The 120450-nt window shown below is 39.9% G+C and overlaps 5 protein-coding genes across 15 annotated transcripts; 3 read left to right on the top strand and 2 right to left on the bottom strand.

Moving 5' to 3' along the window:
* Positions 1–1053: 1053 nt before the first annotated feature.
* LOC130930253 (dynein, cytoplasmic 1, intermediate chain 2a-like) lies at positions 1054–27937 on the top strand. Of its 6 annotated transcripts, none has more exons than XM_057858071.1 (17): positions 1054–1197; positions 4318–4426; positions 4499–4613; positions 6910–6994; positions 11086–11148; positions 11337–11458; positions 12880–12969; positions 13091–13253; positions 13323–13422; positions 13491–13616; positions 16069–16215; positions 16288–16401; positions 17976–18109; positions 18186–18330; positions 19542–19682; positions 19741–19866; positions 25399–27937. In XM_057858071.1, the coding sequence occupies exons 2-17, from the start codon at positions 4319–4321 to the stop codon at positions 25498–25500; spliced, it is 1881 nt and encodes a 626-aa protein (XP_057714054.1). In that variant the 5' UTR covers positions 1054–1197; position 4318; the 3' UTR covers positions 25501–27937. The 6 variants fall into 6 exon arrangements, with proteins under 6 accessions (XP_057714054.1, XP_057714053.1, XP_057714052.1 ...); XM_057858070.1 differs by having other exon boundaries at positions 6859–6994; XM_057858069.1 differs by having other exon boundaries at positions 6853–6994.
* LOC130930252 (electrogenic aspartate/glutamate antiporter SLC25A12, mitochondrial-like) lies at positions 27115–48601 on the bottom strand. Of its 2 annotated transcripts, none has more exons than XM_057858067.1 (18): positions 48506–48601; positions 47795–47848; positions 44444–44589; positions 44082–44197; positions 43649–43788; positions 41319–41465; positions 37027–37165; positions 36868–36961; positions 36097–36181; positions 34925–35012; positions 34692–34850; positions 34547–34599; positions 31299–31379; positions 31088–31228; positions 30883–31021; positions 28773–28931; positions 28607–28697; positions 27115–28380 (listed from the first exon to the last, which is right to left on the bottom strand). In XM_057858067.1, exons 1-18 carry the CDS (start codon positions 48515–48517, stop codon positions 28173–28175), a joined length of 2052 nt encoding a protein of 683 aa, XP_057714050.1. In that variant the 5' UTR covers positions 48518–48601; the 3' UTR covers positions 27115–28172. The 2 variants fall into 2 exon arrangements, with proteins under 2 accessions (XP_057714050.1, XP_057714051.1); XM_057858068.1 differs by lacking the exon at positions 48506–48601 and adding an exon at positions 48250–48499.
* Positions 48602–51339: 2738 nt separating this feature from the next.
* metap1d (methionyl aminopeptidase type 1D (mitochondrial)) lies at positions 51340–61492 on the top strand. Of its 2 annotated transcripts, none has more exons than XM_057858081.1 (10): positions 51340–51460; positions 52028–52194; positions 52268–52417; positions 52488–52636; positions 53129–53171; positions 53242–53405; positions 55954–56051; positions 56124–56171; positions 60103–60181; positions 60276–61491. In XM_057858081.1, exons 1-10 carry the CDS (start codon positions 51421–51423, stop codon positions 60358–60360), a joined length of 1023 nt encoding a protein of 340 aa, XP_057714064.1. In that variant the 5' UTR covers positions 51340–51420; the 3' UTR covers positions 60361–61491. The 2 variants fall into 2 exon arrangements, with proteins under 2 accessions (XP_057714064.1, XP_057714065.1); XM_057858082.1 differs by lacking the exon at positions 51340–51460 and adding an exon at positions 51490–51622 and having other exon boundaries at positions 60276–61492.
* A 1200-nt stretch (positions 61493–62692) lies between these two features.
* On the top strand, positions 62693–73774 carry LOC130930256 (gastrula zinc finger protein XlCGF57.1-like). Of its 2 annotated transcripts, XM_057858079.1 has the most exons (4): positions 62693–64306; positions 66060–66131; positions 66504–66911; positions 69967–73774. In XM_057858079.1, the coding sequence occupies exons 3-4, from the start codon at positions 66560–66562 to the stop codon at positions 70944–70946; spliced, it is 1332 nt and encodes a 443-aa protein (XP_057714062.1). In that variant the 5' UTR covers positions 62693–64306; positions 66060–66131; positions 66504–66559; the 3' UTR covers positions 70947–73774. The 2 variants fall into 2 exon arrangements, with proteins under 2 accessions (XP_057714062.1, XP_057714061.1); XM_057858078.1 differs by lacking the exon at positions 66060–66131 and having other exon boundaries at positions 62696–64306; positions 69967–73773.
* Positions 73775–81534: 7760 nt separating this feature from the next.
* LOC130930254 (E3 ubiquitin-protein ligase TRIM35-like) lies at positions 81535–93546 on the bottom strand. Of its 3 annotated transcripts, XM_057858077.1 has the most exons (4): positions 93467–93546; positions 93198–93307; positions 89388–89563; positions 81535–84839 (listed from the first exon to the last, which is right to left on the bottom strand). In XM_057858077.1, exon 4 carries the CDS (start codon positions 84775–84777, stop codon positions 83377–83379), a length of 1401 nt encoding a protein of 466 aa, XP_057714060.1. In that variant the 5' UTR covers positions 84778–84839; positions 89388–89563; positions 93198–93307; positions 93467–93546; the 3' UTR covers positions 81535–83376. The 3 variants fall into 3 exon arrangements, with proteins under 3 accessions (XP_057714060.1, XP_057714058.1, XP_057714059.1); XM_057858075.1 differs by lacking the exon at positions 89388–89563; XM_057858076.1 differs by lacking the exon at positions 89388–89563 and having other exon boundaries at positions 93417–93498.
* Positions 93547–120450: the final 26904 nt, after the last annotated feature.

Below are 120450 nucleotides of genomic sequence, written 5' to 3'. Positions count from 1 at the left end.
CAAATCTTTAAGAGCAACGAAAGAGTTGAGGAGGCGTATTTATCATATTTAGTTGTATTTGCTCTGATGGAGAGGTTCAGAACATCTTGACTGTCAATGTGCACTTTGGACTTATATTTGTTCATTTATGTTAGGCTACGTATTCATTTCCTTATGATTTAAAAAGTCGATGTTTGCGCGATCTTCAAAATATATTCCATTTCACTCTGCATAATATAAGTCATTTGTACTTATTTTTCTGAATGTATGTTGTTGAGAGAAATGGTGGAGGAAATGTTTTGTATTCATAAATGTGTCCTCAGTTGATGTTGAAATAATGTTCCTATTGCTTGTTATTATTGACATATTATCTTTTCGCCACAAGATGGCAGGATGGGACTTAATTGTCTAAAGTGCTACTTTTATTACTTCTTTGTGTTTGACTTTGATTACTTTTATTTGTGGGATTGCCTGTGAAGACAGCAATGAGAGAGGATGTATCCGCATGTCAGCGGAAATTAAATACTGCGAGTTTTGGCTGAAAGACAACTTATTCTCCGTCAATTCTTCCTACGAATGCAATGTTGCAACCACCTCAACATATGTTACTTGTATCTTTATTGTTAAAAAAAAAAAAAAAGTAAATGCTTTCATTAACTTCAATTTTAATACATGTCCTATGTTCTTAAGTAGTTAAAATCGAGATTTGGCATTTAGTATGTGAGGAAATTAGGGGGAAAAAAATTAGGAGATGGAGGTTGGGGTTATTGCCGTTTAACGTGTTAACTTTTATTTTGCAAATCAGTGAAAAAAATACAAATACAATTTTGAATGAAAAATAAATAAATAAAATTTCTGGCTCTGTGGGACCTTCACGTTGGGAGCAAGAAATTCGAGCCACTTTCAACCCTGGTTAGGACCTTCATTTATGTTGCAATGAATGAGGTGTGTCCAAATTTTTGGCCTGTACTGTATTTTGTGAACTATTTTATCGTTTAGTAGACGAAATGTCCAGTTTTTGCCACGAGATGGCGACAAATCTTTTCTTGTTCAGTTCTAAGCGTCGACGAAGAAGGCTGGAGCAGCCGGGCGGGCGGTGTCTTCCAATCTAGTTTCCAACATCATCACCGCTCGCTCATCACATCTCTTCTGTTTAGGATTAACCAAACCAACAAAACGTGACTGCTTTGCCGCCGGACTGTTTAACTCGGACGTCAGGTGTTCATACCCTTACACATTTTACATTTGCACATGTTTTGACGGCTTTAAACAAAAGGGTGCGGTTGCCTTTTCTGATGCTTCTGCAGCGGCCCTCCAGGATTAGCATGCTAACCTAGACAAGCTAGCAGCTGGTCAAGACTGTCAGTAAGGTTTTAATCAGCTTAAACGATGCGCTTTTTGTTCACTACCCGTTGGAAAACATGCATGTGACCGGCGGAAATAATAAAAGTTTTCCTGGAATGTTATACATGTTGATTTTTTCACATTCGCTATTGTTGTTTATAGTTTTGTGGACATTGTTGAGCATCTGGGTTACAGGGTTCAACACTGACGTCATACATGGACAGGCGTCGCTTTCGGACATGATAATAAACTATTTATATGTTTTAATTGCAACGTAAGGTAATGACACCGTTGCTATTTTTTCGTCCAGTCCATTTTAAAAGGGGTTTCAGTCTATTTAAAAACAACGCCCATTCTCAGTCATGAGCACACACAAAGAAAACATTGTAATAAAAGGCTGTTCGCACATTAGTAATGTGACAGGCCCAGGGCCACTTCTTCACAGAAAAACTGGTTTTATCCACGAATATGAAGGCAAAGCTGCTAACATATTTGTTGCAATGGTACGTTGATTTATGAATGTTCCAATTGATATATTTTGCCATTTATGAACTGTTGAAATCTAGTTTTGTGCGATTATGGAGGATTTGTTTTCGTCAAATATACGTATTCACTGCAATTCACAGTGTTATATATCAAATATATTTCAACTGCGAGGCTGGTATTGAGTGATCATGTTTCAATACCATTGACGGGGATAGAGGTCCATTCAGTGATCAAACAATAAAAAATGTGACAAATTTGCTGAAAAAAAGTCACTAATTTGGAATTCATCCCATTAACTATTAAAAAATGTTACTAATTTGTGATTAATCACGAGTTAATTTACAAAAAAAGTGAAAATTTTGCAATTAAGCGCTATTAACTAATAAAATACAGTAGGGCTGCAGCTATCGAATATTTTAGTAGTCGATTAATCGATGAAGTAGTTAGTTCGAATAATCAAATAATTGGATGAGGACTAAAATACCTGAGCTGAGCCTCAAACAGTATAAAAAAAATAAATGTGGATCTACTGTATGTACAACAAAAGAATATTTGGCTAAAGTCTGCTACCTTAAATGCTATAATATGCTAACATTGTTGTTTTTTTTTTTTTTTACAGTGCTTTTAACAAATGGTCCAAACACGTATTCCCACAAAAAAAAAAAAAAAAAACACGGCCGAATATACTTATAAACTAAATTACGAATGCATTAAAAAAAACTTTAGCTCTAACAAAAAATTAGTTTATGTTGGCCTTAACAGGGAGCAGCTGGATTAGGCCACGTGAAATGAAGCAGACTAGAGGGTACAGTATCCACCCAAATCAATAAAACTAAATGCAAACACTTTCAAAACAAACCATCACAACGCCACTTGAACTAAACAAATACTCGAAGCAGCAAAATTTAATTCAAATCTTTTTTTCTAATCGAATACTCGAGTTAATCAATTAATCTTTGCAGCACTAAAATACAGTGGTACCTCGACATCTGATCACTTCGACACACGATCTTTTCGACATCCGACGTACAATTTGACTCGCCATTTGTTTCTACGTCCGACGAAATGCTCGTAATACAACGGTTTATGACTGTGTCGCAATTTCATTGTTTTCCCGCAAGATCGACACACGGCAGATTTTCTTTTGATAGAAATTAACATGGGTTCCAAGAATGTTAAAACAGGTACTGAAAAAAGAAAAAAGGTGAGGCTTTCCATTGAAATGAAGATGGAAATGATAGAAAAATATGAGCGTGGAGTGCGCATCCGTGAACTGCTTGACAGTACTCCTCCGACCTCCGTTCGCCAGTCTTTACAAGTTAAGCTGACACTCATTATTGCGGTACCATCGCCAAAGAGATTGCCAGCTTTGTCAGGTTTTTAATCATTTATTTCAGATCTTCTGCAACACAACACACCAACTGTCCGTGGCAGTTGATGCGAGCAACAACAGAACGCTAAAAGAGAAAGTAATATCTCAACTGCACTCTCTGACTCTGTCATCAGCTACGCGGTGCGTTCAGGTACACCACGCAAAATTCATCTGCCACAGTAGAACCCGATTTGTTACATTATTACAGGTATTATTATTATTAGCTGTATTAATATGTTATTATTATTACAATTTTTATTCATAATTTGTTTTGCTCTTTGTAATTTCTGTTTGCAATAGTAACAGCAGTATTTATTAAGAATTTAGTATAGGTTTTCGGGCCATGGAACGAATTAATCCAATTATTATTTATTCTTACGGGAAAATCCTGCTCAACATACGACCATTTCGACTCAAAAACAAGGTCCTGCAACGAATTAACTTTGTATGTAGAGGTACCACTGTATAGGACGTTGTGATTCACTTTGTTACAACAAAATGTGACAAATTTGCAATTAATCACATATTAACTAATAAAAATGTTAGTAATTTTTGATTAATCATGAGTTAACTATAAAAAATGTGACAATTTTGCAATTAATAGCTATTAACTATTAAAATCAAGGACCTTTTTGTTTTGACTATGACAAAATATGACTAATTTGCAATTAATTGCTAGTTAACGCTTTAAAATGTGACAAAATTTGAGATCCGGAATAATATCCATATTAGCTATGTATATAATAAAAAAAAAAAAATGGAAGGATTTTTTTGTTTATTCCTAACTTGACTATGAAAATGTGACAATTTGCAATCAACTACTTGCCTACCATTGATAACGACCAAATTCATTCAAACTGGGAGGACTGGTTCTGAATGCTCATCTTTGAATGCCATTGACGGCGCTAGATGTCCAATTCATTTCAACTGGGAGGCTGAACTATAAAAAAAATGTTAAATATGAAAAAAAATTGACAAATTTGCGATCAAATGCAAGTTAACAATAAAAAAATGTGACAAATTTGCATTAATTGTCAATTAACTCTGGTAAAGAATATGACCGGGTAAAGAAATTTGGGAATTGCTATCAAATGAATGAAATACACTCCTAATAAAGCGATGTAATCTTCCTGCAGTATGTCTGACAAAAGTGAGCTGAAGGCCGAGTTGGAGAGAAAGAAACAGCGTATCGCCCAGATTCGAGAGGAGAAGAAGAGAAAAGAGGAGGAGAAGAAGAAGAAGGATGTTAGTTACTCGGACAATATCGCAAATAACGAAGTCCAAAGCGCTACCTGAGCTCAATCCGTTTCTCTGCAGGGAGACTCAAAACGCGCCGTGGACGTCGGCGCCGATGACTCAGACCTGGAGAAGAAGAGGAAGGAAGCCGAGGCTCTGCTGCAGAGCGTTGGCATCACACCTGACGTGCAACACGGTACACACGGCACACAAACATATACAAAACAAGCATGCTCCTATTTTTATTCGCAGCAGTGGTACCTTGACTTACGAGTGTCCCCAGTCTTTTTTTTTCTTGCTAACACCATATGTTTTCCCTTTTCATATTCAAACTTCTTTGACTAATAAGCGATTGTTTTTGTGATGAGTCAACTCACTGACTCATGGGTGTAAGATTTTAGGCTGTAAATGTGCACTTGAACCAAAAATGATGTGCTGAGAGAAGTTAAACAATAATATAATACCTCTATGTAACTGCATCATTGTTTTCCAGCGTAAAAGCAGATCTTTGCAAATATGCAGCTTAGATTGCCATAATTTTTCGACTATAAGCTGCCGTTTTTTTCGCCTTCTTTGAACAATGTGGTTTATAGTACAGTGTGGCTTGTTTGTGGATTTTTACAGGCAAATCAACTGCATGTCGTTTGCTGTAAATATCCCATAATATAATGTGAACACATGCGGCTTATAGTCCGGTGCGATTTATATATGAACAAATATCTTTTTTTTTTTTAATTTGGCAGGTGCGGCTTTTCAAAAATTACGGTAATGACAGAGATAATTAGTTTACTTTTGTCAAAGACTATTGAACTCAGAGAATATTTGCTGCGTGTTTTTTTTTTTTTTTTTTCTTTTTTTTTTTAATGAATAAAATAATATTTTTAAAAACATATTTTACCTTTATGAATAGATGGGAATAGATTCCAGTTCTTCTTTTTTAGTTTAATTATTAATGAATTTATGAAATTAAAATGATAAAATTTAATTATTTTTATGTAATTATTTCTTATTGAAAATACTTTTAAAAAATGACAAATTAATAAAATTATAAAATTGTTAATTATTTTCAATAAAAAATGTTACATGAATAAATTTTAAAAAATACATTACACAGGGTTTATGAGGTTCATTAAAAAGCATTAAAAGTCTTTAAATGGATTTTGTCAAAGCATTAAACTAAACGTTTGAGGAATTAAAAATGATTTAAACTCGACGTTTTTTTTTTTTTTTTTAAATTAGTTTTTTTACATTATTTGAGTTGTCTGATATTATTGGGTAGCCAGGATAAGCTAACACAATGGTCATTATTGGATAAGAGAGCCAATAGTATTGGCTACATGAGAATATCGGCCGATAAACGCATTTTAAAATTATATCGGATAATATCGACATCGGTTTTCATTATCGGTATAGGGCCAATATGCATGTTGCCTTCAAAGTGAATGTACTAGTAGAAGCCTTTAGGGCTGGTCATAGTTCAGCACAGCAGTTCTGCTTATTGAACATTAAATGTTTCCAAACTAAGATGCTTGAGATTTGTTATGTGAGCAGACCGTTTGCGTTCAAGGTGCAAAAATTAAATGAACAATAAATGATTGAAAAATAATGAGTATGTTAAGTCCACGACCGCATATATTGGTATCAGATTTTTAGAGTTGGACAAATGCCGATCATTTATGGGTTATCGGGTAAAAAGTCATTATCGAACAACCCTACTTCCAATTTGTGTGTGTAAAACTATCTGCAGTTGGGCATGGGCGTTAAATTAGTTGAAAGTGGCATTAAAAAGCATTAAATGATATTTGCTGATACCTGTAGAAGACGTACTTTGGTTAACAGTCTCAAAAAAGAGGATTTGGTCAATTTTGAGGTCAACTAATTGTCTCGAAATGATTAATTTACTATTGAAATAGTTTTAGATTGATTTCATAATCAATTAGTTGTTGACTAGTTTATTAATTGCGGTGGCATTAAAAGAATTAGTGATATTTCTATTCATTTCAATGGGGAAATTTGTCTTACATTATGTGGTGCGTTTACTTATGAGCTTTTCTTGGTCAAAATACAAACTGCCCCCGCACCCCCCCCCCCCCCAAAAAAAAAAAAAAAAAAAAAAATCAAGGCACCAGCGTACAAGCAACTCAAGTCATGAGCTTTGTCATTCAAGAAACTCGAAAGTGGAAAGTACCACTGCACCTTTAACCGTTTTGCTGCAGCTTTAACAAACTCTTTAACGTTTGACTTGGGCTAAGTTGTGTTCACCCCTTTCACCTCTCACACGATAGACCATTTTGGGCATGACACTTACAGTAAGCCTGCCTATCATTTATCTTCATTCTCTCTTCTCTCCCCTATCTGCGTGTGTGTCCTTGTCTCATCCCCCTCGCTTGCATGCTTGGCTCATCCACTCGCACCCGCACTCACTCCCACACCAGCCACAGCTCAGCCCCTGAGGGTAGTAACAGAGGATACCTGTCTATTTCACTACCTAGTCCCCGCCCCCATGTCTCCCTCCAACAAATCAGTGGCCAGCGACGCGGGAAGTCAGGATTCCGGGGATGGAAACGCAGGACCAAGGTTTGTCTTTGTCTGTGGTCTTCAAGCATGCTGCGTGTCAGATAAAGAAAAGTAAACCAGACACTTCATTAGGTATACCTATTGAGCAATCATGTTTCAGCGCCATTGACAGCATTAGGCATCCATTCATGATTCAATCGCTGCCAGCCCACCCGGTTAAAATGAGTTGGATGACTCTCACCGTCAGTGACGTTGAAACATCATTCACAGCCCTCTTAGTTTAAACGGATTAAATTTCAATTGCTTTCAATGCTAGCCAATCCGTTCATCATGATTAATCACATTTTTCCATAATTCATTTGGGATTTTTCCAAATGAGTCACATTTTTCAGTTGTTAATTCATAATTAACCACAAATGTATCCCATTTGTATGAGTTAACTCGCACTTAATTTGAAATTAGTCATATTTTAACTCACTTTTGACCACAAATCAGTCCCATATTTTTTTTGTTAACTCACAATTTTGTCTGTTCTTCATAGTTATCTTGCCATTAATCGCAAATTTGTCATTGTTAATAGTTAACTTTGATTAATCACAATTTGGTCCCTTTTTTTAATAGTCAATTTGTGATTAATCTCACATTTGTAACAATTTTTCCAATTTATTTGCAATAAATTGAAAATAAAATTTGCAAATTTGTTGCATAAAAAAGTATCATTTGCATGCTTTTTGAATAGCTGTGAATCGCAGCTATTAAATAATTATAATACCTTAATTTCCCGAATATAACGCGCACTTTTTTCCCCCCCAAATCAACTTGTAAAATTGTGGTGCACATTATAAACGGGTACATAGATGGAGACAGATATATATATATATATATATCGATATATATATATATATATATATGTATATGTGCATAAATATGTATATATGTATATGAATGTGTATATATACCGTATATATATATACATATACATATATATATATACACATACATATACATATATACATATACATATATGTGTATATATATATATACATATATATATATGTGTATATATATATATATATATATATATATATATATATATATATATATATATATATATATATATATATATATATATATACATATATATACAGTGCCTTGCAAAAGTATTCGGCCCCCTTGAATCTTGCAACCTTTCGCCACATTTCAGGCTTCAAACATAAAGATATGAAATGTAATTTTTTTGTCAAGAATCAACAACAAGTGGGACACAATCGCGAAGTGGAACAACATTTATTGGATAATTTAAACTTTTTTAACAAAAAAAAAACTGAAAAGTGGGGCGTGCAATATTATTCAGCCCCTTTACTTTCAGTGCAGCAAACTCACTCCAGAGGTTCAGTGAGGATCTCTGAATGATCCAATGTTGTCCTAAATGACCAATGATGATAAATAGAATCCACCTGTGTGTAATCAAGTCTCCGTATAAATGCACCTGCTCTGTGATAGTCTCAGGGTTCTGTTTAAAGTGCAGAGAGCATTATGAAAACCAAGGAACACACCAGGCAGGTCAGAGATACTGTTGTGGAGAAGTTTAAAGCCGGATTTGGATACAAAAAGATTTCCCAAGCTTTAAACATCTCAAGGAGCACTGTGCAAGCCATCGTATTGAAATGGAAGGAGCATCAGACCACTGCAAATCTACCAAGACTCGGCCGTCCTTCCAAACTTTCTTCTCAAACAAGGAGAAAACTGATCAGAGATGCAGCCAAGAGGCCCATGATCACTCTGGATGAACTGCAGAGATCTACAGCTGAGGTGGGAGAGTCTGTCCATAGGACAACAATCAGTCGTACACTGCACAAATCTGGCCTTTATGGAAGAGTGGCAAGAAGAAAGACATTTCTCAAAGATATCCATAAAAAGTCTCGTTTAAAGTTTGCCACAAGCCACCTGGGAGACACACCAAACATGTGGAAGAAGGTGCTCTGGTCAGATGAAACCAAAATTGAACTTTTTGGCCACAATGCAAAACGATATGTTTGGCGTAAAATCAACACAGCTCATCACCCTGAACACACCATCCCCACTGTCAAACATGGTGGTGGCAGCATGGTTTGGGCCTGCTTTTCTTCAGCAGGGACAGGGAAGATGGTTAAAATTGACGGGAAGATGGATGCAGCCAAATACAGGAACATTCTGGAAGAAAACCTGTTGGTATCTGCACAAGACCTGAGACTGGGATGGAGATTTATCTTCCAACAGGACAATGATCCAAAACATAAAGCCAAATCTACAATGTAATGGTTCAAAAATAAACGTATCCAGGTGTTAGAATGGCCAAGTCAAAGTCCAGACCTGAATCCAATCGAGAATCTGTGGAAAGAGCTGAAGACTGCTGTTCACAAACACTCTCCATCCAACCTCACTGAGCTCGAGTTGTTTTGCAAGGAAGAATGGGCAAGAATGTCAGTCTCTCGATGTGCAAAACTGATAGAAACATACCCCAAGTGACTTGCAGAAGTAATTGGAGCAAAAGGTGGCGCTACAAAGTATTAACGCAAGGGGGCCGAATAATATTGCACGCCCCACTTTTCAGGTTTTTATTTGTTAAAAAAGTTTAAATTATCCAATAAATTTTGTTCCACTTCACGATCGTGTCCCACTTGTTGTTGATTCTTGACAAAAAATTAAAATTTTATATCTTTATGTTTGAAGCCTGAAATGTGGCGAAAGGTTGGAAGGTTCAAGGGGGCTGAATACTTTTGCAAGGCACTGTATATATATATAAACCGATTTTTTAAAATTGACACGGCCACGTTGTGTTGAAGAAACGTATGCAGCGATCTGTTGCTGACCATTACGGTACGTGACGTCACCATTTTGTTTCGGTAATACTTCACTTTGATCGGCCGAATGATTTCGTCTGTGTTAAATTCTGCTTTTTTCACTCTTCATAAAGCACAGAATTCAGTTTCTTGAACTCATTTGAGTCAACGTTTATTGCAGCTCTGTAACTCGGACCATAAAAAACATAAAACAGACATCCTGTGTGTGTCCGTCAACTATATCTGTCCCTCGGGAAACTCAAACCCGAATAACAATAGTTCCTATTGTTACTGTCGTGTTGAGAGCGATGAGCTCTCTCGGATTTCCGACTTACGTTCTCACTTTCATTTTACCGTATCAATCCATGGAAGAAACATTTATTCATCATGATGAAACAAAGTTATACAGGAGCCTTCAAAAGAAAAGTCACATGTCTTGTCTTGTTTTCTCCTAGATTCTGGTAAGTTGGAGAAGTTGTCAAATCATATTATTACCGTAAATATTGTCAGTTTATGGTAATGTTTTGAACTACCAATATAATATATAATATCTATAATACCATACCAATAAAATTAGGGTGAGCATTATAAACGGGTACAATAATTTCCCCTAGATTTTACAAGTAAAATGGGGTGCGCCTTATATTCGGGAAATTACGGTAGTTATATTGAATATTGATTAATCACAACCTGTGATTAATCGTAAATGAATCAAATTTCTGGAAGAATGTAATACAATGGACTCATCAATATATTCACGACCATGTTGTATTTTTTTTCTAATTAAATATTTTGGTAATTATGATTTTATATTTTGCATGTTTACAATATATAACTTATCTAATTTAACAATTGATTTGTGAAATTGTAGTAAATATAAGAAAATTAATTTGTATTCGGTATTGTATTTGGCAAGTTTAAATGCATGTAATCTCATTAATCAGAAATATCTTAACCCTGACTATTATTGTGTTATGAAAATCTGCAGTATATTTAATTAAAAAAAAAAAAAAAAAAAGTGACCCTTTGGCGCAAAACTGCACACCCCAGCTCCCTATAGTGCACGTGTACCTAATGTCGTGTCTCGTGTATATGATGAAAACCAACCTCTTTGCCTTCAGCAGCACGCTAATATTTACTCGATTAACACACACTTCTTCTCTCCCTTTCTTCCTCTCACTTACTCACCTCTTTTGACTGTCCCCTCTCCTCCATCTTAACCTCTTTGACATCTGCCCCCTTGACCCGTCCTCTCGTGCGAATGCTTCCGTCCCGTTGTCCCGTTTCTCTGTCTCTCGCTAACGCCGTCCGGTGGTTCGGCCCCTTAAGGACATTGCATTGGGATCCCGACCCCTCTACTCTGCAACTCCACTCCGACTCTGAGCTGATGGGGTACTGCTCCTCCTCTCACCTCTTCTAATTAGCATCTGTAGTTTCCTCTCTAAAGTGTCCAGATATGTTGGAGTCTTAGTAATATCTCTGTAAGCCTTCATGATCATGTTTCCCCCTCATCCCAAGTTCTCTCTTATGTGTCCATTTTGCGCATGTGTTTATGTCCACCATGATTAATTTTTATGCAGGCGTGGGGCCGCGAGGCTCACAATGTCCAAAGTGACCCAAGTGGATATCGTCCCCAAAGAAATGGTGTCCTACTCCAAAGAAACGCAGACTCCTACCGCGGCTCACGCGGATCAAAAAGCAGGTCAGAAAACCCACACGGACACATTCGGATTTGACGTCTAGCACCGTCACTGGTAGCCAAAGAGTTAACAGAGTTGGTACCGGTCCTTGAAATCCTTAAGAATGCATCCTTGAGGAAGGCTATAATGAATCAGTTTTCGTTATCTAACAGTTGTTCATAAATACAATCCAAATCCAATTTCAAAGTCCACTCACTTGTAAGACAATTTACAGTATGAATGAGAGTTTGTGTTAAAAAGAGACTTTTAAGCTGTTTTACGAATGGGTTTATGTGTGTGGATTATTTTAAAAAGCAATAAGGCAATTTTACAATCTGACAATAACTCAGGTGCTAATATGCTTCACCAAAACACAAAACAAACGGACACTTAAGAGACTGATTGGCATAATCACCTACTAGCCTAGCGCTCCGTGCTAAGTAGTAAAGTCTCATCAACAATGAATACAAACAATACAGTTAGTTTAATTTATTCACCTCTGACAGCTGCACACTGGATCTAATAACACACACGCCTCAAGAAAATCTAACTCTCGACATGCCGTAAATGTTCTTGATTCAGCAACTCAAGCTGAGTGTAGCAGTGAACTCTCGCTCTCTTGCGCTAATTACTGGTGCGCGCGCAGCCTCACGAACAAGGACCCAAACGGGACTGCTAATAGCTGCCGGTAAAAATCGATAATCAAGTTTTTGGCAACAAATTTATTTAGCAAATTTAATTTATTTAATCGATTAGTTGTTGCTGCCTTATTTAGTAAAACACTTTTATCACACGGCTAGTTCCTCCTATTGTCACATTTCTTTTCGCAACCTACCTCTGCCAGTCGACGTTCACTCCAGTTCAATACAAATGTACGAGTACATCAAGATATCATTTAGCTTTGCAATTGGAGGTGTGAGAGCCGTTTCCTGAGTGTCCCAAACGTCAATAAAGCTCTTCATTAAATTAATTGAGGTTTCCTTGGCCATGACGTGTGTGTCTCCGTCCATCGAACAGCAGCAATACCTCTTGTACTGGACGCCCTTAGAATTTGCCACAAAACGCTCACTGCTGCCGGAAACGCACCCAGCCAAGGGTGGATTCGAGATCAGCACCTATCAAACCAAATTTCTCGAGCCTCTGGGGGACGTAGAACATTTTGCAAGACATTTTCTTACTTATGAGAAGGCACCATATTTTATTTCTGCCTCAGTTTAAAAAAAAACCCATTGGAATACTGTTTTAAAGGTACTGGAAAAATTGAAAAATTGGTCTTGAAAGTCCTTAAAAAGGGGTTGAATTTAGACATGAAGAAGGTGTACGAACCGAGTTAACAAATATACTTAAAGCACTAAAGGAAACATAAGTACAAAAAATGGAATCGTGTAGGTTTGCTTTATTCTTGATATGATTATATCCATGCTTTTGTACTTGCATTCTATAGATGAGGACGAGGATGATGAGATCATTGCGCCCCCGCCAGCAGAGGACGTTCAGGAGGAGAAAGAAGACCAAGGTGACCAACAAGAAGACGGTAACTATATTTTTAACTTTGCACCATTCAAGTTGGATAAAATCAATACAAGTCCAAAAAAATGGGACTTTGAAAAAAAACTATCAAAAGTAGAATAAAATGTTGTCGTCTCTGTGTTTAGACGCACCCAAAGAGCTGACGGAAGAAGAGAAACTGCAAGTCCTGCACTCCCAGGACTTCCTGGCCTTTTTCGAGCGAGGCAGCAGGATTGTGGAGCGAGCGCTGTCCGAGCAGGTGGACGTCTGCTTCGACTACAGTGGCCGAGATCTGGAGGACAAGGAGGGGTGAGGAATAACAAACAAATGTGGAGTCTGTTTAAACGCTGGACCATCGATGTGTTCCATCTCCTTCAGGGACCTGCAGGCTGGTGCCAAGCTGGTTCTGAATAGACAGTTTGCTGACGAACGTTGGACCAAAAACCGAATGGTCACCTGTCTGGACTGGTCCCCTCAGGTATAGAAAGCATGTTTATAAAAAAAAAAAAAAATCACTTCTTTAACAAGGTTATGGTGTTCCACCAGTACCCAGAGCTGCTTGTGGCCTCTTACAACAATAACGAGGACTCGCCTCATGAGCCTGATGGAGTCGCACTGGTCTGGAACATGAAATACAAGAAGACCACACCAGAGTACATCTTCCACTGCCAGGTAGAAAAAGAAGCATACCGTATTTTTCGGACTATAAGTCGCACCGGAGTATAAGTCGCATTTTTGGAGGAAATTTACTTGCTAAAATCCAACACATAGAACAGATATGTTATCTTGACAGTCAATTTGAAATAAAATTACAACAAAGAACAACATGCTGAATAAGTGTACAGTATGATAATGTTACATGATACATGAACAATGAAATGCGTACGTGGCCGGTATGTTAACGTAACATAGCTATCAAGAGTTATTCAGATAACTATAGCATACAGAACATGCTAACAAGTTTACCAAACCATCAGTGTCACTCCAAAACACCAAAATAACATGTGAAATGATATAATAATTTGTTAATAATTCTTCACATAAGTCGCTTCAGAGTATAAGTCGCACCCCTAGCCAAACTATGAAAAAAGCTGTGACTTACAGTCCGAAAAATATGGTAGTGCTTAAATGTGCTGTATGAGAATGACGATATTAGGGCTGCAGTTATTGAATATTTTAGTAATCGAGTATTCGATTGAAAATTCTATCGATTAATAGAGTAATCGGATAAAACATGTTTTTTAGGTAAAGCGCAATTATAAAAATACATGAGACAACAATTATAAAAATACATGAGACAGCAAGACATTTCACCTAATATTGAACTTGAATTATTGAAATTTTCAGACAATCAATGTCTTTATTTTCGATGTACATTGTTGAAAACAGCCAACAATTGCATCTCAGGCGTGACTAGAAAAAAACAACAAAAAATTCACAGCTTTCACTCAGAAAACGTTTAGATCTTACAAAAAAAAATCGTATTTCTTACTGAAAAATGTCATTACGCTTGATAACACACATCACTTAAAGGTCAGGGTTTTTTCCCACGTGTTTGAATTGAATTTCTATTTTTGTCAAGCATTGTCAAGCATTCTCATCACTCTACAGCGCTGTTGTTTTACAGATTAAATAAAGCCTGTATTTAAGTCACGTTAGCCACGCATCGACAGTAGTCATAATGAATAAAAAACCCAGCCCTCCGCAAGGCTAATGTTGCTTTAGCAAGGTACAGTAACATTAATCTTATTTATTAGCGCTGAAAAGTCTACTGCTTGAAGATGGTGGCTGTTTACTAATGCCGGTGAGTCTGTCATTTCGCATCTAGTTCCATATACATGCGATATTTATGAGATTCATCAGAGGCTACCACCATAGCATCATGCGGGTGTAGTTTGTAGCGGCTTTTGGCTGCAGTCAGGTATTATGGCTTCTTCTTCGTGCACGTGATGTCAGCGCATTGTCCCGCATTAAAAGTAGTCCGGGCAAATCGGGATGCTTGGAGCTGGCAAAATTAAACGATTCCTTGAAGCGAATAAAATTATAAAGAGTTACTCGAGTATTCGTTTCTGCTCTGGACGATATACCATAATGAACTTTCTATCGACATTTTATTATCGTCACTGTCTCCATAAATAGACCTGTTCCTGCAATGCACACTTTGGCCTGCATGTGCCGCCCAATTTAATGGGAAACTATTTGCAATCGTAGTACCACCAATCGGCCCCAAGATTTCCCTATTTGCCAGTTAACTCCTCCTGACAACCATACGTAAATAATACATGTAAGACAATTGAAAATAGCAACACATAATCCACATAGACAACGCAATTAGTTCCAATATCAATATTGATTAATTTATCATTAACTCATAGGCTGCCATTGACAATGATAGATGTCCAATTGATTTAAACTGGGAGAACAAATAAGAATTATCTCAAGCCTATGACGATACGCGTATCAAAAACAAAATTGCGAAACTTGGTGTGAAGATTCTTTCTCGGGGACGAGAATCCATTTTGACTGTAAATGAATGTCCCCCCCTTCCAGTCAAAATGTATTGGACGTCTAGCGCTGTCAGTGGCAGTTAGAAAGGAAATGAGCTGGAAATGCCCAAAAATGAATAGGAAGTGACCAAAAATCTGCATGGAGTAACCCACAAATTCCCTAAAATCAACAAAAAATTATCCAAAAATGTACAAGAAGTGAGCCCGCAATGCCCCAAAATGTTCAGAAGTGACCAAAAATCAATATGAAGTGACCTGAAAAAGCCCCAAAACCTACAAGAAGTGATCAATGAGTAGGAAGTGGTACAGAAATGCCCTTGAAATAATGCAAAAAATGGCAATGGCAGCCAGTGAGTTAATGTTATCATGTTAACATAATGCTTCTGTTTACACTGAATAGTTTTAGGTTGCAGCAGGACTTGCTACATTTAACATCTGCCATTCAAAAATATAGCGAGTGGGGAAAAAGCGGTCATAATTGTTGTATCATTTTTCACCAAATAATTTCAAATTTATTATATCGTGTCATAACTTTCGTGATGTAAAATCATAGGGAGATTTTATCCATATCGCACAGTTCTAGAGCTCAATTGTTTGTTTTGCACGCCTGTCTTCAGTCAGAGGTGATGTCTGCCGGCTTTGCCAAGTTTCACCCCAACCTGGTGGTGGGCGGCACCTACTCGGGGCAGATCGTATTGTGGGACAACCGGAGCAACAAGCGAACTCCCGTCCAGAGGACTCCCTTGTCTGCTTCTGCGCACACTGTAACGCTCAGTTGCACACACACGCATGCCACACCCACTCCGTGTACTTCATGATGAACTGTCGTGTCATAGCATCCTGTGTACTGCGTAAACGTGGTGGGAACCCAGAACGCAAACAATCTGATCAGCATTTCCACTGATGGCAAGATGTGCTCGTGGAGCTTGGACATGTTGTCTCAACCACAGGTATGTTGAGATTAGGGCTTCAAACCATTGCTTGGATTATGATGTTCTTAGTCAACTAAATACTGTTTACCCCCCCCCCCCCCCCCCCATTATTAATACAAAAATACATTTAAAAAGAAATATGTATAATAGATATTTCTATCAATGAAGAATATAATTTTAAATAAATAAATAATATCACAAATTAATTACAAATAAGCAATAATTAAATTTCTTTCCATTTTTTTTATCAATTTATTTACTGGATATTTTTTATCTGTGTTTTTTTAATGTTATTTACTATTCAAACTGGGATGGATGCCGTTGAATGATCGTCTTTCACAGCGATTGATGGCGCAAACTTTAAATGGTTTGGACATCCAGCGCCGTCAATGGCAGCCAATGAGTTAAAATCAGTATTTGTTGCTCATCTTTCAGTGCCATTGACGGCGTTAGACGTCCAATCCATATAGACAGGGAGAATGCGAATGAGCAAATGGACTTTTTGATAAAAAAATGTGAGAAATTTGCGATTAATTTCAAGTAGGCATGTGCCAGTATGAGATTCTAATTGTATGATAACCTTAAGCGGCTGTGGCGCAGTTGGTAGCTCGAGTTGTCTTGGGACCGAAAGGTCATCAGTTCGATTCCCTCTACGGCTGCCCACTGTCGAAGTGCCCTTGGGCAAGGCACTGAATCCTCTCCATTTACCATTTAGGCCAAAAGATCACAGTTTCACCGGATTGCAATTACAGCTGTAAAATTTGTTACTTTGACCTATCTAACCGAAGTATTCCCATACCAGCGGTTTCGTTTTCTTTGATGAGGGGAAAAAAGTTGAGGAGTTTCACCTCCTCCAGCCATAATCTAGCACAGCTGAATCACTGACACTGAGCAACAACCGATGGGGGAGAGTTGTGCCTTGCAGCAGCAAGCGAGGGATTTCTCCATACATTTTTGGGACATAAAAAATAGCTAATACCTTAGGGATGGTATGACAGAAAATGTATGCAGTTTTGAAATCTTGACGTTTTCATACCACAGTATACCTTGAAACTTGAAATGTCTAATCGCCAGTTAACTATTCAAAAAGTGCAAATCCATATGATTTTTTTTTTTTTTAAATGCAGCAAATGTGCAATTAATTGCGAGTTAACGATTAACCCATCCACTGCCGTCGACATTGATAGACGTCAAATCCAATCAGGAATTAAAAAAAAAAAAAGTTAACGATTCAAAAAGTGAAGATAATCATGTGTCAACTTAAAAAAAAATGCAACTAAGTAAAGATTAATTGCAAGTTCCCTGACATTGATAGGCATCAAATCCATTTCAACATTGATTACTGATCATGTTTCACTACCATTGACGGCACTAGATATCCAATCCAATTTGCCTGGGGGGCTAACCTTCCCATTCAAAATGGATTGGAGGTCCAATGCCATCAGTGGCAGTCAGTGAGTCAAAAATTGTGACTTCAATTCATGATCAACAATGTGAATTGTTTCATAATAGTTGTTGATTAATCGCGCCAGCCCTTGTTGACATCCACAGGTAACACATAGTGAAAGTCTTGTGGTGTTTCCACCCAACAGGACAGTCTAGAGCTGGTGTTCAAGCAGAGCAAGGCTGTCGCCGTCACCTCCATGGCCTTCCCGCTAGGTGACGTCAACAACTTCGTGGTGGGCAGCGAAGACGGTTCGGTCTATACGGCTTGTCGCCACGGCAGGTGATTCCTCTTGAATCCCGTTACGGCCAAATGAATATTTCGACTGCGAGGCTGAACGCTCGCACGTGCCTCACAGTAAAGCGGGAATCACAGAGGTCTTCGAGGGTCATCACGGTCCGGTGACGGGTTTGAGCTGTCACACCGCGGCAGGACCCGTGGACTTCTCTCACCTCTTCATCTCCTCGTCCTTCGACTGGACTGTCAAACTTTGGAGTACCAAGGTCAGACATTTATTTACGCACGTCAATAACTAGAGTTGTCTAAAGTATTGACGTATCGATGCTATTTGATTGCAAATGTATCGATACTCGGTTATTCGGATGCTGGTATCATTCTACTGTGACTTTAAATGTGTTTGTCACTGATAGTAATGTTGTAATTTTGGGGTTTTTGTTGATGCAGCAGAGGTTGCGCTAGACATTTTCGTTGTCTGTCATTTTGACTGACAGGGTCATAAAAATCCGGTCATAATCTATTTTTACCCGTCACTTAAATTTTTAAAATGATAATGATGACATATTCAATAGTATTTAGTTTTCATTCATTTTTAATTAATATTGTACCGCTTGCTTGGCGGCGAAAAATTAGACACGGAAGTCGTGGTATTTTTCTCCCTCTTTTTACTCTGCTTACTATCCACTTGCTCTCGCTATATAATTGGCCGAAGAGTCGAAATGCTCTCCCGTGATTGGCCGAAGAGTCGAAATGCTCTCCCGTGAAATGCCTGTTTAAAAATGTTCCCGTTGTTACTTCTTGCGTTCGCTTAAAAGCGCTCATTTAAAAAGGAAAATCGATGGATGATACTACACACAAATGCTAAAGTTGTATATTCATATAGCGAGAATAAGGAACGTCAATGACAAGCGCAGGCCCCCGCGAGTGGATAGTGAGGGGAATAGGATAGTGCGCCTATGCCCCCAAAGAAAAAGAGGCAACTATATAGACCCCAATCACCAACGTCACACAATGATCTTAATTGTGGTTGTCAGCCCCAAATCTTCTAAATATATATTAAATGCATCTTACCTGGCACACCGGGTGCACCAATAAGAACCTCCCGTTAATGTGTCAATCACGGTGCCGCCGCCAGACCCCGGTGACGCTACAATATTCTGACAGAATAGCCAACGACGTCATGCATTAAGAGAGACAATAGCTAATTAATATGCTCACTCGCCACCCTGTGGCCTGGAGTGTGAATTGCAACCTGTCAAAATGACGGACGGACTTCAGTTTTTTCCGTCACTGTTTTAAAAAACCGGTCAACGACGGAAAATATTCGGTTAACGCGACCCCTGTGATGCAGTATCAAAAACGGTTAAGGTATTTTTTGGGAGTACCGATATGAAGTTGAAAATTTTAGTCTCTTGACAACAGTAGTCTATGCTGTACACTTTTAGCAAATTTATTTTTGTGGGATTTTTCCCCACAGAGCACACGCCCGCTATACTCATTCGAGGACAGCTGCGACTACGTGTGCGACGCCATGTGGTCCCCGACGCACCCAGCGCTTTTTGCTTGCGTGGACCTCGCCGGACGGCTTGACCTGTGGAACCTCAACAATGATACAGAAGTATGTCACTACAACTGTTGTTTTTTTTTCTCCCACATACTCACCGTTTGGTCCTTAGGTTCCCACTGCCAGCGTGTATGTTGAAGGGGCGCCGGCACTCAACCGTGTGCGATGGGCTCACTCCGGAAAAGAAATTGCTACGGGAGACTCAGAGGGACAAGTGCGGGTGTATGATGTGGGCGAGGTAAGTTAAAGCAGTAATTCCCAATGTATGTGTATGACAGTACGATTAATTGTAGGAATGATTTTAGGTTAAAGTCAAGTAAAGTGTTGTTAATCTTGAAAAAAATAATTAATTACAGTTACAAATTACTTCTCCCAAAAAGTAATTGAGTTGGTAACTCAGTTACCTGAATGTAAGAGTAATTAGTTATTTGCCAAAGTAACTTGTGTTACTTTTCATGTTTTTTTTTTCTTCTTAATTCCAAAAAACAAAAAAAAAACATAGGTCACACAATGTGAAGTTAAAGCAGTAATGTGAAGTAAGGTTGGCCAACCATGTTTTTGAATAATATCAATGGCTTAACAGTTATACTAATATTTTCTAGGGGTGTCAAACGACTAAAATTTTTAATGGAGTTAATTATAGCTTAAAAATTAATTAATCGTAATTAAACGCAATGAATCGCAATTCAAACCATCTATAAAATATGCCATATTTTTCTGTGAATTATTGTTGGAATGGAAAGATAAGACACAAGATGGATATATATACATTCAACATATGGTACATAAGTACTGTATTTCTTTATTATAACAATAAATCAACAAAATGGCATTACCATTATTAACATTCTGTTAAAGCGATCCATGGATAGAAAGACTTCTAGTTCTTAAAAGACAAGTTATAGAAATTTTATATCAAAACCCCTCTTCATGTTTTCGTTTTAATAAAATTTGTAAAATTTTCAATCAAAAAATAAACTAGTAGCCCGCCATTGTTGATGTCAGTAATTACTTACACAATGCTCATGGGTGCTGAAGCCTATAAAATCAGTCGCACCCAAGCGCCAGCAGAGGGCGGCAAAACTCCGAAAAACACAACAAGTACACCTTTCACTGTGCTCTCATTTTAATCTGTTTGAGCGGGGCTTTTGTGCGTTAATTGCGTCAAATATTTTAACGGGATTAATTTAAAAAATTAATTACCGCTCGTTAACGTGATAATTTTGACAGCCCTAATATTTTCGTTATTTTTTTTAACGCAACCTTTCCAGATTACCCATAGCAACGCCCTTGACAACGAAAATGCTTTTCTTCGGCAATATTCGGAAATTACGTCACACCGGGAAGTGCGAGGGAAGTCCGCCATAGAACAGTATTGTTTGTCGCATTGCTTCTCGGTAAGATGCCACGGCGGTGTGTGGCGATGTTTTGTTCTCACTCAAACGAAAAGTTGTATGAATGGCCAAAGGATAGCAGGGCACGTAAATGGACATCTTTCGTTCGCACGAAGCGAATGAATTTCACGCCATCATCGAGTAGTGTTCTCTGCTGCAAACACTTCGAAGATGCCTGCTTCCTTAACCGGTCTGCTTATGATCAAGGATTTGCTAAAAAGTAAGCGTGATTTTTGGATAGATGACTGATGACTTTGTCAAAGCAGAGCTGCCAACTGTTGTGGAATGAACAGTATAAGCTAGCGACGTTAGCCAAAAGTTAACTCGTGGCAATCCCCGATCATAGTTGTTGTTGCGTTCGCTAGGTTAAGCGTGTTTAAATTGTGCGTCATCTACGATCTTGTCCGAAAGGGTTAATCCACTGTCAATCGGGAAAGGAGTGTGGATGTGCATATAAGCGGGTCGGCGTCGCGGTAATTCACGGTCATGTTGCAGTAAGAGACACACACCGCCGTTGAGTTTGTGCACATTTATTTGTATTTGTATTATGTATTTCCACCTTCATGCTTCAAGCATTGCATTGCATTTGTATGGTTCGGCGTTTCTTTCACGGTGATCGCTTGATTGCCTTCTAGTTTGTGTTTTACTGTACGAGAGCCGCTGACAGGTGACCCCAACAGGCGTGTTGCTTTTAATGTCTGGCACCGAATCAGCGAGCGCGCAGGTAACGCAGTGAATCATGGGAAATGTAGTCTCGGGACAACACTGAAGTGGTGCTTTGTAATCAGTTCGCTTGTGTGAAAAAACTACATTTCCTCACGCCATTAGATGCCACTTCCTCCCGAGATCCCCGAGCTGTGTTGTACTGTTAGCTCCATGTGTTAATAAAGAAACAAAGTTGTGAGCACGTCGTGTGTTCGATACATTTGTAAACAAAAAGCTCATAACAAGACACTATGCACGATCCGTTTAAGAGACGCTGGAGTAGTAGGAGGCGAAGAGGAGATCAGCGAGAAGCAAAACTTTGCGGTCGAATGTGGCGGCAGTCCGCTATTATTTTGTTTTCTTATTGTTGCTACAATAAAGTGGAGAAAGCCATCAACGACTCATCTCCTTCTTTCCCCCCAACGTTTTTATATTATTATTTTATATGCATGAGAGCTGCCGGATCTGCCAAAATGAACATGAAGTCTGATTATTATTTTTTTTAACAATGTCATCAGATAGACAAAATCATCATGAAAATAATAAAAGCCTATATCTTACCAATCTTGTAATCTCAATGGGTCTTGTATCCATTCCATGTCAGGTAGTCTTTGCACATTGTTTGCATCCTGATTAGCGTCTGGCTAATACATGTTAGGTCCAACTAGGCCTGAACGATATTGGAAAAAACTATTTCTGCGATTTTTTGGGGGGTTGCAATATATTGCGATATTATATTGCGATATTAAAAGGAGAAAAAAAAAAAATATATATATATATATATATTTTTTTTTTTTGCATTGAAAAAAGATACATATTATACATATATTAGACATGTTTTTTTCAAAATGTTCCCCCTAAAATATGCTTTACAAAATGTATATGGCTAACTTTAAAAAATGATTCACTCGCATATTTTCAATTTTTAAACAAATTATGTCACAATGAAAAATATGGCGTCTGTAAAAAAGTCACGGATATCTACCTCATAACTTTCGCTAAATTGTATTTTTTTGTTACTGTCGCATTTTCCCTGCTATGATAGATGATAAATAATTTACCCGAAAAAAGAAAAATTGGGGAAAAAAAATGTTTAAAAGGGTAAATATATGAAAAAGAAAATCTCGACCACTCCTTGATGTCTGCGATTTCTGCTATAGTACCATGTTTCACCCATAAAATAAAATGAAATAATCCAGCTGCGGCCAGTCACAGCTGTGTCTTGACACTCAGTGATACATGCGACATGGAGCTTTTGGATCGAAACAAGATAAGTACGCGATAATATCTCGTTAAAGTCATGGTGTCTGTAATTCTGCTCTCGCATGCTCTCACCTCCAGCTAGGGTTTTGCTGTTTAAAAAACATTTCTTCTTTTTAAAAAAATGCCCTCCTGTTAAAAATTTTTCTTCCCCCAGAAAGTTGAGATTTTAAGCTTTCCAATCATGTACCACACGTGCAGATCATCGAATCATTTTTAAACAAGAATAATGTACTGTAGTAGAAAAATGCTTTGCTTTATTTAATGCTTCTGTTTATCTACCTTGGCTGCAGAATCACTTCTAGTGTTTATTTCCAGGACACAACACAACAAGTGTACAAAGCATACCCATTCGTCAGAACACCGGCTGTCCCCAATGTTTCCACGCACACACATTCAATCCAGCGCACGCTTCCTTCATGCAACACGTGCTTAACAAGTTAAACGACGACTGAAAGATGCGGTGTGATTGAAGTCCGCCTCTGTGGCAAGATCAAACACAACCATCGTTAACTTTAATAAGCAAGTGCGCAGAGGAACAAAGACCTAGGAGAGGGAGGAAGGGAGAGGGAGGTTGTGTGAGTGTCACTAAAGCGATCAACTCAGGACAGAGAAAGCATGGAGCAACATACATTTGTGGATTAAAAAAAATAAAACTATCACAAGTACTTGCGATGGGACTATTGGGTCATGCGAAGGCAGTGGACCTGCTTAACATTTCAAAGTAAGTTGCCAATTTCTCCAATTAAAATGTGTTAGATGCAATAATGTATTTCTGCATGGTTTGCCTTTGGAATGAATGTGAATTTCGTAGTTTTAACTCAAGAATTAGCCATGTTCAATGGGGTATTGGTAGGTGCACTAGCCTTAGCATGGATAAACCGGAATCGTAGATCCACCATCACCCTCAGATACACAACATGTTTGACACTATTATTGGAACGAGTGTGGATTAACGTTGATCTGAATAACATGGCATGGTTATAGGCAAATTATAATGTAAGTGATAGTAAAACACCTCCTGGTATATTTAAATGTTTTTCTTGATTGAATAAGAGTATGGATTTTCTCTATCTGATTAAAAGAAATGTCTTCAATAGCTAACAAAGGATTAACATGTGTTTTGTATACTTCTTGTAATGTGATTAGAAAAAAAATATTACCAAGGGAAATGGTCATGTGTAGCTTTTTTATTTTGTGGTAATTAATGGTAAACTACTGCCATTTATTGGCTGTTTTTTAAACTTTCACTGCCAATTGCAAGATTTTCCCAAGCACTTTACAGTTAAGGTGACCAACTTGACAATCACCAGTTAAGGTGACCAACTTGACAATCACACACCTACCACCTTGACTAGGTCCTCTTAAAAGGGAAACCTGTTGTATTGCAAATGTTATTTCTGAAGTTGCTTTCCAAAAATAGTGTAAAATCCATTTTATCCTGGGGTAAAAACATCTGAAAGATTCATTCATTTTCCATGCCGCTTTTCCTCATGAGGGTCGCAGAGGTGCTGGAGCCTATCCCAGCTAACTACGGGCGGTAGGCAGGGGACACCCTGAACTGGTTGCCAGCCAATCGCAGGGCACAAGGAGACACAACCATTCATGCACACACTCATACCTACGGACAATTTAGAGTGTTCAATCAGCCTACCATGCATGGTTTTGGGATGTGGGAGGAAACTGGAGTTCCCGGAGGAAACGCACGCAGGCACGGGGAGAACATGCAAACTCCACACAGGAAGGCCGAAGCCCGGGATTGAACCCTTGATCTCAGAACTTTGAGGCAGACGTGCTAACCACTCAGCCACCGTGCTGCCAAAATCTGTAAGAGTTGAAATGGCATTAAAAAAGGTCTTAAAAGTCTTGAATTTAGATTTATCAATCCTGGGGGACCCTGAAATAATAAGAATGATAATACATTTTAAACTCATGTAATTTTTTAAAAAATCGAGAAAATTAAGACATTCATATAAACTAATACATTTTTAAACTATAGATTTTTGACCCTGCCTTTTTTTTTTTTTTTTTTTAATGACCCTCCCTCTTAAAAGAATCGGAATCAAGAATCGTTTGGAACCGGAATCGAAACGTGGAACCGGAGCCGGAATCGTTCCATTTCAAACGATGCCCAACCCTAGTGCTGAATACTACTTTTGAATGTATTATCGAATTGTGCATATGACATTACGATTAATTGCAGTTAACATCTGTAATCACTGCACAACCCTAGATGTAACCTTTTAAAAACTGGTGAAATTACATATTTTAACTCTTTGGCTGCCATTGACGGCAATATACGTCCTATCCATTTTGACTGGGAGGCGACCATTCAATCGAATTACATATTCCGAAAAATATGGTACGTTTCAAGATGCTTTCTCATCTTTTTTTTTTTTTTGTCCATTCAGCAAATCTGCGTGCCCAAGGCGGACGAGTGGACGCGTTTCGTCCGGACGCTGGCCGACATCAACGAAAGCAGAGACGAAGCCGAGGAGCTCGCCAACGTTTGACGAATCCATCGCTCTCCATTTTAATTCAGTACACTACGCCTCCTCTTCTTCCCGCTTACTAAATCCAGACTTGGCCCGGCAGTATGTTAAGCGTTAGAATATAGACCACTTTAGATGTTTGTCCATATTGTTCCGTTTTGAGTGGGTTTTAGGGGGACCAATGTGTCTGGCAACAAAAGTCAAGCATGGAAAACTAGAACTTATGTAAATTTGGTTGTCCAATTGGAACCTCGAACATTACAGGGCCTCAATCAATATGCAAACCTTTGTACTTGCACCTTTATACTAACATTTTATGGTTATTTTTTCCAAAACATGGCAAAAACCTATTGGAGCGTGTTACGGCCACACCCACGTTTTTACATGATACCTTCGTGTAAAAAGTTTTTAGCTTTTTCTGTGAGCGTGGCAGCAATATGCGTCAGTATAAACCCTCGTTTGTTCCATTTTAACCACTGCGATATTTAATATTTATTCCATTGCTTGCACTTATTTAAACTGCATATTCTTACGAAGGTTGCTTTTTACTAAAAGCTAGCGTAGCGCGCACAATTAGCACTGCAAAGCCTGTCAGCCTCAATTTTGATCAGTTATTATTTACTTTTATGTTGTTTAGGAACAGTATTCTAATTTTTAAGATGAAGGTGTAACCCAGAGGTCTTTTTTTTAAACGTTGTTAACGTAAAAATTTTCCTTATGCCCATAGCTTGAAACTCCATTGAGAGTGAAAACTAGGGATGGGAACCTCTGGGTACCTCGCAGTACGTTTTGCAATGCAAAGCTCTCGATAACAATGATACGGCGATACAAAAATTATTGATATATGGGTCAGGAAATCATTCTACAATATTTTACTATTTATTACTATACAAGTAATAAACAGCCATTCTTGTGCTCCGAATTGAAGTTTATCCCTAGTAGACGTCCAATCCGTTTGAACTGGGAGGGTGGTAGCGAATGAACGTTTGTTCATTCGCTGCCACCCTCCCGTTTCAAACAGATTGGACGTCTACGGCTGTCAGTGGCAGCCAATGTCAGGCAATGATTTAATTTAGGGGCATTTCACGTCATTTCCTGTTGATTTTCAGCTACGTCCTTTTCCTTTTGGAGCATTTACGGGTCACTTCTTGTTGATCTGGGGTTACTGAAAAAGGGACTCAAAATAAACAGGAAGTAACCTGTAAATGCCCTAAAATGAACAGGATGTGGCCTGTAAATGCCCACCAAAGAAGGCTGTGGTTTCAGTGCCATTGACGGAATTGGGATTTGTAGCGTCGTCAATGACAGGGAACTCACGTAGACACTATTTTTAATGGAAGATTTTTTTTAACCTTTTCGATTCTTAGTGGGAGCATTTCGATAACTTTTCGGCATATATCAGCTTTTTGATAGTCACACCCCTCGTCAAAACAGTGTTTCTTAATGGCAAGGAAGGTTTGAAAACATCTTTTATTTGAAAAGGAAGAAAAGAAGAAAAATTTGAAAACAAATGGTTTTGTATTTAAATGTGACTAGCGGAACGTGTATGGAATGAGAAACCATTTTAAAACTGCGTAGGATGTCTTTGCACCAGTTTTCAACAAATGACTCATTGGAATAAAAGCCAAGTCGGTCAAATTAAAACCAAATGGATGATTTATTTCAATAAAATGAATTTATAAGCATACAATTCAATAATAACTAATTTGTTGAACGGTCTGTACACCAGTAACTATCTTTTCTTGCCGTAACATGACAAAAAGCACACCATGCAGTTCTCCAAATATGTCCAGATTACACGTTGCATACTGCATGTTGAATCGCCTTGTAACGTTTTCCTATTTGTTTTACAATATGTACACTTTTCATCTTTCTCAAAATTAGGGTTGCAACTTTCCAGGAATTTTGAAACCTTTCATGGGAATATAAAGGTAGACATGAATGTTGGTTCTTAACCGTTTACAGGGCAGTCATTTAACTCCATTGGCAGCGCTAGATGTCCCATCCATTTTGCCTCGGAGAGGCGGCAGCGATTTATCGCAAGTTAACAAACAAATGTGACAAAGTTGCGATTCATCACGTGTTGACTACTACAAAAAAAAAAAAAAAAAAAAAAAAAAATCGTTTCAGGTCAAGCCCATATTAACTACTATATTAACTCATGAAAAATTGAGGAAAATGTGATTAATCGTGATATCTTTCAGTGCCCAAATGAGTTTGAGTAGACGTCCAATCGTCCTTGTGCTATAATTTGAAATTTTATGGAATAGATTGGACATATGTTTTAAATCCAGTTTTAACAGTTAAATTCCCATGAAAGTTTTTTTAAAATTCCTTTTTTTTTTTAAAACCCAAATCACAACATAACCACTAACAATCCTATGCCTTTCAACCCTCTGTACTACTCACAAAGAGTATCAGACAAAAAATAAAATAAAATCATAGCTACTCTTGATAAGGAGTGCATAAGGCTGCTTCGTATGAATTCTGGAGTGACCGTTGGAGATTCCAGGAGTGGACAGCCGCTGAAAATACCGCCCCGGTGACACTCCCTGCCAATGCGCTACGTTTACCCGCGAGCTGCCGTTTGTTCTTGAACCTACTCTCCCCGCTGATTTGGGAAGTGCATTGAAACAGGCCGAAAATGACGGGTGGGAGGGGACGGAGATGTGATATGAACGCTCGGCACCTTCCTAAGAGGACTTAGGGGGAGCGGCGGGTTCCGGGGGGTGAATGGACACCACGCCCGAAGACTTGAATTTGGGCAGGTGGAGGCCGAATTTGTTCTCCACTCCGGCGAAGGTGGCGGCGGCCAGACGGTAGCCTCCCACGTGATCTGCGTTGATGGGAGGGAGTTCCGAGATACGAGACTTTGGCGTGGGCTCCGATCCTGATGGCCGACTGTCACATAATAACACATTTTAAGTTGACGAGTCTGAAACTTAAGGCGTGACAAGTAGGGCTGCCACCATTCATAGACACCTAATTGATGGATTGATATCATTATTGACAACTATTTTGGCAATTGATGAATTGTTGAATTGAATTGATGAATTGTTTATTGCTCAAACCCCGTTTACAGTTGGCAGCCCTAATGACTAAATAAGGTGGAGAAAAAAGCACTTACTGTCCCCCAAAGTCAATGTAGAACCACCTCTGTAAGAGTTCATAGGTCACCAAAGTCACACCAAACTGGGGGGATGACCGGCACATTCGAGCTGGACGGGAGAGACGACGATATTTTAAAATGGAAAAGGTCACTAAATGCCGTGCAGTATTTGTCTTTCACTGACCTCCTGCTCCCTTCCAGAGAGCTCGAAAGCCTTCCTCCCGCATGATCTTCCGGAAACAGTCGATGACTCCGGAGTAAGTGGTCTGACCCGCCCGGGCGGCCACTTGCAGGCGAGTCTTGATGACGTCGGCCGGCGTCACCAGCGAGGCCGCGGGGATACCTGGGAAATCCAGACACGATCACGGTTGGAATCCAATAAACCATTTTGCAATATCCGCTAGAAGATGGCGCCATATGAACATTTAATGAGCCAAGTGTTGCTTCTATTAAGTCTAAAAATGGGGAAGTTTTCCACTTCCTGTTTTTGTTTCATCGCTGTCCACCAGCTGGACCTCACATTGAGCAACATCTTGGGAAAAAAAGTACTGCACACAGGGAACAATGCTTTTGTGTTTTAGCTTTCATTATTTCAAAATGACAGCGATCAAAATGGTCGGTTTGTTTAAGAAGCCCTTGGATGCCAAAAAGATTATCCAGAATGATTCCATTATGTGTGGTGTGTTTTAAATAGAGTTCGATCGATTAAAAAAAAAAAAAAATAAGCCGATTGCCAACATCTAAAGCTGATTTTGTAAGCCAATATACTTGTTTTTAAAGCACAATTATGAATGACAATAGGTTACCGCACGAATGCTATTTTTAGACTGTGACGTCGCATCATAAAGCGGAAGTGGGACATTGTAGACACGCCCTCGCATACAAACCATTATAAATTTCTGCTAGTGTTCTCCGGTAATCTTTCAAAAACGAACCTGCCGATCAAGCACTGCTGATATGGCTCTTGTCGAAACGACTCTAGACATTACAACATATGAAGGATGTTTTCCTCATACATTTCCCGAAACCAAAAACTTGAAGAATGGATCAACTTGCGCAGATGAAAACAACCAAGGTGAAGCCATTCACATTTCATATGCAGTAAACATTTTGTTGGGTTGGCATGGTCCTTCAGAGGACAAAGAGGTAAGCCGTTTTGATATTTTTTTACTTATTTTTTAGCGTGGCGTTTTGCCGTGCTGCTTCTGTCTGACAATGAATGACCTGAAAAGAATTAAAATTGTATCTGACTGCCACTGTTACCTTTTCTGTTGTTAAAAAAAAAAAAAAAACTTCAGTAAGGGAGAAGTGTAAAAAATTATAGAATTAGAAGATTATATGGAAGATTTGTTATTAATGAAAAAATTAAAAGTGTTCGTTGGTTGTCAACGAGTAGGATTTGCGATCGCTACACAAATTGGCCAAAAGAACGGTCAGAGACGTAAGACAACCAGAGGATATAACATATAAGATTTACAGGGCATATGGTGGTAAATGATTGATTGTTGAAAACAGGAGAATGTCATTCTCATTGGAGTAAGAAAAAGGTGTCGATAAAAAAGCTAAGGCGAAGCTTAGGTCGGCCCGTTTCTTTTTTCAGTCTTTTTCAACCCTCGACACTCAAGCCATCTCTAACTGAACGTTTGTATGTTCTTCCACATCTTTACCAGTGAATTTGGCACCAGGGACATCATTTTTGTACAGAATTGTAAGGTTTAGCTCTGTAAACATCCCCTTCATAGTCATACACTATTTCTAGTCATTTACTATTGGGGACAAACGGGAGCTTGTCTGCCCACTTTTTAGATCTAGTAGCTAATGTAATGAAAATGAGCGGAAGTGACATGTAGCGTTTGGTATGCCATTGAAACACTCGTACAAATGTATACATTCGAAGTAAAATTTTTCTCCTGCTACCTCTTTTTGCAACACTGGCCACTAGGTGGTGCAAAATCCCAATTAACAGACATAACTGCCCAAACAGTGAACATAACAGGTGTCCTATTATATCACATATATTGGCTGATCTTGAAAAAAGTCCATATATAGGCCCGATATGATGGCCGACCTTAGTTAAAAAAAAAAAAAAATTCTTATGGAACTGCTCTTTCAACAATGCTAAACAATACAGACATAAAATAATATGGTCAAATCATTTTTTTGCACCCAATTCCATTTTGAGTCAACTTTTGAGTCCCGATCAGATTCCTTGACAAATTTACCATGAATTCATTCATAAGAAGCTTTAACGATTAAAAAAAATGAACGCATTTTAATCGCGGGTTAGCATTTACCTGCGATTGCTCCAGCAGTGAGAAGCTGCAAGGGGCCCAGCCGACCTTGTTCGTCAGCCATGGTGGACTTGAGGTGAGCGTACGCGGGGAAATAGATGGCCGAAAAGGGGATGTCCCTCAAGAAACAGGCTTTAGCTCCCTAAAACACACCCCAAAAAGTCAGCTTAAGGATAGGAAATCGCATGCACAATGTCCCGATGTTTACCTTGTAGAGCCCAAAGAAGCCTAAGTCTCGCACTACGTTGAGCGCGCTGACTCGAGGCCCGGTGGTGATCTCGCCTGCCACTTGCAGGCGGATCTTGACGATCTCCAGAGGGTTGGTGAAGATCACCTGGGAGCCTCCGGCCTAGGCGAACGAGAGCAAAGGCTGGTTAGCATGCATTGATTACCACAAGAACAATGAGAGCGTCACTTACGCAGCCACCGGCCAAGATCTCTGCCAGCAAAGGAATGGAGTTGTCCTTGTCGGTGAACTTGTCTCGTACAAAATCATTCACCTGTCAAATGTAAATATCGGAGTGAAGTGCTTGAGTGAGCTAGAAAATGGTTTATCGTGCTAAAATTTTAGTTGGTTAGTGTTAAATGTAAGCCTGTCGCAATATGCAATAATTCCATTTATCGCGCGGTAAAAAAAAATGAAGGGAATTTTTCCGCTGCGATTTATCGCCTCGCGTGCTCGTGCATGCGCGCGTGCAGCAGACGTGCTGTTAAAAGTTCGGCTTCCTTGTGACCAACTACGCAAAATGCATCTTCGTTCCGGGTCCGGCAAAAAATAGTGCCGGAGCCAGTCCATTCCCATAATATCCTATTGTTTAACGTATACCGGCCGCATCAGTGCTGCGGATTGACTGCGGACCATCTCCGGCGTGCCGCAGCCCGCCGCATGTTTTAGGCTATTTTTTATTTTTGCTGGAAACTCATCCGACAAAATGGGCGGAGCCAGATCTGGAGTCAACAGCCCAGTTGCTTATTCACGGTTAAACGCCAGCGAACATGGATGAAGAATGCTCCATCATGAAGGTGGAAAGTCACAATGTGATTTATGATGCAGCAGATGATCATTATAGGGACAACATTAAAAAGGAAGCTTTAGGGTGTCCTATTATGTGTGTTTTTCTGGCAATGATATCAAACACATGACGTGCTGACAACATTGTTTTTTTATTAACACGTGGCGCTAACAACACTTCCTCGACCTGTGGCTCTCGGCAGGCTGTGTATCTCTCTCTCACTGCCGCGTCACATGAACAAAACAACATCACCGTTGCGTTCATGGTGCCTCGGAAAACATCCAATCAGAATATTACACATGGAACACCACAGCAGACGCTATCAGGGGAAAAATTTTCATTTGCCTAAATCACAGGTGTCAAACCGATTCCAGAAAGGGCCAAGTGGGTGCAGGTTTGCTTTCCAACCAATGAGGAGGACACCTTTTCACCAATTAGATCTTTTACATGTGTAATCAGTTACTTTGTCAGGTGCTGCTTGTTTCAGGAGTAAGTTCATTGGTTAAACGTTATCGGTTGGAACAAAATCCAGCACCCACTTGGCCCTTTCTGGAATCGGTTTGACACCTGTGGCCTAAATGCTTAAATTATCAAGTGCAGTTTTATTTTTTTCTAGAAAAACACATTTATTCTGTGTTTCTGTGTGGTATTAATATTGTTGTGATTTCTTAAAAAGTATTTTTGAATTTAAGAGTAAACATTTATCGCGTTTAAATAGGTGTACTTGATCTATTCATATATTCCGTATTCTCACTGTGTTATTGTAAATTGGTTAAAAAAAAATTGGAGGGGCGCAATAATATCGCAATAATTTATGAGACAAATTATCGCACACTAAAATTTGTAATCGCGGCAGGCCTACTTAAATTGTTTCAATTCCTTCTACTGTATTTTGTTATTTGTTCTGAAAAATTCACTGCAATTAATTGTCAATGGCAGCCAATGGGTTAATCAATTGTGATTTTTAAACAATTTAACAAAACAAATACGACGCAAGCAAGTGTTCATTTTTCGTCATCTAGGCGGGGCTTAGCCTCGGGTGTAACATGAGCATCAGGCAATGTGATTGTCTTCTCATTGAACATTTAATTAATCGATTAGAAACCTTTCTTGACCTACAACTTGCCCGAATAATCCTTTTTAAGCTATATTTATTTCACATATATACATATATATATTTGTAGGGTTTTGCCAACAATAACAAACTTTTCTTCGACGAACAATTTTTTCATAACGGTGATAATGACGAGCTAAAAACTTGTCTTAAGAGATGAAAATATAACGAGACGAATGCCAGTTTTCATTTGACGAGACGAAAATGCGACTTCTGTCATATGTTCACAATGCGTGACGTCAGCCTGCATCATAGCAGTGTTTGGGTCATGTCACTCATGTGACATGTGCTGCACCCCCAAAGTCCTTCAAGCTAGGCTGCGCTCCAGGCTTGCTTGTTTTGAAACACATGGTAAGATTTGTTCTATTTCATTCCTCCTGACTGCCAGAGGGCGGTGCTTAGCACCTGGAAGCCACCGGGTGAGGAGCTGCCACATTCACTCTGTAGAAGCGAGCAAACGTACAAGACGATGCCCAGGCTGTGGTGGAACAGATGTCATTCAGAGGAACACCACTCAGCGCCGCCCAGGAAGTAGATATCCAGGTGCTAAGCATCGCCCTCTGGCGGTCATCCGGAATTCATAGAACCCCAGTTACTTCTCGTTTTCTCATCTTGGCAAGAAAGAATATGCAGATAGAAACACAGAAGGTGCATCCAGTTTGATTTTATGTTTTTGGGGATCAACTCGCCATATGCTTTAGCCTTTAAAGGTCTGTGCTGAGTGATCATCACCTACTACATATGACTTGTAGCGTTAGCATTAGCAGCTTTCTCTTAAACATTCAGGCAGGCAACTTACAACAAGACAACTCACGATAATAAACACATTTTGAAATGACAAATATGACTAATATTAGGGCAGCAACAATCGATTATTTTAATAGTCGATTAATTGATAAATTAGTTCGAATAACCAAGTTATTGGATAAGAAACAAAAAAATCAAAATACCAGCGCCGAGCCTTAAAAGGTATGAACAAATAAATGTTGATCTAAGTACAACAAATGAACAACTGGCTAACTTACGTCGCAAAAGTTCGCGAGCTTAAACGCTATAAAATGCTAACTTTTTTTTTTAACTTAACAAATGGTTCAAACACATATTCCCACAAAATACAGCTAAACAGACCCTTAAAATAAATTACAAATGCACTAAAAAAATTAGCTCTAACAAAAATTTAGCTTATGTTGGTCTTAACAGAGAGCAGGTAGATTCAGCCATGTATAATTATATCCATTGTTGCCACTACAGGTCAGTGTATCCACCCAAATTAATAAAACTAAATGCAAACACTTTCAAAACAAACCATCACGCCACTTCAATTAAACGAATATCCAAAACATCTTTTTGTGTAATCGAATTACTCGAGTTAATCGATTAATCGTTGCAGCACTAATACTAATACTAATTAATATTTTCGTCCAAAAGACAGATGAAAATTACAAGGGCTGCCAAAGACAACACTCATTTATTTTTCATGGTGTAAAATATTTTCAAAAACTTTCTAGTGTATTAATGAGGGGGAGAAAAGGGGACTCACAGTGAGTTTGATGGCCTTCTCGGGCGCCACGCCAATCAGTTGAGGGACCAGACCTGCGGGGCATCATGCGAGATTGCTTGTGATGCAAACTGTTAATTTGATAGTAGTGATGAAGCATGCAGCTTGGGAAGCAGGTGCGTCGTACCTCTGTAGAAGCCAAAAAAGCCTTCATAGCGAAGCACCTTCTTAGCGCAGTCAAAGCTGTTTTTGTACATCAGCTCCCCGACAAAAGAGCCCGTAGACCTCTGGTTCTGCATTCGGGTCTTTACCAAGTCGATCGGGTAGACCGCCGTGGCGCCAGTGGCTTGGCCAACCAACACACCATTGGTCCAAATGGTTTCTTACGATATGTCGATGGTTTACGGGAGAAGAGCTTACCTCCAGCAATGGAGCCTAAAGTGAACCTGTAAGCGGATTCTGCGACTTGGAGCCACACGGGTCTTGAACTGTCCCCTTGAACCTGAGACTGCCGTAAACAAATATTAGGCAAGAGGAGATAAACAATAAGCCATAGACTTCATTACTATTGACGTGTCACTTCGTCATCCTTGCGCGACGCCTTATCAGAGGGGTCCGAGCTTCATTTAGTAATAGCCAAAGATGGCACACACCCATGTCGGATTTAAGCATGGACTTAATTACTATTGGATTTAACTACGAAAGCTGTACCGCATACAAACAAGAAGGATTGTCTCAGGAGTGAGTTGTTCGAGGATTCAAGGTAAATATTATATTTTTCTAACCATGCATGCGTGATTGAAGCATTTATTTGCAGAAATTTTCTTCTTTGTTTACAGATGGTGGCTGCTAATTTGCGTAACTTGCTAGCCCAATAGTTTACTTTTAACCAAGAATCGAGACTATTTACGTCCATATCTATGAAGAATTTGGGTATTCAAGCATTTATTCACAAGAATTTTCGCCAGAAAAGCTCTGTTTACACCAGGCGGCCACTAGCCTCATTCACTAACAGTATTTGTATATAATGATAATAAAGGGCTATTCTTGTCTATAATAAGTTGTGATTGTATATAGAATTTATTAATAATCTATTTACATATTATTTATAATTGATTCTGCATGTTTTCCTCAAGTATTAAGTTTCTGATGTTAAATTGAGTGATTTATTAGATGTTGAAAACTTGCTATAAATTAAAAAAAAAAAAAAAAAATTAAGTTGCTATTTTGGTGAAAAACTTATACGTAAAATATTGCTTTAGATCCTAAAAAAATATAGGTGATTATCTCTGCATTTGGTGAATTATTTGCATCTAGTGTAAAATTTTAAGTTGGGTTATACTTATATAAAAAATAATGAATCGTTATTTTAAGAGGGAACGACTGAATTTTTTTGATGCCGCTGCTCATGGAGACTCATGTATGGCTAAGGTAGGTGCCTGTTTTGGTTTTAGGTCAGTAGCAGCTTTGGTTTTGTAAATATTTGAATTTGAAGTTTTTGAAAATAGGCCCACTACGAATTGGCCCCGTTTCCCATGTCATGTCAATAGGTTATGAAGTCTATGAATAAGCATGCAGCAGTGATGTTTTACCTGTTTTTGGGTTTCGGCCAGGTTATATGGAAGACTTCCTTCTTCTAGCGGAGCTATTCTCTCAATGTCAGCAAGATTCAGACGCCTGTCGCACAAAAGAACCCATTCAGCACTGATGACCCTGTCTATTGTCAACGTATTTCACAACTAGGGCTGCCACCAATAATCAAGAATGATCAATTAGCAAATTAATGAACAAATATTTTGATAGTCAATAAATCTTACAATGTTGACCTAAAATCTGCCTCTTTTGTCAGCAGAAAGCAAAGGATTTTTTTTGTAGTTAATAAAAAAAAAAAGACATTTTTAAACATCTGCTTTTGCACTGGAAAACAATGCAATTATCATATAAGTATATATCTTTTTTGTTCTTCTTTCTTTCTTTTTATTATTATTATTATTTTTTAACTTTTTTTGCTTTCAGTGCTCAAACATCCAGCCTGGAGTAATATAACAGTAAATTAAGTGACTTATAAATTAGTCAACTCATTACAAAAATAAGCCGCAATTGATCAACTATATAAAATAATCCTTTGTAGCATCCCTATTTCAAACCCTGATCGCAAAAGTGCACCTCTGAAATTTTCTCAAATGTATAAAGCAGTCAGCTCATTTGGTTTAAAAAAAAAAAAAAAAAAAAGGTTCATCCCGAATGGCATCAAAAAGAAGAGAACCCAGAGATGAAGCAATGTTGACCGACTTAGTTTACACTGATAAAACGCGTTGAAATGACCCCAGTTGTTAGTTTAACAACACTAATATTGTCTTTACCCTGAGGGGGAGTGCAGGGCTGATAACTGGTACAAGATGTCAATTTCCATTGGTGTGATTTGACCAAACTTGTTGGCAGCATGAACAAACTCCTCTGCAAGGGGACAGATAAGATAAGATGAGTTTGCAAATAAGATGGAATACACAAAAAAGCCTTACCCTTGGTGACGAGTGTGTCATTCCAGGAACCGGCCAGTGTGCTGTAGATTTTGCGGATAAGCTCCATGTTGTTAAGGAGCGAGTTGAAGGCATTGAAGTAAGAGAAGCTGACCAGGTGAGAGATGCTTCCACCTGCTGCCTGGAAAGAGAAAGAAAGTTGGTTGAATCATCTGATTTGCCGTAATCTAAACCAGTGTTTTTCAACCTTTTTTGACTCAAGGCACGTTTTTACCTTGGAAAAAATCTCGCGGCACCACACAAACTAAAAATGTTCCAAAATTATTTTCTGTACAGTATATTTCATTATGAAATAATTTCTCAATATGTATACTTACTCAGTGTGAAACCTGAGCATGTTTAGATGAACATAGAGTCGGTATCCCTATTCTTCAACTGCTCTCAGTCTCTGTTTTTATTTTATTTATTTTTTTTGTTTTATAGCAGTTAGGCTTGAAAAAGCTCAGAATTATCAGTAAGGGGGACTTGAGCAATGTCTTTAACCACATCAACCGCATCTCGCAGACAATAGCTTTGCAGGCAGGTAGCATTAAATGTCTCTGTCACGGTGTGGGACTTTTTGGATTTAGCAACATGGTAACTGGCTTTATGGGCTTTCTCATTTACCTTTGTAGTTTTTATCAAAAGTTGCCTGTTTCTCTGTGTTTTCACGAAGGCAAACAAAATAGTCCATCGACTTGTTTTGAAGCGACGGGTGTTTTGTTTGGAGATGACGTTTAAACTTGCTTGGCACCATGGCGCTTTTTTTGGATTGCTGCTCGTGTCGCGTTCAAGAACTTCTCGAATTTTTAGCCATTAGCCACCTTGCTGTTCTCAACAATGTGTTGGAATAAAAAACGGGGAGGATTGTTGGTCGTCACATACGGATATAATAGAAAGGACACTTTGGAGTACATCGACACATGACGAGTCAAACCAAATGATGTGCAGTAGACGTTAAGAGTGTGATAATATCTCGATACAGCTATATATAGCGATATTTTGCAACCCGATCGGTTATCGATATGCACCCGCCAAGTATCGATTCTTTAATTTGACATATTGGCCATTGGCTGCTGTGAACTGCTCAACGTTTGTTGAGCAAATCCTTGGCGGTCCACTAGGGGCGCTCAAGAGTGGCGGTGAAAGTAAAGTGCGCACAAGTTGTCTAGAGAAGAAGAGAGGAAGCTCCAAGTGGGTTGGGAAAAAAAAAAGCTTTGTGGGAACGGTGGAGGAAAAAGTGACAAAAATATTGCTACAAATCACACATGTGGACACACTTTAGATTTTACACCAACAAGAAAGGTGAACAAGGACTTTGCTGTATCCAAGAATTGTCTAAGAAAAAAAAGGTTCACTGGCAGCTGGTGATGAAGTGGACATGGATTTCTTCACCGCTTCGCCTTCATCACTTGACATAAGAAAGTTTTGCAATGTAATTGATTTTTTTAATTTACATGTATTATTTTGATGGCATTTGGTATTGAGTGATATAAAATAAACCAGGACACTAAACTGGATGAAAATGAATATCGAACAAGCCTACATGAATTTACTGATTTATCTGATATTATTTGAGAACCACTTTCCATCTAGTTTACTACACAAACTGTTATTACTGCCATTTTGATGCAATAAGCTATAAAAATGGTTTGAATAGCTTCCAAGATACTGTATATAAGGTGACGTGCATGATCATTAATGTAGTCTACATATTAAAAATAGGTAATTATTGCATTTTTAATTTCTATACATTCAATTAATATTTTTTTAATTCACTCAATACTTCCAAAACACACACAAAAAAAAAATCAAGATTTCAACTCAAAAGCTATTAAGTAACTAATATTTTTTGTTTTATTTTGTTGCTTTTAAGGTGAGGAAGAATGTGACTGACTGAGTCCGACATCTCAAATGCTGAAGCAGATGGTGGAAGTGCTCAAACCAATGCTTTTGGCAACAAAGGTCATATATGAAGAAAAGACCCACCAATTTTATCATTGCCCCACTCCAAGCTCAACTGCTGACTGACACCAGGGGTCGCGTTAACCGAATATTTTCCGTCGTTGACCGGTTTTTTAAAACGGTGACGGAAAAAACTGAAGTCCATCCGTCATTTTGACAGGTTGCAATTCACACCCCAGACCACAGGATGGCGAGTGAGGATATGAATAAGCTATTGTCTCTCTTGATGCATGACATCGCTGGCCTTACTCGGAAAAATGTCCGAACTAGCATTCAGGTGTAGCAAACACGGAAACGTTAGGAAGCTTTGGAGAGCATTGTCTAAGGCTACACGTTCATTCTACAGGTCTTAATGCACGAATCCAATTTTTTCGTGTTTTTTCGACTCGAGTCAGGTATTAACTTGACGGTCCAACGGGACAAGTCGCATAGAAGTGGACCATTTCAAATCCGATCTGGGTCATTTTTTTATGTGGTTCAAATCCGATCTGGGCCACATTTTTCCAGACTGTCGCGGCGGTCTGTACCGTCCAGTGTCCCAAATCCGATTTCAGTTGTGCGTTATTAGCGCCTAGTTTGCAGTGAACACGGCTTTTGGGGAAGGGCCGGGCTTGACAACAGTCATAAAAAAATAAAAACGGGTTGAGGATAAGCATGAGAATGATCGGTTTTCTCTCTGCTCTATGTGAGCTATATTTCAACATTTCCTACACGGCCGAGAGTCGGGAGAGGGGTCTGGCTGCAGCCCGTCTTGGAGAGTCAGGGCAAACTGCCCATATGTGTGTGTGACATGCACGGACAGTGCGTGCATGCTATCGATCCATATAAACTGTGAATATAAGCCTAAACGGGGATTATTTATGTCTGCTATTTGTATCCTCCTTTTGAAAAGCAAAATATGATAGCCCTGGAATGACGGATGACTTGTCATTTGTTTTGATGCTTCTGCGCACCGGCGCGTGTCGGACTGCGAATTAGAGCGCATGCGTAATACTTGAATGGTCTCAATGGACAAAGGCAGTCTGAACGGGCACACCAAAAAAACAGATATGACAAAAAAATCGGATTTGTGCATTAAGACCTGTAGTATGAATGTAGCCTAATTGAATGAGCAGGGACAAACAGCTTGGAGTCAGAAGTACGTGCGCTATTCTCAAACCTGAACGCACCCCGAGTCTTGGATGACAAATCAAAAGAGCAGAGAGTAGACACAACATGGCTGGTAGTTTCTTCAATTTATTCAGAGTTGAGTAAGTAACGCACCACTTTTGACCAACACTGCTATTGAATATGTCATTATTATCATTTTAAAAATTTAAGTGACGGGTAAAAATAGATTATGACCGGATTTTTATGACCCTGTCAGTCAAAATGACAGACAACGAAAAAGTCTAGCGCAACCTCTGACTGACACCTACAGCACTGTTATTATTATTATTTTTTAAAGATTTAAAACTTTAAAGAAATTAAGGGTGCCATTCATCATGATCTCTCCAAGAGATATCAGTGGTTGTGGTTTGTTTCCTCTATATGTGCAGGTACACAATTTGCAGTACATTAATATTTTACAGCAATGTTGCACAGAAAAGGTGTCACTTTAATAAATAACTTAAACAGTACTTTTTCTATTTTGAAATATCTTTTTTTCCCCCTTTCAATAGTTATATCGTAGAATATAATGTATCACATTTCTGACCGATATATCGATAATCGCTGTATCGTGAGATAATCGTTATTGTGAGCCTTGTATCGCGAATCGTATCATATCGTGAGGTTCCCACTCCTAGTAGACGTGCTGGGGTCCACATATTCGCGAAAAGCAAGGTCATTGATGGCTAGAAATCCGAGCAGTTTTTGAACGCAACTAGAGCGATACTTCGCTCATCTGCACACGATCGAGAACTTTCTACCTACTCCTTCCTTCCTTCTACTGCAACTCCGCCCAACGACGTAAAAAAAAAACAATATTGTAATAGCCCAGAATGGGGAAATTGAAAGGAGTCAGTAATGACTTTCCCCACTTTATAGTGGCAACAATGGAAAATAATAGACAAAATAACAACGGCAACCACAACTTGGCTCTCACGCCGTTCTCCCTGAGACTCCCTCCCTCCTTGCTTGCTTCCCGCTACGTCACCACTCTGCAGTCTGATGGCCCCTTGAAGGGCCCGTCCACAGTTATGGACATTACAAATTTATATATTATATATATAAATGCGACATTAGATAATTTCTCGCGGCACACCTGACAATCTCTCAAGGCACACCAGTGTGCCGCGGCACACCGGTTGAAAAACACTGATCCAAACAACATTAAAAAAACAACTTACTGAAACAAGGTTTTCCTCCACAAAGGGTGTGAGCATGTGATGTCTGATGGTGGCCATAATGTCACTGAAATCCAAAGCGGAGATGACTCCATTCTTCTCCTTGTCCTTTTGGGCGAAGGCCTGTCTGGCGTGCTCCAATTGCAGCTCCTACAAGAAAATGATATCGTGAGGCCGGAGCTAATGACAATTAATCGCATTGCTGCTAATCAATTTATAATTCATTGCAAATTAATCAAATTTTACATAGTTGGCTCGCATTTAATCGTAAATTGATCAAACTATACATAGCGCAAAGTACAATTACCAATACCCTTTAATGTCATTTTAATTTCAATGATTTAATCGCAATTAATAATTTTTTTTCTGTATTTGACTTGCAATTAATCATAAATGAAGCTCTTTTTTCATAGTTATCTCGCTATTCATTGCAAATCGATCGAAGCGTAAATATAGCAAAAATTGACAATACGAAAACACTTGAATACCATTTCAAACTCAATGAGCTACTCACAATAAATCACAATTTTTTTCTATAGTTCACTTACAATCACAAATCTCACTTTTATTCATTGACTCACGATTAATGGCAAATCGAATGAACCGTAAATACAGAAAAAAAAGATGGTACCAAAACACTTGTATTCCATCTGAAACTGAATGCGTTCATCATGATCAATTGCATTGTCTTTCTACAGTTGACACGCAATTAATCGCAAATCCCATTTTTCACAGTTAATTTACGATTAATCCCAAATTAAACAGCCTTAGATAAAATATAGCCGAAACTACAATAGCAAAGTTCTTCAATATCATTTCAAATGAAATGAGGGTTTTTTCCTGCACTATAAGGCACACCTAAAAGGCTTTTTTTCCCTCAAAAAAAAACAAGTGTGCGCCTTGAAATCCGATGTGCCTTTTATATGGATCAATATTTGTTAATCATGGCATGAAATTCCCTTTAGTGCAGTGCCATCTTGTGGATGTATAATGCAACCCCAACCACCACTACTACTACTATTGCGCCTTATAATGTGGTGCCCCCTATACAGTGATACCTCTACTTAACGAAATTATTTGGTTCTGGAAGTAGTTTCGTAACTTGAAAATTAAATAGAGACGCGTTTTCATGTGAATGCCCTAATCCGTTCCAAGCGTCCCCCAAAATTCAGACATAAATCTTCTATATTGCATAAAAAAGGGTGAAAACATGGAACAAATACATGTTACAATTAGATTATTGCACAATAAACATAAAATCAGAGTTGTACATAATGTAAAAAAACAAAAAGAATAAAAGTTATACATGTAAAGCTGTTGGAACATGAGGGGCGAATGAAGACACTGGGAAACACACGTAAACATACAGTAGTTGACTGCGACGGCAGACGCTTCAAGCATAGGTGGAAATTGGACTATTTCTTAACTAAAATACGCAACAGCTGTGTCTGCCTCATTTGCATAGAGACAGTTGCTGTTTTTAAAGAGTTCAATGTGAGGCGATATTACCAAACAAGACACGCTGACATATACGACAAGATTACAGGGAAGATATAGTACGTCGTGAGAGATTGAAGCAACTTGAAGCTATTCTAATTTCACAGCAGCAGTTTTTTTTTGCAAGAGCCCGAGGGTCAAAAGAGAACGCAACAAAGGCTAGTTGCAAGATTGTTGAAATTTTTAATTAAAAAGAAATAATAATAAGCAAATGTGACACACAGAATGGCTTGCTAAAATGTGCTTAAATATATTGTTCTATACGTAAAGGACGTCAGCCAAGGTCAGCCCCCACATTTTTACCACACCAAATCTGGCCCCCTTTGCAAAAAGTTTGGACACCCCTGCAGTAGAGGTCCCTCTTAGCCAATTCGATGCAGGAATGCTAGGCAGTAGCCAATGGCAGAGCCAATATAAGAGTGTTACGTTCAGTAAACTCTGGGGGCTCCAAGTCCCAGCCATACTGTATTTTTGCCTTTTTGTATCCTGGAATTTCTAACTTGACAAGAGGCAATATTTTCCCATTGAGGCGTGTCTTAACCTGAAAATTCTGTATGTTGAGACGTTCGAAAGTAGAGGTACCACTGTATATGAAAAACATTTTAAAATACGCCATTCACTCAGGGTGCGCCTTAATTATACTACACCTTATAGTGCGGAAAATACGGTAATCTTTTTTCATTATTAACTCGGGATTCGTCAAACGTTGTTTGAACTGTAATTATAGGACAAGCAACGATTCTGCGGTCTTAGAAAGGTCAAAATGGTCTACGTTGCACCGAACAAAATGGCTGCCATAAGAATTTATTTCAATAGGGAATGACTAATCGACTTACCTGCAGGAACTGCGTGAACTCGAGGTAGTTGAGACGTTTTTTCCGATTCTGCCCAAAGTGCAAATGGATGAACTCACAGTCCCAGTTAAAGGGAATATGGTGGTGCACTGTCGTCTGGCTGAAAATGTCCCGCACATTCTCTGTGGAAAGAATACACATTTATTTAAAAAAAAAAAAAAAAAAAAAAAACGTCCCAAATCACAGTAGCTCAAAGAGTTATTGTTTCAGGAGAAAAAAGAGGAAACGCCAAGTTCATCCACGTGTAATGAGCTGGAAAAAATGAATAATCAGGTTCACACTGTTCATGTTGGGAAATTTCTTATCCGCAGTGGACTGCGTAGAAACACAGAAGGTGTATTCAGTTTCATTTGATGTTTTTGGGGATCAACTCGTCACATAACTTGGTTAGAAAAGGAAGAACAATAGAACGTACCAAAGGAAATGTCTCCAGTTCCGGTCTTGTCGAACAGCTGGAAGGCAACTATGAAGAGAGCGTCAGGTGCGCACAACACGGACTCAAAAGCAAGAAACTCCTGGAATGAGATGAGCCTGTCAAAGTAGTCAGGCGACAAATACATTAATTGATTCACATTGGGTTTGATTATCGAGCGGAATTTACGGTAAATATATATATATATATATATATATAAGATTGTGGATCTCATTCATGCACAGCATGGATAACAAGTCTTTTATCTTATCGTTACGCTCTAACAGTAGCGACTCGCGAGTGTGCTATCAGGGTTAGTTTAACTATTCATAAATGGGTAATGTTTGTTGAGTAGCGTAACACACCCGTCTTTGGTGGTGTCAGCCACGGCAGCCAGAAGTTGTACAGTTTTGGGGTTGTGGTGGATCTGTGTTTGCAGGCCCAGATACTTCTGGACAAAGTCTGCTGGCGTCATGAACCTCTCTCCATCTTTGTCCACTTCGCTGGCGTACTGAAAGCGGAAACAGACATGCGGTATTCATTCTATTTGAAAATGGCACACACACACGATACACCGATTCACGTGACTTGCCGTGTGTTGCATGCGCTATTGCATAATGATGTAAATCTGACTCATGAGCATCACTTTACATCATCAACAGCCTTGCTAATCGTGGTAATCCCTTCAATAACCGCGTTTGTTTGGCAAAGCCACATGTGAAAGGGCCAACAAAGGCTGTTTAAAAAAGGGTGGCTGGAATGCAATTGGGAGAAGTTTGTCATTCACTACACTGAAATGAGTATTGTACATTGTTTTTAGGTTTTTTTTTTTTTTAACTCTTCCAGTGCCATTGACCATAATATACATAATATATCCAATTTTGTGGCTCTTCAAACTTCTGCTGCGTCAGTAGTAGACTGGTATCAGCATCAATGGCAGTTAAGTTGCAATTATTTGCAAATGTTTCAATTGCAAACTCACATTTAACCACAAATTAGTCCCATTTTCCACTGGTTAACTCGCGATTGAACACAATTTAGTTCCATGTTTTAAATAATTAACTCCCGATTAATTGCCAATTTATTGCATTTTTAAGGTTAACTCATAATTAGTTGCAATTTTTGAATAGTTAACTCACAATTAATCGCAAATTTGTACCATTTTTTAAAAAAAAGTCAGGTCACGACTAATCACAAATTTAGCCCATTTTCAACATTTAAATCGTTCAGTGCCACTCGTGATGACAGACGTCCAATTATGTGGCTCTGTTAGTCATATTCGTTCGCTGCCAGCCCTCTCAGTACAAATGGATTGGACGTTTATCGCCAATGAGTTAACCAGTTTTCAATGGGGGAAAAAAATATCATTTCAGTGATTAATCAAATTTAAAACAGTGGTGTCTTGGGACATGATATTAATCTCAGTTCACCTTTAATGAGCATACAAAACAATCTAAAATCAAATTTCCCCACTGAAATGAATGCAAATTTCTCACAACTAGCGGCTTCACCAATTCCCCCCAATCATTAAAAAAATTCACCCCAAAAAAAAGTCAGATTTTTTAATCAAATACTGAAGAAGACTTTATAAAGCTCATTCAAGAATTTCAGGTTTTAAAAAATACTCTCAGGGCACCACAACTGTATTACGCCAATAGAGGAGTGTAGTCTACATGAAAAGTACTAATTTTGGAAGGAAACAAAAGATAATTTTTAAACAAATCTGTCAGAGTACACTTATTTTTATTAACTACTGATCACCATTAATTAAAAAAAATCTGTTCTATAACAAGTAACTAGCTGACCTTGTCTCAAAAGTCATGCCGCTTTTAATGACATCACACAGCTAATTTACATTTTGCGAGGTGTTGTATTCCTGTTGTATGTTTCACCTCAATAAATTAGTTCTTGCCGACTGACCCACACGCGCACATAAATCTTGTGCTCGTGTTATTTGACCCCCTGTGTGTACCAACACGGGCTTTGTCACGCAACGCTCACATGGTCAGTCACACTGGGCGTGTAGAGAGCAACGTAAAGGTTAATACTTATAAAAATAACCCAAGACAGATTACAGACACCTTGAGTATGTTTTCAAATATGAAACATGATCATCAGTAAGCAAAGGTTTTCGCTGACAACGGCACCTTTAAGACTCACTGAAGGAGTGCCAAACAAGCAAAACCACACCCAAAACAATGGGTTTCAAGCCTTCACAAGTCATTCAAGAAATACAACGAAGGGTGTCAGCCTCACCCTGTTGTTATAATATCTTTCCTTTCAAAAGAATGTCTTTTAAAAAGTGAGTTTCACTTTCTACAAGAAGAGAAACAGTGGCCTGTTACGGCCATATCGCCATGGATAACACAGTAATTTAAATCCTGTGACACAAGTTTCCCAGCGCATTTTCCGAGCAAAATCCGACTAGGCTCACTTTTCTTCCATAAGCAACCCAAAGCTCTAATTAGTAAATGACTGACCCATTGCCTGCACTAGACGTGTAATGCATTTTGAATGAGAGAGGTCGGCAGCAAATAATTTTAAAAAAGAACTTCATGAATACATGATATAACCCAAAATGTGAAGTCCACACACTATATATATGTATGTGTGTACAATTATACATACTAGGGGTGTGACAAAATATCGAAATGGTGATATATCGTGATGCTTTGTATCCCAAAAGGTTATCGATATGCTCCTACCAAGAATCGAGATACCGTTTTAAAGAGGGGTCAATGTATAAAAAAATAAAAAGGAAGCAACAAGTTGCAACCAAAATCTACCACCATAATAGTGTCTCAGTTAACTCTAAGGCTGCATTGGTGGTGCTCGATGCCCAATCGATTTAGACTGGGAACATTCATTCATTCGAAACCAGAGCATTCACAGTCATTCTGTCCGATGTTCAGGGCATTTACAGGTCACTTGCTGTTCATTTTGGGGCATTTACAGGTCAGAAGCTTGTTTTTCTGTTTATTAGTTGTTTGTAGAATATCCTAGAATGATTTCCTGACCAATGTATCGATAATCGTTATATCGCCATATCGTCAGATCATCATTATCGTGAGCTTTGTATGGCAAATTGGATCGTATCGTGAGGTACCAAGAGGTTCCCACTCCTAATACATACTGTATATTTTATTTTTTAAAAATATTTTTAAAGTATATATTAACTTGTACATTGATGAAATGTTCATAAAAATAACAAATGAAGAAAAACAAAAATACAGTCTAATTATGGGCCCAGAAAACATAATGTTGATTTAATTAAAAAAAAAAAAAAAAAATCAGTTAATTTCATAGTATTTAACTCTTGCCTGCTGTTAACAACAATAAACGTCCATTTCAATTTAATAGGTAGGAGTGGCTGTGAATGTTCCTTTCAGTTTCAGTAAGATAGCTACCAGCACTCCAAGTCAAAATGGGTTGGACGTCTATCGCCGTCAATCGCCGCCACTGAGTTTGTCACCATGAGTAATTCATTGGCTGCCAATTACGGTGCTAGACGTCCAATCCAATTTGACTGGGAGGGGCGGAGCAATCTTTTTGAAACTGACAGATGAGAATACACAGCCAGTCAAACTGGATTGGACGTCTAGTAGCGCCACAATTGACAGCCAACAAAGGTTCAACAGTTGAATTCAACGAGCTCCCCAAAAATGGTTAAATGACAGAAAATAATCATTTTAAAGAATAAAATGTGCAACACTCACCTTCTGGAAGATTGCTTTCAGCTCATTTGGATCCCCACGTTTGGTTGATTGCACCTACAAATCATACAAAACAAGTCAAAATTCGGATTAGAAACTGTTTACACATCCCCCTTTACGAAATAGATTGTGCAGATTACAGGATTGTGTAGGTTGCTGTGTAGGGCCAGCGCAAAGACAGACGCATACGTTTATAGCCCGCCTTTTTAAAGCCTTTTTAACTAACTATGGTGCTACCAAACAAAACCGGGTTGTCAGCTGTCACTCGCTCCGCTAATGTCACAGGTCGAACCTTCGAACCACAAGCTAACGAAGCTAGCACGAAGAAGGACGCGAACCGTTACAATGACACGAGAAAGAGCAGCAGTCGCTGGTAATTAACATTAGCCGGTCGGAGAAGGAAAAACGTCTCGTTTAGCGGTTTTTTTTTTCGGTGTCAGGAAGAAAGTATGACTGACAGCTGGTTAGCATTACGGAGCTATATCCTCCCTCCAGCTTGTTGAGAAGCGTCATCAAGGCCAGCAGCCGCCGACCGAGCGCCGGGCCGGGCGTCAGCTAGCCCGGTGATGCTACAAGGCAAGGTTCCGAGCACGACGCCCGCTTGTCCGACGCACGCTCGCCTCGACTCTTCCTACACACGAAAACGAGCAAAACACCAAGAGACATGACAGAAGTAGGGGTTGAAATGGGCAAAGAGAACGATGCCGAAGTCACCTTGACCGCCATGCTGGTTTGACGTCACCCACAGTTAGTGCGAGAGTGAGCGAGAGAGGGGAAGACTCTCGGTGGACGCCCACCGGGGGCTGACAGTCTGCGACGTCAACTACATTTTCAAAAATAAACTATTTAAATGACCAAAACAGACTATTTTCCAACTTCTGTTGCATTTTTTAAAATTAACCTATTGGCTTCCGCTGACGTCATTGACACCGAAACATTATTACAGCTGCCAGGCAGTTCAAAAGTCTTAACAATTGTCAACAATATTTAACACTTAACTCATTGGCTGCAACTGACATTGATATACAGTGGTACCTCTACATATGAATTTAATTCGTTCCAGGACCTGGTTTGTAAATCGAAATGGCCGTTTATCGAGTGGGATTTCCCCATAAGTATACATTATAGTACAATTACAAATAGCAATTACCGGTACTCATTGCAAAACAAATAAATGATCAATACAAATCGGAAAAATAATATAATAATAATGTATCGAAACGGGTTCTAATGTGGTGGTTGTGTTTTGCATGCTGTTCCTGAACGCACCGTGTGCAGAAGAGTGGGAAGTTTTTACTTTTTCTTTTCATGTTCTGTTGTTATTAGCACTGGGTGTGGCAGACATTAGCCGTGTTATGTTGCACAAGTTCTGAATTAAATGATTAAAAACCTGACAAAGCCTGCGACTTCCTTCCCGATGTTATAACAATAGTGATCGTCACCTCAACTTATAAAGACTGGCGAAGGAAGTTCGGAGGAGGACGGTTGAGATCGTTCATATTCTGTACGTATTGACGAGCCAGTTCACTGATGCGCACACCACCCTCATATTTTTCTGTCATCTTCATCTTAATTTTATTGGTAAGCGTCACCTTTTTTCATCACCTACACTAACCTTCTTGGAACCCATGTTGATTTATCTTACAAGAAAATCCACTGTGCTGTTGTCTTGCGGAAAAACAATGAAATTGCGACGCTTTCATAAATCGTCCTATATTGAGCATGTCGTCATATGTCGAGACAAATGACGAGTCAAATTTTACGCCGGATGTTGAAAGGATCGCATGTCGAGGTACCACACAACGTCCAATCCATTTGAAGTGGGAGGCTGGCGGCCATTGAACATGATTGAACGTCGTGAGTAGACTTACAAAATGTGACAAATTTGTGATGAATCACAATTTAACTTTTCAAAAAGTGCCATTAATCATGTGACAACTTTTAAGAAATGCAACCAATTGGAGATGAATAGCGAGTTAACTATCAACTCGATTGGACTCTCAGTCAAAATGGATAGGACGTCTATCGCCGTCAATGGAGGCCAATGATTTAAAAATTGTGTCAAGCTCATTGGCTCGGTGCAAGACGTCCAATACATTTGAAGTGGGAGGACTCTTAGTGAAAGAACATGATGAAAAATGCCACCTTTGGAGGTCTGTCATCTTAAATGGTAGTGAAATGGACACATTTGTGATTAATCGCAAGTTAACTAATCAAAAAGTGCCATTAATCATGTTGTAACTTTAAAAAACGCAAGAAATTTGACATTAATTGCAAGTTAACTATCAACTTATTCACTGCCATTGACATTGATAGTCAAATCCATTTCAACATTGAGTAGTCATGATTCACTGCTATTCACCACCGACCGATTTCATTACTTTTTTCTGTTTTTAAAACCAGTTTTTGTAGAGCAGCGACTATTTACTTGATATGTTTAACTAGTTCAACAATTGTTAAAAAAAAAACAAAAAAACTTTTAAGATGAATAGGAACAAACAAACCTATAATGTACTGTTTAGAAATGAAAATGTGACCATTAATTAAACTAAATGTAGAAATTAATATATTTTTTCACTCGGGTGGCTAGATTATAGATTTTTTGCTCTATGTGTTTATATAGTTATAAATACAACTTTTAGCAGCACTTAGACAAGTCCCTGCAAATGATTTCAAAACATTGAGGGTGCAGTCAGTTAAACAGAATGAAGCAGTGCAACAAAAATGCAAGCTATTCACCTTATCACTCATCAAACTGCTGAAGTGTTCCTCCTATCAAAAACATGAATAGAACACAAACTATCTATATAGTAATGTATTTTACTCTCATTGTTTCCCCCTCCAAGTCTCTACTAGCGGGATTACAGTTGGCTCAAACTCTGCTATCAGAAGTCATTTAAGGTCAAAGCTATGCAGTTTCCAGTGTAAGAAGACTAGGGAGTTTTTCTTGGCAAATCTCACTCGAAGTTATGTTAATTCAATCAATATGTGAAGCAAAAAATGTGCATGTACTATTTTGTATGGCTAACTGTATCGTCTGTTAGTTTGTGAAAACACCAGCAAGTGTACATGTCATGTCATGTAAAACAAAAAAATCAATCATGTTTATGATAGGCTTGTCCTTTTTACTTACTGTAAAGTCTATAAACGTGTAAAAGACCAATGCGGTATTTCACAACACTTATGAGGACAACACAAGCAGTAAAAAAAAAAAAAAAGTAAATAAATGGATTGTCAATCGACGTCTGCCTAATGGATTGGACGTCAGTCACCGTCAATGGCAGAAAATTCATTAATCACATCTGTACCTCCAAGTTTTCACTTATTGTTTAAATGTAACTGGAAAATAAATGGCAAATAAATAAATGTTTTTTCATATTTTTTCTTTCAACTAATTTTGTTTACATTGGAACATTAAAAATACAAATTGAAAATATTATTTATAATTTGTAATTATAGGTAGAAAAATAGTGTGAAAATTATCATTGATCTGATACAATCTCTTTTTTCTTTTTTTTAAGAAAGCGTATTAACTTGATTACAGTAGTTCAGCAGCCGTAAACACTTGTCTCGTTGCTGATTGGCTGCTCTTCATCACATGACACATACACCATGTGACGGACACAGTCATGGCGTCCTACTGCACTGCTGGATTTCTAACAAGATCAGGTAGGAGGCTTAACAGGTCACGCGTTTGGTTTAAATATTATCGCTAATTTAAACCTAACAACCATTTTACGTTCACCACCAGACTTTTTATACGTATGGAACTTTTGTTATCGTCCGTCGAGGACACGTGAATGTACAGAAAACAACGATGTTACTGTCATGGTAATCACATAATTGCTTCTATGATGTTTGTACTTCTTTAAATTATCTTGCACATGTACCACCTCCCTACTACGACAGTTGTTTTTTTAAAATTATTTTTCTTAATTGTATTACTATTGTAAATGTTTGAATAGGCTTCACTCACTGTAGTTCACATTCTGCCATCTAGTGGAAGAACATTTATTGTTGTGCCTGCCTCTATAAATCATCGATTAACGCAGAAAAACTATCTGTAGTAAATAAACAATAATTTTCAGCCCAATCAAGTGAAACCGTAAAGTGTGTCATTGACTTAGCACCTCATTTCAACAAGTTTTGCGAATAGTTGCCTGAAGTACAATATGATCCAGTAGTTTTGAAATATCTGGTGAAAATTCCCTTGTGCATTTGTTATGCCGCTTGCAGGACTGGCAGGTGCCCTTCGACGGGTCCGCAGTTTGGAGCCGTGTGGTCCCGCGAGGGTGCTGCTATCCCACCCACGCCGCCGCTTTTTCTGGAGGAAGTGGACCAAATCCCACTCGCACAATGTCGTTCGCCCAGCGACTGTTCAACCTGCCTATCCCGTACCCAAGGTAAAGACTTTTTGGTTGTTTTTCAGTTAACTAGCCAATCTCCAATCGTCTTTTCTCCTTTTGTGTCTTCAAGCACATTGAGCGGCCGGATTACGTCGGCACTGGACTGATCCCGGAATGGCCTGACTTTATCGAAATAAAAAACACGGAGCAAATCGAAAGCCTCGCCAGAGCATGTCAACTCGCTCGACATGTGCTGCTATTGGCTGGCCAAAGCCTGAAAGTAAGCCAAGATGCGGCTCCTGTTTGCGTATTTGTCGTAAAATAAATGTTTTGATGTTTTTTTCCCCCAGGTGGGTATGACAACAGATGAAATAGACTTCATTGTACATCAGGAGACAATCCAGCATAATGCCTACCCTTCCCCTCTTAGATATGGAGGTTTCCCAAAATCGGTTTGCACTTCAGTCAACAACGTGGTGTGTCATGGCATACCTGACAGGTGCTTACATTTTCAATATCTCTTTGTAGTTGTGTTACAGGGACAAAAAAATCCAGTAGTGTGTGAATGAAATATTCCTGAATTATGCCATTTGAGGGTTTTTTATTTATTAGGATTGCCAAAAGTATCGTTGTATTGCTACTGAAATGTTGTATCCGGGTGCGATATGCAATTGCACAAATATCGATACTCAGTTATTTGTTTTTGCACTATCACAGGTCACCAGAAATTTGTAATAGTAATCGTGATGGAGGATATATTTGGCAGTCGAAATAAATTGGACGTCTAACGCTGTTAAAGGCACTGAAAGATGAGCAACAAATACTGATTTGAACTCATTGGCTGCATAGACCAATGACAGTATGGATAGTGAGTTGAATAGCATAGCATGGTGACAAAAGACTAAAAAGATGACATCCAGTATGAGTAATTTAATGCCAACGTGAGGAATTTTCTGTACACAGCATTCATCCTTTATTAATATGCCTGCAGTCGGCCACTTCGAGACGGTGACATCATCAACATCGATGTCACTGTAAGTTGAATGGACAAACGTGTAGTTAAAACAAGGATACTGTGAAGCTAATTCTTCCCATCGGTGCTAGGTGTATTTGGACGGTTACCACGGCGATACGTCGGAAACCTTCCTGGTTGGTGAGGTGGACGAGGTTGGGCGGCGACTGGTGGAAACGGCAAGACGTTGCAGGGATGAGGCTATTGCGGCTTGCAAACCGGGTGCGCAGCTCTGCGTTATTGGTAACACTATAAGGTATGAATATGTATAATGAACCGTAATGGTGTACCGCAAGATACACGTCACTTCCGCTCATTAATATTCACGTTAGCTACTGTTGCTAAGGGAGGACGCGCCACCGTTTGTCCCCAATAGGAAATGAATGGAAATGGTGTACGAAGGAGATGTTTACCGAGCTAAACCTACCAATTCTCTCCAAAAATGATGTCCCTGGTGCCAAATTCACTCGCAAAGATGTGGAAGAACATAAAAATGTTCAGTTAAAGAGATGGCTTGAGTTTCGAGGGCTGAAAAAGACAAAAAAATCGCGCCAACCTAAGCATAGCCTTAGCTTTTTTATCAACACCTTTTTCTTATGCGACTGACAACGACATTCTCCTGTTTCAACAAGCTATCCTTTACCACCAGCCGTGTCTTTCTTATATATTATATCCTCTGGTTGTCCTACGTCTCTGACCGTTCTTGGGGGTAATTTATATTGATAGGTTTTGTGTAGCGATCGCAAATGCTCGGTGACAGCGAACGAACACTTTTAATTTTTTTCATTGATAACAAATCTTAATTCTATAATTTATTTCTGCTTCCCCCTTACTAAAGTTTTTTTTTTTTCCAACAACAGAAAAGGTAACAGTGGCAGTCAGATATCATTTTAATTCTTTTCAGGTCATTCATTGTCAGACAGAAGCAGCATGGCACAACGTCACGCTAAAAAATAAGTAAAAAATATCAAAATGGCTTACCTTCTTGCCCTCTGAAAGACCATGCAAACCCAACAAAATGTTTACTGCATATGAAATGTGAATGGATTCACCGAGCTGGCGCTAAAAGTCTGCGCAAGTTGATTCATTCTTCACATTTTTCCCTCCAACTTTTTGGTTTTGGGAAACGTATGAAGAAAACATCCTTTATATGTCGTAATGTCTAGAGTCGTTTCTACAAGTTACAAAAAAGCAATGTGTGATCGGTATGTTCGTTTTTGAAAGATTACCGGAGAAAAGTAGCAGAATTAGCATGGTTTCTATGAGAGGGCGGGTCTATAATGTCCCACTTCTACTTTACTTCCGCTTTACGATGCGACATCACGGTCTAAAAATAGCATGCGTGCAGTACGCTATTCTTGTTTTAGTTTATGAAGTTTGACATGATTCGCTTTGGAAGTGAATGATAATTAGAAATGCGATAAAATTGCGATGAATCGGAAGTTAACTATTAAAAATGCGACATATTTGCAATTTATCGCATACTAACTGCGATTAATTGCTTGTTAACTATGACGAATTTGTGATTATTTGTGTGGTAACCAGTGTTGTTAATCTTACTTTAAAAAAGTAATTAATTACAGTTACAAATTACTTCTATCAAAAAGTAATTGCGTTAGTAACTCGGTTACCTGAATGTAAAAGTCATTAATTACCGTACTTGGCAAAGTAACTAGTGATAATTTTCATGTTCTTTTCCTCATGATTTTTTTTTTCTCTCTCTCAAAAAAAAAAAAAAAAAAAAAAAAAAAAAGCCGTTAAAGTTGTTAAAGTTGCTCCCGTTACTGCATTAGTTCCCCACTATCAACTTTCGACATGTGCAAGTTTTAAAACTGTTTCATCATTTAAAGATAGATTTAAGTCAAGATTTTGCCGATTTAGGAGCATTTTAGATAAAAAGTTACTTAGCTTCGCTAGGAAGGTTCTCTACAACAGAGCCTTCTTGAGAGCCTACTGCTTTAAGATGGCGGCTGTTTACTAACGCATCTAGTTCAATATATATCTCTTGCTAATGCCATCCTGTCTGTCATTTGCACCTAGTTCTTTAGTATGTAATATCTAACGTAGCATCGTGTGGGCGTAGTTTGTAGGCTATCGGCTACAATCAGGTATTATTGGAGCTACCTAGCATCGCGCTTGCAACGGCGTCTCCACTACTGCTCTGCTCTCTCGTCTTCGTGAGTCCGTCTCTCTCAGACTTTTCTCGCGCATAGTAGCGCATAGTAACGCACGCCTTTCCCACCTCAGTAACGGTAACGGCGTTGCCAAGATGAGAAAAGTAATTGATTAGATTACACACTACTGAAAAAAATAACGCCGTTATATGCTAACGCCGTTATTAACAACACTGGTGGTAACTATTCAAAATTAGAAAAAAATTGGGATGTACCGAAGATACTTGTGATCAATTGCAAATTGACTATAAACAATGTAATTTGCGATTAATTGCAAGTGAACTATTAAAGTTGCAAAAAAATTGTGATTGTTTGCAACTATCCAAAAATATGACAAATTTCCAATTAATTGCACGTTAGCTATTAAAAATGTGACAAATTTGCTAATTGTTGCATTTAAACTATTTTAAAAAACTTACAAACATTTAATGAATATCAAGTTAACAATATAAACTGTGAGATATTTGAAATGAATCTCAAATGAACCATGTATGAAAGTGACTATTTTTCGATTAATCACAAGTTAATTATTAAAAATGTGAATTTTTGAGTACACTATGAAATAATGCATGTAATGGTATTGAACTAATGCCGTCAATGGCAACCAATGTATTAATGTTTGTGTTCCAGTGAAATCGCTCATGCTAATGGATTCCAAGTATGTCCTTATTTCATCGGCCATGGAATTGGCTCCTACTTTCATTGCCATCCCGAGATTTGGCATCATGGTGGGTTGTCTTTTGGACATACATTTTTTTTTTTTGGCATCGTGTTTCTTATACTCTCCTCTTTCTTTCCAGCAAATGACAATGACATGACCATGGATGAAGGAATGACTTTCACAATAGGTAAATATTATTGCGCTGGTATAAGTTGCTGACTATTAGGGGTGTGACAAAATATTGTAATGGTGATATATCAATGGCTGCCATTGATGGCACTAGACGTCCTATTCATATTGACCGGATTGGACGTCTAGCGCTGTCAATGGCACTTAAACTAGAGCATTCATAGCCAGTCTTCTGTGGGCATTTACAGGTCACTTCTGTTCATTTTAGGGCAATTGCAGGTTACGTCCTGTAGATTTTGAGTCACTTCTTATTCATTTGGGGACATTCTCGAGTACCCCTGGGCGATGAAACAATACCAATAATTATCATCATATAACTTTTGTCAACAGAAATAATAACTTTCGACAAAAGTCGATAGATTTAAACTGTAATTACTTCACTTTTCCGACTTGAGTGAGACATTAACTCGACGTTCTGAACGTGACAAGTCGCATAGAATTGGATCATTTCAAATCCGATCTGGGTCACTTTAGTATGTGGTCTAAATCCGATCTGGGCCACATTTTTCCAGAATGTGGCTGGCGGTCTGAACTTTCAAGTCTCCCGAATCGGAATTCATGCAGCAATGACATCAGAAAAGCGAAAGCGGCAGGCAGGTCAGGAGTGATGTAGCTATGCATTAGCTTCTATGCACGAAGCAGGCTTGACCACGGTCATAAAATAATAAATGAAGAAAAGGATAAGCCTGACAATTTTCGATTTTAATTCTAAGATCCGAATGAGCAATATTTCAGTATAGCTTACATGGCCGAGACGGGGCAAATTTACACACCCACATCATGTCACGCACACAAATCAAGGCTTATGTGCATGCCTGTATGCATTCTATCAGTCCATATAAACTTTGAAAAAAGGACTAAATGAGGATTATTAATGTCTCCTTATTTGTGTCATCTTTTTGGAAATCAATATATGATCACCCTGGAGTGACATACAGTTAGCATGTATAATTTGTTTTGATGCTTCTGCGCATGTGGTCACTTTGCTGAGCTCATCTCGGACTGCGAATTAGTGCGTATGCGTGATACTTGAACGGGCTCCATGGACAAAGGCAGTCTGAACGGGCACACCAAAAAGCCACATATGACAAAAAATCGGATTTGCGCATTAAGACCTGCAGTATAAACCTAGCCTTTGTGAAGCCAAGTTTTTGTTACTGCTACTTAATTAATCTATTTTGCCTCTGTTGTTGTTGTTGAAGTGCTATTGTTTGTGTTAGTACAACTTTATTTATTCTGTGCCTAAATGCTTAAGTTATTGAAGTGCAATTATATCTTTCCTTGAAAAAGACATTTTATTTATTCTGTGTTTCTGTGCGGTATTGATATTGTTGTCTTTTACTTAAAAGGGGCATGGTCTATTGTTTTTAGTTGAGATTTCTTAAAAAGAATTGTTTAATTTAAGAGTAAACATTTATTGCGTTTAAATGGGTGTACTTAATATTACTTAGTATTATTAATATATACCGTATTCTTACTGTGTTATTGTAAATTGGTTAAAAAAAAAAAATGAGGGGGCGCAATAATATCGCATATCGCAGTATTTTATGAGAGAATTTATCGGCAACTAAAATTTGTTATCGCGACAGGCCAAGTAAGGTGACGTGAGATTTACCAATCTCATGGCTTTCAGACATGGGGCGATAACCCGGAAACTACCCGGGTTGGACACGTTGTTCTCTGGGCATTGGCAACAAAATAAACCACACATTTCCAAAGATGGATGATGAACTCTCTCTTTCTCGGCTCTAAGATCCAGTAGCAATGTAATTTTATTAGGTCAATTAAACTGGAAACATATTTCCAGTTTGTCATGTTGATAATTGTGATGTTTACCGCTTTTCGTCTTAATGCGAAGAAAGAGTAAATGATGATCGGCCATGATAATTACGTCATCAAGCTTTACGCTGTGACAAGGGAATTAACCGGCTCCTTTCACAAATACCACGTCCAGGGTAAGTTCAGACATTATACTAGGATGCGACCCGGTTAATGTCTGTATCATCTCCGTGTCAGTCGATCCGGGAAATTGCTTTCAGACATAAGGGCTACCTGCTTAAATCCCGGGAGTGAAACAGAGTTCAACGTATGTCTGAAAGGGACTATATATGTGAGATACTTTCACTCAGGGGCAAAAGTCAGTCTTCACATTTGCAAGAAAAAAGATGGGATAATTATCGTGATAATTATTGATATCGACTGATAAAACCATTTTTGTCATCTCGCCTAGGCTTCTTCTAGAGTCACTTCCTGTTCAGTAATCCAAAATCAACAGGAAGTGACCTGAAATGCCCCCAAATTAACTCATTGCCTTGCATTGGCTGCCACTGACGGCCATAAACGTTCAATTCATTTGACGTGGGAGGGATGGCTGCGAATAAACATTGCAACCCTCCCACTTCAAACGGGTTGGACGTCTACTAGTGATGAACTCAGTTACAGGAGAAGGATGAAAACAGTATGTTTTTGTGTTTATTAGTTGTATTGTAGGATCTCCTGAACCATGTACAGTGCTGGCCAAAAGTATTGGCACCCGTGCAATTCTGTCAGATAATGCTCAATTTCTCCCAGAAAATGACTGCAATTACAAATGCTTTAGTAGTAATACTGTATCTTCATTTATTTCGCTTGCAATGAAAAAACACGAAAGAGAATGGGGAAAAAAATTAAATCATTATAATTTTACACAAAACTCCAAAAATGGGCTGGACAAAAGTATTGGCACCCTCAGCCTAATACTTGGTAGCACAACCGTTAGACAAAATAACTGCGAACAACCACTTCCGGTATCCATCAATAAGTTTCCTATAATGCTCCGCTGTAATTTTAGACCATTATTCTTTGGCCAACTGCTCTAGGTCTCCGAGATTTGAACGGTGCCTTCTCCAAACTGCCATTTTTAGATCTCTCCACAGGTGTTCGATGGGATTCAGGTCTGGACTCATTGCTGGCCACTTTAGAAGTCTCCAGTGCTTTCTCTCAAACCATTTCTAGTGCTTTTTGAAGTGTGTTTTGGGTCATTGATCTGCTGGAATCTGCTGGAAGAACCATGACCTCTGAGGGAGACCCATCTTTCCCACACTGGGTCCTACATTATGCTGCAAAATGTGTTGGTAGTCTTCAGTACGGGTCGACACTGTTGTACCATCGGACTGCAGGACAGCTTGAACATGTATGGATGTTAGTCGAGGTTCTTTATCCACCATCCGCACAATCTTTCGTTCAAATCTCTCATCAATTTTTCTTTTCCTTCCACATCTAGGGAGGTTAGCCACAGTGCCATTGGCTTTACACTTATTGATGACACTGCGCACAGTAGACAACGGAACATCCAGGTCTTTGGAGATGGACTTGTAGCCTTGAGATTGCCCATGCTTCCTCACAAGTTTACTTCTCAAGTCCTCAGACAGTTCTTTGGTCTTCTTTTTCTCCATGCTCAATGTGGTTTACACAAGGACAAAGGACAGCGGTTGAGTCAATTTTAATCAATTTTAACTGGCTGCAAGTGTGATTTAGTTATTGCCACCACCTGTTATTTGCCACAGGTAAGTAACAGGTGCTGTTAATTACAAAAATTAGAGAAGCATCTCATGATTTTTCAAAGGTTGCCAATACTTTTGTCCGGCCCATTTTTGGAGTTTTGTATAAAATAATAATGATTTAAATTCTTTCCGTGTTTTTTCATTGCAAGCAAAATAAATGAAGATATTACTGCCAAAGCATTTGTAATTACAATCATTTTCTGTGAGAAATTGAGCTTTCTCTGACAGAATAGCAATGGTGCCAGTACTTTTGGCCAGCACTGTATGAATAATTGTTATATCGTCATATTGTGCGATCGTTATCGTGAGCCTTGTATCACAAATCATAAAGTAGTGTGAGGTATCCAGAGGTTCCAACCCCTACTGACTGTGTTGTTCCCTTGGCAGAACCTATACTGATGGAGGGCTCTGCAGAGTTTAAAATCCTGAAAGATAAATGGACAGCGGTGTCCGCAGACGATAAGAGGTGATTGAATTTGCCTTTTCACATTTGTCGTTAAGGTCTGACATTTCTACCTTTTTTTTTTTCTTTCTTTTTTTTTTTTTTTTCTTTCATGCAGATCGGCTCAGTTTGAGCACACGGTCGTTATCACTTCAGACGGAGTGGAAATTCTTACCAAACTGCCAGAAGAGGTCACTCATTAATGTGAATCACAAATGTTAGAAAGTGTTTACTTATGCAAAAAAAAAAAAAAAAAAAAAAAATGCTTAAACTGTAAAGCGTCAGGACAAATGTGTAAATACCAACACATTTATATCCATTTCACATTTTTTTTGTCCTCCCACCCCTTTCCAAGTCCCCTCAGCATTTTAGCGACATACTTCAATTTTTCAGTTACGTGCGGTTTTTTATAAATCCAGTTTTATTTAATTGTCTTTTCTTGTCTGTGATACAAACAAAATAACTAATTGGCTACTATTAATGGTGCTAAATGTCCAATCTATTTGGAGTGGGAGCAGGGGTGAAAATGGAAGTAGCCTAGATTCGGGGTCGGAAAATTTGATTCTGAAAATAGGATGACAACTGTCAAAACCCCGTGGGAAAAAAAACCCTGCCAGGCTCCCACACACGCATCTCCAAGAACAAAATCAACTAACATCAGATTTACATACACAAATGTTACCAAGTTTAATAAAGTGCTTGTGTAGCGTCATCCGTTTCCACCGATATTTATGTAGTCCAGGAATTTATGTTCACTGGCTACGTCTCAGTGTATCTGATGAATCGTGTCGATGTGCGATGTGTTGTCTGTTAAGTTGGCTGACAGACTGACATGTGATCAACATGTATAGTTAGCTCTGAGTGGTTCAAATGCATGTGTTTTCTGGAATAAAAAAAGAAGGTAACGAAAAAATTAATGCAATAAAAAAGGGCAATGCAACGGAAAATTTATCAAATCTTTAAGAGGAAAGTGTTGAAGAGGCTTATTTTATTTGCTCTGATGAGGTTCAGATTATCCTCCATCTCAATGTGCATATTTTGACTTTTTTTTTTTTTTTTGTTTGTTAGGCTACTTATTGCTTTATTAAAAAAAAAAAAAAGTCGATGTTTTATCTTACATTATGCACATGAAAATGGAATATATGTCATTTTATACTTTTGTATATGTAAACATTAACTTTTAAGTGCCTATGACAGCAAAAAGCATGTTTATTTCATATTTCCCGCGGTATTTCACGCTCCTGAAAAAATGGACGGCTTGGATGTGTGTGGAAGCGATCGATATATTACATTTTTTGAATCCCGCGCCATGAAAATGAGTGACTTCTTGGATTGCTGAAGAATTAACTGCATCAGGCTTAACATCTTCAGTATACAGCCAATACTACAATATGTAGAACGACTGCGGATTCAGCTGATTTTGCGGATTTTTTCGTTTTTTTTTTTTCGCATCACGCCAGCCCAATGTGCTGCAGGCTTTTGTTTCTGCACCAGGGAGAGGCGTGTGAGCCTTTTCAAAAAGTTCCCGTTCACCGCGGATAACGGCCAAAACAAGTCCGACAACTGTGGGACCATTGGACCGACGAGAAAGTGAGTAAGCGACGTGTTTTATATTATGTCAAATACTGGGATCATGGCACACATTTTAATAAGGAGGTGGTTTGCATTTTGTGACAGTGCCCACCCACGGACACGCTCGGTCCACCCAAAGAAAACTGAATGTAGTACTAATGGCAGTCTGGGCACTGCGTATGGTATCCCATTTAATATAGTACTCATGTGTTCTAAGTTTTAACCTTTGCGTTGCGTTGTTACCTCCTCTTTCACCTTAAAAAAAAAATAAAAATAAATGAAATGTTGTTTTTGTTCCTAGGGGGTGCTACACACATTTATGTATATTTTGATTGATTGATTTTATTTTATTTTTTTTACATTTCATCAAAGTTTTCACCAGTGTTCACCTGGCTGTTGAGTTTGAGTTTTGAAGCATTCTGAGGGGGTCAAAATAGAGCTCAAAGCGTCGGCTGGAAAAAGAATGACTGCTAGGGGGCGCTACATAGTGTGTTTGGAATTTGTCTTTACACGGTATCAAAGATTGCACCTGTCTTGACCTGCCTGTCGATTTTGGTGCATTTTGAAGCATTCTAAGGGGGTCAAATTGAGCTCAAAGGGGCTGCGGAACAAAGAATACCGATAATAATAATAAAACCGAGGAACCACAGCAGGTTAACTAAAAAAAAACATTGTCACCTGCATGTCCAAACTGTTCAGTTATGGATGCGTTCTAAGTTAAAATAAAATCAACTTTTATTTGTTTAGACCAAATCACAACAACAGTTATCTCAAGAAGAAAACAAAACCTGTTTTAAGGTGCAGTAGCCCTACGCTGGATTAGTTTTCTTTGAATTTTTGATTGAAACAACTTTTTTGATTGAAGTAATGTTGTTTTGAGTTTGGGCCACATATTCGGTTGGACATTTGTCTTTTGATAATTAAAAAAAAAAAAAAAAAAAAAAGACACAAAAAAAAGAAAAATCACTTTAATAGAAAAAAATAGAAAAAAAGTTTTTTGAATGTGAAAAAAATTATTTGAGACTCAAAAATCTAACCACTTTATTTTTCATAGAAAATAGTTTCTTTCATTGAAGCAAACCTTGTTGTGTATGGGCCATATTATGGGTAGGACATTTATGTCTAAATCAGGGGTGTCCAAACTTTTTGCAAAGGGGGCCGGATTCGGTGTGGTAAAAATGTGGGGGGGCCGACCTTGGCTGACGACCTTTATGAAGAACAATATATTTAAGCAAATTTTAGCAAGCCATTCAGTGTGTCACATTTGTTTTATTTAAAAAAAAAAAATCAATTTCATCAATCTCACAACTAGCCTTGTGGCGTTCTCTTTCAACTCTCGGGGTCTTGCGAAATATTGCTGGTGTGAAATTAAACTAGCTTCAAGTTGCTTCAATTTCTCGCGGCGCATCTTCCCCGTAATCTTGTCGTACATGTCAGCTTGTCTTGTTTGGTAATATCGCCTCACATTGAACTCTTTAAAAACAGCGACTGTTTCTTTGCAAATGAGGCAGACACAGTTGTTGCGTATTTTAGTGAAGAAATAGTCCAATTTCCACCTATCCTTGAAGCGTTGGCCGTCGCAGTCAACTTTTTTGTTGACTGTCGCCATTTTAGAAAATTGGGAGTAAAGGGTCACACGAGGTAATGTTGCTTAGAGTGCTGCGTCTTTTAGTGGGTAAATGAGGAGCAGATTTTAGTGTTAAAGCTACTTCATATGCTGGTGGCAGTACTGCTGACCAATTTATTAAGTCTGTGTGCGGGCCAGATGTTATTGATTTTATGACAGAGGCTGGGGGCCGGATAAAATTTGACCACGGGCCGCATTTGGCCCCGGGGCCGGACTTTAGACAAGCCTGGTCTAAATGGTAAATGGTAAGTTGCTTCAATCCCAAAAAAAAAAAAAAAAATTCAATCAAAGAAATAGTTTATGTAAAAGTGTTAAAACTGTTCCAGCATTTAAAGGATTTGACGATTTAGGATAATTTATTTAATTTGATTTTAGATAAAAAAGTGACTCACCTTAGGTTCGCTACAACGGAGCCGTCCTGCTTTAATATGGCGGCTTTTTACTAACGCCGCCGAGTCGAGAGGGGTCTGGCTGCAGCCCGCCTGTCTCAATACCCTGCGCCGCTCGTCCGCACTCTCTTGCAATGCGAGAGTCTGTCATTTAACATCGAGTTCTATACACATGTAATATCTATGAGACGAATCAGACGCTACCGCCGAAGCATCATATGGGCGTAGTTTGTAGGGGCTGTCAGCTGCATTGCAGCCGGGTATTATTGATTGTTTGGGAGGGGATTGCTTTGGAACAGTAGCGCTTAGAAGACAAACCCCTTTTCATCTCTCCTTGGCCACATGGCGTAAAATAATTCACTGAAAGGTGTCAAAACATTTTCGGGCACGCTTAGAAGCCGTTCAATCTCGCTTCTATTTCGAATCGTTTGGGTGTACGTGGAAACTTCGAGGCCTCCCTAGATTAGCCTACCCGATTTTAGCCGCTAGCAAAGAGAACAAACAACGCGCTTGGGATCAACATATCGCCGGGCAAGCAAACATCAAGTCCCAAAATGTCAGGTGAGTTGACTTTTGACTCATTTAAATGTCTAGCAAATACCATACGTTACAATTTGATTGTTTATAGATAGAAAATGTATGACTAGTGCTGTGTATGCTCTTATTTGTGGGTTTTATTCTCTTTAAAGCGTATATGACACCTAAACTGAAATATTAAATAGCATTCATATTGGAATTAAAATCATACATTGAGACGATTTGACTATATATAGTACAATTTGGCAAAGCGGAGATGAGGAGAAATGCGTCTTTGAAGCTGGCGTTTAGCTCCTCCTGAGTCCTGTCATCATAGTGCTCAAGCGCCTCCATCTCGGTGATGACGTCGAGAGGTGAAGTACAGTGGTACCTCTACATACGAAGTTGATTCGTTCCAGGACCTTGTTTGTAAGTGGAAATGGTCCTATGTCGTACGTAGACACACTCAAGTAGTAAAACAGTGTCAGGATTAGCGATCAGATACCATAGATACAGATAGCTTTAAGCTTCGGCATCTCTATCTTTTAGAGTTAAATTGAATGCAAACACAAATGAATGCTGTACGTTTGGATTGGTGCCTGTCCATGTCTGAAAAAGGAAATAAATAAATAGAATAGGATGCCAGCATACTCACAACAGATTCGCACAAATACTGGCTTTGACACCTCACATAGCTGATTTGTGTACACTCCACCCCTCCCAATCACTTTTCTGACTCTTCCCCCCCCCCCCCCCCTTCTTTTTTCCTTGGTCATCAGGCCCTTCACATAGTGTCAACTGGGTATACAACTGGCTAGCGATAGCACCAACATATTTATAGTTACTTTAGGCGTTCATTGTATTTCTTTTTGTTTGTACTTCTCTCTCTTCTCCTTCTATTCCCACATAACTCCTTCCTGTTCACTGCTTTCTACTAATAAATGAGACATGTTGAATTATCACAATGGACTCCCTTGTGATACATTAAAACTTCAGAAAAATCGGACACTCAGTTTTCCATTCTCTGCGTCAGGTAGCTGAACATGACACTTTTAAAATAAATAAATAAATGGTCGTTTGTCAAGCAGGATTTTCCCATAAGAACACATAATTCCATGATTTCGTTTAGGGCTCAGCTATCGATTATTTTAGTAGTCCATTAATCCATTAACTAGTTAGTTCGAATAATCGAGTAATCTGACGAGGAACACAAACAATTGAAATACCTGAGCTGAGCCTCAAATGATATAAATAAATAAATAAATAAGGATCTCTGTCAACAAAAGAACAATTGGTTGAATTACATAGCAAAAGTCCGCTAGTTTGATTGGTAGAAAATGCTAACAATTTTTCTTACAATGCTCTTAACAAATGGTTCAGACATATTCCCACAAAAAAAACGGCTAAATATACCTAAATTACGAATGCATTAAAAAAAACTTTCGCGCAAACAAAAACTCGGTTTATGTTGGTCTTGACATGGAGCAGTTGGATCCAGCCATGTGAAATGAGGCAGACAAGAGGGTAGTGTATCCACCCAAATCAATGAAATTGAAAGCAGACACTTTCAAAATAAACCATTACAACGCCACTTTAATAAAGCGAATACTGGAAGCAGCAAAATGTAATTCGAATCTTTTTTTGTAATCGAATACTCGAGTTAATCGATTAATCGTTGCAGCACTAACTTCGTTCCACAGCCCGAAAACATACACCTTAATAAATACTGCTGGTACTATTACAAATAAAAATCAGAATAATATATAATAATAATTTCTGTAATAATGTACCAAATCAGGTTCTAATGTGGCGGATGTTTTGCATGCTGTACCTGAATGCACCACGTGGCTGACGTGACAGAGTGAGAAAGGTGCGGAAGAGATTTTACTTTCTCTTTTATTGTTCTGTTGGTGTCAACTGCAGCTGACAGTAGCGTGTTGTGTTGCACAAGTTCTGAAATAAATGATTAAAATTTGATGATTGATCAAATTTTTGAGTCTCACATTTTTGTAAATTAAACACTGTTTTCTTTGAAGTGACTTTTTTTTAATTGAAAATATATATTATGATTGAAGCAACTTTTTTTTTTTTTTAACAAAACTGAAAAATAAAGACACAAATTTTCATAGAAATGCGAGCTGAATGCTCGCAGTGTACAGCCCTGTAAATATTTTGGGGATTGTATAAGGCAAATGAAGAAATAAGTTTTGGCTCATGTGTGATTATGTTCTTGGTCTTGCAGATGTCAGTCAAGAGCAACGCCAGGAGTTTGCTCGCATCGAAGAAGAGGAGGAGGAGATGGAGGAGTCGTCACAAATCAAGAAAAAAGAGGAGGACAAATTCGTCCACATTAAAGAAGAGCAAGAAGAGTATATCGTTATAGTTGAGAACTCCCACATTGAGGAGCAGCAGCAACCTCATCCATTTAAAGAGGAAGAGGAGGACCCTCCATATGTTAAAGTGGAGGTGGTGGACATCTCCAAGTGGAGTGGTGAGCCCTTGAAGGTTGAAGATGGAGGTCCGAGTGAGACCAGCAGAGGGGTGGAGCCCTTGAGTGGCATCAGCAGTTGTTCAAAAGAAGGATCCCAACCAGATGACCTCGTCACTCAACCATCGGAGAGTTACGACGCCTCATCACACTCGCTTTTCTGTGAGTATCACGTAACTCTTCTTGAGGGCAGTGTGGGGCTCCGTCTATATATGAAGCCCAAACTGTCATTTGGTGGCGGTCCTATCTAAACATGTGCTGATTACCAGTTTCAAGGTACACCATGGTATGAAAATGTCACAGTTTCAAAACCACAAAAAATTTCCGTCAAACTAGCTCGACAGTATTAGCAATTTCTTCATGTCCGAAAAATGAAGGCAGAAAGCCCGCCCGTCTCATCAGACCATAGGACATGGTTGCAGTAATCCATGTGCTTTCTTGACATGTCTTCAGCCAACTGTTTGCGGGCTTTCTTGTGTACTGTCTTCAGAAGAGGCTTCCTCCTGGGGTGACAGCCATGCAGACCAATTTGATGTAGAGTAGAGCTAGTAGCTCAAGCTAGTGTGCTATGCTTTACATATAATAGTTGTGTATATAAATGTATTGTGCAGTTTGTTGTATATTGAGTATTGAATATGTCTATTTTTCTGTTGTACTTTCACAATATTAAGACAAGTGTCTTCCCAAAAAAGCAAGAAAAGACCAAGCCTTGTGGTTTATGGAAGTGCATTCATTTTTAGATGGCTGTCGGGCAGTGCAGAAGTGAAACGCACTGTTTTGGGCAGTACATGTACTGTAATATTTTTGGCACGGTGTCGGTGGATTGGGATGTGTGCATTTGTAAATCAAGCGCTCCCTTTCTGTGACGTCACGCTTAAGTGTGCCGCACGGCTAGTGAGGAACACATCTTAATAAGCCACTGAAAAGATGGCAATTGCTTCGATTGTGTTTTGAAGATTGATATTGATTATTATAAGGAAAGCCATTAATCCTTTTTGCTCTACCATATTTTTGTTATGAGGAATGAGTGATGAACCTTACTATATAATGTTTGCATTTTACAGTGTTAGCTATAAGTTAGTAAGTTATTGAGAGGACTTTTGGTTATTGATAGACTTGCTATCCTAACCTGTCTCCCAGGTTAAGAAAGTTGTTCCATGGACCAAGACCACAACAGTTTCCTCTCCTGTAGCACCAAATATTTTTATTTGATGACAAAGCACAATACCTGTTGTGTTTCCTGAATAATGAACACTGAACTAAAACAAACCCTTCTTCAATTATATTGACTAATTGATTGTGATTGACTCAAATTATATTTGAAAAAAATAAATATTGACACTTTATTTGAAGTCAAGACTATTCTTGTCTTTGTTTTGTTCATAATAATGTTCATGTCATTATGAAAAATCTGGTGAGGTCAAAGGCAAAAATCTATGTTGAATCCACCACTATTTTTTTTTTTTTTAACTTCCAGGTGTTCAAAAACCTGGGTGAATATACATTCAAAAAATTATATATTCATTATCGGTTATCGGCTTTGAGGAGCAGGAAGTTATCGGTATCGGTTTCAAAAAATGGATGTCGTGCACCCCTGTTATTAATTATCTATAACGTCTTTCACATCAGATATGTTTATTGACTATTGGTTATATACTGATTGAACTGTCCTTTTCATTCCAAGTAAAACATAGGTCACAGTTTTTATATTTTTAAAATTTCACCTATATGAGTCTAATGGTATACAAACTTTCAAATGCTGTGAGAAATAAAGCTTTTTGTTTTTCCTGTTGTACTGAACCCGAACCAAACCGTGACCCCCCGTACATACTGAACCGTGAATTGTGTGTACCACCACACCCTAGTCCGTTGAAAGTGGGGGGGCCACCGGGTATGATTACCTGGGCCTCAGGACCATAGGGGGCCACTGAATGACCCTTAATTTATTTTACTTTATATTCACATATTTCTTTATTTAAATCATTGTCTGATTAAATATTCTATTCTATTCGATATATACTTAAAAACTTTAAGAGTGATGGCTTTTTGCTGGAACTTTTATTAACAATGGGGGACTCCCAGCCACTCAACTTGGCACTACTGCACAACAACTCCCATTTCCCCCCCTTACGCTCACCCACCTCTTCGTCTGTGCCAAATTGGTATAGCTGGTCATATTGTAGGGGACAGCGGCCCCTTGGGGATACTGGTAACACCTTGCTCTCCTATGAGTGTGACCTTGCTCAAAAACTGGATTTCACTGATGTCATAAATGACTTTGCTGTCAAAAAATCTAGGCGCATCACTGTTTGAGGGCTTGATAACCTCAGGTATGTGGAGGGGGCAGGCACAGGATGTTATACTGTTTTGTTGCTTAGCAGTCAGGCATAGCACTGTCAGTTGTATTGAATTGTAGCCTACATGGGACAATAGATGGAAATTGTTTGTTTATATTGTCACATCACATTACCGTCTGTTAAATTTAACTGTCCATCTCAAATTAAAATAATTTGAAAATTTACACTTTCATTACTTGCAAAGCGTTAAAGTACTGCGTATGTTGTTGTGACAAGCCGGTGGCAGGGGTGGGGTGGGGTGGGCCCTATAATGGTCTCTTGTCCCCGTCTGTTGACAGCCCTGGTCACACCCCTAATATATATTAGAGCTGTCCCGACTAGTCAACGTATTTGATGACGTAACCACGAGCACAAAATCCCATCGACAGTTAAAGGCGAATTACAAAAATGTATATATTGTAACGTCGACAGAGAGTTTAGCTGCATCCGGTTTGTAATTCCTTATTTTTGGAACTTGTGGAAACAAGACGGCTCCTGCACCGGCAGCCAGCACAACAACTACCATCAACAACAGGAAGATGTCTCGCTCTGTCGCGCCTCCCTCACTCACGTCAGCCACACAGCGCATGTAGGAACGCATGCAAATACACCCGGTACATGACATTATCGTGGTATTGAGGCCATTTTGTCTACAGATATACAGTATAGATTAGTTGAATGTTTCTTTGATCCCAGACAATAGTTATAGGTTTTATTTACCTGACATGTTTCGGCGAACACTTCCGCCTGATGAAGGCAGAAGTCATTAACAACACTGCTTATACGTGCACACACATACAAGCTCTCTCAGCCAGTCTAACCTCACGGCCTACTAGCATTATAGACGGTCCATAAAACAAATCATTTGTCTTCTTGTGCAGGTTTCAGCAAATATCTTGGTCCTGAGCGGCAGGAGCCAGAATCTCCTGGCGTTGAAGAGGATGTTGAGGAAGGAGGTATCAACAGGTGGACTGGTGAGCCCTTGAATAGTGAAGATGAACTGAGCGAAAGCTGCAGCAGCACCTCAAGAGAAGGACTGCAAGCAGACATTTTCATCTCTCCAGCAGATAGAAATGGCGCCGCATCACCCTCGCCTTACAATGATGACGGTCATAAGAAATCTCACCATAACGACAAATTCTGCAAATGCTCTCAGTGTGGGAAAACCTTTGCTAATAACTATGCGTGTCGTATGCATATGAGGAGCCACACTGGTGAGAAACCTTTTGTCTGCTCAGTTTGCGGTCAAAGATTCAGTCTCAAGGGCACCTTAAAAAGACACACAATAACCCACACTGGAGAAAAACCTTTTCCCTGCTCGATTTGTGGCCAAAGGTTCGGTCACAAGAGCCAGGTAATAACACACACAAGAACCCACACTGGAGAAAAACCTTTTGCCTGCTCAGCTTGTGGTCAAAGATTTAGCCACAAGAGCCACTTAATATCTCACACAAAAACCCACACTGGTGAAAAACCTTTTGCGTGCTTAGTTTGTAGCCAAAGATTCAACCACAAGAGGAATTTAATATCACACACAAGAACCCACACTGGCGAAAAACCTTTTGTCTGCACAGTTTGCGGTCAAGGATTCAGTCACAAGTGCACCTTAAAAGTACACACAAGAACCCACACTGGTGAGAAACCTTTTGTTTGCTCAGTTTGCGGACAAAGATTCACTCACAAGAGCAATTTGAAAAAACACACAAGAACCCACACAGGAGAAAAACCTTTTGCCTGCTCAATTTGTAGTCGAGGTTTCACTGAAAAGCGAAACTTACAAAAGCACATAAAAACCCACACCGGAGAAAAACCTTTTGCCTGCTCAGATGGGGCCAAAGATTCAGTCACAAGTGGACCTTAAAGCCTGAGTTATGCTTCTGCGTTGCGGTGATGGCGTAGCGATGATGTAGACCCCTACAGCGTAAACTAGTATTCGATAGTTCTGCGGCAAGGGAATGCGTTGTTCCGTAATTCACCGCCAAACCACTAGAGGGGTGTTGCGTTGTGTTTGTGCGGTTTTGGGGGGCTCTTGTCGAATCCCTTGAGTTTTTTTTCCGGTTGGACAACAATGGCAACGTAGATGGAATGCTTGAATGTGGATCTTCAGCTCATCAACATTTAACAACATATGTTGATCATACAAATTTTGAGGCACAGAAGACTGTTGCAGAGGTGCTGCACAGAGACTCGCAGTCATTACGAATTTTAGCATTGGGTTGAAGCTAGCAAGCTGTGTTGTCCAGCGTTTTGTCCGATTTCTTTGCCGTTTCCTACAACCAGCCAGTGGGAAGCCATCGCAGATTTCTGGCGGCTATGGAACTTCCTAAACAATCAGTGATGATGTATCAAGTGTGAGAACTGTCTGTTGTTGAAAATTAAACATCAAAACAACTCTTTCGACACCAAACCTGTGCTTTATTCTTTATATACTTGAAGTGTAAAATGTAAATGTATGTAAACAATAATTGATAAAGTGCACCAACCAAAAATACTTCATAAAGTGATAAAAAGCTGGCAGTTTTTGGCCAGCTGAGTCACCGCTTCGTGTGGCCATTCGCTTCCGAACACACACATACTTGTCTCGGAGGTTTTTCCATTTTTTTTTTTTTTTTTTTTTTCAATGCATTCGCTGGCCCAGCCCCGTATTTTCAGCAATCTCCATGAATCGCTTGCCTTTTAGCAATCTTTATAATGTCTTGACTAAACATTGTAGAGGTTTTCGTACATGCAGACCTCTTCGGTGATACTCTTGTTGGCTTGGTCCATTTTTGCATGTAGCAAAACAATGTTTGAAAATGGCGGTGATCTCGCGCTGAACCAGAAACAACAGTCTTAGCGACATGACGCCGAGTCAGGATTTTGTGGAGGTGCACGTCAGGCTACGGCGAAGGGTTGTAAATTGGGTCTGCCCTGACGGTGTAGGTCTGCCGCAGAAGCATAACTCAGCCTTAAGCTTTTACACTCAGAGAATTTTTTGTGAAGTTAGGGGTTGATTTTTTTCTCTGAGAAGTTATAAACTGAGTCAACAGTTCAAACATGTCTTATTGTACATTTATTCTAGAATCACCAAAAGATTATGTCAGGAACTTTTCTCCAAAATCTTTACATTTTTTAATATCTCATAACCAGTTAAAGTTGAAGAATTTCAAATGCCAAATATGGAAAATAACACACTTGCTTGATTATACTGGCTTTGGGCAGGGGCATCACCAAGGACGTGGGTTTGCATAGGGAAGTTACGCACTTTTCAGGATGCTCAAATTGTCCCCACCAACTTTTAAGCCACCTTATCTGCATTATATAATGACCTCTGTTACATATGTAGGTCATTTAGATTGAAAAAAGTTGTACGGTTTATTTTTAAATATTATTTTGGAAGTTTAAAAAAAAAAAAAAAAATTTATATAGCAATTATTTTTGTTCTTGCTCTAATTTTGAGCAACCTGAGCTGTGGCTAGTCTATAAGTTCTATTTTAATTTAAAATATTTATTTTCGTGAATTATTTATTTTAACATTATATTCATGTTCCAATTTGTAAATACGTTCTGCAAAATTTAAAAAAAATCCTGTTCAATGGATTTTTTTTAAAAACTCAAAATAACACATTTTGAAGCTATAATTGCAATACTGTGGAACCGTGATATTTTTGCTCAACGTTATCATACTGTCAAAATCTCATACTGCCACATGCTTAGTTTGTATTATTTTTTTGACTGTAAGTTTCTGTACCACCTATGAAGTAATTACAGTCAATCTAACTATGGACCAGTGCTATGTTCGACTACTGAAGCTGTATTTGCATAAACCAAATAAATGACACAAATATGTAATGGGTTTGGAACACTGGCCTATTTTTTTTATATATACAAACAACACACATAAGATTCATACAATTAACAGAAAAAATGGAAAATTATTAATCTCAAAAAAAGGAAAACGTGTCACCTTATTGGTAATGTTTGAATTTCTTTTTGTACTTTGATCCTTGTCTTTCTTGATCTCACTGCTGCCTTCCACACCATTTCTCACAAAATCCTTCTCGACCATCTCTCCTCCCTTGGTATCACCTGCATACCCCATTCTTGGTTCACTTCCTACCTGTCCGACCGCACACAATTTGTCAAATTTGGCCCCCACAAATCCAAATCCTTCCCTGTCTCCGCTGGCGTGTCCCAGGGTTCCGTCTAGGGCCACTCCTCTTCATTATTTATATTTTCCCCCCTCGGTTCCATCTTCCGCAAACATGACATTCACTTCCACTGCTACGCAGATAACACCCAGCTCTACATTTCCTCAAAACCATCCTCTTCCCTTCCACCCTCTTCCCTCACCCACTGTTAAGAAGACATTAACTCTTGGTTCTCGTCCAACTTCGTCTTCCTCAATTGCTCAAAATCAGAAGTCCTCCTTGTAGCCAGCAACACCACGCTCTGTAATGATAATAAGTTCTCTATTACCATCAACAATGTACCGATATCCCCCTCCACTCAGGTTAAGAGTCCGGGTGTCATCGTCAACAGCACACTCTCCTTCTGCTCCCATATTAACGACATCACCAGATCGGCATACTTCCACCTTCGAAATTTTTCTTGCCTCCTCCCTTCTAGAGCCTAGATCAGGCCTAAAAAAATCCAGCCCGACCCGACCTGCGTGTATTAAAGCCCGGCCCGAGCAATTAACTTAACTTGCAGGCCCGAGCCCGAAAAAACCCGAAATTTAATTTTTTTTTAGGCCCGAGCTCGAACCCCCCCCCAACGAAAAATTCAAGTTTTATTTGTAGGCCTGAGCCCGTTTTGTTTGTGAGGACTCAGGAGGAGGAAATGCCGGCATGTGATCCGTGGTTGTGTTTTGCGTGATCACATTTGTGACGATGCCATGTGCATAACGATACCAAATTAAAGCCTGTCTTTTGTAACAAATTCTCCCTGTTAAACAAGACTGTAAGGTGCATTTTCAATTAACATTTATATCTTTTATATTTGTGTGTCTGTTCTATGAGGTGGATAGTTCATGCGTCATTTGCTGGGCAAAATGCAATAGACATTTATTTTAATTTCTTCGAGTTGGCTGAAAAAAACGTAGGTTTTCATAATGTTTAAATAGTCGACCTATTTTATGATCACTATAAATGCATTTACACAACGAAATAACGCTGGGAAGGTTTGTTAAATATATTTCTGTGTGGGATACTGTGCCCACATGGGCGCGCCTCTCTGACAAGGAGAAGAACAGCAGCATATACAAAAACTAAAATACTTTTAAATAACATTCTTCATTTTAATGACTCGCATCAGAGCACACAAAAAAACAACCTGCCTTAAGGAGCACTGAAACAAAATAAGAACATTTTGAGGAACAACACGAGCTCCACGATGTCCTGCTTAGAACGAAGAGGTGTGGCCCTCGAAACAAATGATAACAATGTTTTGACGAATATCATCTTTTAGGCCAGTACATTTTTTAAAATGCCTGCTCAGCGTCAACGTGTCAGTCTTTGAGAGCAAAGCGCCACATTTGTTGCATTCCGCAAGGCCGACAGTTTTCTATCGCATCTTCCACTATCAATTTAAATCCTTTCCACACCCCACTTCTACTGGTGGATTCTTGCCTTTTCAATTTCCTCGTCTTTAGTTTGCTTTTCACCCCCACTTCCATATCGAAATTCGAAAAGGAAATGCCAGGATGCAGAGTTGCAGACTCACGGAGAGCGCCAGAGCGTGAGGGGAAGATTAAAAAGAGGGCGGGACCACGGCGTTCATGTGCGCAAACAATGCACAGGCTCTGCTGCGGCTCATGTTTTGGATTACCTTCTTCTGCCTTCTGTTTTATCCAATTTATTTATTTTATAACAAGTATTCCTTAATTTAACATCCATACATCATTTTAGTATACAATATATATTTATTTTTTTTTAAAGTTAGCGAGAGAGAAGTCTGGCCCGACCCGAATGTAAATGATTGACATTTTGGGCCAACCCGGCCCGAAATTCGGCTCAGGTTCGGCCTCAAGATCTAGGCTCTACTCCCTTCTCTCACCCACCATACTGCTTCCACTTGTTTGTGGTCTAGTCACTTCCCGGCTCTTACTGTAACTCACTGTTCTTTGGTCTCCCAACTAAGTCCTTCCAGAAACTGCAGGTCCTCCAAAAATAGGAAGCACACCTCATCACTCGGACCCCCACCACACACCACATCACCCCTGTCCTCCATCAACTTCACTGGCTCCCAGTAAAACTCAGAATCAATTACAAGATATTTGTCATTACCTTCAAAGCACTCCATGGCCTGGCAACTCCCTACCTACACAATCTCCTCTCTATTAACTGTGCCCCCCTCGTTCATTCCCTCCTCCTCTATCCTCCACCTTTCAGTCCCCCTTGTCCGTCTCGCCACCTTCGGTTCCAGAGCTTTTAGTCACTGTGCCCCCCAGCTCTGGATCTCTCTACCCCTCGATCTTTGCAATATATCTCCCCTATCACTTTTCAAATCCACTTTCTTACCCACCACGATCCTTATCTCAGTTTTATCCTTTTAAACTTTTTATTACTCTTATCCTGCTTTTAATCTAATTTTATGATTGTTTTGTTATTCCTGTTGCGATATTGTGTTCCCATCATCAAAAGCGCTCTAGAAATGTATTATTATTATTAGTAGTAGTAGTATCTTTTCCTCCCTTTTAATCAGTTAGTTTTGATTATTTGTATGATCTAGTTATCAACACGTTTTTTTTCTTAAAATTCTTAAGTCAATAACACTTCATTTATTAAAGACAGATGCATTAAAAGTAAAAATGACAAGAGCGAACTCAAAACAAATTCAGCAAAAGGCTGAACGGCTCCAATAGAAAGTAGTATATCTGGTGGATTATCAATGTCTTATTTACTTTCTTTCTAGCTGTTTTCTGGTGGTCAAGAGAAACAAAAAAATCCTCTGCTGGGTAACAAAAAATATGGTGGATCCGACCAGGTTGAAGGATGCCAAATAGGAGTCGCACGTGCGTCTCGCTCCTGCGTGAAGCACAGTTCAACGGGTCATCTGTGGATAGTTCACCATCTTGTCTCTGTTTGAAATTTTCACTCCAACAATTGTTCAGTCGCTTCTTACCTTTATCTCGTGGGCTTCAATAGAAGTGCTCACAGCTTCACTTAAAACTCTGGAACAGCAATTGAACTATGCTGACAATAGGGTTTGGCGAGTTGCGGACAGGTTAACATTTGAAGTTTTCATCTCTCCGGATGATCTTCTGACAATTTGTTCTGTCTCTAGGGCAGGGGTCGGGAACCTTTTTGGCTGAGGGAGCCATGAACACCACATATTGTTAAATGTAATTCCGTGAGAGGCATACAATATGTATACAACTATTGTGTCCATTTTATGTAATTTCAACACTTTTAAAGTACAATAAGTCTCTGAATTCTTTTTAATAACATTGTTATCCTGTTGCTAATCAATGATGAGTATTTCTTACCATTAATGTGACTTCTGGTGTTGCATGGTTTTGCCGATGGCTTTGTAGTCTGGTTGATACTTGGTGTTGTTAAGCTTCATGCAGGTGTTGACAAACTTAGGATGCGTCTTTTCATGTTCACGAAGCGCCACGAATCCTGATTTTCCCCACCATGCACGGAGCACAATCAGTGCACTCCGAAACAAGTTTATCTATCAGTAGATTTTTTTCTTTCGCCAACTCAGAGAAGGACTTGAATAAATCCTCACCTCTTGTCCCTTTCCTTATCAAAACCTGGCAATCACGCTGAACTGGGATAAATTGCTTACGTCTGTTGACTCATCCAAAGGGAGAGAAAAAAACGGTGCTCCATTTATGTCCTTCACTTGTGTTGCCTCAATTTGATTTGACATCATGCTGGTACGATCGTGAACAGTTCTTGCCGACAGAGGTGTTCTTTTATTAGTTTGTCTTTATTCGGAAAGTGTCAAAAACTCTCCACAAAGGCAAATTTCTCTGTCCATTCCTGCTGAAAAGTACGATACCCCTTGTCATCTTCTCAAAAGGGTTTCTAAAATCAGCTTACAATGTGGAAAACGAAACTGAAAACGAGGTCAGTTTACTTCCTGATCTCGCACACATCGGCCGCTATTTTTGACTGCAAAATACGGCAACCCCACTCGAACAGTGTCCCTGCCTCATCTGCATTGCCGATGCGATTGATAAATAGATAAATAGATGGACACAACGGCGTGTGTGTTTGCCACTTTCCCATTAAAATTACCGCGGACCGGCTTTCTCGTCGCCGGTTGTAGTATATGGACTACGTGTCCCATGATTACCCTGGGCTCACGCAGCCAATGGCATGGGACTATGGGGGATCTAACGTAGCACATCTTGGTTGGAATACAATTGCTGAGTAGTGCAAAGCTGAGTGCTGTGCCGGTCCTCTAACCATTCAGAACCAGGTCAGTAAAACAATAGATTACATCTGTAGCGGTAATAAATGGACGGACGGATGGAATGCTACGAGAATAGGTTTTACGAATAGGGAAATCATTATTTTGCCTCAACTACAGGCATGAAAATCTCTCACCTTTCGGCGAAATTCGCCGTTTTGAAGTCAAAAAGGGCGACCTACGTGAATTGCGTAGATCCGAGGAGAATTTTTTTTTTTGGGGGGGGGGGGGGGGGGGGTCGGGAGGTTTTATTTAATTATTATTATTATCATCATGTGATTAACTTAGTACGTAAACTGAGCACTTAATAACACAGTCAGCAAATCCTTCTAGATGCTTCGCTGACGAGAACCAATCATCGGCCAAAGCTGCGTTCCATTATTCCAAACGCGCGCACTCCTTACTGTACATGGAGTGCTCGGAGAGCCTTTGGTTGCATTGCAAAGCTGCAAAAACAAAAAGCAGGCCTTATCCACACCGAGGCAGACCAGAGCGCAGCATACACACTTGCCTGTATTTGCCAGCAGATTGAATTTGGTGAGTAATGGTTTCAATCGTTTTCACATTTTGCGATATAAAAAAGTTACTGCCATTCGTTGCAGCTTGCGATGAACACTGCCAGAGCTAGCCATATCTCCCATGAAAAAAAAATAGCTCCTGTTAAATTGGTGTCAAGCTTGTGTATTTAGCGGTAATATAAATGAAGAAACACACTGTTGAGTCAAATTAAGCGGCATGCTCTCGGATGGAGGGGGCGCCTCGCATCGCTCCCGTCGTCCGCCTAAGACGCGTTATTTTCGCCTGGGACTTGAGCTGACGGCCGGTGTCGGCACAGCACCGGCCCGACGAGTGGTGGGAATGACTCTTGCGTCTTAAAGCGTTTCAGAAATACAGGGATCCCTCGTTTTTCGCGGTTAATAGGGACCAGAACCCGCCGCAATAAGTGAAAACCGTGAAGTGGCGCCCCCCCCCCCCCACCCATTTTTTTGTGCGTGTTCAATGTATTTATTCAGATTTTACATTGGAAAAAGATACATATACCTGTATATAAGACATGTTTTTTAACTTTTTTCCACCAAAGTATCATTTATAAATGGTTTTCAAGCAATTCAAAATGTAAGAATTATGATAAGTTTTAAACATGTTACTGCCCCACCGAATTATTTTTAAACAAGAATAAAGTAGTAAGAAAATGCTTGGCTTTATTAAATGCTTCATAGTGAGTCTACTCAAACCCTCTCAGGCTTTGTTAAACAGTGATTGACACATGTGCAAAGTTTTTCTTTTTATTCTATTCTATTATTATATCTTTTTATATACTGTATTTTCTTATTTGTTTGAATAATAAAGACACAAATGTCCTAGCCAAAATGTGGCCCAAACGCAAAACATTACTTCAATGGAAAAATTTGTTTCAATCAAGAAAAATAGTTTTCAAATGCTTTTTTTGTCTCAAATTTATTTTTGCAATCAAAAACAATTTTTTTTAATGAAGTGACTTTTGGGGGATTATAAGTATATACTGTATTTTGATTGAAGCAACTATGTTTTTGATAGAAGTAACTTTGTTTTTTGATTGAATAATAAAAACACAAATCTACCTCCATCGTTATTGAGAGAGAAAGAAATTAAGAAAGCTTTAAAACTAAAAGCCACCGGGAGTCTGTTTTTTGGTTTTTTTAAATATTTATATTTCATTACATAGACATGCCTCGTAGGGACGGGAGATTGAGGGATAAAAAAAAAGGAGTTAGATGAAGCTGCTAAAGGCAGTGGATACCTCATCAGCTGGGTGAATAGCAGACCTGGTAAGAACAAGTTTGCAAGGATAGTCGGGTATTAAATACAATTATAAACACAATTACAATGATATTTTTGTATAAGATTTTACGTCATTGCTTTATTAATCATTAGGTGCTAGAGTTGTTAAGTATGGATAATAATGAAATAATAGTTTGAAGAAAACTGTGCTGTTGGTGGCTCAGTGACGATCTGATGTGGTTTGTTCTCAGATGAACAAGTTGAGGAAGGAAGTTTTGATGCAGAGGTTGAAGGAAGAAAATAGGCAGACTGACCGAGTCACAGCCAGAAAGTGTTGATGACAGTTTTGATTTCTATTCACTGTTGCCCCCTCCCAATTAAAGTATGTCACAGTCGCAGCCAATTATTATCTAAAGCTGGTTAAAATTGAAGTTATGTTGTTTTAAGGTGTATTAACTACTTGTTCATGTGCCCCTTTTGATCTACGAGCACCCGCCCCTCCACCGGTCTCTGCACGGCCCTGCTGAAACACAGTGTGGGTCGACAGAGCTCAATATTTTGTTGGGGTGTACAGTGTACTGGAACATATTTCCTCCACACCCTTCTCACCTTTTTAACCCGACCCATTTTCATGCCTGCATCTACATCAAATTATAATCAATAGATGGCTTTATATTGATGCTTCATCGTAGCTTCCAGCTAATGTACATGTACGTAAAGTGCATAGCAGTTTGCCCTTTGTAATAATACGATGACTTTTCTCGTTTTTTTTAACTCCTCCTTTATTTGACCCTAACCCTCTGTAGTACGCTACACTGTTATGTGACTTAAAAAAAAAACAAAAAAAAAACAACTGCAGCCAAAATGGCGGTGGAGACTCCGGTGTCGCAAAGTCGAAATCACGTAAGTCAGGTACGTTGTTACCCGGGGACTGCCTCTACTTTTCTCAAGTAAGAGTAGGGATACTTCGACATATGATGACTTAAGTTAATCATACAGAAAATTCAAGTACTGTACAAGTTAAAAAGTATTTGGTGAAAAGAATACTCAAGTAATTTTATACTTTTAAAATGTCATCAGTAGAATAGCTCAAAATGGTACGTAAGAGTAGCATTACTTTAAAAGTAAAAGTACTCAATCAAAAATAAAAGTATGTTTAAAAGAGTACTCCTTAGCTTGCTAAAACCAAAATGAGAAGCTAAACATTGTACTCAAGTAAGATTAGCGTTACTTCAAAATCACTCTAGTAATAGTCCTGATCCCTCCCACAAATTACTGTTGTACAAGTAATAAAGTTGAAGTAAAAGTACAAGTGCTGTAAATCAATGTTATCAAGAGAGAAGCCATAAGATGTACTCTAGCATTACTTCCAAATATTACAATAACGTAAATGTAGTTTGCACATAAGTACTAGTCAAAAAGTATTGGGTAAAAAAAAAAAAAACTTGGGTACCCAGCAAGTGTTTATAATCATTTATTTAAAAAAAAAAAATATCAGTAGAGTATCCCAAAATTGTATGCGAGTAAGAGTAGCAGTACTTTAAAACAAGGTTACGCAAAGAAAAAAAAAGTATTTGTTGAAAGTTAACTTTTGTCTGATCTATTTTTAAAACCGAAATGAGAAGCCTAACATCAAGCAAAGCCTTGAGTTATGCTTCTGCGTTGTGGTGACGGCGAAGCGACTACGGTGTCAATGAGCATTCAATAGTTCTATGGCAAGGGAACGCATTGCTCTGTAATTCACTGCCAAGCCACTAAAGGGTTGTGGCATTGTTTGTACGGTTTTGGGGGACCTCTCGACTTCCTATGGTTTTCTTAAAAAAAACTGTCAACGGAGGTGGAACGCTTGAATGTGGATCTTCAGCTAATCAACATTGAACAACAAATGTTGATCATACAAATGTTGAGGCGCAGGCGACGCAGAAGACCGTTTCAGAGGTGGTCTGTCCGACTGTTGATGCCATACACTTCTAGCCTCTGGTGGAAGCCAGCCAACTGTGGCGGCTAGCTTCAAACTGGCGTCGAGCATGGTGTCCAGCGTTTTGTCCGAGGTCAGCAAAGCATTGTGGACAGCCCTCCAGCCTGATTTTTTTGCCGTGTCCTACAACCAGCCAATGGGAAGCATTAGCAGATTGGTGGTTGGCTATGGAACTTCCCAAACTGCGGAAGCCTTGATGGTGAACACGTTATCATAAAAGCACCGAGGCACTCTCAAGTAGTGATGATGTATCAAGTGAGTGAACTGTTGTTGAAAATTAAACATGAAAACAAGTCTTTTGACACCAAACGTGCTTTATTCTTCATATACTTAAAAGTTTGAAATTTAAAGTCACAGACTCACAGCAAACACATGTACACAATAAATGAAGTGCACCAACCAAAAATATGACATAAGTGACAAAAAAGCTGGCAGTTTTTGGCCGACTGTGTCACCGCTTCGTGTGTATACAGTGGTACCTCTACATACGAAGTTAATTGTTTCAGGACCTTGTTTGTAAGCCGTGTATGTCGAGCAGGATTTTCCCATAAGAATACATAATTCCATTAATTTGTTCCACAGCTCAAAAACCTACACGTAAATCCTTAATAAATACCGCTGATACTATTACAAATACAAATACAAACCGGAATAATAAAATAATTCCTGTAATAATGTAACGATTTGGGGTCTAATGTGGCGGACTTGCTGTACGTGATGTACCTGAACGCACCGCGTCGCTGACGTCACAGAGGTGCGGTTGAGATTTTACTCTTTTAATGTTTTGTTGAGAACACCGTCAACTGCAGAATACAGGCGTGTTGTGTTTCAAAAGTTCTGAAAAGATGATAACCTGACGAAGCTGGCCATTTCTTTGGCGAGGTTACTACAATAATAATTATCACCTTAACTTATAAAGACTGGCGGACGGAGGTCGAAGGAAGACCGTCGAGATCGCACACATTCTATGGCCGTATCGTTGAGCCAGTTCACGGATGCGCAGCTGTTACGTCCCATGGACGGCTCGCTAAGGGCGTAACAAACGAGCCACACGAGTTCACAAGTGGCACAATTTATTTACAATAGTCAAACTAGCAATGAACATCATATTCAAAATGCGGAAAGAGCTGGCTTCTTCCTAACTAAACCCTGATCGTAAAAAGGAAATAAAAAGACAGCCACTACCCTGGCTTCCTACACTAAACAAAACAGGAGAAAACGGGTTGAACAGAAATGGCAGCTTACCCCTACTGCTTCGGTGCTCTTGCAGTGGTGAACAAAAACGATCCAATAACGAATAAACACAGAAGACCTCACCGAAAAAGCGGGAGTGTAACCAACAAGCCATCAAATGCACAAGTGGATGGATGGCGAGCAAACTGCTGGCGAGGAGGACCGCAGCACAAATGCTGTCAATGCGACCTCCCAGAGTGTTGTAAAGTTGGCGCCCTTCCTCGGTGGCCAATCAGCGGCGGCCACGACGTCTGCCCATTCGGTGTTGAGCAGCACATGTCACGCTAGGAGGAGAGGCAGCTAGCTGGCGGAGGTGATGATCGGCTGACTGGAGCTTCTCAAAACAACAGTTAAATGGCCAGGGCCATCACAGCAGCCCACGCTCATTTTTCTATCATTTCCATCTTGATTTCAATTGTAAGCATCACCTTTTTCCTTGTTCCACCACATGAACTAACCTTGTTGGAACCTGTGTCGATTTCTCTCGCAAGAAAATCCGTCGTGTGTCTGTTTGCGGAGCTGTCATGTCGTCGTTTTCCGAGCATGTCGTCGGATATAGAAACAATTGGTGGGTCAAATTTTACGTCTGATGTCGAAAAGATCGTGTGTCGAAGCGATCGTATGTTGAGGTACCACTGCACATGTAATAAAGTAGTACAAGTAAATCAATGTTAACAAGAGAGTAGCCAAAAGTTGTACTCGAGTAGGAGTACCATTACTTCCAAGTATTACATCAAACTAAAAGCAGTATTTACACAAGTCAAAAAGTATTGGGAGAAAAGAATATCGAGTAACTGCCTAATTACTTTGCCTTGACTTGCTCCAGTAAAGTCTTATCATATGATCTGGCCAATGAATGAGAGTCCAATTATGTGGAAAATGATGACGTTAAAAAGCAGAAAATCAAACCGTGTCAAAATGGCCGCGAATTGCTTGCAGTCGTAACACCAGGTGAAATAGGGATTATCTTTAGAGGATTTTTATCTGCTGTCGAAAAGTAAGGATACATTTTGGTGTTACCACACAAGTCTGGCCAATCGTAAAAAGGCTTCGGAGAGCTCCACAATTTGGTGTTTGTAAAAGGTTCAGAGAAGGACAATGACCTTTCATCCATGTCCACTTCAACTCTGATTCTTTGCACTTTGACAGGCGGATTCCATTCTCCATATGCGGCATCGGGCCTTTTGTATTTCCCATCCCAAAATCCAGTGAACCAACCACCCATTGTATCTCGCAAACAAGGGTCCCCCCGCCCGACCCCCACTTCCCATTTATTGTTGTCTCCCACCTCAACGTCCCACACGTGTCTTCCCCAGTCCAAAGCACAACCAAGCACAGCCTGCGACCAGGACCTTTTTGGATATTCTGGAAGCCGCTGCTGCTGTACGTTCTTCCAAAACAAACTGCTCAGATCTTCGGACAGACTGAGTTCTCCATCGCCCGTGTTGGGGTCCAGAATGATGGGACTGTAGTCGAGCGTCTCCTTCATCCGCTCCCACACCTTGAATTTGAGGTTGCCCACGTGTTTGGCTTCGTCCAGCAGACCTGGCAGCAGCTGCGGCTTTTCAGGCAGCTCTTGGATTCTGCTTGCCGCACTTTTGAAGTTTTCCCTGAAAGAAACATTGCCAGACGCTGGCTGCTCCTCAGTGCTTTTGATGACATCTGAGAGAGCGGCCATTTGTTTGCCAAGAGCTACCATCTTCTCCGTTATCGTTTGACTCTTCTTCTTCTCTTCCTCCTTGACCGCAGCCAACCTGGCCTCCTCCTCGACGTCGAGAAAGCGATGGAGCTCCTCAAAATCTTTCCTGATCTTGTGTTCGACTTTCTTCCTCTGGACTTTGATGTACTCTGCCTGTTCATTGCAGTTCTCTCGACAGTTTTCGTAATCTCTGAGTCTTTCCTTGGCATTTTGTGGGCCTTTCTGGAAGTCCTCATGGTGCCCTTTCACAACTTCTTCGAGGGGCCGGATCTTGTGGCCAACGTGGATTTCCGCATTTGTGCAAATATGGCACACAAGCTCCTGGTGGTCCAAACAGAAGAGTTTGAGTTCCTCTTGGTGCAAGCTGCATATGTGCTCTAACCTGAATGAGGCTTGAGAAAAGTTTTCACACAGATTCTTCAGTGCCAAGTTCAGAAGTGGATCCATCGAACTACACTCTGTTTTACATAGTGGACACGATCGTTCTCCTTTGTCCTTCCACTGCTGCAGACACGCACGGCAAAAGTTGTGACTGCACAGCGGCAGCATGACAGGATCTTTGAAGACATCCAGACAGCTGGGACATTGAAGATGGTCCTCCAGACGTTCAGCCATTGTTTTAGAAAAGACAGTGTCTGTCTCGGCGAACAAGTTCGGACTGTCGAGCTGCAGTTGTTCTGCAAAACGAAAAACATGATTACATACAATGCAAAAGGATTCTTTCATGTCCTCCATCTAGGTCCAAAAGTGCACTTACTGCTTAGTGAAGGTGGACTCAAATTTGTAAAGAGCAACCTTTATGACTTGATTATTGGAATAGAAGTGCAATATTACAGAAGAGTTACCCTGAGGTGACTAGCTGTAACCTTAAAGTGCCTGCGATACAAAAAAGCATGAATATTTCATATAACACGAGGTATTTTTTGCTCCTGAATGAAATGTACCACTTGGATGTGTGAAGAAGCCATCGATATATTTATTCAATATTTTGAATCCTAATACGAGTACAGTATTTGACATAACATAAAACACGTAGCTCACTCACTACCTCATTCTTGTTTTGCCCATTCTTTGCGGTGAACAGGATCTTTTGAAAATCCAAAAGCCTCACACCAAGAGTCATATAAAAAGAGAGTTGCGACACTCTGATCTCGCCGCGGGTGGTCACGTGGTTCATGTAGGCGTGATCAGTTTCAAGCCCAAGCAACACTGTAATGGTTTTCAATGGAACAGACAGCGGTGATTGTGACATATATGGGAAAATGGATAAAATCACGTATGTAAGTACTTGTTGGATTACAGTGCCCTCCATAATTATTGGCATCCCTGAAAAAGATGTGATTTTTAGCTTCTAATATATATATATATTTTTAAATCCAAATATGGGACCTTAATGGAAAAAAAGAGAAAAATCCAACCTTCAATACAAGTGTATTCATTCAGTGGGGAAAAAAATCCCACCTAAAGAAAAAATTGTTTGACATCAAATAATGTGTGTCACAATTATTAGCACCTTTGGTGTTAATACTTTGTACAACCCCCTTTTGCCAACAAAACAAGGTCTGAGGACTCAATCTTGGTCTCACACAAAAAATACACACGGTCTCAGGCTTCAACTGGGACCGTGTGCTTTGGTCAGATGAGACCAAGATTGAGCTTTTAGGCAACAAACACTAAGTGGGTCTGGCGTGCCACGAAAGATGCGCATGCTGAAAAGCACCTCATACCCACTGTGAAGTATGGGGGTGGGTCAGTGATGCTGTGGGGCTGTTTCGCTTCCAAAGGCCCTGGGAACCTTGTCAGGGTGCATGGCATCCTGAATGCTTTGAAATACCAGGACTTTTTAAATCAAAATCTGTTGCCCTCTGCCCGAAAGCTGAAGATGGGTCGTCACTGGGTCTTTCAGCAAGACAATGACCCCTAAACATATGGCCAAATCTACACAGAAATGGTTCACCAGACACAAAATCAAGCTGCTCCCATGGCCATCTCAGTCCCCAGACCTTGTTTTGTTGGCAAAAGGGGGTTGTACAAAGTATTAACAGCAGGGGTGCTAATAATTGTGACACACGTTATTTGATGTCAAAAATTTTTTTCTTTATGTTGGATTTTTTCCCCACTGAATGAATGCACTTGTATTGAAGGTTGGATTTTTCTCTTTTTTCCATTAAGGTCCCATATTATTTGAATAAAAAAAAATATATATTAGAAGTTAAAAAACACATCTTTTTCAGGGGTGCCAATAATTATGGAGGGCATTGTATGTCATTGCATCATAACATATACGTAAATGGAAGTTTTACCTTTGGAGTGGTAAGGTGACAACTGAAAACTATGTAAACTGTTCGCAGAAGCAAGGGCATAGGTTTGCATAGGGACGGTAGGGACATAACACCACAAACTTTAAAGGATGCTCAAATTGTCCCCACCAACTTTTAAGCTACCTTATTTGCATTATATGATGAGTTCAATTATACAGGTAATTTAGATTGTCTTCCCATAAGTTGTAAGGATAGAATTGACCCTACATTATGTTCAGACTTAGATTTACCGCTTTTCACTCGCTGAATTTGCTGGTCTATTTTTTTCCCCTTCAAACACACGTTTGATTGGCTGATGACTACAACCCCCACATTCACACAACCCCGACAGAAATACATGTCGACATCTTCGCCCCCTTTGAAAAGGAGGGATGTTAGAATTTTTTTTCCGGCCAGCAGCAGCCACTTTAAGTAATGTAAAAAGACGTCAATGATGTGAAGGTGGGGAACAAACCACTAATTTTGCAACTGAAAGTCAGACCGGCATCAGAGTTAGCATTCCTGTACTTTTTCTACTCTAACAGTAGAAAAAGTACAGGAATTAATTAAACTGCATTTTGTGCATTTATTCCCTAATTAAAATGTATTTTCTACATCATTAAAAAAATATTTTTATTTGCAGCCGATGCATATTTAAAAAAAAAAAAAAAACCCATAACCACTGTAAATTTCCTTTATATGAAGCAGGCATTTTGAAAAATGTCTCTCCCATGAAAATAATTTTACTGTAACTTTTTTCATTTTTACGTAGGAACCAGCTATTTTTGAGTAATGTACCCAATCTGTTAGTTCTTATTAATGTCCCGTCCCCAGCAAAAAGTGTACATGCAGGTTATGCTGTTAGAGCGTCCCTACCAATGTTGAGACCAAACCTACGCCCTTGCGCAAAAGGGAACTTTCCCATGTTGTGGACAGAAAGTTTCATGTTTGTGTTAGCATTAGCATGGGAAATCAACTTTTGCATTGAAATGCAACAGGATTTAGCTTCTTTTTCACAACTAGAATACTGTTTCTCCCAAATAATGTCTAATTTCCTTGATTAACTTACCTGTGGTAATATATTAAAGATAACACCAGGTGTAACAAACTTTGTTCCCAAGTTCTAAGTGGTAGTCTCTAGTTTGTTTTGTTGCACTGACATATAAAAACACTTGTTCCCAAAATGTTTGGCTTTGTGGTCACGACTTTTAAATTCTATTTTCCACTTTTCTTTGCTGTTGTAGTTTCTTATGCCTTTGTATACATATGGTGGAAACACTCAGGTGACTTGAAGTTCCACCCTGAGACCCCCAATTTGGCCAAACTTCAAAATGGTCCTATATGCATGTGTGATACATCGATTTTCAAAATGGTCCTATATATATATATATATATATATACTGGACTGTCTCAGAAAATTAGAATACACAATATTCTAATTTTCTGAGACAGTCCTGTACATTAATCCACCATTTAAAGCAGGGGTGTCCAAACTTTTTGCAAAGGGGACCAGATTTGGCGTGGTAAAAATGTGGGGGGCCGACCTTGGCTGACGTCCTTTACATAGAACAATATACAGGACTGTCTCAGAAAATTAGAATATTGTGTATTCTAATTTTCTGAGACAGTCCAGTATATATATGTATATATATGTATATATATGTGGGTGATACATCTATTTTCTGGGGGAAGAAACATTTTAAGCAGCAGGGTATTTTTCGACACCTTAAAAAGTGCCTGTGACTATGGGGTGCCGTATGTAAAGCAGCACATGCTGAAAATTACGACAACATTTTCTCATATTTAGCCCCACACAGTGTTTAAAATGTGGTGTGCAATTTTTTGTCACTTTTTTTTGCACATTTACAACATTGTTTAGCAACGTATTTATTTTTAAATAAAGAGTATTGGACCTGAATGTTTAAATCTAGAACTAAATATTTGATAAAAATGTTGAATGTAAATGTTAAATTTATATCCTAAATATATATCTTAAATTTATACCCTAAATGTATATGTTAAATATAAATATTTAATTTATATGTTCAATCCAAATCGTAAATTTATATTTAAATCTAAATCTTAAATTTATATTTTAAATCTAAATATTAAATCTGTATCCTAAATGTAAATCTTAAATTTATATTTTAAATATCTTAAATATATATCCTAAATCTAAATGTTAAATTAATATGTTCAATACTAAATTTAAATGTTAAATCTGGAAAAGGTTGAAAATAAATATTTAGCTTAATATGCAAATTCACATGACTGGAGAACGGAAGTAAGAAAATAAAAGCTGGAGCAGCTCAGATGGTTCACGTTTCCTGAAAATGAATCAAACCTACTCAACGGTGGCAGTCGTCTCTTCTTGGACATGAGTCATTGTGATAATACCAATATCTAGGAAAAATACACATTTAGGAGAAACTAAAGAGTATTTTGTGTTTTTCGTGTCACTTTTACGTACAAAATCCGCTAAATTTGACTCGCTCGACATGCGTATTTTCTTTCAGCCCACCTTCGCCGACTGTGAGAAACTGGGGATTTTTGCAGTTGAAGTTAGAAAAGTCAACCTTGCTCTCCAGTCCAGTCCAACAGAGACCCCTTGTGGCTATTCGTAGTAACTTTACTGGGCTCATGTACGTAAAAGTGACACGAAAAACACAAAATACTCTTAATATGTTTTCTAAAATTTCCAGGTTCGCGGTGAATCAGTAACAGGCACACTTTTGCAAAATAGACAATGTTTATTGATTAGAAAATGCAGAATAAATGAAATTTATTGATTACAATCCCACAAGAGCAAGCAAACAAGTATCAACAAATGTCAACGATGACGCTAGATTTGAGTTTGTCAACCCCAGAATCCCTGCGTTACCGTTACAGCAAAAAGAAATGTCCCCGAGCAATGAAAATCCTTACCTTGACAAATGAGCGGGGATCCAACACACTCCGGTAAGGCGGCGAAGGAACAAAGCCAGGCGATCCGTGCGTGACCCGCTGGTGGACTTCACGGGTCGCCCGGAAATGTCCGGTTTATGTAGGGACGCGCCACGCGGAGGCGGAGAGGCCAACCTCCATCCCCGAGCGGCGCAGCCCTGCCCAATGACAAACATTAAAGCTACTTTTGGTTCAGCCCCCTTGAAAAAGGGCTTTTCACATGGGACAAATGAGCTGTGCTGCAACAGATGCAACAAATGGTAAATATTATGGGTGCAAAACAAGTTATCTCGTGAGATTCCCTTCTAGCTATGGGATCCAGGAGTGTACTATGGTGCAAAACAAGTTATCTCGTGAGATTCCCTACTCAAGCATGTCTCCTAACTATGGGAACAAGGTGAAAAACAATAGAAGTTGTTCACAAACATAAAAACAACAGAAGTTGTTACAATCTATGTCACAGAAGCAATCATACATCACAAAAGCATAATGTAATATTTCCCCCATCAAAATAGTTTCTCCCAAATGTGTATTTTTCCTAGATATTGTTATTATCACAATGACTCATGTCCAAGGATAGACGGCTACCACCGTTGAGTAGGTTTGATTCATTTTCAAGAAACGTGAACAGCCTGAGCTGCTCCGGCTTTTATTTTCTTACTTCCGGTCTCCAGTCATGTGAATTTACATATTAAGCTAAATATTTATTTTCAACCTTTTCCAGATTTAACATTTAAATTTAGTATTTAGGATATAAATTTAAGATTTACATTTAGGATATATATTTGAGATTTACATTTAGGATATATATTTGAGATTTACATTTAGGATATAAATTTGATATTTAGATTTAAAATATAAATTTAAGATTTAGCTATAACATAAATTTAATATTTAGATTTAACATATAAATTAGGATATAAATTCAATATATATATTTAGGATATAAATTTAACATTTATGTTAAATATTTAGTTCTAGATTTAAACATTCAGGTCCAATACTCATGCTTTAAACATAAATATTTAAGTTGCTAAACAACGTAAATGTGCAAAAAAAAGTGACTAAAAATTTCACACCACATTTTAACACTGTGTAGCGCTAAATATGAGAAAATGTCGTAATTTTCAGCATGCGCTGCTTTACAAACGGCACCCCATACTTGACAGGATTAAAAAAAAAAGTTAAATAGCATTATTATGTGAATTAGAATCATATTTTGAGACAGTTCGACTACAGAGAACAATTTGGCAATTTGTCTTTTAATCTGCCGTTTAGCCCCGCCTGTCATTATAGCGCTCTACCGTCCCCAGCTGGCGGATGATGTCAGCAGGGTCACGATTTAAGTTGATTTAGAATTCAGCCCAGAAGCGAGGAAGAACAAGGCCTTGGAGTGGCCGACCGTCAGGAAGAGGAGAGCAGAAAGGAGACGGCGAGGAACAGGGACTTGTACAATTCGAGGAAGCTGACCAAAAAAACGCAAGGCATAGAAAGAGGCTATGTGAATGTTGAAAGACGAGGCTCACATCCTGGTAACACCACATCGATTATTTGCACTGCCTGAATTATAGGACTAGTATCTCATATGCAGTTTATGTTTATTTAGATTTCATACTTTATACTTGCAAGTCACTTTTGAGATTTTATCTTATCCTGCACTGTAAAGGGAGATGCTCCACTATTTCATTCTACAACTGTATAATGACAATAAAGAGCTATTCTATGCTATAATAAGTTGTAATTGTATATAAAATTCATAATCTATTTATATCTTATTTATTGTGAATGTTTTCCTCAAGTATCAAGTTTCTGATGTCGAAATTGAGTGACTTACAGTGCCTTGCAAAAGTATTCGACCCCCTTGAATCTTGCAACCTTTCGCCACATTTCAGGCTTCAAACATAAAGATATGAAATTTAATTTTTTTGTCAAGAATCAGCAACAAGTGTCAAACATGGTGGTGGCAGCATCATGTTTTGGGCCTGCTTTTCTTCAGCAGGGACAGGGAAGATGGTTAAAATTGACGGGAAGATGGATGCAGCCAAATACAGGAACATTCTGGAAGAAAACCTGTTGGTATCTGCACAAGACCTGAGACTGGGACGGAGATTTATCTTCCAACAGGACAATGATCCAAAACATAAAGCCAAATCTACAATGGAATGGTTCAAAAATAAACGTATCCAGGTGTTAGACTGGCCAAGTCAAAGTCCAGACCTGAATCCAATCGAGAATCTGTGGAAAGAGCTGAAGACTGCTGTTCACAAACACTCTCCATCCAGCCTTACTGAGCTCGAGCTGTTTTGCGAGGAAGAATGGGCAAGAATGTCAGTCTCTCGATGTGCAAAACTGATAGAAAAATACCCCAAGCAACTTGCAGCTGTAATTGGATCAAAAGGTGGCGCTACAAAGTATTAACGCAAGGGGGCCGAATAATATTGCACGCCCCACTTTTCAGTTTTTTATTTGTTAAAAAAGTTTCAATTATCCAATAAATTTTGTTCCACTTCACGATTGTGTCCCACTTGTTGTTGATTCTTGACAAAAAATTAAAATTTTATATCTTTATGTTTGAAGCCTGAAATGTGGCGAAAGGTTGTAAGGTTCAAGGGGGCCGAATACTTTTGCAAGGCACTGTATTAGGTGTTGAAATCTTTTTAGGTTGCTACTTTGAGCAAAAACCTACATATATGTTGTGTTAAATATTGCTACTGATCCTGAAAATATAGGTGATTATCTTTGCATTTGGCATTTTTTGTGCATATAGCGTAAAATCTGAGAATTTTGTAGCCATTTTAAGTTTTGCTGTACTTATTCAAAAAATAATTCATCGGGATTTTATACGGGAACGACTTTGAATTTTTTGATGCCGCTGCTCATGGAGACTCATATATGCCCAATGTAAGTGCCTGTTTTGGTATTAGGTCGGTAGCAGCTTAGGTTTGAAAATATTTAAATTTGAAGTTATTTGAAAATAGGCCCTCTACGGATCGGCTCTGCGCCTGGCGTCATGACAATATATTATGAAGTCTATGCTGTAATATAAATTAAATTAGTTTTCTATTATAAATTTGAGTATTATTTGTTGGCATCACTTTTTAATCTTTATACATCTCTAAAATATAATAATGTCAAACCTTTTAGTGTCAAGAATACAGGTTGTCATGCATTGACTTGGTACTCTTTGATAAGGGTGATATCTTCAAAGCTTACATTATCGAGCTAATAAGCGCGTGAAAGCCGGTCGTCTACCAGTACTCACAAATACAGATGATTGTTTACGTCACAAAGGGCGTCTGAAAGAGTTGACAGTTTAAAAGTGGTAGTGACTTAATTTATCCGTAGCGATACCCTCCCAGTTAGCAGTGTCAGCTTAAAAAGTAAAAGAAAATTGCTCATCAACCAAGATAAATTATATTCATAATTACGCCACGCACATACAAATAAAGCTCAACATATACATCATAAAGCGCCTTTGATAGAATACAGACTGTTGAAAATTCAAAAGGGGTCGTTTTTTTCGTCAGCTTACCTCCGAATATACTTGACAGCCAGCTATTCAAATGAATGGGGTCCGACCTTGTCGAAGCCATGTTTGGAACTACCCGAGGCTCCACTACCCGGAAGTAAAATCGTATAATGGATCCCTATGGGAATGTCGCAACTCTCTCCACGGCTCTGGGCGTTTTAACGACGCCAAGTGATTCTTTGCCGTGTTAAAAATGGCTGTGAATGTAGAGGTTCCAAAGCAAACACTACAAACTTTCTTTAAAGGAAGGAATATTTACTTACGTTTGATGATTGACGGACAAGAACAAAAGTTCGCCGCGGGTGGTCACGTGGTTTTCGTCTCTGCGTTGGGATTTTTGAAATGACGACGGGAGGTGATGTGCTTTTAATTTCTGACAAAAGTCACAAGACAATACTCACATTAAACTTTGCGTTAATAAGCCTATTCAAAATAAATAATAAAAAAGAAATGCAATGCGATTTTTAAACATAAATACACACCTGGAAATGACATTTTATAACACAACTCTCCGCAGGCAAACGGCACTTACCTCCCCATCGACAGCCATACAGAAAAGGGGAGAGCTAAGAAAGTGCACCCAACTTCAAGGAGGAGGTGTCGCGTTAATAACTGACAAAGGGGAAACAAACAACATACAAACAAAAAGTTCCAGCTTTGATAGAGGACTGACAGAAATAAAATAAGAGTGTCATTATAAAAAAAGAAACATACAATATTTGCAAGTCTTAGATACCCCAGTTACACAAGCACAAGCGGCGCTGTCATGGTTTTCAATGGAACTGACAGCAGTGATTGTGACTTTTACGGGAAAATGGCTAAAATCACGTATCTAAGTACTTGTTTGATTATGTCTATGCATTATAACATATTTGTAAATGCTAGTTTTACATTTGGAGTGGTAAGGTGACAACTGAAAACTATGTAAACTGTTACGCAGAAGGGAACTTTCCCATGTTGTGGAGAAAAAGTTTCATGTTAGTGTTAGCATTAGCACGGGAAAGGGCTGGGACTTTTACATTGAAATGCAAGATGATTTAACCTGTACTTCACAACTAGAATTGTTGGAAACGGCAAGCCGTTAATGTGGATCCAAAACACAGACCAGGAGATCAGTAGAGCAAATGTTTGTATTTAATGAGTACAACAAAGGGAGCACGCTAGTAAACGCAAGTATAACAAAGTACAACTGAGAGAGCACGCTAGGAAACGCGAGTATAACAAGGTACAACTGAGAGAGCACGCTAGAAAACGCGAGTATAACAAAGTACAACTGAGAGAGCACGCTAGAAAACGCGAGTATAATAAAGTACAACTAAGAGAGCACGCAAGATGGTGTGAATATTACTGACTACAAAATTCTAACGACAAAATCCAAAAGAGCACAAAAGTAAATTAGATCAAACCAGAACACAACCGAAGAATGTCGGGAAGCACCGAGGATGACGATGAGCACACAGCAGTAAGCAAGGCAGGTAACAAGCATATGCAATAGTCCGACACTTGTGTATGGTGACAGGAGTCCTTAAATAATAAGTGCTCCTGATGCGTCGCAGGTGTGTTGTGCAGCCCTGCCCATCTAGTTGATTCATGTGCTGGAATGAAAGGAAAATAACAGAAAGCACACAAGCGTGGCAGAACTCTCCCCTCAACCGACGCCCCCTGGCGGACCACCTGGTTTCGAAGGATGGAGAGAGTGGAAATCCCGCAGTAGTGACGGGTCGAGGATCCAGGAGCGGGGGACCCATTGGCGTTCCTCAGGACCATAACCTTCCCAGTCGACCAGGTACTGCACCCCCCTTCCCCGCCTCCTAGAATCGAGAATAGTACGCACCGTATATACCGGCCCACCGTCAACCACACGAGGGGCAGGAGGAGGCACTGGCGGAGGGTTCAGGGGGCTGGTGGAGACCGGCTTGAGCAGAGACACGTGGAAGACTGGGTGGATCTTCATTGAACCGGGAAGCCTTTCCCTGACCGCGACGGGGTTCACCACAGAGTCCACAGCAAAAGGGCCCACGAACCTAGGGCCCAACTTCTTGGAAGTCCCAGCAAGGTGCAAATCCCGCGTCGATAACCAGACCATCTGGCACGGACGATAGACTGGAGCGGGCCTTCTGTGGCGGTCAGCAATCAGGCGGTTGCGTGCTGCAGTGCGGACCAGTGCAGCCCTTGCGTCACTCCAGACTCTGTGGGCCCTCCGCAGGTGCACTTGGACAGACGGCACGACGACGTCGGCTTCCTGAGAAGGGAACAGTGGTGGTTGGAACCCGTATGCAGTCATAAAAGGTGACCTCCCAGTGGCTGAGCAAACGAGGGTGTTGTGGGCGTATTCCACCCAAGGCAGGTGTGAAGACCAAGGGGCCGGATGCAGTTGGCAAACGCAATGGAGGGCAGCCTCCAACTCCTGGTTGACGCGTTCTGTCTGCCCATTGGACTGTGGGTGGTAGCCGGAAGACATACTTGACGTGGCCCTCAAGGCTTTGCAGAACGCTCTCCAAACCCGAGACACAAACTGGGGTCCCCTGTCAGAAATGAGGTCAGACGGAATGCCATGGGTTCGAAACACGTGTGTTACCAGCAGGTCAGCAGTCCCCAGAGCTGAAGGCAACTTGGGGAGAGCAACGAAGTCCGCCATCTTGGAGAACCGATCAATCACTGTCAAGATGACGGAATATCCCCTTGAGCGTGGAAGGCCAGTGATAAAGTCGAGTGCAACATGGGACCAAGGACGAGATGGAACAGGCAACGGACGCAGAAGTCCTGCATGAGCATGATGGACTGATTTGCCCCGAGCGCAGATGGAACACGCAGAAATGTAGTCCATGACGTCCTTTCGCATACCTGGCCACCAAAACCTCTGGGAAATGAGGAAGAACTTGCGGGACACACCCGGGTGGCAGGCGAACTTTGAATTGTGCCGCCACTTCAGAACTCCTGCACGCTGAGCGTCCGGAACAAAAAGCTTGCCAGCAGGGCAGCCTCCGGGCACCCTAACACCTCGTAGAGAGTCTTCCACAAGCCGCTCGACCTCCCACCGTAGTGCGCCGATGATCAGGTTCTCGGGAACAACAGGCTCCTCTGAAGACTTCTCCTCCACTGGTTCATGAATCCTTGACAAGGCATCGGGTTTCCCGTCGCGTGATCCCGGACGGTAAGTAATCACGTAGTTGAAACGCGTCAGGAACAGCGCCCAACGGGCCCGGCGTGTGTTGAGGCGCTTGGCAGCCCGGAGGTACTCCAAGTTCTTATGGTCGGTGAGTATCTGGAACGGCGCCTCTGTCCCCCTCCAACCAGTGCCTCCATTCCTGCAAAGCCTGGACTATAGCGAGCAGCTACCTGTTGCCGACATCATAATTTGCCTCCGCGGGGGTAAGGCGGCGGGAGTAGAAGGCGCAGGGGTGCAGTCTCTGGTCGACTGCAGACCTCTGGGATAGGATGGCCCCCACTCCGGAACTCGAAGCGTCAACCTCGACCACAAAAGGAAGATCTGAGTCAGGGTGAACAAGGACAGGAGAGCTAGTGAAAGCCCTTTTAAGACTTACAAAAGCGGCCTCTGCCACCGAGGACCACACAAACGGGCGTTTATTAGAGGTCAACCTGGTAAGGGGCATACTGTAGTTCCGGATAAAACGCCTGTAAAAATTGGCAAACCCGAGGAATCTTTGTAGCTGCTTACGTGAAGTGGGGGTTGGCCACTCTGTAACTGCCTGAATTTTGGCCGGGGCAGGCCGTAGTTGCCCTTTTTTCACGATAAAACCAAGAAATTGCATTGACCCGCGGTGAAACTCGCACTTCTCGGCCTTGACAAACAACCTATTTTCCAGAAGTCTTTGCAGGACCATGCGGACATGTTGGCGGTGTTCCTGCAAGCTTCTTGAAAATATTAAGATGTCATCTAAATAAACAAAACAGAAGACATTTAGCATGTCACGAAGCACATCATTTATGAGGCTCTGGAAAACAGCGGGTGCATTAGTCAGACCAAAAGGCATGACTAGGTATTCAAAATCTCCGAGCTAGGTTTTGAAAGCGATTTTCCACTCATCTCCATCCCGAATCCTAACCAAGTGGTAAGCGCTGCGTAAGTCTAATTTAGTATATATGGTGGCTGACTTTAACGGTGCGAAGGCCGAATCTAACAATGGCAGCGGATATTTGTTTTTAACAGTAATCTCGTTAAGGCCCTGGTAGTCAATACACGGCCGAAGACCCCCATCTTTTTTGCCAACGAAGAAAAAACCTGCTCCCAATGGTGAAGACGAAGGGCGAATTAGGCCAGTTGCCAAGGAAGAGGTTATATATTCTCTCATAGCCTCCTGCTCAGGTTTAGAGATTTGGTATGATCTCGAGCTAGGTAGTGGGCCATTGGGCTGCAAGTCAATGGCGCAGTCGTAAGGACGGTGTGGAGGCAGGGTCTTAGCCTGGTCTATACTAAAAACCTGTTGGAGATCATGGTATTCGGCAGGAACATTTACCAAATTAACAGGCTCGGCAACTGTTTGGGCTTGATCATGAAGTAGGCACGCCGAGCGTAAGCAGTGCGCGTAACAGAAGGAACTCCAAGTCACTATTTGTGTCTTAGCCCAGTCAATATTAGGGTTATGCACTTTTAGCCAAGGGAGCCCTAGCACAACCGGAGCCGATTTGCATGGCATAACCAAGAAACTACGGACCTCAAAATGATTCCCGGACAGCTTGGTTTTAAGCGGGGCGTTATAAACCTTACGTCCGCCAGGGGTCACCCATCGAGATCTAAAACCTTTTTAGGAGTAGAGAGTCTTATTAATGGACATTTAAGAGCATCAACAACACTCTGGTCTATGAAACAGTCACCTGCCCCTGAATCTATTAAAGCAGTGAACCTACCATTAACCCCACCATGCGAAACTTCTCCCTGCAATTGCAGTCTCATTTCACCTCAAGTTTGTTTTAGTTCATTCAACTCGTTGCGAGGCAAATCATTTGACTGATTGCCATCATGTACGAACCTGGTCCCCCCTCGGGCGAGAGGAACCCCAGGGGCTGAAGATCCAGGACGACGTGAAGAGATCGCGTCACAGGCGGCAACGTGGTGCCCCGGCAAGCCACAGTAAAGACATAAACACCCGCCCTCATCCGTCTCCGCCGCTCCTCCGCAGAAAGACGACCGCTGCCGACTTGCATTGGCTCCTCCCCCGTCAGGACCGGACTCCGCGTCGGCGTAGAGCAGACATGTCCAAAGTCCGGCCCGGGGGCCAAATGCGGCCCGTGGTCAAATTTCATCCGGCCCCTAGCCTCTGTCATGAAATCAATAACGTTTGGCGCGCACACAGACTTAATAAATTGGTCAGCAGTACTGCTACCGGCATATGAAGTAGCTTACACACTAAATGCTGCTCCTCATTTACCCACTAAAAGGCAGCAGTACGCTAAGCAACATTACCCCGTGTGACCTTTTACTCCCAATTTTCTAAAATGCCGACAATCAACAAAAAAAGGAAAGTTGACTGCGACACTCGACGCTTCAAACATAGGTAGAAATTGGACTATTTACTTCACTGAAATACGCAACAACTGCGTCTGCCTCATTTGCAAAGAGACAGTCTGTGTTTTTAAAGAGTTCAATGTGAGGCGAAACTACTAAACAAGACACGCTGACATGTACGACAAGATTACAGGGAAGATACGTAGCGAGAAATTGAAGCAACTTGAAGCTAGTTTAATGTCACAGTGGCAGTATTTCGCAAGAGCCCGAGAGTCGAAAGAGAACGCCACAAAGGCTAGTTGCGAGATTTTTGAAATTATTAATTAAAAAAAATAATAAAGCAAATGTGACACACAGAATGGCTTGCTAAAATTTGCTTAAATATACAGTCGATGACAAAAGTCTTGTCGCTTATCCATTTTGTAGAAACAATTACTGGTGTCAACAATAATCGATGCGGCGATGCATCCCGATGCGGGCCATGGACGATGCGATTCGATGCGGGCAACAAGCCGAATCGATTCAGCACATATTAAAACATATAAGTCCGTTCAAAAATCTTCCGGTGATGCAATGGGTTTGGTTTCCCCATTTGTATTATTATTCTCATGTTTAACTGTAGAGGGAGCTACTGTACAAGCAGTGCAGGGGGGACGAGGAACCCAAATCTACTTCCTCACGGGAGTAACGTCACAGACATGCGCAATTGCGCAGTGGCACTCGAGAAAGCAGAGAGATAGGACATAACAACAATGGCTGAAGCGGAGAAAGAGGGAGCGCGAAAGATTATTGACGCACCAAAGACATTGAAAGCAGGCATATGGAGACAATTTGGCTTCTATGAGGTTGGTGGGAAACTTGACCAAACTTATGCGGTGTGTAAAAAATGAAAGGCTGCTACTGTGTGTAAAAAAAAAAAGCCCTGGTCTTATTCAAAGCCCTGGTCTTATTAAATGCTGTGATGATTTTTAAAATTTTTTATATATATTACTATTTTCATTTGACTACAACCAGGAATGACACAAGAGCCTATAAAAAGGTGTATAATGTCTGACCGCTTGTGTTGCCTCATGATTCACGAAAAATATGCTTTGCTTTAGCATTTTAATGCATCCCAGGCTTTAATGCATCGTGATGCATTGCCGAATCGAACCGAATCGAATCGTGGCCCTCTGAATCGAATCTAATCGAATCGTGGCCCTCCGAATCATAATCGAATCGAATCGTGAGGGCAGTGCCGATGCACACCTCTAGAAACAATTGCTAATAACCTGACTTTTAATTATTCAATTGGTTTCAGAAATGGCTCATATGAAAGCTAAGACCCTCTCAAATGATGTTGAATGTACAAAAATATATTTGTTTCACTGAAAAACGATTTATTATTTAATGAAGACATAAAGGTCAAATTTTGGCAACAAAAGTTTCGTCGCCCACAGAGTGTGAAAATTGAACAAAAAATGTACTTCAAATACTAAAATATGTTACATAACATAAGTGAATTAAGTAGTGGTGCTCTGAAATCCAAATTTAATATTTTGGATGACTTCCATGGGCTTGAAGGACTGCATCCATGTGGTTCGGCAAGGATTGATGCAATTTATTGAGGAAGTCATCAGGAACATCAAAGAAAGCAGTCTTGCATGCCTCGCAGAGTTCATCAACATTCTTGGATTTCGTCTTCCATGCTTCCCCTTTAATCCTGTTCATGTCCGGTGACTGGGCTGGCCAGTCCTGGAGGATCTTGATCTCCTTTGCCTTGAGGAACCTTGAGGTAGAGATTGAAGTATGCGATGGAGCACCATCTTGCTGCAGAATTTGCCCCTTTTTATGGTTAGGAATGTAAGAGGCAGCTAAGATTTGTTGATATTTCAGACTATATATGTTGCCTTCCACCCTGCAGATCTCTCGCACACCCCCATACTGGATGTAACCCCAGACCATGATTTTGCCACCACCATCCAGTAGGTCTCCTGCAATATTTGCGGCGACTGTGTTGTAATTCAATGGAAGATTCATCTGAAAAATCCACCTTTTGCCACTTTTCCAGCGTCCATCCTTTTGACAGGCTGTGGGCCTTGGCAAATGCCACGTTTTTTTAATTGTCTTTTGTTTAATGCTGGTTTCTGGGCACTGATTCGATCATGGAGGCCATTTCTAGACAGAATTCGACAGACTGTTCTGGTTGACACAGGGGCCTCAGGTGACCAGGTCGCGTGGAGCTCTGCTGCAGTGGAAAAAGATCAAGATCCTCCAGGACTGGCCAGGCCAGTCACCAGACATGAACATCATTGAGCATGTCTGGGGTAGGATGAAAGAGGAAGCATGGAAGACGAAACCCAAGAATGTTGATGAACTCTGGGAGGCATGCAAGATTGCTTTCTTTGATGTTCCTGATGATTTCATCAGTAAATTGTATGAATCCTTGCCGAGCCGCATGGATGCAGTCCTTCACGCCCATGGAAGTCATACATAATATTAAATTTGGAACTCACAGCAAAACTACTTAATTCACTTATGTTATTTTTGTATTTGAAGTACATTTTTTGTTCAATTTTCACACTACTTTCTGTAGGCGACAAAACTTTTGTCTTGCCAAAATTACTTCACTAAATGATAAATGATCTTTTTTCAGTGAAACAAATATTTTTGCACATTCAACATCATTTGGGAGGGTCTTAGCTTTCAAATGAGCCATTTCTGAGAATAATTAAAAGTCAGGTTATTAGCAATTGTTTCTCCAAAATGGATAAGCGACAAGACTTTATTGACAAGACTGTATTGTTCCACGTAAAGGACGTCAGCCAAGGTCAGCCCCCCACATTTTTTCCACACTAAATCTGGCCCCCTTTGCAAAAAGTTAGGACACCCCTGGTCTACATGCTAACCCGAACTGAGTTTCGTTTCCAGCTCTTATTCTCGGCTTTCGAGGCGAAAAATCACACAAAACTACCCCGGAGCATGTCACGCGGCGGCCGGATTGTCGATTGTCCTAGCCGATTGGCAACCCCCCCGGCAGCGAGCAAATGACAGCTCGTGGTTCTCCTGTTGCAGGGTGGAGAGCTCATTTGTCGGGGAAGCAGCTGGAGAATGACCGCCTGACAAACTGCTCGACGTCGGAGGCGCGCGTAGCTGCCCAAGCCCAACCCGAGGATAGTGGTCTATTGCCGGTGTTCTGCCAAATTTTGCACCCTTATGATATTTTGCTCCCAAAGCCGTTGTGGCTGTGAATAAGCCCTCTTTTACATTCAGTTGGACTTTCAATGTTATCAACAGGTGTTAAATAGTAACATCGTAAGCATATATGTTAAACACCAATAAGGCGTAAATTAATGCTTAACTACACGGCGAAGACGTAAACAGTGAGAGAGTGGCGTGCAGTTGTTGTATGCAGCTAACGTAAAGTGTCTGAGGAGAACTTTTCTACATGTCCTTCCATGATGAAATGTAAGTAAATATTTTAAAGAAAATTTGTAGTGTTTACTTACATTTTTAACACAAAGTTGCGATTTCTGATGGGGTGCAAAATTTGATAGAACACCTGACACACGAAGAGGGCAAGAACACCTGGCACACGAAGAGGGCAATAAGCCGAGTATAGCGCTCTCCTGTCGGGCAAGCGAAGAGGACCGAGACGGATGTGTGACAAGCCGCCGGTTGTCGGCCGAGTGGCATTCTTGGTGGACAAGGAGCATTGTCAGCCACAAATGCATGCCCCCTCCGTATTAAAACGTGTGCCAGCGCCAAGATCCCAGTATTTGACATGATACAAAACACGTCCAATGGTCCCACAGTTGTCGGGCTTGTTTTGGCCAATCGCTAGGTGAACGGGAACCTTTTGAAACCCAAAAAGGCTCACATGCCTCTCCCTGGTGCAGCAACCAAACCCTGCAGCACATTTGGCGGGCGTGATGCGAAAAATAAACAAATTAATCCGCAAAATCAGCTGAATCCGCAGTCCATCTGCATGGTATAAAGCAATGCTTAGAGGCTGACGCCGGTGACGTCACATTTGCATTCCTCCTCAAAACAGGAAGTTATTCATTTTCATGGGAACTCACGGGACTCAAAAAAGAATAAATACAGTGATCGCTTACACGCACATCCAAGTGGTCCATTTCATTCAGGAGCATAAAATACCCCGTGAAATATAAAATAAACATGCATTTTTCTGTCGTAGGCACTTTAACGTTACAGTTAGTTGCCACAAGGTGGAAGTGTTTTAATATTTTGATTTGTTTTAATATTGTGTGCTGTGGGTTGCTTTTGGATTCATTGTTTGTAGTTTTAACTTCCAACCTAATTGACACCAATCAGAACACTTACGCAGGGCACCTGTAACACTCTGGTCAAGATAACAAAATGGAGGACTAAGCCAATTGGAGGCTGACGGGGGCGGGACAAAAGCAGTGCCACTGGTCAATAAAAGGCGAGGTGACGTGGACACAGAGACAGAGCCACGAGAGCACAGGGCCACGAGAGCCACGACGGCTCAGGGCCACGAGAGCTCAGGGCCAGGAGGACGCCGAGTCTCAAGTCAAGTCCTGACGAGAGGCACTGGAACGACCAGGCAGACTGGAGACTATCACCGGAAGGCCCTGGCCGACGTGCCACGACCTGAGACAACCGCAGCGGCAGGGTGACAAGCCCTGCCTCGGCTGTAAGTATTGCAAAGACGAGCGTGGCACGGGCGGAGCAGAATTATTATCTCCAGGGGCATTAGAGACTCGGGCACCCGCACTGCTGGTTGCTGTGTTTTGCACCTCAGGTTTGCAGACAGTGGAGAGACAAGAGCGACCGCCCGAAGGACGTTGGACTCCACTTGGCCAAGATCAACTTTGAGTGCCCTCCTCCAATTGTTAGCTTGTGACTTTTATGGTTTTAGCCCTTTTAGCATTTTTAGCCTTTTAGCATTTTTTGACATTTTAATAAATATTGTGAACTGTAAAGTCTCGAATATCTCCTTGGTGCCATGGTGTCGCTCTCCACCCGGTTTCTCACCCCCCCCCCCCCCCCCACCCCCCCCCCACCCCCCGTGACAAGACCTGAAAATTTGGCGTTGTTGGCAGGACCGGGTTTTGAGAGCACGTGTGACCAAGGAGATTCATAGAAATCATGTACCCTGGTGCCCCTAGGCTGCCCAAGTTTAATGGAGTCAATGATTGAACTGAAATATTGTGACTGGAAAGAACAAATTCAAGGCCTACTTGGGGTACGAGAATTAACTGAGGCTAAAGTTGAGATTGTGCTAGGCGCTTTGTTGGAAGAGACAAAATGCTAAATGAATGTTCTGGAGGACTGAGGAGTGAGATCGTCTGGAAAATTTTTAATTGTTTTAGATTAGATTTGTGCCTTTTTGGAGGTCTTGTTTTTAGCTGTGCTCTAAAACCCTGATGAGATTGTACCTTCATTATTTTAAGATTATGAGTTGTATTGCAGGCTGCAGCACCCTGACCGGGATGATCTTCCCCTTCCGACACTGCGTTTTAAGACCAACTCGGCCGGGGAAGTTTGGGTCACTGAATAATTAATAGGGTAAACGAGGTAGGCCCATCTGCTGCCAATGGGGACTGGCAGGCCGCATAGCCGGTTGCAAGGGGCCAGTGGCCTCTCAACATCGGCTTTGAACTAGTAGTCCCCGTTACTGAGGTAGCAAGAGACGGGGGTAGAATGTGCACCAGAGGGGACAAGGGCCACAGGATTCATTGGGCAATGCCCACCAATTAAAAGGGGGTGTAGTAGTTTGGACTGTTAGTCACGGGGTCTCATTGATGCATGTCTTTTGGACCAATACTTTTCCTTAGCTAAGCGGGAAAAGGCCCCGGTAGTGTTTGAGTTGCGAACAGCCAATGGCCTAGTGATCCTTTACACAAGCTATGCGGTGTTGGATCTGGAAGTTGAAGGCGTTGAGCTATTGAGTCGTAGAGTGGTGATTGTGAAAGTTGCCAATTGTACAAACCCCTTAGTATTGAGACGAATGTGATGGCCTACCCTATTTAGACAGCTGGAGAAGCGTCCTTACGTTGTGCAGAACATTAACAACTAGAAACTGCAATTTCGGGAGAAATTACACACCTTGGTCTTTCCTCTGTGGAGACACAGATCTTAGCCCCACTCAGGTCTATCAATAGAATGGATCATAATGCCAGTCATTGGCAAAAAACAAAGTAAAAGCCGTTAGAAATGAATGGGAGAATTGGACGTCCATGGACGTCAATGGCGGCACCTTTCATAATTGTTAATGGAATCGGGGAAGTTTGGGGGACACGTCCTAATGATATCTAGTCATTTTCTGTTGATTTGGGGAAAAAAAAAAAATTCCCATTGAAAATGAATGGGAAAAATTTTGGACGTCCATGGACGTCAATGGTATCAACTTACATAAGCGTCAATGGAATCCAAGTACATTGGCATCAATAAAATGAACAAACATGAAGAAATGCCATTGGAAATGAATGGGAAGTTTAGACGTCCATGAACGTCAATGGCATCACCCTCCATAAGCGGCAATGCAATCGGGGACATTTGGGGGAAACGTCCTAATGATATCTAGTCATTTTCTGTTGATTTGGGAAAAAAAAAAAAAAATCCCATTGAAAATGAATGGGAAAAATTTTGGACGTCCATGGACGTCAATGGTATCAACTTACATAAGCGTCAATGGAATCCAAGTACATTGGCATCAATAAAATGAACAAACATGAAGAAATGGCTTTGGAAATGATTGGGAAGTTTGGACGTCCATGGACGTCAATGGCATCACCCCCTATAAGCGGTAATGCAATCGGGGACATTTGGGGGACACGTCCTAATGATATCTAGTCATTTTCTGTTGATTTGGGGAAAAAAAAAAATTCCCATTGAAAATGAATGGGAAAAATTTTGGACGTCCATGGACGTCAATGGTATCAACTTACATAACCGTCAATGGAATCCAAGTACATTGGCATCAAAAGAATGAACAAACATGAAGAAATGCCATTGGAAATGAATGGGAAGTTTGGACGTCCCTGGACGTCAATGGCATCACCCTCCATAAGTAGCAATGCAATCGGGGACATTTGGGGGACAGGTCCTATTGATATCTAGTCATTTTCTGTTGATTTGGGGAAAAAAAAAAATTTCCCATTGAAAATGAATGGGAAAAATTTTGGACGTCCATGGACGTCAATGGTATCAACTTACATAAGCGTCAATGGAATCCAAGTACATTGGCATCAATAAAATGAACAAACATGAAGAAATGCCATTGGAAATGAATGGGAAGTTTAGACGTCCATGAACGTCAATGGCATCACCCTCCATAAGCGGCAATGCAATCGGGGACATTTGGGGGAAACGTCCTAATGATATCTAGTCATTTTCTGTTGATTTGGGAAAAAAAAAAAAAAATCCCATTGAAAATGAATGGGAAAAATTTTGGACGTCCATGGACGTCAATGGTATCAACTTACATAAGCGTCAATGGAATCCAAGTACATTGGCATCAATAAAATGAACAAACATGAAGAAATGGCTTTGGAAATGATTGGGAAGTTTGGACGTCCATGGACGTCAATGGCATCACCCCCCATAAGCGGTAATGCAATCGGGGACATTTGGGGGACACGTCCTAATGATATCTAGTCATTTTCTGTTGATTTGGGGAAAAAAAAAAATTCCCATTGAAAATGAATGGGAAAAATTTTGGACGTCCATGGACGTCAATGGTATCAACTTACATAACCGTCAATGGAATCCAAGTACATTGGCATCAAAAGAATGAACAAACATGAAGAAATGCCATTGGAAATGAATGGGAAGTTTGGACGTCCCTGGACGTCAATGGCATCACCCTCCATAAGTAGCAATGCAATCGGGGACATTTGGGGGACAGGTCCTATTGATATCTAGTCATTTTCTGTTGATTTGGGGAAAAAAAAAAAATTCCCATTGAAAATGAATGGGTAAAATTTTGGACGTCCATGGACGTCAATGGCAGCACCCCCCATAAGCGTCAATGGAATTGGGGACGTTTGGGATATACGTCCTATTGATATCTGGTCATTTTCTGTTGATTTGGAGAAATGTAGTTTTTTCCCCATTGAAAATGAATGGGAAAAATTTTGGACGTCCATGTAAGTCAATGGCGGCACCCTTCATAAGCGTCAATGGAATTGGGGAAGTTTGGGGGACACGTCCTATTGATATCTGGTCATTTTCTGTTGATTTGGGGTAATTTTGTTTTTTCCCCATTGAAAATGAATGGGAAAAATTTTGGACGTCCATGGCAGTCAATGGCATCGACATCTATATAATCAGTTGAATCCAAGTACATTGGCATCAGTAGATTTGACATGCATGGCCGTCAATGGCATCAATGCAATGTAAATTCCATTGGAAATCCCATTGGAAGTGAATGGGACTTTTCCCATTCGAAATGAATGGGATAGTTTTTGGCAAATTTCCGAGGAAGCGTAATTTTTTTCCAAATTCTGTATACAACTTTTATGCCCCTCACCGTCCCGGAATTTTTGATGCCCAAATTATGTGATTTGGTCAAAAATTGTAGGACTAGATACATTTTGAAACTTTTTTTTTTTTCACGGAAAATTGCCGTTTACGGACGAACGGAAAAATTTTCGGGGCCATTTGTAAAGTTTCCTGTGTCACGCGAAAATTCCGGTCGTGCCGATACTTGAACGGTGCCGATCGGTCTAACGGTTCGGGCTGTGAAGCGCGCGTTTTTTTTCCATTCAAAATGAATAGGAAAGTTTTTGGCAAATTTCCGGGGAACCGTAAATTTTTGCCAAATTCTGTATACAACTTTTATGCCCCTCACCGTCCCGGAATTTTTGATGCCCAAATTATGTGATTTGGTCAAAAATTGTAGGACTAGATACATTTTGAAACTTTTTTTATTTTTCGGAAAATTGCCGTTTACGGGCGAACGGAAAATTTTTCGTGGCGGTTTGAAAAATTCCCATCGTCACGCGAAAAATCCGGTCGTGCCGATACTTCAACGGTGCCGATCGGTGCTACGGTTTGGGCTGTGCGTTGGCTCAAAAAAACGCGGAGAATTATTGAATAATAATAATAACTAGAAACTGCAATTTCGGGAGAAATTACACACCTTGGTCTTTCCTCTGTGGAGATACAGATCTTAGCCCCACTCAGGTCTATCAATAGAATGGATGATAATGCCAGTCATTGGCACAAAACAAAAAGCCATTAGAAATGAACTGGAGAATTGGACGTCCATGGACGTCAATGGCGGCACCCTTCATAATTGTTAATGCAATCGGAGACATTTGGGCGACACGTCCTATTGATATCTAGTCATTTTCTGTTGATTTGTGGAAAAAAAAAAAATTCCCATTGAAAATGAATGGGAAAAATTTTGGACGTCCATGGACGTCAGTGGTATCAACTTACATAAGCGTCAATGGAATCCAAGTACATTGGCATCAATAGAATGAACAAACATGAAGAAATGCCATTGGAAATTAATGGGAAGTTTGGACGTCCATGGACGTCAATGGCATCACCCTCCATAAGCGGCAATGCAATCGGGGACATTTGGGGGACATGTCCTATTGATATCTAGTCATTTTCTGTTGATTTGGGGAAAAAAAAAAAATTCCCATTGAAAATGAATGGGAAAAATTTTGGACGTCCATGGACGTCAATGGTATCAACTTACATAAGATTCAATGGAATCCAAGTACATTGGCATCAATAGAATGAACAAACATGAAGAAATGCCATTGGAAATGAATGGGAAGTTTGGACGTCCGTGGACGTCAATGGCATCACCCTCCATAAGCAGCAATGCAATCGGGCACATTTGGGGGAAACGTCCTATTGATATCTAGTCATTTTCTGTTGATTTGGGGAAAAAAAAAAAATTCCCATTGAAAATGAATGGGAAAAATTTTGGACGTCCATGGACGTCAATGGTATCAACTTACATAAGCGTCAATGGAATCCAAGTACATTGGCATCAATAGAATGAACAAACATGAAGAAATGCCATTGGGATTTAATGGGAAGTTTGGACGTCCCTGGATGTCAATGGCATCACCCTCCATAAGCAGCAATGCAATTGGGGACATTTGGGGGACACGTCCTATTGATATTGTCCACTCAGGTCTATCAATAGAATGGATCATAATGCCAGTCATTGGCAAAAAACAAAGTAAAAGCCGTTAGAAATGAATGGGAAGTTTGGACTTCCATGGACGTCAATGGCATCACCCCCCATAAGCGGTAATGCAATCGGGGACATTTGGGGGACACGTCCTAATGATATCTAGTCATTTTCTGTTGATTTGGGGAAAAAAAAAAATTTCCCATTGAAAATGAATGGGAAAAATTTTGGACGTCCATGGACGTCAATGGTATCAACTTACATAAGGGTCAATGGAATCCAAGTACATTGGCATCAATAGAATGAACAAACATGAAGAAATGCCATTGGAAATGAATGGGAAGTTTGGACGTCCGTGGACCTCAATGGCATCACCCCCCATAAGCAGCAATGCAATCGGGCACATTTGGGGGAAACGTCCTATTGATATCTAGTCATTTTCTGTTGATTTGGGGAAAAAAAAAAATTCCCATTGAAAATGAATGGGAAAAATTTTGGACGTCCATGGACGTCAATGGTATCAACTTACATAAGCGTCAATGGAATCCAAGTACATTGGCATCAAAAGAATGAAGAAACGTGAAGAAATGCCATTGGAAATGAATGGGAAGTTTGGACGTCCCTGGACGTCAATGGCATCACCCTCCATAAGCAGCAATGCAATCGGGGACATTTGGGGGACAGGTCCTATTGATATCTAGTCATTTTCTGTTGATTTGGGGAAAAAAAAAAAAATTCCCATTGAAAATGAATGGGTAAAATTTTGGACGTCCATGGACGCCAATGGCAGCACCCCCCATAAGCGTCAATGGAATTGGGGACGTTTGGGATATACGTCCTATTGATATCTGGTCATTTTCTGTTGATTTGGAGAAATTTAGTTTTTTCCTCATTGAAAATGAATGGGAAAAATTTTGGACGTCCATGTAAGTCAATGGCGGCACCCCTCATAAGCGTCAATGGAATTGGGGAAGTTTGGGGGACACGTCCTATTGATATCTGGTCATTTTCTGTTGATTTGGGGTAATTTTGTTTTTTCCCCATTGAAAATGAATGGGAAAAATTTTGGACGTCCATGGACGTCAATGGCATCGACATCTATATAGTCAATTGAATCCAAGTACATTGGCATCAGTAGATTCGACATGCATGGCCGTCAATGGCATCAATGCAATGTAAATTCTGTTGGAAATCCCATTGGAAGTGAATGGGAACTTTTCCCATTCGAAATGAATGGGATAGTTTTTGGCAAATTTCCGAGGAAGCGTAATTTTTTTCCAAATTCTGTATACAACTTTTATGCCCCTCACCGTCCCGGAATTTTTGATGCCCAAATTATGTGATTTGGTCAAAAATTGTAGGACTAGATACATTTTGAAACTTTTTTTTTTTTCACGGAAAATTGCCGTTTACGGACGAACGGAAAAATTTTCGGGGCCATTTGTAAAGTTTCCTGTGTCACGCGAAAATTCCGGTCATGCCGATACTTGAACGGTGCCGATCGGTCTAACGGTTCGGGCTGTGAAGCGCGCGTTTTTTTTCCATTCAAAATGAATAGGAAAGTTTTTGGCAAATTTCCGGGGAACCGTAAATTTTTGCCAAATTCTGTATACAACTTTTATGCCCCTCACCGTCCCGGAATTTTTGATGCCCAAATTATGTGATTTGGTCAAAAATTGTAGGACTAGATACATTTTGAAACTTTTTTTATTTTTCGGAAAATTGCCGTTTACGGGCGAACGGAAAATTTTTCGTGGCGGTTTGAAAAATTCCCATCGTCACGCGAAAAATCCGGTCGTGCCGATACTTCAACGGTGCCGATCGGTGCTACGGTTTGGGCTGTGCGTTGGCTCAAAAAAACGCGGAGAATTATTGAATAATAATAATAATAATAACTAGAAACTGCAATTTCGGGAGAAATTACACACCTTGGTCTTTCCTCTGTGGAGATACAGATCTTAGCCCCACTCAGGTCTATCAATAGAATGGATCATAATGCCAGTCATTGGCACTAAACATAGTTAAAGCCATTAGAAAAGATTGGGAGAATTGGACGTCCATGTCCGTCAATGGCAGCACCCTCCATAATTGTTAATGGAATCGGGGAAGTTTGGGGGACACGTCCTATTGATATCTAGTCATTTTCTGTTGATTTGGGAAAAAAAAAAAATTCCCATTGAAAATGAATGGGAAAAATTTTGGACGTCCATGGACGTCAATGGTATCAACTTACATAAGCGTCAATGGAATCCAAGTACATTGGCATCAATAAAATGAACAAACATGAAGAAATGCCATTGGAAATGAATGGGAAGTTTGGACGTCCATGAACGTCAATGGCATCACCCTCCATAAGCGGCAATGCAATCGGGGACATTTGGGGGACACGTCCTAATGATATCTAGTCATTTTCTGTTGATTTGGGGAAAAAAAAAAAATCCCATTGAAAATGAATGGGAAAAATTTTGGACGTCCATGGACGTCAATGGTATCAACTTACATAAGCGTGAATGGAATCCAAGTACATTGGCATCAATAGAATGAACAAACATGAAGAAATGCCTTTGGAAATGAATGGGAAGTTTGGACGTCCATGGACGTCAATGGCATCACCCCCCATAAGCGGCAATGCAATCGGGGACATTTGGGGGACACGTCCTAATGATATCTAGTCATTTTCTGTTGATTTGGGGAAAAAAAAAAAAATTCCCATTGAAAATGAATGGGAAAAATTTTGGACGTCCATGGACGTCAATGGTATCAACTTACATAAGCGTCAATGGAATCCAAGTACATTGGCATCAATAGAATGAACAAACATGAAGAAATGCCATTGGAAATGAATGGGAAGTTTGGACGTCCGTGGACGTCAATGGCATCACCCTCCATAAGCAGCAATGCAATCGGGCACATTTGGGGGAAACGTCCTATTGATATCTAGTCATTTTCTGTTGATTTGGGGAAAAAAAAAAAATTCCCATTGAAAATGAATGGGAAAAATTTTGGACGTCCATGGACGTCAATGGTATAAACTTACATAAGCGTCAATGGAATCCAAGTACATTGGCATCAAAAGAATGAACAAACATGAAGAAATGCCATTGGTATTTAATGGGAAGTTTGGACGTCCATGGACGTCAATGGCATCACCCCCCATAAGCGGCAATGCAATCGGGGACATTTGGGGGACACGTCCTAATGATATCTAGTCATTTTCTGTTGATTTGGGGAAAAAAAAAAAATTCCCATTGAAAATGAATGGGAAAAATTTTGGACGTCCATGGACGTCAATGGTATCAACTTACATAAGCGTCAATGGAATCCAAGTACATTGGCATCAATAGAATGAACAAACATGAAGAAATGCCATTGGAAATGAATGGGAAGTTTGGACGTCCGTGGACGTCAATGGCATCACCCTCCATAAGCAGCAATGCAATCGGGCACATTTGGGGGAAACGTCCTATTGATATCTAGTCATTTTCTGTTGATTTGGGGGAAAAAAAAAAAATTCCCATTGAAAATGAATGGGAAAAATTTTGGACGTCCATGGACGTCAATGGTATAAACTTACATAAGCGTCAATGGAACCCAAGTACATTGGCATCAAAAGAATGAACAAACATGAAGAAATGCCATTGGAAATGAATGGGAAGTTTGGACGTCCCTGGACGTCAATGGCATCACCCTCCATAAGCAGCAATGCAATCGGGGACATTTGGGGGACAGGTCCTATTGATATCTAGTCATTTTCTGTTGATTTGGGGAAAAAAAAAAATTTCCCATTGAAAATGAATGGGTAAAATTTTGGACGTCCATGGACGTCAATGGCAGCACCCCCCATAAGCGTCAATGGAATTGGGGACGTTTGGGATATACGTCCTATTGATATCTGGTCATTTTCTGTTGATTTGGAGAAATGTAGTTTTTTCCCCATTGAAAATGAATGGGAAAAATTTTGGACGTCCATGTAAGTCAATGGCGGCACCCTTCATAAGCGTCAATGGAATTGGGGAAGTTTGGGGGACACGTCCTATTGATATCTGGTCATTTTCTGTTGATTTGGGGTAATTTTGTTTTTTCCCCATTGAAAATGAATGGGAAAATTTTTGGACGTCCATGGCAGTCAATGGCATCGACATCTATATAGTCAGTTGAATCCAAGTACATTGGCATCAGTAGATTCGACATGCATGGCCGTCAATGGCATCAATGCAATGTAAATTCCATTGGAAATCCCATTGGAAGTGAATGGGACTTTTCCCATTCGAAATGAATGGGATAGTTTTTGGCAAATTTCCGAGGAAGCGTAATTTTTTTCCAAATTCTGTATACAACTTTTATGCCCCTCACCGTCCCGGAATTTTTGATGCCCAAATTATTTGATTTGGTCAAAAATTGTAGGACTAGATACATTTTGAAACTTTTTTTTTTTTCACGGAAAATTGCCGTTTACGGACGAACGGAAAAATTTTCGGGGCCATTTGTAAAGTTTCCTGTGTCACGCGAAAATTCCGGTCGTGCCGATACTTGAACGGTGCCGATCGGTCTAACGGTTCAGGCTGTGAAGCGCGCGTTTTTTTTCCATTCAAAATGAATAGGAAAGTTTTTGGCAAATTTCCGGGGAACCGTAAATTTTTGCCAAATTCTGTATACAACTTTTATGCCCCTCACCGTCCCGGAATTTTTGATGCCCAAATTATGTGATTTGGTCAAAAATTGTAGGACTAGATACATTTTGAAACTTTTTTAATTTTTCGGAAAATTGCCGTTTACGGGCGAACGGAAAATTTTTCGTGGCGGTTTGAAAAATTCCCATCGTCACACGAAAAATCCGGTCGTGCCGATACTTGAACGGTGCCGATCGGTGCTACGGTTTGGGCTGTGCGTTGGCTCAAAAAAACGCGGAGAATAAGATGAATAAATAATAAGTACAACTAGAAACTGCAATTTCGGGAGAAATTACACCTGGTCTTTCCTGTGTGGCTATACAGATCGTAGCCCCGCCCAAGGCTATCACTAGAATGGACAAACATGCCTATCAATGGCATTAAACAAATTAAATGCCATTAGAAATTAATGGGAAATTTGGACGTCCATGGCCGTCAATGGCAGCACCCTCCATAAGCGTCAATGCAATCGGGGACATTTGGGGTACACGTCCTATTGATATCTGGTCATTTCCTGTTGATTTAGGGAAAAAAAAATTCCCATTGAAAATGAATGGGAAAATTTTTGGACGTCCATGGACGTCAATGGTATCAACTTACATAAGCGTCAATGGAATCCAAGTACATTGACATCACTAGAATGAACAAACATGAAGAAATGCCATTGGAAATGAATGGGAAGTTTGGAAGTCCATGGACGTCAATGGCATCACCCTCCATATGCGGCAATGCAATCGGGGACATTTGGGGGACACGTCCTACTGATATCTAGTCATTTTCTGTTGATTTTGGGGAGAAAAAAAAAATTCCCATTGAAAATGAATGGGAAAATTTTTGGACGTCCATGGATGTCAATGGTATCAACTTACATAAGCGTCAATGGAATCCAAGTACATTGGCATCAATAGAATGAACAAACATGAAGAAATGCCATTGGAAATGTATGGGAAGTTTGGACGTCCATGAACGTCAATGGCATCACCCTCCATAAGTGGCAATGCAATCGGGGACATTTGGGGTACACGTCCTTTTGATATCTAGTCATTTTCTGTTGATTTTGGGGGAAAAAAAAATTTCCCATTGAAAATGAATGGGAAAAATTTTGGACGTCCATGGATGTCAATGGTATCAACTTACATAAGCGTCAATGGAATCCAAGTACATTGGCATCAATAGAATGAACAAACATGAAGAAATGCCATTGGAAATGAATGGGAAGTTTGGAAGTCCATGGACGTCAATGGCATCACCCTCCATAAGCGGCAATGCAATCGGGGACATTTGGGGTACACGTCCTTTTGATATCTAGTCATTTTCTGTTGATTTTGGGGGGGAAAAAAATTTCCCATTGAAAATGAATGGGAAAATTTTTGGACGTCCATGGATGTCAATGGTATCAACTTACATAAGCGTCAATGGAATCCAAGTACATTGACATCACTAGAATGAACAAACATGAAGAAATGCCATTGGAAATGAATGGGAAGTTTGGAAGTCCATGGACGTCAATGGCATCACCCTCCATAAGCGGCAATGCAATCGGGGACATTTGGGGGACACGTCCTACTGATATCTAGTCATTTTCTGTTGATTTTGGGGAGAAAAAAAAAATTCCCATTGAAAATGAATGGGAAAATTTTTGGACGTCCATGGATGTCAATGGTATCAACTTACATAAGCGTCAATGGAATCCAAGTACATTGGCATCAATAGAATGAACAAACATGAAGAAATGCCATTGGAAATGTATGGGAAGTTTGGACGTCCATGAACGTCAATGGCATCACCCTCCATAAGCGTCAATGCAATCGGGGACATTTGGGGTACACGTCCTATTGATATCTGGTCATTTCCTGTTGATTTAGGGAAAAAAAAATTCCCATTGAAAATGAATGGGAAAATTTTTGGACGTCCATGGACGTCAATGGTATCAACTTACATAAGCGTCAATGGAATCCAAGTACATTGACATCACTAGAATGAACAAACATGAAGAAATGCCATTGGAAATGAATGGGAAGTTTGGAAGTCCATGAACGTCAATGGCATCACCCTCCATAAGTGGCAATGCAATCGGGGACATTTGGGGTACACGTCCTTTTGATATCTAGTCATTTTCTGTTGATTTGGGGGGGGGGGGGGGTTGGGGGGGATTCCCATTGAAAATGAATGGGAAAAGTTTTGAACATCCATGGACGTCAATGGTATCAACTTACATAAGCGTCAATGGAATCCAAGTACATTGGCATCAATAAAATGAACAAACATGAAGAAATGCCATTGGAAATGAATGGGAAGTTTGGACGTCCATGAACGTCAATGGCATCACCCTCCATAAGCAGCAATGCAGTTGGGGACATTTGGGGGACACGTCCTAATGATATCTAGTCATTTTCTGTTGATTTGGGGAAAAAAAAAAATTCCCATTGAAAATGAATGGGAAAAATTTTGGACGTCCATGGACGTCAATGGCAGCACCTCCTATAAGCGTCAATGGAGTCAGGGATGTTTGGGGGACAGGTCCTATTGATATCTGGTCATTATCTGTTGATTTGGGGAAATTTAGTTTTTTCCCCATTGACGTCCATGGATGTCAATGGCATCGACATCCATAAAGTCAATTGAATCCAAGTACATTGGCATCAATAGATTCGACATGCATGGCCGTCAATGGCATCAATGCAATGTCAAAAATTCAATTGGAAATCCCATTGTAAGTGAAAGGGAAATGTTCTCATTAGAAATGAATGGGAAAGTTTTTGGCAAGTTTCTGGGAAACCGTAAATTTTTTTTACAAATGCTGTATACAACTTTTATGCCCCTCACCATCACGGAATTTTTGATGCCCAAATTGTGTGATTTGGTCAAAAATTGAAGGACTAGATACATTTTGAAACTTTTCTTTGTTTCCCATTAAAAATGAATGGGCCAGTTTTTGGCAAATTGCCGGGAAACCGTACATTTTATCAAAAAATTTACCGCTGTCATTTTTATGCCCCTCGCCATCCCGGAATTTTTGACGCCCATCTTGTGTGTTTTCGTCAAAAATTGACGGACTTGTAACAGTTTGAAAGTTGTTTTTTTTTCCCATTAAAAATGAATGGGCAGGTTTTTGGCAAATTTCCGGGGAACCGTATATTTTTTCCAAATTGTATTAATAACCTTTATTCCCCTCCCTGTCCTGGAATTTTTGATGCCCAAATTGTGTGATTTGGTGAAAAATTGTAGGACTAGATACATTTTGAAACTTTTTTTTTCTCATTAAAAATGAATGGGCAAGTTTTTGTCAAATTTCTGGGGAACCGTAAATTTTTTCCAAATTCTGTATACAACTTTTATGCCCCTCACCGTCCCGGAATTTTTTATACCTAAATTATGTAATTTGGTAAAAAATTGTAGGACTAGATACATTTTGAAAATTGCTTGTTTTTTCCGGAAAATTGCCGTTTACGGACGAACCGAAAAATTTTCGGGGCCGTTTGAAAAATTCCCATCGTCGCGTGAGAATTCCGGTCGTGCCGATACTTGAACGGTGCCGATCGGTGCTACGGTTTGGGCTGCGCGGCGGGACGAAGGATTCCCATTCAAAAAAAAAAAACAGAATAACATATAGGGGAGAGGCCGTAGAATCTCACTACCTGATCTTTCCAAAGGAAAGACCAGGTAATAAAGTTGCACAATAACAATACCTTGTTCTTTCTTTCAGAAAGACCAAGGTAACTAGAAACTGCAATTTCGGGAGAAATTACACACCTTGGTCTTTCCTCTGTGGAGATACAGATCTTAGCCCCACTCAGGTCTATCAATAGAATGGATCATAATGCCAGTCATTGGCAAAAAACAAAGTAAAAGCCGTTAGAAATGAATGGGAGAATTGGACGTCCATGGACGTCAATGGCGGCACCTTTCATAATTGTTAATGGAATCGGGGAAGTTTGGGGGACACGTCCTAATGATATCTAGTCATTTTCTGTTGATTTGGGAAAAAAAAAAAAATTCCCATTGAAAATGAATGGGAAAAATTTTGGACGTCCATGGACGTCAATGGTATCAACTTACATAAGCGTCAATGGAATCCAAGTATATTGGCATCAATAAAATGAACAAACATGAAGAAATGCCATTGGAAATGAATGGGAAGTTTGGACGTCCATGGACGTCAATGGCATCACCCTCCATAAGGGGCAATGCAATCGGGGACATTTGGGGGACACGTCCTAATGATATCTAGTCATTTTCTGTTGATTTGGGAAAAAAAAAAAAATCCCATTGAAAATGAATGGGAAAAATTTTGGACGTCCATGGACGTCAATGGTATCAACTTACATAAGTTTCAATGGAATCCAAGTACATTGGCATCAATAGAATGAACAAACATGAAGAAATGCCTTTGGAAATGAATGGGAAGTTTGGACGTCCATGGACGTCAATGGCATCACCCCCCATAAGCGGCAATGCAATCGGGGACATTTGGGGGACACGTCCTAATGATATCTAGTCATTTTCTGTTGATTTGGGGAAAAAAAAAAAATTTCCCATTGAAAATGAATGGGAAAAATTTTGGACGTCCATGGACGTCAATGGTATCAACTTACATAAGCGTCAATGGAATCCAAGTACATTGGCATCAATAGAATGAACAAACATGAAGAAATGCCATTGGGAATGAATGGGAAGTTTGGACGTCCGTGGACGTCAATGGCATCACCCTCCATAAGCAGCAATGCAATCGGGCACATTTGGGGGAAACGTCCTATTGATATCTAGTCATTTTCTGTTGATTTGGGGGAAAAAAAAAAATTCCCATTGAAAATGAATGGGAAAAATTTTGGACGTCCATGGACGTCAATGGTATCAACTTACATAAGCGTCAATGGAATCCAAGTACATTGGCATCAATAGAATGAACAAACATGAAGAAATGCCATTGGAAATTAATGGGAAGTTTGGACGTCCGTGGACGTCAATGGCATCACCCTCCATAAGCAGCAATGCAATCGGGGACATTTGGGGGACAGGTCCTATTGATATCTAGTCATTTTCTGTTGATTTGGGGAGAAAAAAAAATTTTCCCATTGAAAATGAATGGGTAAAATTTTGGACGTCCATGGACGTCAATGGCAGCACCCCCCATAAGCGTCAATGGAATTGGGGACGTTTGGGATATACGTCCTATTGATATCTGGTCATTTTCTGTTGATTTGGAGAAATTTACTTTTTTCCCCATTGAAAATGAATGGGAAAAATTTTGGACGTCCATGGAAGTCAATGGCGGCACCCTTCATAAGCGTCAATGGAATTGGGGAAGTTTGGGGGACACGTCCTATTGATATCTGGTCATTTTCTGTTGATTTGGGGAAATTTTGTTTTTTCCCCATTGAAAATGAATGGGAAAAATTTTGGACGTCCATGGCCGTCAATGGCATCGACATTCATATAGTCAATTGAATCCAAGTACATTGGCATCAGTAGATTCGACATGCATGGCCGTCAATGGCATCAATGCAATGTAAAAAATTCCATTGGAAATCCCATTGGAAGTGAATGGGAACTTTTCCCATTCGAAATGAATGGGATAGTTTTTGGCAAATTTCCGAGGAAGCGTAATTTTTTTCCAAATTCTGTATACAACTTTTATGCCCCTCACCGTCCCGGAATTTTTGATGCCCAAATTATGTGATTTGGTCAAAAATTGTAGGACTAGATACATTTTGAAAGTTTTTTTTTTTTCACGGAAAATTGCCGTTTACGGACGAACGGAAAAATTTTCGGGGCCATTTGTAAAGTTTCCTGTGTCACGCTAAAATTCCGGTCGTGCCGATACTTGAACGGTGCCGATCGGTCTAACGGTTCGGGCTGTGAAGCGCGCGTTTTTTTTCCATTCAAAATGAATAGGAAAGTTTTTGGCAAATTTCCGGGGAACCGTAAATTTTTGCCAAATTCTGTATACAACTTTTATGCCCCTCACCGTCCCGGAATTTTTGATACCCAAATTATGTGATTTGGTCAAAAATTGTAGGACTAGATACATTTTGAAACTTTTTTTTTTTTCCGGAAAATTGCCGTTTACGGGCGAACGGAAAATTTTTCGGGGCCGTTTGAAAAATTGCCCGCGTCGCACGAAAATTCCGGTCGTGCCGATACTTGAACGGTGCTGATCGGTGCTATGGTTCGAGCTGTGCGGCGCGCCGAAAAAACGCGGAGAATAAGATGAACTAGAAACTGCAATTTCGGGAGAAATTACACACCTTGGTCTTTCCTCTGTGGAGATACAAATCTTAGCCCCACTCAGGTCTATCAATAGAATGGACCATAATGCCAGTCATTGGCACTAAACAAAGTTAAAGCCATTAGAAAAGATTGGGAGAATTGGACGTCCATGTCCGTCAATGGCAGCACCCTCCATAATTGTTAATGGAATCGGGGAAGTTTGGGGGACACGTCCTATTGATATCTAGTCATTTTCTGTTGATTTGGGAAAAAAAAAAAATTCCCATTGAAAATGAATGGGAAAAATTTTGGACGTCCATGGACGTCAATGGTATCAACTTACATAAGCGTCAATGGAATCCAAGTACATTGGCATCAATAAAATGAACAAACATGAAGAAATGCCATTGGAAATGAATGGGAAGTTTGGACGTCCATGAACGTCAATGGCATCACCCTCCATAAGCGGCAATGCAATCGGGGACATTTGGGGGACACGTCCTAATGATATCTAGTCATTTTCTGTTGATTTGGGAAAAAAAAAAAAATCCCATTGAAAATGAATGGGAAAAATTTTGGACGTCCATGGACGTCAATGGTATCAACTTACATAAGCGTCAATGGAATCCAAGTACATTGGCATCAATAAAATGAACAAACATGAAGAAATGCCATTGGAAATGAATGGGAAGTTTGGACGTCCATGAACGTCAATGGCATCACCCTCCATAAGCGGCAATGCAATCGGGGACATTTGGGGGAAACGTCCTGTTGATATCTAGTCATTTTCTGTTGATTTGGGGAAAAAAAAAAAAATTCCCATTGAAAATGAATGGGAAAAATTTTGGACGTCCATGGACGTCAATGGTATCAACGTACATAAGCGTCAATGGAATCCAAGTACATTGGCATCAAAAGAATGAACAAACATGAAGAAATGCCATTGGAAATGAATGGGAAGTTTGGACGTCCCTGGACGTCAATGGCATCACCCTCCATAAGCAGCAATGCAATCGGGGACATTTGGGGGACAGGTCCTA

Source organism: Corythoichthys intestinalis, chromosome 14, assembly GCF_030265065.1.
Source record: "Corythoichthys intestinalis isolate RoL2023-P3 chromosome 14, ASM3026506v1, whole genome shotgun sequence".
Taxonomy (NCBI): Eukaryota; Metazoa; Chordata; class Actinopteri; order Syngnathiformes; family Syngnathidae; genus Corythoichthys; species Corythoichthys intestinalis.
Note: the sequence above shows the minus strand (reverse complement) of the source record. Positions and strands in the feature narration are given on the sequence as shown.

What these genes read in the sequence shown, in the direction of transcription:
- LOC130930254 (XM_057858077.1), bottom strand. Translation starts at nt 84,777, where the DNA reads ATGGCTGAACGTCTGGAGGACCATCTTCAATGTCCCAGCTGTCTGGAT.
- LOC130930256 (XM_057858078.1), top strand. An exon ending in CTCATCACACTCGCTTTTCT is followed by an intron (nt 66,912 to 69,966) that starts GTGAGTATCACG and finishes CTTCTTGTGCAG; the next exon opens with GTTTCAGCAAATATCTTGGT.
- LOC130930252 (XM_057858067.1), bottom strand. An exon ending in TGAAAGCAATCTTCCAGAAG is followed by an intron (nt 44,590 to 47,794) that starts GTGAGTGTTGCA and finishes TTCCGCTTTCAG; the next exon opens with TACGCCAGCGAAGTGGACAA. An exon ending in AGAAGGCCATCAAACTCACT is followed by an intron (nt 31,380 to 34,546) that starts GTGAGTCCCCTT and finishes TACATTTGACAG; the next exon opens with GTGAATGATTTTGTACGAGA.
- LOC130930253 (XM_057858069.1), top strand. Translation starts at nt 4,319, where the DNA reads ATGTCTGACAAAAGTGAGCTGAAGGCCGAGTTGGAGAGAAAGAAACAG. An exon ending in TCACGCGGATCAAAAAGCAG is followed by an intron (nt 11,459 to 12,879) that starts GTCAGAAAACCC and finishes TGCATTCTATAG; the next exon opens with ATGAGGACGAGGATGATGAG. An exon ending in GTCTGGACTGGTCCCCTCAG is followed by an intron (nt 13,423 to 13,490) that starts GTATAGAAAGCA and finishes GTGTTCCACCAG; the next exon opens with TACCCAGAGCTGCTTGTGGC.
- metap1d (XM_057858081.1), top strand. Translation starts at nt 51,421, where the DNA reads ATGGCGTCCTACTGCACTGCTGGATTTCTAACAAGATCAG. An exon ending in CTGCCTATCCCGTACCCAAG is followed by an intron (nt 52,195 to 52,267) that starts GTAAAGACTTTT and finishes TGTGTCTTCAAG; the next exon opens with CACATTGAGCGGCCGGATTA. An exon ending in TCATCAACATCGATGTCACT is followed by an intron (nt 53,172 to 53,241) that starts GTAAGTTGAATG and finishes CATCGGTGCTAG; the next exon opens with GTGTATTTGGACGGTTACCA.